Consider the following 144,179-nt stretch of genomic DNA (forward strand, 5'->3'; position numbering starts at 1 on the left):
CTGTCAAAGGACACCAGAAACAAAATTGTAGACCTGCACCAGGCTGGGAAGACTGAATCTGCAATAGGTAAGCAGTTTGGTTTGAAGAAATCAACTGTGGGAGCAATTATTAGGAAATGGAAGACATACAAGACCACTGACAATCTCCCTCGATCTGGGGCTCCACGCAAGATCTCACCCCGTGGGGTCAAAATGATCACAAGAACGGTGAGCAAAAATCCCAGAACCACACGGGGGGACCTAGTGAATGACCTGCAGAGAGCTGGGACCAAAGTAACAAAGCCTACCATCAGTAACACACTACGCCTCCAGGGACTCAAATCCTGCAGTGCCAGACGTGTCCCCCTGCTTAAGCCAGTACATGTCCAGGCCCGTCTGAAGTTTGCTAGAGTGCATTTGGATGATCCAGAAGAGGATTGGGAGAATGTCATATGGTCAGATGGAACCAAAATATAACTTTTTGGTAAAAACTCAACTCGTCGTGTTTGGAGAACAAAGAATGCTGAGTTGCATCCAAAGAACACCATACCTACTGTGAAGCATGGGGGTGGAAACATCATGCTTTGGGGCTGTTTTTCTGCAAAGGGACCAGGACGACTGATCCGTGTAAAGGAAAGAATGAATGGGGCCATGTATCGTGAGATTTTGAGTGAAAACCTCCTTCCATCAGCAAGGGCATTGAAGATGAAACGTGGCTGGGTCTTTCAGCATGACAATGATCCCAAACACACCGCCTGGGCAACGAAGGAGTGGCTTCGTAAGAAGCATTTCAAGGTCCTGGAGTGGCCTAGCCAGTCTCCAGATCTCAACCCCATAGAAAATCTTTGGAGGGAGTTGAAAGTCCGTGTTGCCCAGCGACAGCCCCAAAACATCACTGCTCTAGAGGAGATATGCATGGAGGAATGGGCCAAAATACCAGCAACAGTGTGTGAAAACCTTGTGAAGACTTACAGAAAACGTTTGACCTGTGTCATTGCCAACAAAGGGTATATAACAAAGTATTGAGAAACTTTTGTTATTGACCAAATACTTATTTTCCACCATATTTTGCAAATAAATTCATTTAAAATCCTACAATGTGATTTTCTGGATTTTTTTTCCTCATTTTGTCTGTCATAGTTGACGTGTACCCATGATGAAAATTACAGGCCTCTCTCATCTTTTTAAGTGGGAGAACTTGCACAATTGGTGGCTGACTAAATACTTTTTTCCCCCACTGTACATGTAGACGATGTCAAATACAAACCATTTTGCAAAGTGGTGTAGGTCAACTCCAGCCCCCTTTGCTCCAACGCTCAAGACCCATGGACACACTCCCTGCTGTCATTCACACTGTTGGTTCAAACCCGAATGTGTTTTCCACTTGCGCTGTATACCTGGGTAACTCCTGCATTCCTCTCGTGCTCCTCAACATGGCCACCAACGAGCAGTTCTTGTCCCACCTGTTCCCCCAGCCGCCCAGCCTTAGCCTGTACGGATATAGGCACAGTGATTGATGTCATCGGCTTTATACCCTCACCTGTGCAGTATGGCAACAAGGTCCTCACTCAGTTCCCCTTCCACATCAGGGCAGGACACTAATATCTTAGGTCTAGACCTGTTAACCAGCCTGGGGTTCTCTCTGTTGGACAACCGTGGCTGAACAACCGTGCATGTGGCCTCCCCATGGCAAGAGTAATGGCTCACCTTCTTCAACGGCGTAGGTGCCCTGACAACATTCACACCTAAGCCCCTCCTCGACCCTACGGTGACTCCAGTCATTCATCCTCTACGCCGTATTCCGCTGGCTTTAAGCGAGGAGGTCACTAAGGATCTACACAAGCAGCTGGAGGATGGATTCATTGAGAATGTGGATGCCTTCCCATGGGTGTCCAACTTGATCATCGCTAAAAAGATGTCTGGAGAGCTGCGGGTCTGCTTGGATCTGAGAACGGCCAACAAGGCCGTCATACCTGATCGGTACCCACTGCAGACCATGGAGGAACTGACCACTCACGTCTACAGGTCGACGGTCTTCACAAAGCTGGATCTTCGCAAGGGCTACCTCAAAGTTCCGCTACACCCAGAGAGTAGGAAGCTGACAGCCTTCGTCACTCATATCGGAGTATTCCGCTACACAAGGATGCCTTTTGGTCTCAGTTCGGCCCCCAGCTGTTTCCGGAAGATAATGTCCACCATCCTTGTCGGGGTCACTGGAGTGGCTGTCTACTTGGATGACATCGTCTTCCATGGCCCCAACACTGCTATCCATGACGAACATCTGCAAGCAGCCTTCACAGCGCTGAGTCAACACAACCTCACACTCAACACTGAGAAGTGCCTGTTCTCAGTGCCAGAGATCGACTTTGTCGGGTTCCACGTGTCAGCCCGAGGGCTCACACCGCTGCAGTCAAACATGAAAGCCATCCATCGTGTGCTGGAACCGATATCTGCTATACAACTCGCCTCATTTCTTGGAATGATGGGTTACTAAATGCGCTTCTTGCCCCAGTACTCAGCCATCACTTCCCCTCTGTGTCAGCTGTTGAAATAGGAGGTGTACTGGGCCTCTCAAAGAAATGCTGTCCACTTCAACCGTCCTGATCCACTTTAACCTCACCAACCCAACTCTGGTCACCTGTGACGCATCAGCTACAGCAGTGGGAGCAGTCCTCTCTCAGCTTCAGGACGGTGTTGAGAAGCCGGTGGCTTTCGAGTCTCGCACATTGAGCCCCACCGAACAGAAGTACTCTGTTGGAGAGAGGGAGGCCTGTCTGGGTCTGCGAGCGGTGGCACATTTACCTCAACGGACATTCTTTCACCTTGTGCACCGACCACCAGGCCCTCACAGCCTTGATGTCTACCTTCGGGTCGGGTCACAAGCCCCTCCACATGTACCGCTGGTCAGACCGCCTCCAGCAGTATAACTTTAAGCTGCAGTTTAGGCCGGGCAAGGACAATGTGGTGGCCTACCTCCTTTCGTGCTCAGTGTCCCCAGACTCCACCTGTGCCCAGGTTGACTCAGAGGAGGACCTCATCCAGCTCCTACACTCACCTCTCCAAGACACAGTGTCGCTCAAGGAGCTCACCCAAGAATCAGCCAACGACCCCATCTTCACGACCTTGCTGGAATACGTAGCCAATGGCTGGCCGGCACAGCCCCCGTCAGAACCATTTGCCAGATTCGAACATGAGCTGTCATGCTGGAATGACACGTCTGGCTTGCGGAAACTGCACAGTCATACCAAGCAGCCTCAGAGGACGAGTGTTGGCCATGGCTTATGAAGGCCACCTTGGCATTGTGAAGCTGAAGCAGTGCTGCCGGGACCTGGTGTGGTGGCCTGGAATCAATGATGATATCGAAGGGCTAGTACGTGACTGTGCTCCATGTCTTGTCAGTGGAAAGACAGGCCCACCTCCACCACCACTGCAGCCACTGGCATGGCCCTCCCGTCCATGGGAACATATCCAACTGGACATCTGCGGTGAACTCTACAATGTGCCACATCACCAACGCTTCCTTGTGGTTGCGTATGACCTACATTCAAAATGGCCAGAGGTCACACCCATAGGTTCTGTCACTTCAGGGGCCATCATAAACGTATGCTCTTTTCTTGCTGGGGACTGCCTGCAACTCGACCACGGACAACGGCCCTCAGCTGGGGGAGGGGAGGGGGGGTGAGGTTCAATCAAACCCTGTAAAACTGACAGAGCTCAACTAGCTCAGTGTTGCTCCTTCACTGAGTCCGTGTTGCAAACTCTGCTGCAATACAGAGCTGCTCACCACTCCACCACCCGAGTTTCTCCTGCCAAGCTGATGCTAGGACGTGAACTAGAGCTGCCCCTATACAGGCTCCGACGCTCTGTTGGCAACCCGACAGCCTCAACAATCAAATCAGCAAAGCAAGGCCAACAGTTTAAAAGTCAGGAGCGCTACAACAAAAGAAAGAGAGCACAGCTTCCTGGAATCCAAGTGAGGGATGGGGTCAGGGTGCAACAACCACACCGCGCAGACAAGCTCCGCACCTTCTGGTCAACACCGTGTCAAGTTCAACTTCAGCTGGGCCGAGCAACGTTTCAACTGACTGAGGGCTCTTGCTGGCATGCCAGCCGACTGAGGAAGATGCCACCTCCTGCATGTCCCCACTCTGCCATTGATGCCACCCTGAGTGGTTCACTACCAGTAGCACACACTCCCTTGGCCCCGCCTGAAGTACAAGTGCCAGCCCCACAGGCACCTATTGCTGCGCTGCAGCAACCATCCTGGGCCTGTAAGGGTGCGCTACCACCCTGCTTACCTTCAAGACTTTATCACCTCCTTTCATGCCTAGTTTAAAATAGGGGGGGAATGTTGTGTTTTGTTCAGCACTGATTGTTTAGCATACCATCCATGATTCGTATCATCGATTGGACAGTCTTTTTTGTTTTTATCGGAAATCACTAGGTGATTTGGTGGTTCAGTGTTAATTCAATTCACTTTTGTCTCAAGTCTGGGAATGCTCTCCTACTCTGGGTTTTTCTGAGCCTTGGAGAATGAGCGAGGCTTGCCTATTGTCAGAGAGACAAAGAGAGAGGATTTAGGTTTTATTTTAAGCTGAAAGGACATGTCTCCTTTGCTTCTCTGTCGTTCTGTAGCCGTCATCTCAAAATGAATATGTCCTGGTTGATTTAATTATGTAGGCTTAGAGTAATTATTCCAGTCTGACTGACGCATGTCTCAATGTGATAATCAGTGAAGAACAGTTTCTCACACACAAACACACAGGAAGTGGATACAAATGAGTGTGTCATATCCATGGTTACCATGTCCATATTCATTATGGTCAAATAAAAGATTTCAGAGACTATCCGAGAAAGAATAACACGCTTTGTTTGATACTTTTTCTTGATCACTAAAACATGATGTGAATTCAATGTAAATCCTTAATTAACAATAGATAATGGTGATTAGTTAGTTGTTATACTGCATTCTTACAAACACTGCTTCACTATATGAGTTCATTAGTCTTTCCTTTCCTTTATTTTCCTGTCATACTACTTCTACTCCATGGTTTGAATTCACCCTGGAATCCCAAGCACATTTGCACTTAAGACCGAATACATCAACGCAAACTGTGTTAGAAGCTCTCCTTCCTCCCTCTCAGTTTTTCTGTACGCCCTGCAAAACACTTGTCATTGCCAAGGGAAGCCTCTCTGTTCACAGTTCTTACACCAGTTTGCCAAAGCCTTATACTTATGCTATATCCTTGGTTCAGAGAAGTCTTCTCCAGCTCAGGAGTAGAGACTGCATTCACTGCCTGGTATGGCAAATGCACCGCCCTTGACCACAATGCGCTACAGAGGGTGGTGCGGACGGCCCAGTACATCACTGGGGCTGAGCTCCCTGCCATCAGTCTATGTCATGGAAAGAGCAGGTGTTCCTAATGTTTCCACAAATGTTCAATGGGATTCAAGTCTGGGCTTTGGCTAGGCCACAAAGACTTTCACATTCTTGTTCTGAAGCCATTTCAGCGTTGCTTTGGCTGTATGTTTGGGGTCATTGTCCTGTTGGAACATAAATCTTCACCCTAGTCTAAGGTCATTTGCTCTTTGAAGCAGGTTCTCTTCAAGGATTTGCCTGTATTTGGCTCTGTCTTTCACGTGCCTTTTTGCAAACTCCAGGCGTGCTGTCATGTGCCTTTTTCTCATCAGTGGCTTCTGGCTGGCCACTCTCCAATAAAAGCCAGATTGGTGAAGTGCTGTAGAGTAGGGTGACCACATTTAAAATACCCAAATGTGGGACAACAGGATGATTTTGCGGGACAGTGTAGCCTACATGAATAAAAACATTTGGCAGCATTTGCATATGCATTTAGATCTTCTTGAAATACTGTTTCGTGAGCAAATTAGAGCAGATGGCGTTAACAAACTACATAACCTTCCTGTATTTTGTTTAAATCAAAGCACATTCTGCCTAGTGGCGCGCGCTGTTGAGTTATTCTTTACTATTCAGCTAACAATCCTAAAATCGCATAAGAAATTAGGTGGTGTTTTTGGTGTAACAGTTACGTTATACTATGCTATAATATTTTATTCTGTTTTGTAGATTTGATTCTGTTATTTAGAATACTAATTCATCATTATGTGATCTTCCAAGACATCCAAGATTCAGATTTTATATAATAACTTTACTAAAGGAGCGGCGGGAGTGACACTCCTGTGTGCTCAAACAGCACTACGCCCCTGCAGTCCGTTGCATCGAACGAGCAATTGAAGTGTAGCCAACTCTTTTGCCTTGTGCAGAATTTGATGCAGAAACAAGAGACCACGTGTGGCTGTTTTATGGAGATCTGGGAATATTTGGCCATGGAAACCTTTCTGGTTGGGCTCAGGGAATGTAAAACAGTTCGGATGAGAGACTTTTAAAACAGGATTGAGTGAAGTAGCAGCAAATTTGAATGAGCAACTAATGAGCATGGAGAGCATGGAGAGATATACATTTTTTCATAAGCTTAACGTGACTGCAAGAGACAGGTTGGAATGTCTGATTGAAATAAGGGACAAATCAACTTTTTTTTTAAATTGGTGTTGTTTGAATTTGTTGATAAAATGCGGGACATGATTGTTTGGTTGCGGGACAAATGGCCAAAATGCGGGACTGTCCCGCACAATCCGGGACATGTGGTCACCATACTGTAGAGACTGTTGTCCTTCTGGAAGGTTCTCCCATCTCAGTCAAGGAACTCTGTAGTTCTGTCAGAGTGGTCATTGGGTTCTTTGGTCACCTCCTTGACCAAGCTCCTTCTTGCCAGGTTTGTTCGGATGGCCAAAGCTAGGCAGAGTCTGGGTAGTGTGTTATGTGTTAATAACATTAAGACTACGTTACCCAGCAAGCTATGCGAGGGTGGGAGAGTTGAAGTATGCTTTGCATAGCTATACAAGGATATTGCTAGCTGAAGTATCTGTTTATTAAAAGTAGTTAAACCTATGCCTCGGTTTGTCATTATACAAGGAACAAACACAACGGGTAGTTCCATATTTTTTCAATTTCACCAATGCTGTGCTCTTGGAAAATCTAGAAATTGATGCCTAATCACAATTCTATCTTGTAGATCTACTGATTCTTGGACTTCATGGTATAGTTTCTGCTCTGACATGCATTGTCAACAGTGGGACCTTATATAGACAGGTTTGTTTCTTTCTAAATCATGTCCAAACAATTGCATTGGCCACAGGTGGACTCCAATCAAGTTGTAGTGACATTTCAAGGATGATCAAAGGAGATTGGATGCACCTGAGCTCAATTTGGAGTGTCATAGCAAAAGGGTGTGAATACATACTGTATGTAAATGAGATATTTCAGTATTTCATTTTCAATATACATAATTCCACTTTGATGTTATGGGGTATTGTGTATAGGCAAGTGGCACAATTTAATCTATTTTGAATTCAGGCTGTAACACAACAAAATGTGGAATAAGTCAAGTGGAATGAATACTTTCTGAAGGCACTGTACACACACACACACACACACTTTCACACTCATCATATGGTGCTGCTACTCTGTTCTTTATTCTTACTCTTAATATGATCTATTCTGATGCCTTGTCGCTTTACCCTGCCTTTATGTACATATCTACCTCAAATACCTTGTACCCCTGCACATTGATCTGGTACTCCCTGTATATACAGTAGCTTCATTCTTGTGTATTTTATGCGTATTTTACTCTGCATCGTTTCGCGGTCAAATCTAGACCAGTTGTATTCGGCGCATGTGACAAATAAAATGAGATGAGATTTTGCTGTCCAGTATCAGTTAGGTAACTCCGGTCCTCTGGAGGATCCATGTTACACTTTAGCCGCAGCTCTAGCTAACAAACCTGACTTCAATAATCAATTCATCATGTTCTTCAGTTTAGACAGAGAGGAAGAGGCGGCGCGAGAGGTTTCACTCTCGCCAAAATCTGTCCAAAATAAGTCCAAATCGTTTCTATGGGCTTGTTTTGGACCTAAGCTTGTTGCCTGCCTTCCCGCATTTGGGACAATGACTCCCATTGTTAGGGTGTAGACATGAGCATCTCGTCATTATATACAGATCTCTGGTTTAGAATGCAACTACTTTAATCAGGTGTGTTGGCTAGGGATGTGGGAAAAAGTGAGACACCAATTTGGCCCATTGAGGACCTGTCACGATCGCTGAAGGATATAGAGGACCAAGGCGCAGCGTGGAAGGTGAACAGACTTATTTTTTAAATGATACACGAACAAAACAACAAATCGATACGTGACGTCCACAGGTGCAAAACACAAACCAACACGGAACAAGATCCCACAAACACTGTGGGAAAACCACCTGACTAAATATGGTTCCCAATCAGAGACAACCAGCAACAGCTGATACTCGTTGCCTCTGATTGAGAACCACTCTGGCCAACATAGATATACAAAAACTAGACACAACGAGCACAAAACATAAACTCTACACACCCTGGCTCAACTTAAAAGAGTCCCTAGAGCCAGGGCGTGACAGTACCCCCCCTTAAAGGCGCGGACTGCGACCGCGCCTAAACATCACCGAACAGGGGAGGGCTGGGTGGGCATTCCTCCTCGGAGGCGGTTCCGGCTCCGGGCTTGACCACCACCCTCTACTAACCCCCCCGTAGTGCCCCTGGTCTGGTCTAGCCCCACTGGCTGGAGCTGGACTGGACTTCGGTGGAGCGGATTGCTCAGGCTCCGGTGTGGAGCAGCTGACCGGTACCTGACCAGGCATCGGTGAAACGGGCACGGGCTGGCGATGCGCACCACAGGTTTGGTGCGGGGAGCAGGAACAGGCCGGACCAGGCTGGCGACGCGCACCATTGGCTTGGTGCGGGGAGCAGGAACAGGCCGGGCCGGGCTGGCGACGCGCACCACTAGCTTGGTGCGGGGAGCAGGAACAGGCCGGGCCGGGCTGGCGATGCGCACCACAGGTTTGGTGCGGGGAGCAGGAACGGGCCGGGCCGGGCTGGCGACGCGCACCATTGGCTTGGTGCGGGGAGCAGGAACAGGCCGGGCCGGGCTGGCGACGCGCACCATAGGCTTGGTGCGAGGGGCAGGATCAGGCCGGGCCGGGCTGGTGACGTGCACCATAGGCTTGGCGCGATGGACAGGAACAGGCCGGACCGTACTGGGAACACACACCACTGGCCTTACACGGGGATCAGGAACGGGCCGGACCGGACTGGCAACACACTTCAGTACCTCTCGCCGTGCCTCTACATTTTCCTTCCCTCTATACACCAATGGCTCCCGTAACCCGGTGGCCTTCTCTCCTCGTCCACCAACTCGCCCCTTATCTGCCTCCAGTGGCCCCGTCGTCCCTGCCATTTGCCCTCCCCTAAAAATTTCTTGGGGGTGCCCCTCGCCTGTCCGACGACTGCCCGGTTGGCGCCGCTTCTCCTCTCCTGCCTGGGCACGCTGCTTGGTCCTGTATTGGTGGGATCTTCTGTCACGATCGCTGAAGGATATAGAGGACCAAGGCGCAGCGTGGAAGGTGAACATACTTATTTATTAAATGATACACGAACAAAACAACAAATCGATACGTGACGTCCACAGGTGCAAAACACAAACCAACACGGAACAAGATCCTACAAACACTGTGGGAAAACCACCTGACTAAATATGGTTCCCAATCAGAGACAACCAGCAACAGCTGATACTCGTTGCCTCTGATTGAGAACCACTCTGGCCAACATAGATATACAAAAACTAGACACAACGAGCACAAAACATAAACTCTACACACCCTGGCTCAACTTAAAAGAGTCCCTAGAGCCAGGGCGTGACAGGACCAGAGTCCATCAATCTGTATTATGTCCTAACTGGTTGACACACACTGAGAGTGAGAAGATCCCATTGCATTATAGGATACGAATGGGAGTTATGCTTAGAGCAGCCCCATTTAATCATGTCATGTTTACTCTATGGCATGCAAGTGATAATACAAACATCTACTATTTATGCTACTGGACAGGTGCTCCACCCCACACTGTGGGTTGACCAAGGATAAGTACTGTAGCCTGTTGTGGTCTGGTCAAACTCTCTTAATTCACAAATCATGAATTATCAATGGTACGTTAACTAGGCTACCTGTTCATGTACTGTGTGGCCTTAAAGAGGTTATCTCCTTACATGGCTGCCATTTTAGTATAGCGGTGATGAACTTCAATGAAAGTGCAGAAGATAGAGGAAGCGTTTTTGGCAAAAAGCTAAATCTTGCTGGAATGAGAGGCTCTGAGGGAAATCTATTTATATCGCCTTCCCCATTTAGTCCCATTCTCAGCCTGAGCATTTAAAATGAATTCCTTTATTACACAAAGCATGAAATAGCCTGCTCGCTGAAGCAAAGGGATGGGGAAAATTTTAAATATGAGAGAGCGAGAGGGAGGGAGGGAGGGAGGGATTTGGGCAGATTTGTTTCACCACAGCCCTGATTCACAAATCTTTCATCTGGTAAAAGTATGTAGCTAGTTTGTTTAGTGTGTGTGGGCTGAGGGAAAAGGTGACACAGGTTTAGGAACAGAGGATCATTGTGTGTATATGTGTGTCTGTTGTGGATTGTGTGGATGGATTTGGAGGTTGGTAAAACATCAGACAGCAGAAAAGGACTGAAAAAGAGGCCACATTATGTTGTAATGTTTCTGCAGCGCAGAAAATGTGTATAGTATGTCATTTTTCATTTGCCAACTCCCAGCATGAAAGACACACGCACACATAGATGCGCACACACACACGGTATGCACTGATTGCCTGAGGGTTACAGTGTTCCTTTTCTTTCAGAAACACAGGCAGGTCTAGTGAAGAAATGAACTCATACAGTCACGAGTCATGCTGAGTCACACTAAACTCTAATGGCCACTGAAGGGCCGTAGAGATGGGAGAGAAGGGATGATATTTCCACCGGTTAATTCCTCTGTATTTCTACCTTTACATCAGCGAGACTATGAGCACCATGTAACATTATCATCAACATGATTGTTATCCAATATTGTGTCGCTGTCTGTTATGAGCAATATATAAGTGAATTAATATGTTCATTCTCATTCATTGGTTTACAAGCTATTAATGAAATCTCTGATGGCCACATTTGTTGACGCAATAAGATTAATTAAGGAGTAATGTGAAACAATTGTATGTGGTAAAACTCCTTCATAGAGCCTTAGAACCAGCAGTATGTCCAGGGCTGAGAGAGAGGTGGTTGGGTGGAGAGAGCGAGAAGACAGAAAGAGAAAGAGAGAGAGACAAAAAGAGTGAGTGAGTGAGTGAGTGAAAGAGGCATAGAGAGAGAGAGAGTGAGAGCAGCAGGCTTCTTTAATAAAGTCATTACCCGGGGGGGGAGGGATCGAGGAAGAAGGCCGACAAGGAGCTGATAGAAAACAGAGGCTGGTCAGGGGAGGGGACCCTGGCCTGGATCCTTAGGGATGGAGATGGAGAGTGGCTGGGAGTGCATGGAATGAAAAAGATGAGGTCAGGTTCATAAGTGAATGGCCAAGTGTGTGTGTTTGTGTGGAGGGGGTGGACGGGGGATTTGTGTTGAAATTGGTAAGATGAAAGAATGTTCCAGAACCACTATTCAACCCCTCCCTCCCTCCCGCCCCCATTTATTTATTTTAATTTGTCTTTCCATGGAGGTCGCCAAACATTCAGATGGTACCTGAATAAACACTCAACTGCTCCGCTTGACAGCTTGCTTGCGGGGAGATCGCCCGACACTCTGATTGCGGCAATGACCTACACCGTCATCGAGGGGAATCGTCATGGCAACTCGGACACCCCTCATCTCTCCTGAAATGTTGCGTGTAAAATTGTCCTTTGTGACACCCTTGATGGCCACACACCCACTCTGCCAATGAGTATGGGTGTATATGCTTATCACCTAATCACAACATTAATATTTTCCCTTGAAAATGTGAATATTGCAATAGCTCAATAGTTTGGAGCATGGTGCCGGAAACAGCAGGGTGGTAGGTTTGCACATCGACTCTGTACTTGTACTTCCTGTACACTGAGTGTACAAAACATTAAGGACACCTGATCTTTCCATGACATAGACTGACCGGGTGACTCCAGGTGAAAGCTATGATCCCTTATTGATGTCACTAGTTAAATCCACGTCAAATCAGTGTAGATGAAGGGGAGGAGACAGGTTAAAGAAGGATTTTTAAGCTTTAAGACAATTGAGACAAGGATTGTGTATGTGTGCCATTGAGGGTGAATGGGCAATACAAAATATTTAAGTGCCTTTGAATGGGGTATGGTAGTATGTGTCAGGCAATGTTCTCTCTAAGCTGTGCGCGTGCGCGAAGTAGCCCCGAGACTGCATAGCAGCTCCCCCAGGACTGCCTCGCAGAATAAATATCAGCCCATAGAGAGAAGCACGAGATTGAACTTCACTCAACTTTCTAGAGCAGTGGTCACCAACGATCTCCAAGGCATTCCTAGTCGATCTCCAAAAATTTCTGTAAAAAATCCAACGATAAAGCCGTGTTCCTTTTTTTTTTTATTCGTCTCGGGCTGTTGGTGGTAGGTGCACCCGATTCAGCTGCCCTGCGCGCCGGGTAGGCAAACTATTGCCATTTTGAACCATTTCATGTGTCTGAAGGTACAAACTCTGCCTTCCCAGCAGGCCCGGAGAGCAAATCAAGTGCACTATAGGCCTACCGCTGGCCAATCGGATGGCTCAGATTACCGTGTCTGCAGTAATGTAGCAGGCATAAAAGAAAGCTACAGCAAAGTTGATGCTGTGAGATTTCGAAACGTTTAAAACCACGACTAGAGAGAGACTGTCAATGAATACAGCAAAGAGCTGCTGTTTTTATGAGTTCATGTCTAAGTTCTTACTCAGCACTGTCAACACTTTATATTAAACACTTTCATAAGCCATAAAATGTGTGTTCTTCCTATTTGCACTCAGTGCTACAACAAGCACTGCAGCAGTAATAAATGAGCATCTATAGGCTTGCGTTGTTGTTATTATTAGCGTCTTGGGTCTTTTATCTAGGAATATTTCACTTTCTCTGTTCATAGAAGTAACAACATGAATTTGTGCATGAGGCAGAAATAATGCGGTGCGACTCGAGTTTCGCCATCAGCTAGAAGACAGTGTCCCTTTTTGGTCAGTGTCAGTGGAGGAAAGGGAGAGCAGAGGGATGTTGAGACTGACCATCAGAAGCAGGCACCATCAGCCCAGTAAAATACAAATAAAAAGCTAATTATTTAAATGTACGCTCACTCAGCTGTGCCTCACAAGTAATACAAAAATGGATCTATTACCGGTGTGATCATATAGCCTACTTCAAATTTTGAAATAATATAATTTTAAAAAATGTCCCGAACAACAATACATTGGCAGTGCAATTCAAGCAAAGCCAATATGCGGTGCTAATGTATTGGGCCTATAGCTTACTGCACAAATGTCATTGCTACAGTACTGTTTTTAATTGGTTAATGTTGCATAGGTTTACGTTTTTTAAGTAATGTTTTTAGTAGATCTCGGCTTGCATTTTGACTCAGAAAGTGATCTTGACTCAGAAAAGGTTGGTGACCACTGTTCTAGAGTTTTCACTGTTAACACTATCAACGTTTCCCTTTACTGTGGCAATAGTGATTGAATCAATGCAATATTAGCCACTTTCAATGCAACATACCGAAACAAAACAACTATACAAGAGATTTTGTTGTAGGCAGAACGCATCGGAGTAGGATTCTATTGCATTGACATGCATGACTCAGCCCGTACTCTACACAGACCGGTATGACACAACCAATCAGAGTTGCAGTAGGCCTATATGTAAATAGACCATTTTCATTTATGGATCTGTGCCATTTACTTTGAACTGGACTGTGTTTACAGCATAAGCAGTCGTGAGTAGATGCGCTTGTTTTGAGATCAAAGCGTAACCACGTGTTCACATTTTGTTAATATCCTTGGCCCCCCGTGTAGCGCAGTTGGTAGAGCATGGCGCTTGCAACGCCAGGGTTGTGGGTTAGATTCCCACGGGGGGCCAGTATGAAAAAAATTTATGCACTCACTAACTGTAAGTCGCTTTGGATAAAAGCGTCTGCTAAATGACTAAAATGTAAAATGTAAATGCTAGTTAGTGCGTTATTAGCCCAGTTATAGATAATTTGTAGTCAGCAATAGGGGAGTGAGTGCTTCCTACAAGAGTACATTTTTAGACATCTTTGAAAAGCAAGTCAGGTAAAGAGCTTTTTTTTGTCTTTAAAGGGGCAGTGTTGTATTTTGGGCTTGAATAAGCTAAGTAGCCAATAGGCAGAGGGCAGCATAATTGGTCTGATTCTCTGTAATAATGGTATGGGAATAATAATGCATTTTATTTTGTAAAGTGGTTTCTTACATCAAACAATACAACATTTTCAGTCACATCCTTGTCTGAAGGACAAGTGGATAAACAGGTTAATGTCAAGCTCTATGTCAATATAGGCCTACATTGAACACCACACATTGGCTGCTACTGTAGGCTGAATGATAGAACAGCTATTTCCATGTTAAAATGTTATGGGATGCATTTTCTCCATTGTTTTGGATGGTAGGCCACTCTGGTAGGCCTACATTATGATCAAATAGCCACAGTAGCCTTCTTGGCCACTGTTAAAACTGTAACTTAAAGCGAGTACAGCCTCAGTGTTCACAGTAACGAGACCGGAAGTTTGAAGTTGCACAGAATTTTCACAATGTTCAAGTTTGCAGATCTGAAATTTGCTTAGTGGCAAAGAAAAAACATATGGAAATGTCTGCTCTACCCAAAATTACAACCAAATAATTGCAGCATTACCGCAAAAATGGAAGAGGAAAGTGGAAGGGGGAAAAAGTAAGGAACTTGTCTGTCGGCCCTGCATTAAACAACAACATTGGTTAAAGAAAATTGTGATAAATAAAAAAGTATACCTGTTTCATTTAAGGACCAAAGGATTGACAGCCGTCCCATATAGATTGCAAAATAGTTGGGAAGAGATTTTTGACGTACCGATTTCATGGCATAGTGTTTATTAACTGATACGCAAAACGACACCGAATTCAAAACTTAGAATTTTTCAATTTAAATTATTATACAAAATTATTGCTACCAATATAATGTTATTTATATGGGCGATACAATCTTCCCAGCTCTGCAGATTTTGCTGCGAACAGAGACAGAATCATTAGATCATTTGTTTTGGTACTGTCCATTTGTGGCTTGTTTTTGGTCACAGGTTCAGGAATGGCTGAAGGATGGCAATATTTACCTGGAGCTAAGCCTGCAGATAACACTACTGTGTGATCTGAAAAGTAATAGTCAATCGATCAATAATATAATAATACTTAGCAAAAATGTTTATTTTCAATTTACAATCTGTAGAAACAATGAGAATAGAAGGGTTTAGAACTTTTGTGAAACATCACAGTACAGTTGAAAAATATATGGCAAATATAAATTATGGATGGATGGTGTTAAGAGATAGATGGGAGGTGTTGAATGGAGCTGAAGGATGGGACTAATAACAACTAACAACAACTAATAACAGCAAGATAACTAATATAGGGCATGCTGTGTCCGTAATAAGTACATAGGTTATAGGTTGAGAGCTTTTGTGAAGGAGCACAGTTGGAGAGATATACAGTGGGGAAAAAAAGTATTTAGTCAGCCACCAATTGTGCAAGTTCTCCCACTTAAAAAGATGAGAGAGGCCTGTAATTTTCATCATAGGTACACGTCAACTATGACAGACAAAATGAGAAAAAAAATTCCAGAAAATCACATTGTAGGATTTTTAATGAATTTATTGGCAAATGATGGTGGAAAATAAGTATTTGGTCAATAACAAAAGTTTCTCAATACTTTGTTATATACCCTTTGTTGGCAATGACACAGGTCAAACGTTTTCTGTAAGTCTTCACAAGGTTTTCACACACTGTTGCTTGTATTTTGGCCCATTCCTCCATGCAGATCTCCTCTAGAGCAGTGATGTTTTGGGGCTGTCGCTGGGCAACACAGACTTTCAACTCCCTCCAAAGATTTTCTATGGGGTTGAGATCTGGAGACTGGCTAGGCCACTCCAGGACCTTGAAATGCTTCTTACGAAGCCACTCCTTCGTTGCCCGGGCGGTGTGTTTGGGATCATTGTCATGCTGAAAGACCCAGCCACGTTTCATCTTCAATGCCCTTGCTGATGGAAGGAGGTTTTCACTCAAAATCTCACGATACATGGCCCCATTCATTCTTTCCTTTACACGGATCAGTCGTCCTGGTCCCTTTGCAGAAAAACAGCCCAAAAGCATGATGTTTCCACCCCCATGCTTCACAGTAGATATGGTGTTCTTTGGATGCAACTCAGCATTCTTTGTCCTCCAAACATGACGAGTTGAGTTTTTACCAAAAAGTTATATTTTGGTTTCATCTGACCATATGACATTCTCCCAATCCTCTTCTGGATCATCCAAATGCACTTCAGACGGGCCTGGACATGTACTGGCTTAAGCAGGGGGACACGTCTCGCACTGCAGGATTTGAGTCCCTGGCGGCGTAGTGTGTTACTGATGGTAGGCTTTGTTACTTTGGTCCCAGCTCTCTGCAGGTCATTCACTAGGTCCCCCCGTGTGGTTCTGGGATTTTTGCTCACCGTTCTTGTGATCATTTTGACCCCACGGGGTGAGATCTTGCGTGGAGCCCCAGATTGAGGGAGATTATCAGTGGTCTTGTATGTCTTCCATTTCCTAATATTTGCTCCCACAGTTGATTTCTTCAAACCAAGCTGCTTACCTATTGCAGATTCAGTCTTCCCAGCCTGGTGCAAGTCTACAATTTTGTTTCTGGTGTCCTTTGACAGCTCTTTGGTCTTGGCCATTGTGGAGTTTGGAGTGTGACTGTTTGAGGTTGTGGACAGGTGTCTTTTATACTGATAACAAGTTCAAACAGGTGCCATTAATACAGGTAACGAGTGGAGGACAGAGGAGCCTCTTAAAGAAGAAGTTACAGGTCTGTGAGAGCCAGAAATCTTGCTTGTTTGTAGGTGACCAAATACTTATTTTCCACCATAATTTGCAAATAAATTCATTAAAAATCCTACAATGGGATTTTCTGGATTTTTTTTCTCAATTTGTCTGTCATAGTTGACGTGTACCTATGATGAAAATTACAGGCCTCTCTCATCTTTTTAAGTGGGAGAACTTGCACAATTGGTGGCTGACTAAATACTTTTTTCCCCCACTGTATATATATATATATTTTTTTTTATTTATTTCACCTTTATTTAACCAGGTAAACCAGTTGAGAACAAGTTCTCATTTACAACTGCGACCTGGCCAAGATAAAGCAAAGCAGTGCGATAAAAACAACAACACAGAGTTACATATGGGGTAAAACAAAACAAAGTCAAAAATACAACAGAAATACATATATATACAGTGTGTGCAAATGTAGCAAGTTATGGAGGTAAGGCAATAAATAGGCTATAGTGCAAAATAATTACAATTAGTATTAACACTGGAATGATAGATGTGCAAGAGATGATGTGCAAATAGAGATACTGGGGTACAAATGAGCAAAATAAATAACAATATAGGGATTAGGTAGTTGGGCGGGCTAATTTCAGATGGGCTGTGTACAGGTGCAGTGATCGGTAAGGTGCTCTGACAACTGATGCTTAAAGTTAGTGAGGGAGATAAGTGTCTCCAGCTTCAGAGATTTTTGCAATTTGTTCCAATCATTGGCAGCAGAGAACTGGAAGGAATTGCGGCCAAAGGAGGTGTTGGCTTTGGGGATGACCAGTGAGATATACCTGCTGGAGCGCAGACTACGGGTGGGTGTTGCTATGGTGACCAATGAGCTAAGATAAGGCGGGGATTTGCCTAGCAGTGATTTATAGATGGCCTGGAGCCAGTGGGTTTGGCGACGAATATGTAGTGAGGACCAGCCAACAAGAGCGTACAGGTCACAGTGGTGGGTATTATATGGGGCTTTGGAGACAAAACGGATGGCACTGTGATAGACTACATCCAATTTGCTGAGTAGAGTGTTGGAGGCTATTTTGTAAATGACATCGCCGAAGTCAAGGATCGGTAGGATAGTCAGTTTTACGAGGGCATGTTTGGCAGCATGAGTGAAGGAGGCTTTGTTGCGAAATAGGAAACCGATTCTAGATTTAACTTTGGATTGGATATTCTTAATGTGAGTCTGGAAGGAGAGTTTACAGTCTAACCAGACACCTAGATATTTGTAGTTGTCCACATACTCTAGGTCAGACCCGTCGAGAGTAGTGATTCTAGTCGGGTGGGCGGGTGCAAGCAGCGTTCGGTTGAAGAGCATGCATTTAGTTTTACTAGTGTTTAAGAGCATATGGCATATAGAAGCAAACCGGATGGACATCATGAAAATGATCGGAAAGTTTGAGGGTAGAGGAAGTTCAGGAGTAAAAACAAACAAAATATGATTATTGTAGAATTTGACTGTGTCCATAAAATGTATATAGTATGTATAAGCTGGAAGTAGAGGCCTAAGCGTTGTTGTTCACTAGTTTACTCCAATTAGGGAAGGGGTGGTGGGGTTGGAAAGTAATAAAGGGAAATATATATTTTTTAAAGTTCATATGTATGTATGTGTATATATGTGTGTGTGTGTGTATGTATGTATGTATGTATGTATGTATGTATGTATGTATGTATGTATGTATGTATGTATGTATGTATGTATGTATGTATGTATGTATGTATGTATGTATATATATATATATATATATATATATATATATATATATATATATATATATATGTGTGTGTGTGTATGTACACTACCGTTCAAAAGTTTGAGGTCACTATTTTTGTGTCCATTAAAATAACATCAAATTGATCTGAAATACAGTGTAGACATTGTTAATGTTGTAAATGGCTATTGTAGCTGGAAACGGCTGATTTTTAATGGAATATCTACATAGGCGTACAGAGGCCCATTATCAGCAACCATCAGTCCTGTGTTCCAATGGCAGTTGTGTTTGCTAATCCAAGTTTATAATTTTAAAAGGCTAATTGATCATTAGAAAACCCTTTTGCAATTATGTTAGGACAGATGAAAACGGTTGTGCTGATTAAAGAAACAAAACTAGCCTTCTTGAGACTAGTTGAGTATCTGGAGCATCAGCATGGCCTCTAAACCTTCAAGCTGCATACTGGATCCTATTCCTACTAAACTGCTGAAGGAGCTGCTTCCTGTGCTTGGCCCTCCTATGTTGAACATAATAAACAGCTCTCTATCCACCGGATGTGTACCAAACTCACTAAAAGTGGCAGTGATAAAGCCTCTCTTGAAAAAGCCAAACCTTGACCCGGAAAATATAAAAAACTATCGGCCTATATCGAATCTTCCATTCCTCTCAAAAATTTTAGAAAAAGCTGTTGCGCAGCAACTCACTGCCTTTCTGAAGACAAACAATGTATACGAAATGCTTCAGTCTGGTTTTAGACCCCATCATAGCACTGAGACTGCACTTGTGAAGGTGGTAAATGACCTTTTAATGGCGTCAGACCGAGGCTCTGCATCTGTCCTCGTGCTACTAGACCTTAGTGCTGCCTTTGACACCATCGATCACCACATTCTTTTGGAGAGACTGGAAACCCAAATTGGTCTACACGGACAAGTTCTGGCCTGGTTTAGATCCTACCTGTCGGAAAGATATCAGTTTGTCTCTGTGAATGGTCTGTCCTCCGACAAATCAACTGTACATTTCGGTGTTCCTCAAGGTTCCGTTTTAGGACCACTATTGTTTTCACTATATATTTTACCTCTTAGGGATGTTATTCGAAAACATAATGTTAACTTTCACTGCTATGCGGATGACACACAGCTGTACATTTCAATGAAACATGGTGAAGCCCCAAAATTGCCCTCGCTAGAAGCCTGTGTTTCAGACATAAGGAAGTGGATGGCTGAAAACTTTTTACTTTTAAACTCGGACAAAACAGAGATGCTTGTTCTAGGTCCCAAGAAACAAAGAAATCTTCTGTTAAATCTGACAATTCATCTTGATGGTTGTAAAGTCGTCTCAAATAAAACTGTGAAGGACCTCGGCGTTACTCTTGACCCTGATCTCTCTTTTGACGAACATATCAAGACTGTTTCAAGGACAGCTTTTTTCCATCTACGTAACATTGCAAAAATCAGAAATTTTCTGTCCAAAAATGATGCAGAAAAATTAATCCATGCATTTGTTACTTCTAGGTTAGACTACTGCAATGCTCTATTTTCCGGCTACCCGGATAAAGCACTAAATAAACTTCAGTTAGTGCTAAATACGGCTGCTAGAATCCTGACTAGAACCAAGAAATTTGATCATATTACTCCAGTGCTAGCTTCCCTACACTGGCTTCCTGTTAAGGCAAGGGCTGATTTCAAGGTTTTACTGTTAACCTATAAAGCGTTACATGGGCTTGCTCCTACCTATCTTTCCGAGTTGGTCCTGCCGTACATACCAATACGTACGCTACGGTCACAAGACGCAGGCCTCCTAATTGTCCCTAGAATTTCTAAGCAAACAGCGGGAGGCAGGGCTTTCTCCTATAGATCTCCATTTTTATGGAACAGTCTGCCTACCCATGTGAGAGACGCAGACTCGGTCTCAACCTTTAAGTCTTTACTGAAGACTTATCTCTTCAGTAGGTCATATGATTGAGTGTAGTCTGGCCCAGGAGTGTGAAGGTGAACGGAAAGGCTGGAGCAACGAACAGCCCTTGCTGTCTCTGCCAGGCCGGTTCCCCTCTCCACTGGGGTTCTCTGCCTCTAACCCTGTTGCAGGGGCTGAGTCACTGGCTTGCTGGTGCTCTTTCATGCCGTCCCTGGGAGGGGTGTGTCACTTGAGTGGGTTGAGTTACTGACGTGATCTTCCTGTCTGGGTTGGCGCCCCCCCCTTGGTTTGTGCTGTGGTGGAGACCTCTGTGGGCTATACTCGGCCTTGTCTCAGGATTGTAAGTTGGTGGTTGGGGATATCCCTCTAGTGGTGCGGGGGCTGTGCTTTGGCGGAGTGGGTGGGGTTATATCCTTCCTGTTTGGCCCTGTCCGGGGGTTTCTTCGGATGGGGTCACAGTGTCTCCGGACCGCTCCTGTCTCAGCCTCCAGTATTTATGCTGCAGTAGTTTATGTGTCGGGGGGCTGGGGTTAGTTGGTTATACCTGGAGTACTTCTCCTGTCTTATCCAGTGTCCTGTGTGAATTTAAGTATGCTCTCTCTAATTCTCTCGTTCTCTCTTTCTCTCTGAGAACCTGAGCCCTAGGACCATACGTCAGGACTACCGGGCATGATGACACCTTGCTGTCCCCAGTCCGCCTGGCCTTGCTGCTATTCCAGTTTCAACTGTTCTGCCTGCGGCTACGAAACCCCTACCTGTCCCAGACCTGCTGTTTTCAACTCTTAATGATCGGCTATGAAAAGCCAACTGAGAGACCTGAGCCCTAGGACCATACGTCGGGACTACCGGCCGTGGTGACTCCTTGCTGTCCCCAGTCCGCCTGGCCTTGCTGCTATTCCAGTTTCAACTGTTCTGCCTGCGGTTATGGAACCCCTACCTGTCCCAGACCTGCTGTTTTCAACTCTTAATGATCGGCTATGAAAAGCCAACTGAGATTTATTCCTGATTATTATTTGACCATGCTTGTCACTTATGAACATTTTTGAACATCTTGGCATGGTTCTGTTATAATCTCCACCCGGCACAGCCAGAAGAGGACTGGCCACCCCTCATAGCCTGGTTCCTCTCTAGGTTTCTTCCTAGGTTTTCGCCTTTCTAGGGAGTTTTTCCTAGCCACCGTGCTTCTACACCTGCATTACTAGCTGTTTGGGGTTTTAGGCTGGGTTTCTGTACAGCACTTCGAGATATTAGCTGATGTAAGAAGGGCTATATAAAATAAAATTGATTGATTGATTGTTGGTTCGATTACAGGCTCAAAATGGCCAAAAACAAAGAACTTTCTTCTGAAAGTCGTCAGTCTATTCTTGTTCTGAGAAATGAAGGCTGTCAAACTGGCTGTCAAACTGTCTCTAACCAGAATAGAAAGAGGAGTGGGAGGCCCCGGTGCACAACTGAGCAAGAGGACAAATATATTTTTGAGAAACAGACGCCTCACAGGTCCTCAACTGGCAGCTTCATTAAATAGTACCCGCAAAACACCAGTCTCAACGTCAACAGTGAAGAGGCGACTCTGGGATGCCGTAGAGGGGGAAGAAAATAACTAAAGTCCTGTTGTAAATCAAGGGAGAAGATCCAGGCTCTCCCTCTCAAGATTCACGAAAGGAATGATCTTTGTTTCAACAGACTTTTTCCCGCTGAAACTCTTAACACGTTCAAAAGCGATTACTGGAACAATATTTCTAATGTAGAACGTGAGGAATGGGCAGAGGCAATCTATAGGACACTAAGGTCATTTTGTTTGTTATTTTGTGATGTCATAAACATTTTTATAAAGGAAATACTGTAACTTGGAAAGTATACCCACTAGATGTATGAAGAATGATGAAAGTATTTCTGTTAAGAGAGGGATGTGATTTGAGAAGCGATAAGAGATAATTGTTTTCCATGAACTTTGCACAGTGAATAGACACCGCCCCAAAGTGAGGTCAGAAAGCATGCCAGCCTGCCGGAACCACCCCTTTTGAACAGAATGTATAAATGATGGGTTACGAATTAACACATTAGACCAGAAAAGCGTGACGCGGCAGCTACATGTTTAAAATGGTTGGAACTTTGAATCTCAACACGAGGTGAAGAAAATAAACTCACCTCCCGGACAATCACTGGAACGGCTGATTAGCTGTACTAAGTAAGGTATCTTCGAAAGTGAATTTAAGTAGGACCATCTGCTGCTCTGCTCAAACCATCGTATTACGCTACTCTCATCACCCCACGGGGAACCATCGATACGACTGGCTAGCCTATCTTCAAAGAAGCAACTTCAAGAGCAAATGGAAGGAAAATCAATTATGTAGTTCTGTTCAGGACTACATGACAACTTATCGGATAAAGGACAACAGTAGAAGACTGTTGGAACTATTTCGGACAATCTGAGCCTTACCAGCGTGCCGCAAAAAGGCCCAACCCCCTTTCCAAGGCTGCCCTATTCAACGAGAGATCCCAGGCTAACTCAGGCATTTCACGTAAATACATTCATGATTTGTTACTCAAAGCAGGCGGTGGTTCGTGTGCCAAGTATATGGTTACTGTAGGTGAGAGTAGTTTCTGAATGTACCAATGTTAAGTGTTTCTGTCCCTCCCTCTCCATCTCTTCTTTAACTAGCAGCCATGTTGTTGTCATTCTGCTAGGGACCTGTTTTCTCCAGTCAATAACCGGTGCAGAGTGTGTATGTTTATCCTGTGTTCCCATTTAATTAGCTAGTAAATAAATAATTAAACCAATTGGTGTAGTACTGAATCATAAGTAAAGCTCTGGTTTTTGCAGATGCAAGGAGGTTACGACTGTTCAGAATGATGATATGATACGAGGTTATGATTAATAAGTTGACTGTTTATAGATGTGATAGGTAAATACCTTTTAGAGTTTAATTCTGGAGATGGTAACTCTTTAAAGAACCGCTCTCGTGGTGCCCCAGATCCCAATGAGTTAATTGTTACATGATTAATTTAATCGGGTAACAATTAAACCTAGTTAGTTAATTCGATGAAACAGTCTTCAGATGAATGTTAAAGTCAAGTCATGACAATGTAGATACACAAAAGTATGTGGACACCCCTTCAAATGAGTGCATTCGGCTATTTCAGCCACACCCGTTGCTGGTGTATAAAATTCGAGCACACAGCCATGCAATCTCCATTGACAAACATTGGCAGTAGAATGGCTTTACAGAAGAGCTCAGTGACTTTCAACGTGGCACTGTCATAGGATGCCACCTTTCCAACACGTCAGAGCTGCCCCGGTCAACTGTAAGTGCTGTTATTGTGAAGTGGAAACGTCTAGGAGCAACAACGGCTCAGCCGCAAAGTGGTAGGCCACATAAGCTCAGAGAACGGAACCGCTGAAGTGAGTAGCGCGTAAAAGTCGTCTGTCCTCAGTTGCAACACTCACTACCGAGTTCCAAACTACCTCTGGAAGCAACATCAACACAATAACTGTTCGTCGGGCGATTCATGAAATGGATTTCTATGGCAGAGAAGCTGCACACAAGCCACGCAGAAATGCGTGGCTAGCACATAATCCACTGGAGTTTGGGCTTGGCCTACCACAAAGTTCCATCATGGTTCAGCAGGGGACGAGAGACCCAGCACGGAATGTTAAGTGAATCTGAACGCTGATATTCATTGAAAAACACACAGAGAGAAAAAATGATTACCTGGCATTTATTTATTTGATTTATTCTCCTCCTGTCTGTGTGCATACTCATTTATTCATCTCTTCAGGCCGATAAGAATTTCAATTTAAAAGGACAGAGGAATTGGAGGGGAAAATGGCGCCGACAGAGAGGGCTGCCTTGCTTCTAGCTCTTAGGAAACTTTGCAGTATTTTGTTTTTTTATGTATTATTTCTTACGTTATTAGCCCAGAAAATTGTTTGTGTTATTACATACAGCTGGGAAGAACTATTGGATATCAGAGCGGTGGTAACTCACCAGCACTACCAGCATTATGACCAGGAATATGACTTTCCCGAAGCGGATCCTTTGTTCGCACCACCCAGAGCAATTGAACTGATTCCAGAGGCCGACCCAAAACAACGCCGGCGGAGGAGAGGTACTCGGAGCGGTCTTCTAGTCCGACTTAGGAGGCGTGCACACCACACACCGCTTCCGAGTATATTACTCGCTAATGTTCAGTCTCTGGATAATAAAGTTGATGAGCTCAGGGCGAGGGTTTCTTTCCAGAGAGACATCAGGGATTGTAACATACTCTGTTTCACGGAAACATGGCTCTCTCAGGATATACTGTCCAAGTCGGTCCAGCCAGTTGGGTTCTCAGTTCATCGCACAGACAGGAATAAATATCTCTCTGGGAAGCAGAAGGGCGGAGGTGTATGTTTTATGATTAGCAACTCATGGTGTAATTGTGATAACTTACAGGAACTCAAGTCCTTTTGTTCACCTGACCTAGAATACCTCACAAATTAAATGCCGACAGTTATCTCCCAAGATAACTTTCTTCGGTTATAGTCACGGCCGTGTATATCCCCCCTAAAGCCGATACCATGACGGCCCTCAAAGAACTTCACTGGACTTTATGCAAACTGGAAACCACATATCCTGAGGCTGCATTTATTGTAGCTGGGGATTTTAACAAAGCAAATTTGAGGAAAATGCTGGCGAATTAACTGTTATTTTTTTATTTAATTTTTTTTTTTTGGGGGGGGGTATTTTACCCCTTTTTCGTGGTATCTAATCGGAATCCACGGTTCAAGATTGTTTTGATCACGCGGACTGGGATATGTTCCAGGTAGCTTCAGAGAATAATATCGACGTATATACTGATACGGTGACTGAGTCTATCAGGAATTGTATAGGAGATGTTGTACCCACTGTGACTATTAAAACCTACCCTAACCAGAAGCCATGGATAGATGGCAGCGTTTGCTCAAAACTGAAAGCGCGAACCACCGCATTTAACCATGCAAGGTGACTGGGAATAAGGCAGAATAAAACAGTGTAGTTATTCCCTCCACAGGGCAATCAAACAGGCAAAACGTCAGTATAGGGACAAAGTGGAGTCGCAATTAATCGGCTCAGACACGAGATCTATGTGGCAGGGTCTACAGACAATCACGGACTACAAAAGGAAAATCAGCCACGTAGCGGACACCGACGTCTTGCTTCCGGACAAGCTAAACACCTTCTTTGCCCGCTTTGAGGATAATACAGTGCCACCGATGCAGCCTGCTACAAGGACTGTGGGCTCTCCTTCTCCGTGGCCGACGTGAGTAAGACGTTTAAGCGTGTTAACCCTCGCAAGGCTGCCGGCCCAGACAGCATCCCTAGCCGCGTCCTCAGAGCATGCGCAGACAGGCTGGCTGGTGTGTTTACAGACATATTCAATCTCTCCCTATCCCAGTCTGCTGTCCCCACATGCTTCAAGATGGCCACTATTGTACCTTTACCCAAGAAAGCAAAGGTAACTGAACTAAATGACTATCGCCCTGTAGCACTCACTTCTGTCATCATGAAGTGCTTTGAGAGACTAGTCAAGGATCATATCACCTCTACCTTACCTGCCACCCTAGACCCACTTCAATTTGCTTACCGCCCCAATAGATCAACAGATGATGCAATTGCCATCACACTGCACACTGTCTTATCCCATCTGGACAAGAGGAATACCTATGTAAGAATACTGTTAATTGACTGTAGCTCAGCATTCAACACCATAGTACCCTCCAAGCACATCATTAAGCTTGAGGCCCTGGGTCTGAACCCCACCCTGTGCAACTGGGTCCTGGACTTCCTGACGGACCGCCCCCAGGTGATGAAGGTAGGAAACAACATCTCCACTTCGCTGATCCTCAACGTGCTCAGCCCCCTCCTTTACTCCCTGTTCACCCATGACTTGATTACCAACAATGATGAGTCAGCCTACAGGGAGGAGGTGAGGGCTCTGGGAGTGTGGTGCCAGGAAAATAACCTCTCACTCGAAGAAAACAAAACAAAGGAGATGATCGTGGACTTCAGGAAACAGCAGAGGGAGCACCCCCCTATCCACATCGACGGGACCGCAGTGGGGAAGGTGGAAAGCTTCAAGTTCCTCGGCGTACACATCACCGGGGGCAAACTACCAGCCCTCCAGGACACCTACAGCACCCGATGTCACAGGAAGGCCAAAAAGATCATCAAGGACATCAACCACCCGAGCCACTGACTGTTCACCCTGTCATCATCCAGAAGGCGAGGTCAGTACAGGTGCATCAAAGCTGGGACCGAGACACTGAAAAACAGCTTCTATCTCAAGGCCATCAGACTGTTAAATAGCCTTCACTAGCACATTAGATGCTGCTGCCTATATACAGTACATAGATTAGAAATCACTGGCCACTTAAATAAATTGAACACTAGTTACTTTAATAATGTTTACATATCTTGCATTACTCATCTCATATGTATATACTGTATTCTATACTATTCTACTGTATCTTAGTCTATGCCACTCTGACATTGCTCATCAATATATTTATTTATATATTCTTAATTCCATTGCTTTACTTAGATTTGTGTGTATTGGGTATATGTTGTGAAATTGTTAGATATTACTTGTTAGATATTACTGCACTGTCGGAGCTAGAAACACAAGCATTTCGCTACACCCGGCTTAACATCTGCTAAGCACGTGTATGTGACCAATAAAATGTGATTTGATTTGTACGTTTCAGCCTTGTAGATTCAATTTGAAGATGACCATGCACAGCTATTCTCAGTGAGAGCATGGCTAGCTATAGCACCTGCGGCCAACTCCACATGCATGGCACACACTATCTCTATCTATAGGGACTAGAATAGAATAGATATGCCTAATAGCCAGGACATTTAGTGGTGCACAGTGTCCTACATTACTGAAATGTATGCAATACATCTTGCCAAAAGTGCGTCGCCCTATTTGATTAGCTTAGTGTCATACTGTACACAGTACAATGTGATAAAAAGTTAATATATGTATACCATCTCTATTGGATGTGATTCTACAACAATACCAGTACTGAGGGTGATCAGGAGTGTACAGGGGCATACGAGGAGAGGGTGTGTGTGTGTGTGTGTGTGTGTGTGTGTGTGTGTGTGTGTAGGGCTGTTGCTGTGACCGTATTACTGCCACACCGGTAGTCATGACCGCAGTAAAATTCCACTTGACCGAGTCACTGTAATCTCATTTTATGCACTCAGGACATGCGTTGGTAGTATCCAACTTGCTAATGGCCTGGTATTCAGGGCTCTATTGTCCCTTTAACCACTCTGACATCAATGCAATCGAAATCACATCAAACACTTATCATCAAAACAGTATTGTACTTTTAAAACTCACCTCACTGTGATCGATGAATTTGAAGAAAGAAGTTAAACAACAGGTTGGAACTGAGTGGAAAACATGATCATTATGGATGTTGTTTCAAAGCGTGATTAAAATAATGATTTTGCCGTTCATTATACAATACATATCCTACTGCATATTATGCCCCGCAGAAAAACATAAAAAACACTGATTTAAGATGTATTTAATTTAGTGTAGCCTATATTCCAAAATTAAACAAATTCTAGTAGTCGCCTTTGAGTGTGGACTGTATTATTATGCATTCTGGATGGACTGGTTACCTTATGCTACACTACAAAGTTTCTATTCATGAGAATAAAATTCAGTTACAGTAACCGAAAAAGGTTGGTTACCACTGGCCTAGGCGATGCTGTTGCTTAGGCGATGCTGTTGCTTAGGCGATGCTGTTGCTTAGGCGATGCTGTTGCTTCATTGATTATGCAGGGCGTCTTACAGAGTTAGCTTACAATAGTGAATTTGTATTTGATTTTGAATAGCCTAGTAATAGGGATTTTTTTACAATTTCATAATTAATAGGGTGACACATTAGGTTACCTTTAGCTACATTACGTTCTCAAGCATGCAGAGAGAGGAGCTCTCAACAGTTTAATGAAATATGTTTCGTTGTGAAAACAACATGTTACTTTGGATGTTCCCGAACAGATTTCACGTGGTTTCCCAAATTAAGCACTGGGTAGCTTCAGAAACAGGGTTGGGGAGCCCATGGCATACAGAGTTTGGGTGGAATATCATCTATCGCGCAGCGAGAGCATGCTCCTCTGACAGTGGTTGATGCGTGGAGTGAAATAACTGGAGTAGCCTACCCGAACGAACAGGCGGGAAAGCAGCTTCCATTCGCTATTCGAGTGCATAATGGGCCATTCTTAATCGAAACTAGTTTAGCATATTAGTAAAGACAAATTAAATTGAGAATAGTCTGATGGGTGATAATATGATCACTTGAGAGAGAACAGTGTGTGCAGCCTGAGGCAAGGAACAGAGCGCAAACTTTTTTTGCACTTTCTCAAATCATCAATAGCCTATTGTCGCATCATTCAGCCCATGTATGTTTTTATTTCTAAGGCATTCTAAGGTTTGTCACATTACCAACTAAAGTTGCCAAATAACTCTAAATCTAGCATATAGGACCTGTTTCAAATGTTCACTTTTACGCTCAACATAGCCACTTCATATGTGCACTCACTCCAGTTCAATTATATTCTTCTTACTATAAAATCATATAACATAAAATAATGACACGGGACTTATAATCCTATCTTGTCTACTAAATGAACAAACCACAGTCTACTATGGCATACCACATAGCCAGATAACATACAGTAGTAATAGGCCAATTCATATTCTGTTCTTCTGAAATACATTTTCAAATAAAATCAAATCAAATTGTATTTGTCACATGCGCCGAATACAACAGGTGCAGACCTTACAGTGAAATGCTTACTTACAAGCCTTTAACCAACAATGCCGTTTTAAGAAAAATAAGTGTTAAGTAAACAACAGTTAAGTAAAAAATAAAAGCAGTGTATTAACAGTAGTGAGGCTATATACGGGGTATAGGTACACAGTCAATGTGAGGGGGCACCGGTTAGTCGAGGAAAGAGGTAACATGTACATATAGTTATAGTTAAAGTGACTATGCATAGATAATAAACAGAGAGTAGCAGCAGCGTATAATATAATGTTTCATGTTACAGGAGAGGGTCGCAGTTCTGGAGCGACCCACTAGGTGTCATCCTCCGACAATCTTAGGCACCTCCTCATTCACAGTCTGGACTAATCAGTATCCTATTGGTGTGACCTGTGTCTACCTGTTCACCTGTGTATTTATGCCCTCACTTCCCTGTGTTCCCTTGCTCAGTTTTCTCTGCTAGTTTCTCTATGTCCAGCAGTACTACTCAGTGTCTGATCGGAGACCTATGTACAGGTACCTGAGAAGTGTTCTCCCTGTTTCGTTATTTGTTTCAGTCGTAGTTAGTATTTCGTATTTTGGCTGTCAGACGGTTTTTGGAGACTTATTTGCTCCGCCTTTTATCGTGATAAGTCCGTTATTTGGTATTCTGGCTTCGGGACCACCAGTAAAGATCCTTGTTTCACCATCTCTGCCTACTGTATATCCTGCACCGCACCTGGGTCACACCTCACACCAACCCGTACAGTTTCATATAAAAATGTTTCTTTAGACATGACTAAAATAAATAATAGTCTTATTATTATGGTGTATATTAAATTGATGTATTAGACTTGTTAAAATGTAAATGTACCAAAGGCATGCATCAGCAGCTTGCTAAACCTGTTTATGTTAATTAATGGTACATTACCATTAGACCGGCAGTCTTGTGCATGACAATAACCTGTTGACAAAATGTCATGACCGCTACAGCTCTACACACGTGTGTGTGTGCCTGTCTCCCTGGCCGGCAGCCCCTCTCTCTTGGTAGTGTGGTGAGGAGGATGACAATGCAAAGGATAGTTTCCCGGCTCTCTGCGGTGTGGAGCGGAATGCTAAACAGGAGGATTATTCACAGAGAGCATCCTCTCTGAGCTCTTCTCTTTGATCAATTTCACACAAACACCCATTTATCAGAGCAGGGGGCTTTCACCACCACGTACAGATCGAAGCCACCGCGCAGCCTACCCCACAGCCACAGAAATAAAATCTGCATTCAGAAATTCTATTTAGATGTGATTCGTTTGGTTTGGTGGATTTCACAAGGCAGGCTAAATGAGGCATTCTACCTTTCAATCAGCTGTGTGTGAGGGAGTTGATGTGTATCTGTGTATAAACGTGTGCAAGCATGTGTGAGTGCAGCCTATGTGCTGAGTGTGTGTGTGTGTGTGTGTGTGTGTGTGTGTGTGTGTGTGTGTGTGTGTGTGTGTGTGTGTGTGTGTGTGTGTGTGTGTGTGTGTGTGTGTGTGCGCGCGTGCCTGCATGTGTCGTTGTGATTCATAGTGCATGGTCTGTTTCACACAGGACCACTAATGGTGTATCTAACTGCAGGAAGCAGAGAGCTTGTTCTCCCACAGAAATGTGTGCATGTAACAGCTGCGGGAAATCAATTTGTTTGTGTGTGCGTGCATGGGTGTGTGTGTGTGTGTGTGTGTGTGTGAGAGAGAAGGCGTGTATATATTTATTTGTGTGTCAGTGTGAACATGCATGTAGGTGCTAAATCTGACTGGGCCATATGCATCCGTCCATGTGGGAGTGCTATAAAATACCAATACCAATACGGTTAGGCTACAGAGAATCTACGAGACCTGTGTGTTAAAGGATGCTAGGAGGTAGAGGGAGTTCAATAAAATTATAAAAGGTGGCTACCTTGCTGTTGGAGCATATTGTAACTGAGTGCAGGCCACATGCCACTTGAGTCATCATAATTGATTATGGTGAGCATTTATATTCTAGTGCTCTGGTTTGGCTCCCATACAGTAGAGCAGTGGTATTCAAACTTTTTCAGTGGGGACCCCATTTTTTCCGCTATAATTTCTCGCAACCCACCCCAAATCTAATGAGACAAATTGTCACGAATTCACACCTCGTCACACAAATGTTAAAATCTATAACCTTCAATTCATTACATTTTCATCTCTTATCGAAATGAAAAGAAACCAATAAATATATTTACTCAAGAAAATTGTATTTTTCAAATGATCTTTCTCAAAAACGCTTGCATATTGTCCCATACAATAATCTGCACTCTTAACCCCACTAGGGGTCTTTGAATGGACTTTGAATACCACTGCAGTAGAGAAATATTATCCACATCAAAGCCAGTGTGTTGCCATCTTTATCTGTGTGTGTATGTGTGTGTAATCACTCCCTTGTGTACCCTATCTTTCTCTGTGTGTGTGCGTCCTGTACAGTGTATGTACTATGTCTAATAGAACTATGACTGTGATTGCCAGTGTCAGCGGTGTAGAGTTGTAGCTGTCCTGAGACCAGCGTTATAAGGTTGCTGTGTGCCCCTGCCTGCCTGCCACGGGATGCTTGACTGATCGAGTGACGCCTTAATGTATGGTCGATGTCGCCAGCTCCGCTGGTGCCAGTGTCACGAGAATGCGTCCCAAATGGCAACCTATTGAACAACCCGACTACACAGCAACACTTGACAGGTGTGCTTTGAATGGGTAATGTTGTACAAGGGAGCTTGATGACGCTGAACTGTAAGGAGTAGTTAGAGTTAAAGTTCGGGGTTGCAATCCAACCCTGGTTTTCCCTTTTTTTTTTTTTAATATACTGTTACAGTATGTACTGTAGTTGATGAAAATAGGTGTCATGACTAAACGTGCATTTGTTGAATAGCCTATTGAAACTACTTTGGGGCCTTGTGTATGGCTCTATTTGGGCCTCTGTGTGCTACAGACTGAGGAAAAGATGGCAGTGAAAGTCCTAGCAATGGCAGTATAATATCCAGCAATGATAAGGATTAAAACAAAAGACACGCACAGCCATGAGACACGAGAGAGAGAGAGAGAGAGAGAGCACACACCATTAGCCTAGTGCAGGAACCTACCCAGCTGTGAACAATAGAGAAAGAGCAGTTAGAAGAACAGGGGACCCAGCTATACAGTATGACAGCACAATGTACGGCTAGCTACCACTAGCACTTTCCTTTCACACATCAGCTTTAATTGGTGACCCCTGAATCTAACCTCCTGTATTAGCCAGCTGAAGAGAAGGGGGATGTTAGCACGGTCGGAGTCATTAACTTCCTGCGCAACACTGATAAATGACCACCAGGAAACGAACGCCGGAGCGGCTCTGTAAACACTGAAAAAAAGCTGTTCCGTTGGTGGAAAATGTGTTTTTCACGTCGTCTTTGCTGAGTAATTATGAGATGCCTGCGTTATTATAGCAAGGCGTGGCGCGGTGTTAGCATCAGTCCGGACGTCTATGAGTCTACGTGGTTGTATTCTGCTCCTCGACAGCTCACAAAGAGCTGCTCTGCCCGCTCTGCCCACTCACGGACCCACCCGGTTAATGGGTAAATGTACAAAGCATAACAGGCTAACAGGCCCAAAGCATCGTGAGCCTCTCTCTGCTTCTCTGGTTCTCCTGCTGTCCACAGATGAGAGAGCGGGAGGGAGCTCAGAAACGGTTGTGAGTCCTTCTTACAGCCCCGGAGCTCTTTCATTCTCATTTCCTCAAGCACTTTGGGTGAGTCAGGGTAAAAGCTTTTAGGTTTAGAATGAGTCACCATCCTCCCCCTCTCCTTCCCCCTCCCCCCTCCCACTTACTTATTTACCTGAGCAGTGTGACCGCTTGGTAGCAGTTTGGGTGGCAGCCACCTTTGTGAGCTGCTTTAGCTTAATGCGCTCCTCTGTATGTGTAATAACACACCCACTACTGGTAATAAATGGAATAAACCCAGGTGTTCTTTTGATGAGATCCCCCGTGTACCACATTTATGTCCCTCTTCTTCTACAGCATCTGGAGACAGAGAGAATGCCAGACAATCCCTGATCTTTTTAACAGAAAGCTAAACCTTTCAAAACTGCTAGGGCTTGAGTGAGTGTGTGCGTGTGTGTGTGTGTTTGCATGTGTGTGTGTTTGCACGTGTACTGTGTGCGTACATGAGTGTGAGTTCTGTGTTCAATACTGTCAGGAACTGCATTGGAAAGTATAACACTAAGGAAAATAAGGAAGAGACAGCAGTCAACTGTTACAAGGCGAAAACAGTTTTAAGGCTTCCCTTATTTACCCTGCTACTTCTCCGACAGGCTTTGTTGTAGATAGATTGTCAAAGCAGTCTCAACAAATACCACCCAACTCAGAGCAGTGAATAGCCTCGCACTGTACATTACTCTTTTATTATTTGTTTTCCTGCAAACATTTCTATAGGAAGACATGTTTGGAGGGCCACAAAACAATCACCAGCTTGACAACAGTCTTTCCACATTGGATGAAAATGACACGGTTTTCGGTTTTAGTTTGGCTCGGGGACTTGCAGGAATGTGCAGCTGTTCCTTTGCACAAGCTGAGCATGACGTTGTAGATTACTGAATTTAAAGATTATTATAATATTTTTTAACATGAAGAAAGTACAGTAAGCACAGTGCTTGAGTTAATAATGGATCCTTTGTTAAAAATGGATGCATGCAGACACATGGCAAACATATTGTTTACATTAGGTGTGACTGATTTCATTGTTTACTTTAGGTGGGACTGTAAGTGGATAGGACAAAGTGAGGCACATGTCTGTGTAAGTGGACAGCGCCATGGTGCTGAAATGGCTCATGGGGCTGAAAGGGACAGCTCTATGGTGCTGAAATGGCTCAAGCACGGTAGAAGCTTCCGGACAGCCTGCAAAAAAACGTATGCACTTTAGCCTGCTTTCTATGTGTTGAACCCCTCATTATAGCACTTTGCTCCAGCCGCCTGGTTGGTTTGAGGCTCCTGTGGGCTTTGTAGCCTTTTACCTGCTGGGGTAGCGCTTACAGTGAAGAGGGCAAACTGTTATGAGAGCTGCCAGGAGACATTTAACATCATTAGACCAGATGAGACTGCATTAAGTGCACACGCACGCACAGCTTCCCTAAGTCTGCTCCATGTGAAGATCACTAGGTGAAGTCTGGCTCGCAGGGCCCTGAGTAGATGTGAATTTGGAGACAGTAACTTCAGATCTAAGGTGTGGGGGTGGATGAGAGAGATTTCGTGACATTCACATGTAGCTGAAAGCAAATGTCTCATACTGACTTGGGCTGTCGCAAAATAGGTCTATCCCTACAACGAATACTTGTGTCAAACTCCCATGAAACAACTGAAGCAAATTAAGCAAATTATTGGCCGGAACTACTGTGGTTCTCTTTGATCCACATTTATGCTTTTCCCAGATCACATCAGTTATGAATGAAAAGATTCAGTGATACTGACCAAACACCCAAATATCTTGTTCACAGTCTGTAGAAGAGTTGTAAACCTGGTTTGCGAGGCTCCATGGTTTGACCAGATAGTTGCAAATGTCCGCTGCTAATGTCAACTTGTTTAATGTCCCATGTTCTCTCTACACAGCCATAACAAGGATGGTAGTAGGATTCCTGCTGAACGGGAACACTTTCAGAGGCTATGTAAGGCTCCTGTAGATTTAGGTGTATAGACTATGGATGTCTCGTGAATAGATAGAACTCCATTGTCATGTATAGATCTAGTCCTATAGTTACCCATAACACCTATAGAACTTCTTTGTCATGTAGGCATCTTTAGATATGTAAAAAACTCTAGGTCCCATCTAAACAGAAGGGATGTTATATTTGAAATTAATTTGATTCCTGTTGTTTTTCTTCAGGGTTCCTATTGGGAGTCCTAAACCTGGGATGCAGGCTGGCTATGGAGGGATGGCTGGAGGAATGGGTGGAGGAGGAGGTCAGAGACTGGCCAACCAAGAAAGCCACAGGCCGATGCAGCAGTCTAGCCCAGGCCCTGTCCATGGCTCAGGCCCAGGCCACGGGGGTCATGGGCCAGGGATGGGTGCTGGGATGGGTGGTGGTCCCGGTCAGCGTGGCCAGAGCCCCGGTCAGCCCGGTCAGCACGCCTCCAGACGGAACCTCCAGGTGGACTTCAGCGGTTCGGGGGGCCGGTCGGGTCGCTCCTCCTCGATGTCTCCGGACCGGGGGATCACCCCCACCTCACCCTACTCGGTTCCCCAGATCGCCCCCATGCCCGTCAGCAAGCTGTGCCCACTATGCTCCACCACGGAGCTAACCAATCCACCGGCCCTGCCAAACTACGACACCTGCACACAGTGCCGCTCCACCGTCTGCAACCAGTGTGGCTTCAACCCCAACCCCCACCTCACAGAGGTAAGCAACAAGCACTGCCTGTTAACATGCTGACTCTAATACAGCTAGAGGTGCCATTGGCTCCAGTCCAGAGCACTGGTCTAGGATCAGTGTTCTCCATACTTAGGGAATGAAACCAGTCTACTAAACAAAACTGACTCCAGATCAGCTCTTAAGGGGCACCTTACCCCTTCATTTAGACACAAAAATAGGCACATCCTTTTATATCTAGAGACCTTGAAGAGGCCTGGTGTGAGAAGTAAGTACGTTTCTATAGACTCTAGTCTCTCTCATGCAGATATGCACAGTCATTTTGACTTCTCCAATCTCTGAGTCCCAAACATAGAAAAGGCCCTTCCTTAATGAGTGTGAAGCGCTCCCATCTCCGGTGTCTCCCATTTCTCTGACCTCTCTTTCTCTGAGGGAGCCCGCCAGAGCCTGCTGTCATTAGGGTGTCCCTCCAGGCCATCTTAGCGTCTCCGTTGGTCTCGCTCCCTGACTTGTCAGCTTCTGTTTTGACAGCAGCCATTGTCAGGAGAGTGACGGGGGGGACGTCTCTCTGTCCTTCCCCTGAACTAGCGGGCAGGCAGGCTGGCAGCACCAGGCAGGCGGGTTTTAGAGAATGAAGTGAGGGAGGAGATGATGTTGCGTATTTTGTGCCCCGAGGATGCGGACAAAGCAGTGTTCTCTCTGGAGCGGAGATAGCCACCGAGGCACAGAGCTAACTCCACCGCAGTGTTGAGATGAGTTCTGGTCGGCCTGCCATCATGTCTTATTGTGAGGGTCATTTGGGTGCATTATATTCTGGGAGTGGGACCAGGGAGAGAGAGAATGTAGGGAAATGATGAAGAGAGGGTGGGAAGTGGAGTGTTTAAGAAACATGGCCGAGAGAGAGAGAGAGGAGGGAGAAAGAGGGAGTGAAAATATAGTATACAATTTGAAGAGCATGTCCGTTCATGTATAAAATATGTATGTGCATGTTTACGCTATGTTAGTGATGTGTACTGTACAGTATGTAGGCCATATTTGTGATACAGTGTGCGTCTTTGTGTGTGTGTGTCTCTTGGTAAGTGACAGTAATTCCTCTCGAGACGATGACAGAATCTCCATTAGTCTACTGAGGCAGGGTGGAGTGTATAGGGTGTAGGGTAAATACCCAGAGGTGCACTTAGATGTAAGGGATGGATAGAAATGTACAGAATGGGTACCTGTAGGAAAATGGGGGAGGGTCATGTTTTTTCAATTTCAGTCAAGGGGAGGGTTTAGTATTAAAAAAAGAAATCTAGTCCAGGGGAGGGTCATGCTTGGAGAAGCACGGAACAACGTTATATTTCTGTGACGAGTACTGAGGATACGAAGAGACAGGACGCAGACACAGAAATTAACAAGGTCAAGGTTTACTCAAACAATGACAAAGAGAATAAACAAAGAGTACATGACATGAAGCAAAACAATCACACACGACATCCTACAGAACAGTCCAGTGCTAAATAGGGGTAGTGATGAGGTGCAGGTGCACTGGAGGTGATTAGGGTGTGTTGGGTTTCCATTCCGGTGTTGCCGAGGTGGTGCACTCAGACCGGTGGCTCAGTAGACCGGCGAAGCAGCGCGCCGGAGGGGAGCAACGGGAGGAGATGTGACAGTACCCCCCCCCCCCCCCCCCGAACACGCGGCTCCAGCCGTTGGACGTCGCCGGCCAGGAGGACGACCCCGACGACTAGGAGCAGGCCGATCAGCAACGGTGGAAGTCCCAAATTAGGTTGGGGTCCAGAACGTCCCCAGCCGGAACCCAGCTCCTCTCCTCAGGACCATACCCCTCCCAGTCCACCAGGTAATGGAGCCGTCCGCCACGGAACCTGGATTCCAGCAGAACCCTCACCACATACACCGGACTCCCGTCAATGTCCAGGGGTGGAGGAGGCGTACCCGGGAGACGGCATCCGCCAGAAGACCAGGAACCACCGGCCTAAGGAGAGACACATGAAAGTGGGTGAAACACAGTAGTGAGGGGGAAGGAGCAGCCGGTACGATACCTCATTTATCTGCCAGAGGACCTTAAACGGCCCCACAAACCAGGGGCTCAGTTTCTTGCAGGGCAGGTGGAGAGGGAGGTTTTTTGTGGACAGCCAGACACGATCCCCAGGCTGGAATACAGGGGCCTCACTGCGGTGGCGGTCGGCTTAGTCCTTCTGCCGACGAATGGCTCTCTGGAGATGGGCATGGGTTGTGTCCCAGACCTGTCCAGCCCTGTGGAACCACTCGTCGACAGCGGGCGCATCGGTCTGGCTGGGTGTCCAAGGGGCCAGGGCCGGCTTGTACCCCAGGACACACTGGAAGGGAGTGAGCCCCGTGGAGGATTGAACGAGGGAGTTCTGGGCATATTCTGCCCAGGGAAGAAACCTTGCCCACTCACCCTGCCGGTCCTGACAGTGGCAGCGAAGAAACCTCCCCAGCTCCTGGTTCATACGCTCCACCTGCCCATTCGACTGAGGCCTATACCCAGAAGTGAAGCTGGCCGTGGCCCAGATCTTCTCCAGGAAAGCCTTCCACACTCGGGAGGTGAATTGGGGGCCACGGTCTGAGACGATGTCCTCCGGAAGTCCATAATGCCGGAAGACCTGTTGGAACAGGACCTCAGCGACCTGGAGAGCAGAAGGAAAACCAGTTAGTGGCAAAAAACAGCATGATTTGGAGAACCGATCTACGACCACCATGACTGTGGTGAAGCCGTCAGAACGTGGAAGGTCGGTGACAAAGTCTATGGATAGGTGTGACCAAGGTCGCTGAGGCACTGGGAGGGGAACTAGTTTGCCTGCCGGGGCGTTCCGAGTTGTCTTCGTTTGGGCACATACGGAACAGGAGTTGACATAGCGGGACACATCAGAAGCCAAGGTGGGCCACCAGTACTTTTGTACTAGAGAATGCAGGGTGGGCGTAATACCGGAGTGCCCTGCCGTAAGGGTGGTGTGCGCCCAGAACAGCAGGCGGTCCCAGACACTGGTGGGTACATACATGCACCCCGGAGGGGCGTTGGCAGGCGCCGGGTCCTCCTGAGCCGCCAGGCGGAGGTCTTTATCTACATCCCAAATGACAGGTGCAACGATGAGAGACGAGGGCAGGATAGGGCCTCCCAGATCCTTCCTTTCTCCGGTATGGTGCATCCTGGAGAGTGCGTCAGCTTTCACATTCTGGGATCCTGGGCAGTAGGACAGAATTAATTGAAATCGAGTAAGATATTGGGCCCACCTGGCTTGATGAGAGATCTTCCGTTTCGCTGCCCGTATGTGCTCCAAATTCCGGTGGTCAGTAAGAATCCGGAATGGATGGACTGCGCCCTCCAGCCAGTGTCTCTATTCCTCCAGAGCGAGGACCACCGCCAACAGCTCCCTGTCTCCAACTCCATAGTTCCTCTCTGCGGGGGTAAGCTTTTTTGAGAAAAAGGCACAGGGATACATTTTCTCTGGCTTACCGTGCCGCTGGGAGAGGACCGCACCCACGCCCTCCTCCGATGCGTCCACCTCCAGGATGAAAGGACGAGAGGGATCTGGGTGTTTTAGGATGGGCGCTGTGGTGAACCTCTCCTTCAGCCTCTTGAAGGCATCGTCAGCCTTAGGGTTCCAGGTCAGCTTCTGAGGTCCACCCTTAAGGAGAGTGGTGAGCGGGCGGCTATGGAGCTGAAGGACCTGATGAAACGGCAGTAGAAATTGGAGAAGCCCAGGAAGCTCTGTAGTCCCTTGATGGTGGTGGGAATTGGCCATGACCTGACGGCGTCAGTCTTCACTCTTTCCATGAACACCCCCTGAGGACTGATCATGTATCCTAGGAAGGAGATGGCCTGTTGGTGGAATTCACATTTCTCCCCTTTCACCAACAGGCTGTGTTCCCGGAGGTGGAGTAGGACAGCTCGGACGTCCCTGACGTGCTCCTCGAACGTAGCCGAGTAGATCAGGATATCGTCGATGTACACCACCACCTGTCTACTCAGCATGACCCTGAACACGTCATTGACGAAGGACTGGAACACAGATGGTGCGTTGGCGAGGCCGTAGGGCATGACGCAGTATTCATATTGGCCTAAGGTAGTGCTGAATGCCGTCTTCCACTCGTCTCCTTCCCGGATTCGGATCAGGTTGTAGGCACTCCTCAGGTCCAACTTGGTAAAGTACCGGGCCCCTCGTAGCTGCTCGATGGCCGACGGAACCAGAGGGAGGGGGTACCGGTACTTGGTGGTGACTGCGTTCAGCTCCCTGTAGTCAATGCATGGTCTCAGTCCTCCGTCTCCTGCCTCCGCCATGAAGAAGAAGCTGGCGGAGGCAGGAGAGGTAGAGCATCTGATGAACCCCTGTGTCAAGGTCTCTGCCACATACTTCTCCATGGCCTCAGTCTCCGCCATGGAAAGGGGGTAAATGCGACTCTTCGGGGGGTGTTGTCCCTCCAGCAGGTCATTGGCGCAGTCCCAGGGCCTGTGAGGAGGGAGACACGTAGCCTTAGATGAAGAGAAGACATCGGAGATATTTGCGTACTCACATGGAATGTTGGGCTGGAGGGTGGACTCTGGACTCTCCACTGACGTGGGACAACAAACCACCGGCAGGCAGGTCTTCCTGCATGAGGTAGACCAGGCTGTGATCCTCTTGGTGATCCAATTGATGGTGGGGTTGTGTAGTCTGAGCCAGGGCAATCCCAAGACGATCCAGTGAAGGGGTGACGTGGTGATGTGGAATGACAGCTCCTTGTGGTGCTCCGGTAGTGTGGGAATGGTGATTGTGATGGGGAGAGTGACGTGCATAATGGTGCCTGACCCAAGGGGTTGATTGTCCAATGAGGTGACGTGTAGCGGAGATGGCAGTGGCACGGTGGGCAACCCCCATTCAGAAACCAGCTCCCTATCTATAAGGTTCCCCGCTGATCTGGAATCTATCATTGCAGTAGAAATGGAAGAGAAGGAATAACCAGTCACCGTTATGGGAACTAAAAACAATGGTTTTGTGATAGGAGATGTCGTCACACTCACGGAGCAGCGACGGGAGTCATACCGCCTAGATAGGGAGCCGCCAGGAGATCTGTGTGCCGTGGTGGTGTAGGGGGTGCTGCCCACCTCCATGGGTGAGGACTCGGAATCAGGGTGGCTTCCATAGCTTAGATGGGGTGTGCGTCGAAGCTCCGGGAGGTGTTGGGAACGCTGTCTCTCTCGCAACATTTCGTCAAGACGGATGGACGTGGTGATAAGGGTAAGGTCCATCTCTTCGTCCCGACATGCAAGTTCCGTCTTAATGTCCTCCCGTAAGCCTCTCCTGAATGCTGTACGCAGAGCACGCTCATTCCAGCCGGAAGACGCCGCCACCGTGCGAAAGCTCAGAGCGTACTCGGACGCGGGCCCCTCTCTCTGTTGTAGATGGTGGAGACGCTCACCCCCGTCCTTTCCCTCCGTGGGATGATCAAACACCGCCCTGAACTGAGCGAGGAAGGTGGGGTAGGGTAGTGCCACTGCCTCCTCTCCTTCCCAGACTGCCGTGGCCCAATCCAGCGCCTTCCCCTTTAGAAGCCAAATCACCAGCGCTATTCTGGCTTGGTCAGATGGATATGCCCCAGGCTGACGCGCCAGATAAAGTGAAACCTGTAGCAGGAAGCCTCTATTTTTTGTAATTTTACCGTCAAAGTGCTCCAGTAGGGCGAGGGTTCCCGCAGAAGTGGGTGATAGCCTGGGGACAGGTGGATTGGAGGCACTCGCCGCTCCCTGAGGTAGAACCGGCGCGCTGGGCAGATTATGCAGAGTTTGGAGCACTTCCTGCATGGCGGCGTTCAACTGGGCAAGCTGCTGCTGGTGCTGGTCGAGGCACTGGGAAACTCCTGCTGCATCCATTTTTGTTTGGTGTGTGATTCTGTGACGAGTACTGAGGATATGAAGAGGCAGGACACAGACGCAGGAATTAACAAGGTCAAGGTTTACTCAAACAATGACAAAGAATATAAACAAAGATAGAGTACATGACACGAAGCAAAACAATCACACACAACATCCTACAGAACAGTCCAGGGCTAAATAGGGGTAGTGATGAGATGATGAGGTGCAGGTGCGCTGGATTTGATTAGGGTGTGTTGGGTTTCCATTCCGGTGTTGCCGAGGTGGTGCGCTCAGACCGGTGGCCCAGTAGACCGGCGAATCAGCGCGCCGGAGGGATGAATACACCCCTGATAACCGCAAACACAGTTCACTTTCATAGCAGTCACATACAAACCGCATGATCATTTGTTCGTTGTATAATTTCTTCTTGCATCTACGCGCTCTCCTCCTTACACCTTTTCCCTTCGCTTGTGGACTTCAGTGCACAATACAACAGCTGAAAAAACTATATCTTGCACCTGGACTAGCCTATAGCCTATGTTCTGTTCAGTTTGAGAAGGAAAGCGCTAAGATGAGGAGGACCGGAGGTCAACTTTAATAGCTTACTACTACTATTATTGATTTCAATAAAAACAATGTGTTTCTTGCCCATTATGTATTTATCAGAGTTATTGACCTCACAATAAGCCAGGTAACTTACATTGTGGTGCTGAAACTTGAAGCAGCAGTTGCGGCACAATCAATCGGAAATGGACAGCTCATGGTGCTGAAAGTAGGCAAATTCCATTTGGCATAATTTATTTAAACCGTCTTAATTTTAATTGGACTAACAACAAGAGGGCTTTGTGTTGGAGCCTGTTTCTTCCTAAGAAATAAGAGGTAGGTCTTTGACAGAAGAAATGTGGCTATAGGCTGCTATATATATATATATATATATATATATATATATATATATATATATATATATATATATATATATATTTGTCTGCCAATTCCTCCACCCACCATGCACTCTTTAAATATCCTAACTCCATTTCAGTGAAGGGCTGTTAAGTTAAAACCAAGACTCGAATTGAGGGGGTATGAGAGGGTATGCCATAAGCCTACCTTTTATTAAAGAAAATGGCAAAAAGCACAGGTCTACCCATTGTTAGTTTAAGATTTGGAAGAAAATAAAACAGATCAGATTATATAAAGTGATCTATAAGTGCGTTTTGGTCTGCAATACTTTATGCTAAAAACAAGCTGTAAAATACTCGGGAAAGACTTGACTCTGATGCATATTGGAATATCATTGTTTAGTTTCTTTGACATTCAGAGGCTGAGCTACAACCTTCTATAGCCGAGGAGACATAACATGGACTTTGCTTGGGAAGTAACCTAATTCTGTCACTATCAATTGATTAAGCTATTCACTTTCTGTACAGTAGAAGATGTTTAAACCCAGTCAGCTTTTAGGGAAACACTTGTGACCTCTCGTTGGGTTAAGTCACGGAAGAAGAGTAGCCAGCAGTTAAAGCTTATATTTTTCTGCGTTGGTAGGCCTACTGTCTGGGGTGGAAAGGTAGGCCTAGCTTTTGAAAGTAGCCTACTATGCTCAGATTCCTAATGACGTCTCAGATTTAATTATTTGCAAACAGGGACAGTTACGTTGCAAACAAGACTCAATGAGTACGTTTACATGCACACTAATAAGTCGATATTAAATGGATTATGGCAGTAGGCATAGACTATGCAATTGTCATGTAAACACCTTATTCTGTTTATCTTCATCGCCGTGAGGTCAAAATCAAAGTAAGTGTAAGCTGATTAAAACACCTGGTTTTCTGAGTAATCTTTCGAATTATTAGGACATGTAAACACCTTAATCAGCATAACAGCAGTGTATTTGATTTGCACATGTGCTAGCACCAGCCGAGCAAGCCTCCTTCTTTAGCACGAGTGAAGTGAGTTCAGAACAATGGAATGTATGTATCTTAGAAGTAGTTTTCACATACAAACTTTATATGTCGGAACTCCGAATCAAAATTTGCTTCCCAAAAATAACATGTTCGGTAGAACGTTTATTTTGATTGCCGATTTTCTGCATTTATCCGAGTGCCATCAGGTAGCCTTTTCAGATGTGTCCATTTGGGGAATCGTTCTACTCGCTAATTAATTAATTAATGAAACTATTATATTAATCTGACTATCCACAATAATCGCATGGATGTGTGCATGTAACCGTACTCACTGATTTGGCATTGGAGAAATATGATAAGATGAACACATAGCCCTGTCTCTCTGTCCTTTCTCAGCCTGTCATTTTGGTAATTTGTTGTGGTATTAAAAAAGGTTCTGCTAATATGTAAAATAACGTAGAATTGCATGAAATGTTTATAAAAGGCCATTTTCTCTCGGACCTGCAAATACGATGATAGATTCATGCAATACCTTTACTATAAAGGAGATCGTTCCACCCTTACTCTTGTCCACAGTGGTCTGGCCAGCATCCATGTGTGCTATCAACATTCCTGTAAAATATATTTTGCTTAAGTGAGGGCCATCCATTTTCATTTCAGAGAGGTCCGATTTTCTCCCTGTAACCCTTATTATAAATAACGTTCTCTCCCTAATGTGAAGAAAGGGGCAGCAGAACTGAGAGGTGGCGGAGAACACACCCCTCACTGCTGAGGAGGAGGGAGGGGGAGGGGTAGAAAGGGTAAAGGAAAAAGAGAGATAGAGAAGAGGAGGATGGAAAAGAGGACAAAGAAGAGGAGGAGGGAAAGGAGAGGAAAAGAGGAGGAGTTAGAGGAAGGAGTGAGGAGGGGAAAAGAGGAGGAGTTAGAGGAAGGAGTGAGGAGGGGAAAATAGGAGGAGTTAGAGGAAGGATTGAGAAGAAGAAAAGAGGAGGAGTTAGAGGAAGGAGTGAGGAGGGGAAAAGAGGAGGAGTTAGAGGAAGGAGTGAGGAGGGGAGAAGAGGTAGGGCAGGATTTCAAATTGAGGGATTAGGAAGAGGGAAGGGGAGAGGAGAGGGAGTTGTAAGGGGAAGCGGGGGAGAATGAAAAGACAAGGTGTAGAGTCTTACTCTGAGCAAATAGGAGTCAATCCCTGTTACCTTTAAGCAACCCTTCTCCCAGTGTTCACCCTGTATGGATATAGGAGACATATCTAACATTCATTCATCCTCTTACCACATTGATTATTACCGTTAAGTAAATCAGTGGGGGTAGAGAATATTCATTTGGAGTGGTGACCTGAAGTAAAGATAGAGGGGAGGAATATGAGGGTGGGTGTGTCCCAAATTACACCCTATTCTCTATAGTGCACTACTTTTCACCAGAACCCATACACCCTATTCCCTATATAGTGCACTTTATAGGGAATAGAGTACCATTTGGGACGCAATCAGAGTCTTCTTGAACCAGTCAATTGCAGGAAATGAAAGAAGTTGGACTCGGAGCAGAGCTTCCCCCTCACCAATCATACGTGTATAAACGCTGCCACCCTGTATGTTGTGTGTGTGTGAAAATAACTATTCACCACCATATTGTGGATGCCATTTACCACCCTCTGACTGTATGGACTTGGCGTGACTGGCAGTGAACTGTTCTAATCCTACTCTCTGTCTCTCACCTCTCAAATGTTCACCCATGACCTTTTGTTCTCTCTGGGTCAGCTCACTTCAAGACATTGAAAGCAACATCAGGCAAATCGTAGATGAACATACGTATCTCCATTTGAAATGAAAAAGATACCCACATTACTGATACTTTCAATAATAACGCTGCATAATAATTTGATTATATTATTATAGCTATTCTAATGGTGCATAAAGCTCTGTACACCCATGTAGGAATCCATCTCCTGTCAGTGTGTGTGTGTGTTTGTGGGTTTGTGTGTGTATGTGTGCCTGTGTGTTTGTGTGCGTGCCTGTGTGTGTGTGTGTGTGTGTGTGTGTGTGTGTGTGTGTGTGTGTGTGTGTGTGTGTGTGTGTGTGTGTGTGTGTGTGTGTGTGTGTGCGTGCGTGTGTGCGTGCGTGCGTGCGTGCGTGCGTGCGTGCGTGCGTGCGTGCGTGCGTGCTGTGCCTGTGCGTGCGCGTGTGCGCGTGTGCCTGTGTGTGTGTGTGTGTGTGTGTGTGTGTGTGTGTGTGTGTGTGTGTGTGTGTGCGTGCCAGCCTACAGGCTCTATCACCGTGCTCCAGTATGTTGGTGGCTGATAGGCTGGCTAGCTCTAACTATACAGGTTAATGATGTAGCTGAATGAAATGAAGTGATGTGTTCATTAAAAGCCCCATGCCATGGGAGGGGGATGTCCGTCTACCTACACTCTTAGAAGTTATGTGTTAAAAAACAACAAACATTGTTTCTTCTTAGATCTGTAACACGTGTGGATTCCAACACAAAATGTGTACAATAATTCTTTACAGTTTGACATAGTACATGTGTTTGACAATTTTACACAGTTCATGTGTTTGACAGTTTCACAAAGTTCATGTGTTCTTTTCAGAGGTAAAGAATCCAACAATATTACACTAGGCTAAATCAAATAGGCCTAATATAAATACTTTCTGGAGATGCCCTTTGGTAATAGTGGGGCCCTAACCAGACGCTTCTGTTCGTTTGTTTTAAGATTAAAATATAACATTTTATAATGTAGCCAGATGTTTGCAAAGTATAATTAAGATTGGAAAAGAGCAACAATAGCTTCCCTGTAGAGCAGTGGGATTCAAACGTTTTCAGCTGGGAACCCATTTGAATCTCCAAAATGTCCAGTGACTCCACTAACCAGCAGCCACTACTCCATCCCTCCACACAGAGGAGAGAGGAACAGACTTGATCAATCTGCCACTGATGAGCCGTTTAACAATAGATTTGATTGAAACTGACAGTATACTGTATTTACAGCATACTTAGAATCCTGATTTAAAACTGATTGTAAATTGTGATTTCCAATTTTTCTTTAGCAGTCCTTGAATTGGGAGACTCATTGTCACGTTCGTTGAAGGACGGGTCAGACCAAGGCGCAGCGTGAAATGCGTACATGTTTATTTAAATAATAATGAAGTCCTAAGGCTGAACACTAAACAAGCCTCCACACGGAACAAGATCCCACAACTAACTAGTGCCAATAGGCTGCCTAAGTATGATCCCCAATCAGAGACAACGAGCGACAGCTGTCTCTGATTGGGAATCACACCCGGCCAAACATAGATATACAACACCTAGACATCAACATAGAAAACACAACATAGAATATTCCCACCCTGACTCAACATATGAGAGTCCCCTGAGTCAGGGCGTGACACTCATGGACCCCTGAAACAAGTCATTCATATCTGTGCTCCCCTTGGCTGGCCTTGTGTAATTCATGGCATCTTTTGTAATGAAATTTGGCTTTGAATTAATTGAAGGAATCACTAGGTCTTTTCTGCGACTAGGCAACAGCTGTTAATGTGTTCCTGTCTTCCTTCCTCTCTTCCACCAGATCTCTCCATCACCCCTCTGGCTTGTTCACAGATCAAATCAATGGTACTTCTCACCATGATCTCATATGCGCTCAACCTGAATGGGTTCTTATTTCTTTTGCATCCACTATTAGCTATTTGTGCGACTTAAAATGCCATTGACAGAGATTATAAGGCCAAAGATGCTTATGAGGCAGACTTTATGTTAGATCCACTACACAGTGTTTGACATTTAGTGTAATGTATAGTAACACATGTTCATGTCCACTCTTGGCTTGTGCAGTGTTTTGTATCTTTTTGATACAGTCATTTAGTGTAATTTAGAATGTTTAACAATGGCTCTTTGTTGCAGTGTTTGCAATCATAAATGAGTGATTGAGGACACTTTGTTACACTGAGTAAATCCAGAAATCTACAGTGCATTTGGAAAGTTTTCAGACCCCTTGACTTTTTTGACATTTTTTTACGTTACAGCCTTATTCTAAAATGGATTAAATTTGTCCCTCATCAATCTACACACAATACCTCATAATGACAAAGCAAAAACAGGTTTTTAGAAATCTTTGCAAATGTATAAAAAATAATAAACTGAAATATCACATTTACATAAGTATTCAAACCCTTTACTCAGTACTTTGTTGAAGCACCTTTTGCAGCGATTGCAGCTTCAGGTCTTCTTGGGTATGACACTACAAGCTTAGCACACCTGTATTTGGGGAGTTTCTCCCATTCTTCTCTGCAGATCTTCTCAAGCTCTGTCAGATTGGATGGGGAGCGTCGCTGCACAGCTATTTTCAGGTCTCTCCAGAGATGTTCGATCAGGTTCAAGTCCGGGCTCTGGCTGTCTCGAAGCCACTCCTGCGCTGTCTTGGCTGTGTGCTTAGGATCGTTGTCCTGTTGGAAGGTGAACCTTCGCCCCAGTCTGAGGTCCTGAGCGCTCTGGAGCAGGCTTTCATCAAGGATCTCTCTGTACTTTGCTCCGTTCATCTTTCCCTCGATCCTGACTAGTCTCCCAGTCCCTGCCGCTGAAAAACATCCCCCACAGCATGATGCTGCCACTACCATTCTTCACCGTAGGGATGGTGCCAGGTTTCCTCCAGACGTGACACTTGGCATTCAGGCCAAAGAGTTCAATCTTGGTTTCATCAGACCAGATAATCTTTTTTCTCATAGTCTGAGAGTCTTTGGGGCCTTTTGGAAAACTCCAAACGGGATGTCATGTGCCTTTTACTGAGGAGTGGCTTCCGTCTGGCCACTCTACCATAAAGGCCTGATTGGTGGAGTGCTGCAGAGATGGTTGTCCTTCTGGAAGGTTCTCCCATCTCCACAGAGGAACTCTGGAGCTCTGTCAGAGTGACCATCGGGTTTTTGGTCACCTCCCTAACTAAGGCCCTTCTCCCCCGTTTGCTCAGTTTAGCCGGGCAACCAGCTCCAGGAAGAGTCGTGGTGGTTCCAAACTTCTTCCCTTTAAAATGATGGAGGCCACTGTGTTCTTGGGGTCATTTCAATGCTGCAGAAATTTCTTGGTACCCTTCCCCAGATTTCTGCCTCAACACAATCCTGTCTTGGAGGTCCACGGCGGTTCCTTAAACCTCATGGCTTTGTTTTTGCTCTAACATGCACTGTCAACTGTGGGACCTTATATAGACAGGTGTGTGCCTTTCCAAATCATGTCCAATCAATTGAATTTACCACAGGTGGACTCCAATCAAGTTTTAGAAACATCTCAAGGATGATCAATGGAAACAGGATGCACCTGAGCTCAATTTAGAGTCTCATTGCAAAGCGTCTGAATACTTATGTAAATAAGGTATTTCTGTTTTTAATTTGTAATACATTTGCAAAGAATTCTGAAAATGTGTTTTCACTTTGTCGTTATGGGTTATTGTGTGTAGATTGATGAGAAAATACATGTATTTAATCCATTTTGGAATAAGGCTGTAACGTAACAAAATGTGGAAAAAGTCAAGGGGTCTGAATACGTTCCAAATGCACTGTAAGTATGTTCTCGCCATATCTCGTATAAGACGTATACAGCCCCACCCTTCTCCACCTCAAAGAACCTGTGTTTGTAAGACCTCCCCTCATTCAAATTAGCTCTTTCTGCTCTCTTGCCATTCTATGTTTGGCGTGACAATGACTGTCAAGGAGTTGGCAAGAGAGGACAAACGGATTTGGGACTAGGTTACATCTAAATCACCTTGAACCACAAAATCTCAGGACCAGTGATATCAATGTAATGAAGCACCTGCCGTACAGCTCCTCCCTCCTGCCTAATGTTTGTTGTTATTTGTGGCTGGGTGCTAATTTTAGACGCAGCATGCACACAATGTAGTTAATAGAGGTGTGTGTTCAGAGTCATTAGCTTCCAGTAGAAGTCAGCAGCTAGTCTCTCTCTCTCTCTCTCTCTCTCTCTCTCTCTCTCTCTCTCTCTCTCTCTCTCTCTCTCTCTCTCTCTCTCTCTCTCTCTCTCTCTCTCTCTCTCTCTCTCTCTCTCTCTCTCTCTCTCTCTCTCATTCAAAGGGCTTTATTGGCATGGGAAACATTCAGTTGAAGTTGGAAGTTTACATACACCTTAGCCAAATACATTTAAACTCATTTTTTCACAATTCCTGACATTTAATCCTGCTAAAAATTCCCTGTCTTAGGTCAGTTAGGATCACCACTTTATTTTAAGAATGTGAAATGTCAGAATAATAGTAGAGAAAATGATTTATTTGGACACACATTCCCAGTGGGTCAGATGTTTACATACACTCAATTAGTATTTGGTAGCATTGCCTTTAAATTGTTTAACTTGGGTCAAATGTTTCGGGTAGCCTTCCACAAGCTTCCCACAAAAAGTTGGGTGAATTTTGGCCCATTCCTCCTGACAGAGCTGGTATAACTGAGTCAGGTTTGTAGGCCTCATTGCTCACACACGCTTTTTCAGTCCTGCCCACAAAATTTCTATAGGATTGAGGTCAGGGCTTTATGATAGCCACTACAGCACCTTGACTTTGTTGTCCTTAAGCCATTTTGCCACAACTTTGGAAGTATGCTTGGGGTCATTGTCCATTTGGAAGACCCATTTGCGACCAGGCTTTAACTTCCTGACTGACGTCTTGAGATGTTGCTTCAATATATCCACATAATTTTCCTTCCTCATGATGCCATCTATTTTGTGAAGTGCACCATACCCTCCAGCAGCAAAACACCCCCACAGCATGATGCTGCCACCCCCGTGCTTCACGGTTGGGATGGTGTTCTTCGGCTTGCAAGCAGCCCCCTTTTTCCTCCAAACATTACGATGGTCATTATGTCCAAACAGTTCTATTTTTGTTTGATCAGACCAGAGTACATTTCTCCAAAAAGTACGATCTTTGTCCCCATGTGCAGTTGCAAACTGTAGTCTGGCTTTTTTATGGCGGTTTTGGAGCAGTGGCTTCTTCCTTGCTGAGCGGCCTTTCAGGTTATGTTGATATAGGACTCATTTTACTGTGGATATAGATACTTTTGTACTTGTTTCCTCCAGCATCTTCACAAGGTCCTTTGCTGTTGTTCTGGGATTGATTTGCACTTTTCGCACCAAAGTACGTTAATCTCTAGGAGACAAAACGCGTCTCCTTCCTGAGCGGTATGATGGCTGTGTGGTCCCATGGTGTTTATACTTGCGTACTATTGTTTGTACAGATGAACGTGGTACCTTCAGGCATTTGGACATTTCTACCAAGGATGAACTTGACTTGTGGAGGTCTACAATTTTTTTTTTGAGGTCTTGGCTGATTTCTTTTGATTTTCCCCTGATGTCAAGCAAAGAGTCACTGAGTTTGAAGGTAGGCCTTGAAATACATCCACAGGTACACCTCCAATTGACTCAAATTATGTCAATTAGCCTATCAGAAGCTTCTAAAGCAATGACATCATTTTCTGTAATTTTCCAAGCTGTTTAAAGGCACAGTCAACTTAGTGTATGTAGACTTCTGACCCACTGGAATTGTGATAAAGTGAATTATAAGTGAAATAATCTGTCTGTAAACAATTGTTGGAAAAATTACTTGTGTCATGCACAAAGTAGATGTCCTAACCGACTTGCCAAAACTATAGTTTGTTAACAAGACATTTGTGGAGTGGTTGAAAACGAGTTTTAATGACTCCAACCTAAGTGTGTGTAAACTTCTGACTTCAACTATATGTTTAAATTGCCAAATCAATTGAAATAGATAATAAACAAAAGTGAAATAAACCATCAAAAAGGAAGAGTAAACCTTACGCTCACAAAGGTTTCAAAATAATAGAGACATTTCAAATGTTATATTATGCTTATGTACAGTGTTATAACAATGTGCAAATAGTTGAAATACTCTCTCCCTCCCTCTCGCTCTCCATCTCTCTCTCCCTCTCCATATCTCTCTCCCTATCTCTCTCTCTCTCTCCTTCCTCTCTCTCTCTGTGTCCCTTCATCCCTCTCCCTCCCGGTCCCTCCCTCTCTCCTGCCTGTCATGTCTGAGCCTGACCGCAGTACAGCATAGAGCTGCAGAGGTATTGCCTTTCATCAGCAGGTCAGCGCTGCACGGCAGCTCTCAGTCACTACCCCCCTGACAAGGTCACTGTCGAGAGAGAGAGAGAGAGAGAGAGAGAGAGAGGGAGAGAGAGAGAGAGAGTTTTAAAAAATCTTTATTGGGTCTGGGAGCCCACCACACAATAAAAATAAATACTCATACAAAACCGTAGTTACACATCAATTAAAAACACAACTTCAATTCCTCCTCCACAGTAACTAAACACAACAGCCTCTGAATACCCCATATACTCATAAACAGATCAATATTGTTGACAAGTTTATAATAGGCAAACTCAACCCTTAGTCTCGCTGCCAGCATTCCCATCACATCCACAGACCCCTGTCCCTGAATACTGTTCTTTCGGGTCTTCCATATCGCTAATTTTGCTGCCCCTAACACAAAATTAAGCAACACAACTACACCTTTTTGACTAAACCTGTACTTTGGCCCAAATACACTGCTCAAAAAAATAAAGGGAACACTAAAATAACACATCCTAGATCTGAATGAATGAAATAATCTTATTAAATACTTGTTTCTTTACATAGTTGAATGTGCTGACAACAAAATCATACAAAAATTATCAATGGAAATCAAATTTATCAACCCATGGTCTGGATTTGGAGTCACCCTCAAAATTTAAGTGGAAAACCACACTACAGGCTGATCCAACTTTGATGTAATGTCCTTAAAACAAGTCAAAATGAGGCTCAGTAGTGTGTGTGGCCTCCACGTGCCTGTATGACCTCCCTACAACGCCTGGGCATGCTCCTGATGAAGTGGCGGATGGTCTCCTGAGGGATCCCCTCCCAGACCTGGACTAAAGCATCCGCCAACTCCTGGACAGTCTGTGGTGCAACGTGGCGTTGGTGGATGGAGCGAGACATGATGTCCCAGATGTGCTCAATTGGATTCAGGTCTGGGGAACGGGCGGGCCAGTCCATAGCATCAATGCCTTCCTCTTGCAGGAACTGCTGACACACTCCAGCCACATGAGGTCTAGCATTGTCTTGCATTAGGAGGAACCCAGGGCCAACCGCACCAGCATATGGTCTCACAAGGGGTCTGAGGATCTCATCTCGGTACCTAATGGCAGTCAGGCTAACTCTGGCGAGCACGTGCGGCCCCCCAAATAAATGCCACCCCACACCATGACTGACCCACCGCCAAACCGGTCATGCTGGAGGATGTTGCAGGCAGCAGAACGTTCTCCACGGCGTCTCCAGACTCTGTCACATCTGTCATGTGCTCAGTGTGAACCTGCTTTCATCTGTGAAGAGCACAGGGCGCCAGTGGCGAATTTGCCAATCTTGGTGTTCTCTGGCAAATGCCAAACGTCCTTCACGGTGTTGGGCTGTAAGCACAACCCCCACCTGTGGACGTCGGGCCCTCATACCACCCTCATGGAGTCTGTTTCTGACCGTTTGAGCAGACACATGCACATTTGTGGCCTGCTGGAGGTCATTTTGCAGGGCTCTGGCAGTGCTCCTCCTGCTCCTCCTTGCACAAAGGCGGAGGTAGCAGTCCTGCTGCTGGGTTGTTGCCCTCCTACGGCCTCCTCCACGTCTCCTGATGTACTGGCCTGTCTCCTGGTAGCGCCTCCATGCTCTGGACACTACGCTGACAGACACAGCAAACCTTCTTGCCACAGCTCGCATTGATGTGCCATCCTGGATGAGCTGCACTACCTGAGCCACTTGTGTGGGTTGTATACTCCGTCTCATGCTACCACTAGAGTGAAAGCACCGCCAGCATTCAAAGGTGACCAAAATATCAGCCAGGAAGCATAGGAACTGAGAAGTGGTCTGTGGTCACCACCTGCAAAACCAGTCCTTTATTGGGGGTGTCTTGCTAATTGCCTATAATTTCCACCTGTTGTCTATTCCATTTGCACAACAGAATGTGCAATTTATTGTCAATCAGTGTTGCTTCCTAAGTGGACAATTTGATTGACTTGGAGTTACATTGTGTGATTTAAGTGTTCCCTTTATTTTTTTGAGCAGTGTATATACAGTTGGGAAGAGAAAACCTCTCCCAACGTTGAGAACCAATTAGTGATCAGGTGAATCATCCCGACCAACCAGGGACACTGTAAAAACAGATGTGCCAGAGTATCAGACTCAGCACAGAATGGACACCCCTCCCCAACAGTAAGATCCAGGTGTACCAGATACATGTTGGTGGCTATGGCTCCATGTATTATCCTCCATTGGAGGTCAGCTGTCCTCTTATCAATAGGCAGTTTGTATAATGATCGCCAACAGCCTTTTGGGGAGGCACCTGGACCAAGCACACCCGCCCACCTCGTCGATTTTACCCCTTCCAGGGAAGAGGCATGGGACACCTTTACACATATTCTGTACATGGCCTTCTTTCCCACCTCCTTGAACTCCCCCAGCTCCGCGGTATCGAAGGAAAGCAGCATCCCCACGTCCTCCTCGAATGCCCCTGCCGCAGCACTAACAATCAGTGCAGGGAACACATAATCCAGACCCTCCTTCCACCGATCAGAATTGGAAGTGTCAGTCACATACTGCAGATGAAGTACTGGCAAGGAGTCACAGACCTCAGCGACGACCTTCCTCAGTAAGCGAGACGATCGGATCCCCGCTCTTTCTCCCAGCTCCTCCAACGACCTATTCCTGTTCCGCATCAGATGACCCAGCTTAGTACACCCCACGCCTAACAGGCATGAACGTAGGCTATCTGAACCCAGAACACGGGACTGGATGGCAGTGTTGTGAAAAAGAGGCTCTTCAAAAAGCCACATCCCTGGTGTCGTGCAGGCCTTAAGGGACTTGATCAGAAATATCCAAGCCTGCATAACAGACTCATAAAAAGGAGTCAGGCCAGACAACTCACCCCCTCCAGCTTTAAGAGGAAAATGTGCTTGTCTAAGCCCAAACAGCACGCTCTCCTCATCAATGTGTAGGCTGTGTCAACCCAGCTAGAACCGTCACTGTACAACAGTCTCTGGGCTGCTTGAAGCCGGAAAGCCATGATCCTAGAGAAAATGTCCACCAGGCCTTGCCCACCCTCGTGCAGTGGCAGGTACAGGGCTGCAGCTTTAATCCAGTGTTGTCCAGACCAGAAGAAATTGACAAGGGTCCTCTGAAGCTCTTGTATCAGACCCTTTGGTGGCTGCAAAATCATTAGTCTGTGCCACAGGGTAGAGGCAGCAAGATTATTAGCTACCAGTACCCTTCCCTTATAAGACAGCTGGGGCAGCACCCATTTCCATCTTGACAGTCTGGCACACACTTTCTCCACTACACCCTCCCAATTCTTTTTCTGAAAGACATCAAAGCCTAGAAAAATCCCCAAAGTCTTCATCCCATCTCTGCCCCACTGAAGCCCCCCTGGTATCCGTGGAGCAGACCCCATCTGAAGCTGACCTGCCCACAGCGCTTCACTCTTTCCCCAATTGACGCTAGCTGAGGAGGCCCCCTCATACACCTTTAAAGCGTTTGAGAGAACCTTAACATCCTCACCCCCTGTAATAAAAACTGTCACGTCGTCTGCATACGCAGACAGTGCTATCGTGGGACCCTTCATTACACCTGGCACAGAGAAACCAGTAAGCTTCGCTCTTAAAAAACAAAGCATTGGTTCAATCGCCAGACTATATAACTGCCCTGAAATTGGGCATCTCTGTCAGTAGGTGCTGTAGGTGGGTGTGGTGCAGGAATCAGGCGCAGGACGCAGAAAATAAGTCTAAAAGACTTTAGTGAAAGCACACTCAAATACACGAGCCAAGAGCCCGGAGGCGAGAAAATCCGCACACAGGCGTAAACAAAAGAGCGCACTAAACATGTGCGATATTCCCCTCCTTAACAGAGGAGGAAAGCTACAAAGAGCAAACGGTCAACAGTAGCGCACAAACACGACAGCGAAACAATCACACACAACACCTGACAAACACAACAAGAACTTATAGGACACTAATTAGCTCTAAACGAAAACAGGTGTACATAATCAAGACAAAACCAAACGAACATAGAAACATTCAACGGTGGCAGCTAGTACTCCGGAGACGACGACCGCTGAAGCCTGCCCGAGCAAGGAAGAGAGGCAGCCTCGGCCGAAACCGTGACAGTACCCCCCCCCCTTGACGCGCGGCTCCAGACGTGCGCCGACTCCGGCCTCGGGGACGACGCGGCGCAGGGCGTGTCGGGTGACTACGGTGGAATTCTGTCAGGAGAGACGGGTCCAAAATGTCTCTCCTCGGCACCCAGCACCGTTCCTCCGGGCCGTACCCCTCCCACTCCACCAGATATTGGAGACCCCCCATCCGACGTCTCGAATCCAAGATGGACCGCACGGAGTACGCCGGTGCCCCCTCGATGTCCAATGGGGGCGGAGGAGTCTCCCTGATCTCATTTTCCTGGAGTGGGCCAGCTACCACCGGCCTGAGAAGAGACACATGGAACGAGGGGTTAATATTTTTATACTCAATAGGCAGTTGTAATCTGTAACACACCTCGTTCAATCTTCTCAGGACTTTAAACGGCCCCACAAACCGCCGACCCAGTTTCCGACAGGGCAGGCGGAGGGGCAGGTTTCTGGTAGAGAGCCAGACTCGATCACCAGGTGCGTACACCGGCCCCTCACTACGGTGGAGATCGGCGCTCGCCTTTTGACGACGGAGGGCCCGCTGCAGGTGGACGTGTGCAGCGTTCCACGTCTCCTCCGAGCGCCGCACCCACTCATCCACCGCAGGAGCCTCGATCTGGCTCTGCTGCCAAGGTGCCAGAACCGGCTGGTAACCCAACACACATTGGAATGGGGTTAGGTTAGTTGAGGAATGGCGTAGGGAATTCTGGGCCATTTCTGCCCAGGGAACGTACCGTGCCCACTCCTCCGGCCGGTCCTGTCAGTATGATCTAAGAAACCTACCCACATCCTGGTTCACACGTTCCACCTGCCCATTACTCTCAGGATGGTAACCCGAGGTGAGGCTCACCGAGACCCCCAAACGCTCCATAAAGGCTCTCCAGACTCTGGAGGTGAATTGGGGACCTCGATCAGACACAATATCCTCGGGTACCCCGTAGTGCCGGAAAACATGGGTGAATAGAGCTTCGGCGGTCTGTAGGGCAGTAGGAAGGCCCGGCATAGGGAGCAAACGACAGGCCTTAGAGAACCGGTCCACAACGACCAGTATAGTAGTATTCCCCTGTGAGGAGGGAAGGTCAGTGATGAAGTCCACCGAGAGGTGAGACCATGGTCGTTGTGGAACGGGCAGGGGTTGTAACTTACCCCTAGGCAGATGTCTAGGCGCCTTACACTGGGTGCACACCGAGCAGGAGGAGACATAAACCCTCACATCCCTCGCCAACGTGGGCCACCAGTACTTAGCACTAAGGCAGTGCACTGTCCGGCCTATACCAGGATGTCCAGAGGTGGGTGACGTGTGAGCCCAATAGATCAATCGATCCCGAACCTCGAGCGGAACGTACGTCCGACCCTCCGGGCATTGAGGAGGACTAGGGTCGGTGCGCAACGCCCGCTCGATTTCAGCATCGACCTCCCACACTACCGGTGCCACCAGACAAGACTCCGGCAGTATGGGAGTGGGCTCCACGGACCTCTCCTCCGTGTCATACCGCCGAGAGTGCGTCTGCCTTACCGTTCTGTGACCCAGGGATGTACGTGATCTTAAATACGAACCGGGTCAAAAACAAGTTCCACCGCGCCTGGCGAGGGTTCAGTCTCCTAGCTTCCCGGATGTACTCCAGGTTACGGTGGTCAGTCAAAATGAGGAAAGGGTGTTGAGCCCCCTCAAGCCAGTGCCTCCACACCTTTAGGGCCTGTACCACGGCTAACAGCTCCCTGTCCCCTACGTCATAATTTCGCTCCGCCGGACTGAGCTTTTTGGAATAAAAGGCACAGGGGCGGAGTTTAGGTGGCGTGCCGGACCGTTGCGAAAGCACGGCTCCTATACCGGCCTCTGATGCGTCCACCTCTACCTGAAATGGTAAAGAGGGATCCGGATGCGCCAGCACCGGAGCCGAAGTAAACAGGTCCTTCAGCCTCCCAAAAGCCCTGTCCGCCTCGGCTGACCACTGCAAACGCACTGGACCCCCCTTCAAAAGAGACGTTATGGGAGCTGCCACCTGTCCAAAACCCCGGATAAACCTCCGGTAGTAATTCGCAAACCCCAAAAACTGCTGCACCTCTTTAACAGTGGTTGGCGTTTGCCAATTACGCACGGCTGACACCCGGTCAACCTCCATCTTCACCCCTGACGCAGACAACTGATAACCCAAAAAGGAGATCGACTCCTGGAAAAACAGACACTTCTCTGCCTTGACATACAGGTCGTGCTCCAACAGCCTCCTCAACACTCGGCGCACCAGAGCCACATGCTCGACTCGGGTAGACGAGTACACGAGAATGTCATCTATGTACACGACCACCCCCTGCCCCTGCATGTCCCTGAATATCTCATCCACGAATGATTGGAAAACTGAAGGAGCGTTCATCAACCCGTATGGCATGACAAGATACTCGTAATGCCCCGAGGTGGTACTAAATGCTGTCTTCCATTCATCGCCCTCCCTAATGCGCACCAAGTTGTACGCGCTCCTGAGATCTAATTTAGTGAAAAAACGCGCCCCGTGCAATGACTCCGTCATGGTCGCAATCAGAGGAAGTGGATAACTGTACTTCACCGTGATCTGATTGAGACTACGGTAATCAATGCACGGGCGTAACCCTCCATCCTTTTTCTTCACAAAAAAGAAACTTGAGGACGCAGGGGAAGTGGATGGCCGTATGTATCCTTGTCTCAGAGATTCGTCTATGTAAGTCTCCATAGCTCTCTTCTCCTCCTGAGACAGAGGATACACATGGCTCCGTGGGAGCGCAGCTCCTGCCTGGAGGTCTATCGCACAATCTCCCTGCCTATGGGGAGGCAACTGCGTCGCCCTCGACTTACTGAACACAATAGCCAAATCCTCATACTCCGGGGGAATGTGCAATGCGGGCACCTGGTTTGGACTCTCCACCGAGGTAGCCCCCACGGAAACGCCTAAACATCGACCCACACACTGGGCAGACCACTCCATCAGAGCCCTCTCCTGCCACGAAATAGACGGGTTATGGATACTCAACCAGGGCATGCCCAGCACCACCGGATACGCAGGCGAGTCGATCAGAAATAGCTGGATAATCTCCTCATGACCCCCCTGCGCACACATCCTAAGTGGCGCCGTGACCTCCCTGATCAAGCCCGATCCCAACGGACGGCTATCTAGGGCATGAACGGGGAATGGGACGTCAACAGGAAGAAGGGGAATCCCTAATTCTAAACAAAATGTTCTATCAACAAAATTCCCAGCCGCGCCTGAATCTACCAGCGCCTTATGCTGGGAATGAGGTGCTACCTGTGGAAAACGCACAGGTATACAGAAGTGCGCAACAGAGAGCTCTGGGTAAGTGGGGCGCCTACTCACCTGGAAAGACTCCCCAGTGCGGAGCCTGTCGTCTTCTCCCCTAGGAGACCATCCCCAGCACCTAGCCGCGGTGTGTCCTCCACGGCCACAGTTGGTGCAGGAGACGGGCCCCCTCGTACTCCGACCCCTCCTCTCTCTAGCGCCAGCGCCCCCAAGCTCCATAGGGCTCGGCTCGGAGGCGCTGGAGGATGAAATGGACGGACCCCCCTCGGAACGTCCGCGGGTAGCCAGCAGGGTGTCCAGCCTGATGGACATGTCCACTAACTGATCGAAAGAGAGGCTGGTATCCCTGCAGGCCAGCTCCCGACGGACGTCCTCTCGTAGACTACAGCGGTAGTGATCGATGAGGGCCCGCTCATTCCACCCTGCATCCGCCGCTAGAGTACGGAATTCTAAAGCGAACTCCTGGGCGCTCCTCCTCCCCTGCCGGAGGTAGAACAGACGCTCCCCCGCCGCTTTCCCCTCAGGTGGATGGTCAAACACCGCCCTGAAGCGGCGGGAGAACTCAGAGTATGTGATGGTGGTGGCGTCTATTCTCCTCCACTCAGCGTTGGCCCATTCCAACGCCCTGCCGGTAAGACAGGAGATGAGGGCGGACACGCTCTCGTGTCCAGAGGGCGCCGGGTGCACAGTGGCCAGGTATAGCTCCACCTGTAGAAGGAAGCCCTGACACCCGGCAGCGGTCCCATCATAGGCCCTTGGGAGCGAGAGTTGAATTCCCCTGGGTTCCGGAGCTTGAATGGGCTGACTGGCCGATGGTGATGGCAGGGGAGATGGAGTTGGAGGTGTCCCTCTGGTCTCCCAGCGTTGAAGGGTGTTAATAACGTCCTGCAGGGCGGTCCCGATACGAAGGATCTGGTCATTCTGCTCACGGACCCGATCCTCCAGAGACTCATGTGCTGCTGCGGCTCTTGCTGATTCCATCCTTCAGGTGTGTGATTCTGTCAGTAGGTGCTGTAGGTGGGTGTGGTGCAGGAATCAGGCGCAGGACGCAGAAAATAAGTCCAAAAGACTTTAGTGAAAGCACACTCAAATACACGAGCCAAGAGCCCGGAGGCGAGAAAATCCGCACACAGGCGTAAACAAAAGAGCGCACTAAACATGTGCAATATTCCCCTCCTTAACAGAGGAGGAAAGCTACAAAGAGCAAACGGTCAACAGTAGCGCACAAACACGACAGCGAAACAATCACACACAACACCTGACAAACACAACGAGAACTTATAGGACACTAATTAGCTCTAAACGAAAACAGGTGTACATAATCAAGACAAAACCAAACGAACATAGAAACATTCAACGGTGGCAGCTAGTACTCCGGAGACGACGACCGTCGAAGCCTGCCCGAGCAAGGAAGAGAGGCAGCCTCGGCCGAAACCGTGACAATCTCTGCCTGATGCCCCTTTGGACAGGGATGGGGCAACTCAAACCACCCCCCACCTTCACCATACACGAGGCCCCAGCATACAGTAAATTCATCCAAGACAAAAAAACATCCCCAAACCCAAAGGCTTTCATTGTTTTAAACAAGTAATGGTGGTCTACACGATCAAAAGCCTTCTCCTGATCCAAAGAAAGTAAACCCACATTTACATCAGACAGTTTACAAATGTCTAAAACATATCTTATTAGAAACAAGTTGTCAACAATAGAGCGATCAGGTACACAGTAGGACTGGTCCTTGTGGACCAACAATCCCAGATACTCTTTCAACCTGTTTGAGAGACATTTAGAAACAATTTTAATATTCTGCACACAGCAAAGCAACAGGTCTCCAATTTTTTATGAGAGCCAAATCCCCCTTTTTTGGCAACAGTGAAAGTACCGCACGTTGACAAGATACAGTTAGAGAGCCCTCATGAAAAGATTCACACACCACTTCATAAAAATCCTCCCCAATAGACCCCCAAAAGTGCTTATAAAACTCAGATGGTAAACCATCAATGCCAGCGGCTCGGCCTGTTGAGAGCTGCATAACTGCTGTGGACAGCTCTTGCAGTGTAATGTCAGAGTCCAATACGACTCTTTGCTCAGGTCCCAATTGAGGAAGACCGTGTAACAACTGTTCAGTACACAGAGAGTCACAATCCTCCGCCTTATAGAGGGCAGAGTAGAAATCCACGGCATGTTGACGCATTTCACTGTCATCCGTGGTCACCTTCCCATCAGGGAGACGAAGGCAGACCATCTGTTTACGTTGCAATGTCGACTGTCCTAGGTTAAAAAAAAAAACGCTAGGAGCATCCATATCCTTGAGGGAAGCGAAACGAGACCTAATCAAGGCACCCTTCACTCTTTCATGCAGAAACGACCTCAGTTCATGTTTCTTGTCCTGTTGTCATGACTAGTCTGGGGTCATTCTGAGTGAGCAACTTCAATTCAATAGATTTGATGTCCTGTTCAAGGGCCCTGATAGTCTCTTTAACTTAAATTCAAAACAGAGCAGTATACTGTTGACAAAATAATCGTATTTGGGCCTTCCCAACCTCCCACCATTGTCTCAAGGACTCAAAATTCCCTTTTGTAACCCTCCATTTTTCCCAAAACAACAAAAACCTTTCCCAAAACATGACATTATGTAACAATTTGACATTAAAATACCAATAAGATGATGACCTTCGTGGACAGGACAAGTGAATATCAACAGTGACAATGGTGATCAGAGAAACCCACAGGAGTAATGTCACACCTTCCAACCCTACTACAGTATTGCTCAGATACATACAACCTGTCTAACCTTGCTGCACTGACATGACCTTCATTAACTTTTAGCCATGTGTACTGCCTAACTTTTGCATTCCTTACTCTCCACACATCAGAAAGCTCAAACTCAGTTAACAGACCAGACAGGCAAGTGGCTGACCGCAGGTGAGGTTCTTCAGCGGTGCGATCAACAGTATAATCCACTGTACAGTTCCAGTCCCCTCCTAAAACCATACACCCCTCTTGGTCACACTATCTTAAGGTTTCCTTTATTTTATCAAAACCAACAATACGCTCTGTACCCTCATTAGGAGCATAAACATTATTATTATTTTTTTTTTTTCAAACATAACATCCACCTTGACCAATAAAACCCGACCCTTGACAATCTCTGTTGTAGATACCACAGTCACCCCTAAGCCTGAAGAAAACAAGATTGCCACCCCAGCACTGAAATTAGTACCATGACTGAGTATATGCTGCCCCTCCCACCACATACCCCAGTCAACCTCATTTTCCTCATCACTATGTGTCTCCTGTAGGAAAACTACATTAAGCCTTTTCTGTTTAATTACTTCTAATACCCAAGCCTTCTTATTCCTGTCCCTTCCTCCATTAATATTGAGAGAACCTACCCTTAGTATCTCCATATAAAAAATAAAAAGGAAAATCAGAAGATACCACAGAGAAACCAGATAAAGAGAATAAAACACTCTATGAGGCATAATCATCATTATTAAAAAAAATTCTTAACCTGACCACGTTTCCCACCACCTTTTGCTGCTGCAACAGCAGTAACACATTTCCTCAAGCGAAACCGCTTCTTCTCACTCAACAGGTCTAACCCCACCGTCTTCTGTAACATCACAGCTGACCTCACAAACTTATCAACATCAAAATTTGACAGATTTCCCAAAAGTCTGATCCAGAAACCCATTTACCTCCTCTAGATCATATATTGAGTCCTCACCAGCTGATATCGTATCAAGAGAGATATCCATATCCTTCTCCTGATCCTCCTCAACTGAGGCCACAGACCACTGACTGCCCTCTACCACATCCCTTTCAACACTCCCCACTTGCACCCCATCACTCGTACCAGGCATCTCCTCCACTACCTGGGAGACTAGCCCCACATGAACCCCATTACTCGTAGTGGGCATCTCCTCCACTACCTGGGAGCCTAGCTCCACATGAACCCCCTCCTGTACCCTATTACTCGTAGTGGGCATCTCCTCCACTGCCTGGGAGCTCCACATGAACCCCCTCCTGTACCCCAGCACTCATAGTGGGCATCTCCTCCACTACCTAGGAGATTAGCTCCACATGAACCCCCTCCTGTACCCCAGCACTCATAGTGGGCATCTCCTCCACTACCTAGGAGATTAGCTCCACATGAACCCCCTCCTGTAACCCATTACTTGTAGTGGGCATCTCCTCCACTACCTGGGAGATTAGCTCCACATGAACCCCCTCCTGTAACCCATTACTTGTAGTGGGCATCTCCTCCACTACCTGAGAGATTAGCTCCACATGAACCCCCTCCTGCACCCCAGCACTCGTACTGGGCACCTCCTCACCAGTCTGAGGAAATGGCTCTTCAGATCCATCCTTACCTTCTACAACAATATTTTTCTGCTGCATAACATTTCCCTCTGGTACAAGTTGCAACTCTGTGCCCTCAACACGGACAACTTGTTCCTCAGCAACAGATGCTTGTGGCTGCACTACCGCTGTCAGCCCACCTCTCCCTACATCAGTGGGCCCAGGCGTTACGAGGACCACCTGCGCCCCTCCCTCTGCCTTCTCCCTTTTCGGGCAAGCATATCGCTTATGACCAACATCCCCACACTCAAAACACTGTTGACTACCCGTACTAGCATAAGCCATATACAGTCTATTATCATACTTGACTTTAAACGATAACTACAAAGTCTGCTCCGGTGAGTCCAAAAACATAAACACCTGTCGCCGAAACGACATAACCTGTTTCAACGCTGGGTGTTTGCAACGCAACGCGACAACCTTAATTGAACTTGAACACTTCCCAAAGTGCAATAACTCGCGCTCCAATAGCTCATTTGGAATAAACGGCGGTACATTTGAAATTTTTACCCTTGTTGACGGAGAAAAAAGCGGCGTAACTTGAATAAACATTCCTTTAAGAAGTACGCCATGCTCAACCATACGATCAACAAGGCGTTCTTCTTTAAGAAATACCACCACCGCTTTATTCATCCATGATGCATAAGCAACATTCTCATATCCTACCTTCTCTCCTACGGCGACCAGAAACTCCTCCACCGTGACAGTAGCTTCAGTAACACACCTAAAGCCGTGCCGAAGTGACAGGGACGGCGTCCCCATTCGGGCCGCCATCCCCACCAAAATCAGGGTAATTTCGACACGAAAAACAATATACTTAATTATACCACAACAAGAAAATAGAAATAATAACCTTAATCATGCATAGAAGAAAAAAGGATATCACCAAGAAAAGGAAAACCGAAAGAAAACCCAGGATATCTAACTCTACACAACACTTGCACTTAGCACTCACTCAAACAATTCCCAGCATGAACCAAACGAGAGAGAGAGAGAGAGAGAGAGAGAGAGAGAGAGAGAGAGAGAGAGAGAGAGAGAGAGAGAGAGAGAGAGAGAGAGAGAGAGAGAGAGAGAGAGAGAGAGAGAGAGAGACTTCTCCCTCTGGCTGCTTTCAAGACTAGAGGACTAGAACGATAGATTTTTATTGGCTAAATACAATTAGTATCATCACACACAGCAGTTGGAGAGATTGTCACTGGAGGCTCTAGTCTCTTCATCCTTTTCCCTGTGGTGGAACTGATTTTTCGCAAGCATATTTCTCCCCCTTTGAAACAGAGTCCTTTGCCAGGGCTGTTGTTGTTATCAAACATGATGCTATCAAAATGAATCACAACAGAGGGGCTATTAGTTCTAACACATGCCCCACACATCCAGCATCACATATGTTCAGCATCGATGCTACATGGAGAACACACACACACACACAAACACATAGCCCTGTATATACTGTGACCTTCAGCACCAGCACCACGTTAGTCTCCATGGCAACAGCCTTGCACTAATGTCAATGTGTGTGAACTCAGGGGTCATGTGTGAAGAGCGCAGAACACCAACCACACATACACCCACCCACATAAACATACACACACATCAACACTGAACGAAACACACTTTACGAGGACAGAGAGAAGAAGGCTGGAAGATCAAAGAGGTGTATGAGAGACACGTGGAGGGAAGAGAAGAAGATGAAGATGAAGAAGAAGAAAGAGACTCAAAGCAGATAGAGGGAGAAAGAGAGAGAGACCTCAGTCAGTACAGCAGTAGAGATATTTCAGAGTGAAATATGGGTTTATGTTTGCGGCTAGCATGGGATGTCACTGTGACTGGAGGGTCTAAATGGGATTTCTTCCTGTTTCACAGTGGTTTGTGCCGACATCGGGGCTTTTGATTCGTCCTCCTCTCACTGGCATGACAGTCTTGATCTAACGCTGGCTCTGGGGCTGCAAACCGGAGATACTGTCTAATCTACAGCCTGGGAGGAGGACACGTGAGACAGAAGACTACCTACCGACCAACCGTGCTAATGTTAGCACTCAAAATTACCATGATTATAATTGTTAGTCATCATCATTAGGGTGATAAATATACACATTGTCATTATCCTGTCACCATCATGAGCATCATGGCCATCCCCATTGTCATCATCATAATTATTCTCTTTTATAAACTATATTGTTGCATATTGCTCCTAGAGAACCTTTGTGAATCATCCAGATTCTGAGCTAAATATATAAAACATACATATACACCGTGCCTTCAGAAAGTATTCACACCCCTTTACTTTTTCCACATTTTGTTGTATTACAGCCCAAATGTATTATCTATTCAATTTAGATTTTGTGTCACACAATACCCCATAATGTCAAAGTGAAATTGTGTTTTTAGTAAATATTTAAAATTAATGAAAGATTCAAAGCTAAAATGTCTTGAGTCAATAAGTATTCAACCCCTTTGTTATGGCAAGCCTAAATAAGTTCAGGAGTAAAAATGTGCTTAACAAGTCACATAATAAGCCGCATAATAAGCTGCATGGACGCATAATAACCTGACAGACCTTGGGAGGATCTGCAGAGAAGAATGGGAGAAACTCCCCAAATACAGTTGTGCCAAGCTTGTAGTGTCATACCCAAGAAGACTCAGGGCTGTAATCGCTGCCAAAGGTGCTTCAACAAAGTACTGAGTAAAGGGTTTGAATACTTATGAAAATTAGATTTTTTATTTTCATTTATTTTTTGTCTAAAAACCTATTTTGATAAACCTGCTAACAACAGATCCCTATATGCAGCCATACAGGTGTTGACTGAGTGTCACCTCTGAAAAGAAAAGAAAAATGATGCATGATGAGAAGAAAAAAAGAAATCCAAAGTTAAATGGACTGGAATATTCCCCTAGCAGCATGGAGGGTTATGACAAAGTTTGCATCCATTTCCATGCTTAATGAAGGCATTGTTATGCACACCCACTAAACCATGTGGACCAGGCATTGATCACCATCGTACTTTTCTCTTTCAATCGCTCCGACACACAGTCACCTTTTCAGTGACATGGATGAGAAAGTGATGGGAGGAAGAAAGGAAAGTAACAGTGATATTATTATAGTGTAAAAAATGACTTGTATCACTTCAAAAACTCTGGATGTTAATTCTAAACAGGTTTGGAATGCATTAGTTGCGCGACTGAATTGTGCATGTTGCATTCTCCACCATTACACTCTCTACCCTTATCAGTTATTGTTTCCTGACATGGAAGTTGCCGGTTGTTAAATAAAATCCCAAGTATAAAGAGAGTGACAGTCTTGTTTGACACTACATCAAAGTATCTCTCTCTCTCTCTCTCTAATGGGTGGCAGGCAGGATTTGTGATGCTGATCCCTAGCAACTCTAAGAAGCGGGCCGGGAAACATCAAAATATTTCGCTTAAATGGGACTTCACACACACCCATATTCTGTTTCCTTCCCACTCCTTTCTTCTCCCTCTGTCTCTTCCTTCCTCTGCTTCCTCTCTCCAGTCCATCTATCTCTCTAGCTATCTGTCTCACCTCACTCTACCCCACTCCCCCCTTCTCTCTCTCTAAACCACTCTCTCTCTCTCTCTCTCTCTCTCTCTCTCTCTCTCTCTCTCTCTCTCTCTCTCTCTCTCTCTCTCTCTCTCTCTCTCTCTCTCTCTCTCTCTCTAGTGGTGTAGAACTGTGGGAATCACTGCTTCTTCTACAGGAAGCTGTTGAGAAGCATATGTTGAGCTACAGCTGCTGCTGGCAGTGTTTAGCCCACTGCAGGGGCTGACTGTTCTCCAGATAGAGCACAGGAGAGCCAGTCCAACTGGAGCAGGCATCTGACTGGGCAGCCGCCAAGTCGACTCCAAGGACCCCTCAACAGTCAGTCTCACAAAAGATGATCTATTATATTGACAAGATGTTCGAGTGACCGCTCTAACAATGGAAATGCATGTCTTCAACAATGTAAGGCAGCCGTGATCAGGCGAGAACATTCTAGCCAATGAGAGGGCAGATACGCACGTGAACAACAGGCACAGCTAAGTGTTTTTATCTAAGTTGCCGGAATGCCACGGGCATCCACTTATATCAGTACATTTGTAACAGCCTAAACATGACTAAACTATAGATTATAGTTTTTACTCAAGAGGGCAGTGAAGTTAGGCAGCTACTGTAGCTAATTTCACTAACAGTCCCTTTTCTGGGGACAGCTTGATGATCAGTCAGGCGTTGCTCATTAGATTACGTTGCAGGTGTGGTTTTGTTCCCTGGTATTTGAGCAGGGAGGATTATGGCTTAATTTAGCCCAGCGGAACTATCACAGAGAGGTTGCCCGCTCTCCCTGGCACTGCCCCAGCCTCAGTCCTCCAGCCTGGACTTTCTGGTGTGTGTGTGTGTGTGTGTGTGTGTGTGTGTGTGTGTGTGTGTGTGTGTGTGTGTGTGTGTGTGTGTGTGTGTGTGTGTGTGTGAGAGAGAGAGAGAGAGAGATTCATTAGATTAATTCGATTTCCATGATTTTGTGTACACTAAAAGTATGTGGACACCTCTTCAACTTAGTGGATTTGGCTATTTCAGCCACACCCGTTGCTGACAGGTGTATAAAATCGAGCACACAGCCATGCAATCAACATAGACAAACATTGGCAGTAGAATGGTCCGTACTGAAGAACTCAGTTACAGCTGTCCCGGTCAACTGTAAGTGCTGTTATTGTGAAGTGGAAACGTCTAGGAGCAACAACGGCTCAGCCGCGAAGTGATAGGAAACACAAGCTCACAGAACGAGACACCGAGTGCTGAAGCGTGTAGCATGTAAAAATCGTCTGTCCTCAGTTGCAACACACTACCGAGTTCCAAACTGCCTCTGGAAGCAACGTCAGCACAATAACTGTTCGTCGGGAGCTTCATGAAATGGGTTTCCATGGCCGAGCAGCCGCACACAAGCCTAAGATCACCATGAGCAATGCCAATCGTCGGCTGGAGTGGTGTAAAACACGCCGCCCTTGGACTCTGGAGCAGTGGAAACACGTTCTCTGGAGTGATGTACAATGACATTCTAGACGATTCTGTGCTACGAACTTTGTGGCAACAGTTTGGGGAAGGCCCTTTCCTGTTTCAGCATGACAATGCCCCTGTGCACAAAGCGAGGTCCATACAGAAATGGTTTGTCTAGATCGGTGTGGAAGAACTTGACTGGCCTGCACAGAGCCCTGACCTCAACCCCATTGAACACCTTTGGGATGAATTGGAACGCTGACTGCAAGCCAGGCCTAATCGCCCAACATCAGTGCCCGACCTCACTAATGCTCTTGTGGCTGAATGGAAGCAAGTCCCCGCAGCAATGTTCCAACATCTAGTGGAAAGCGTCCCCAGAAGAGTGGAGGCTGTTATTGCAGCAAAGGGGGGACCAACTCTATATTAATGCCCATGATTTTGGAATGAGATGTTCGACGAGCAGGTGTCCACATACTTTTGTCCACATACTTTTAGTGTATTTGGGTGTGTACTTCATTTGTGTTATACCATACAGGTGAGTGTGTACAGTACTATAAAATATGTACTGTACAGTATGTTTTTAATGTATGTTTGTGCATTAGTGTTGAAAGAATGGCGAGGATGACAATCGAAACTTGATGTACACAGGAGAATACACACAGGGATGATACTGACAGAGTATTATAAACCCATAGATTTACGAGGAGGTCCTAGGGAGCCATATGCAAAATATGACGTTTGTACACAGACAGGAGAAGACAGTCTTGTCTGTAAAATACAGGCAAAGCAATCTTGCAGCTGTTCTGATAGTATGCAGGCTAACCATGGGATTTCTCATACAGGCGAGAGTGTGTATAGTACTATATGATATGTACTGCACAACATGTTTTTAATGTATGTTTTTGCATTCGTGAGCAGTATGTGATATACAATATATCATCCCAATATGTCATCCAAGCTCTCCCCAGGGGTTGTTCTCCTTGTCCATGTCTCCAGAGGGTCATCATGTCATTCTTTATGTCTCTGACTGTCACTCAAGCACTCCTAATGTTCCTAATGGCTGTGGGCTGTGTGCTGGAGAGTACAGTCAATAAAACCAATGGTGTTTGCCTTTGTCTCTCAGCAGCTTGTGTGTGGGTGGAATCTGGCAGGGCACATGCTAGTGATGGGGGCTATTGGGCTGGATCAGTCTACTGTGTAAGGAAGGGTTATAGTATTTTTTCATACAGATGTAGGATCTTAATTTGAGCCAGTTTACTACAGCAGGAAAATAATCCTGCAGCAACAGAAAATGTGAATTATTATGTGGATTATAATTAATGGACATTTTTGTAGGGTTAATACCTTTTTTGTTAGGGCAAATCAAGTCTGAAATGTCTTCAGAATACTTTTTAAAACCCAAATACACTACGAGTTTGCATTTCCTGTTGAACAGGAAAATTCTCAGCAACAAACGAGTGATCAAATTAAGATCCTACACCTGTATGAGCTTTGAAAGTGGGACCAGTTTGTCTGAAAGTCCTTACTTGGAGAATAATGGCGCTTCAAGGCTCCTCTACACACACACCCACACCCACGCACACACGACCCACCACAAGTTAGCAGTGTTGTTCTGTACAGTACAGTATGTCAGCAGCAGCACTTAGACTGGATTCCTCTGGGCTCTACTGCTATTCTGGGGTCCAGGTGTCATCCATTATACATGAGCAGGGCCCATCAGCATTGTGCACAAGGCTCCACATGGGCCAGAGAGGAGCCAGAGGCAGTCAGACACACACACACACACGAACGCGCGTACATACATGCGCGTACACACACACACAAACACAGTCTCCATCAGACTACACTCGTATAAAAAAAAGGTGCTATCTAGAACCTAAAAGGGTTCTTCGGCAGTCCCCATAGGAGAACTCTTTGAAGAACCCTTTTTGGTTCCAGGTAGAACCCTTTTTGTTCCAGGTAGAACTCTTTCAGGTTCCATATAGACCCTTTCTACAGAGGGTACTTACCTGTAACCAAAAAGGGTTCCACCTGGAAACAAAAAGGGTTCTCCTATGGGGACAGCCGAAGAACCCTTTTAGAAGAATTTTTTCAAAGAGTGTATGCATAGCCCTTAATAGTGCAGTTGACTACAGTTTGTGTAACTTGCGGTACATGTGCAAAGGGCTGGACTTGTACAGTTCATGCACAACAACATCTTAAGTATGAACAGAGTACATGCAGTTTCATTGTCACTGATTATCATCTTTATTGTCTTTGAACAGGGTTCGGATTACAAACAGTTAATATGTTTTGTATTTTCTCTTTTTACTTGACATGCAAGTCAAATAGCCAGGGGTAAAAGTAAGGCGGTACGGTCCGGTACGGTGTCCCGGCAAAATAAAAAGTTTGGTACGCCGTACTGTTAAAACATGAGCCTATCACAATAATTAAAACAAAATCTCAAAAATGCTGTAGGCTTTTACACCATTATTTGTTATTACTACATGTCAGAGGAATGACACATTCGCCAAATGTCAATGGCCTAGACTTTTTGGTGTTTTGTGTTAATACTCTTTCCATTCAACACCGTTTGGAGGTTGGAAATATGTTGCGAGTGGATGAACGTGCACGGGTAGCCTAGTAAAGGAGACCTTTGAAGTGATTGTTTGACAATCAGATGAAAACATCATGATTTGTTGTGTTTATGCCACAATAAAAAGTAATACATTTTAAAAGTTAAATGACAAAAAAATAAAATTTAAGACTAGGCCCACAGAGATCCTATTGAATTAATAATATAATTATATGTTTTTTTTTTTTTTTAGGATGTCCCGTACCGGGAAGAAATTAAATCTACTTTCACCCCTGCAAATAGCTCAAATAGCTGCGGCAAGTTTGAAAGAAAGGCATTTCTAATGAGCGCTTTCATGTTTTTTGCCTGATGTCTTCATCGCTATTCGCAGCGAGTCTGACAGCAGTCGTTTTTTGATGGTCAGCAAAGCTGGTCACGGACAATTAGACGTGTTATTTCAGGATGACACCTCCTCCTCTGGCATCGTATGCATGCCTGCCTGTCTGCCTGTCTCACCATTGTTTTGATCTCCAATTCCAAGGCTGCCATTGATCGAGGAAAATAGCTTTTTGGATAAGTTTAAAGGCTGACCTGAAGCTGGTTCTTAGTGAAAACTAAGGTGTTATGGTGTGTTTTCCCTGTACCTCCCCTGTTCCAGCCTGAAGGCTGTTTTCTATCTGTCAATCCGTGTCTGTACCTCAGAACTCCCTTTTACATTGATTGGTCACTGAAAACACTTTAAAGGTAAGGAGCACGCTTCTGGAACCACATCACATTTAAAACATGAATACAAAATCCCCCAGTCCCCTCGCCTAACCCTCTTTGGCTGGGTTCTGTTGAGGTTATTGTTTTTCAGTTTTACTGAAATTCACTATTGATCTGCCATTACCTCGCTCATAGTGAGGTTTTTAACGATCAGCCAGTCGGCGCAAGAGAAAGTTCTGAGGCAGATTTTAATGAAGTAACATGCAGATAATAATAATAATAATAATAATAATAATAATAATAATAATAATAATAATAATAATAGATTTATTTTATATAGCGCTTTTGTTTACAAACAAGAATCTCAAAGTCGCTTTGAATACAAAAACAAAAACAAATGTAAGGATCTGGAAGTTTATGGTTGATGCTCTTCCACAGCTTCAGATGTCTTTAATACTGGCTGATACCTTTGACCAATCAAGAGGGGACTTCACACTGTAAGGAATGGGTGTGGTGGGGACTGGTGTGTGTCCTGTGGGAAAGGGGGGTTAGTCAAATCAAATCAAATCAAATATTATTTGTCACATGCGCCGAATACAACAGGTGTAGATATTACAGTGAAATGCTTACTTACAAGCCCTTAACCAACAATGCACTTTTAAGAAAGAATACCAAAAACAAAACAAAAAAAACATTTAAAAAATAATTAATAAGAAATAAAAATAACAAATAATGAAAGAGCAGCAGTAAAATAACAATAGCGAGGCTATATACAGGGGGTACCGGTACCGAGTCAATGTGCGGAGGCACCGGTTAGTCGAGGTAATTGAGGTAATATGTACATGTGGGTAGAGTTATTAAAGTGACTATGCATAGACAATAAACAGAGAGTAGCAGCAGCGTAAAAGGGTCTGGGTAGCCATTTGATTGGATGTTCAGGAGTCTTATGGCTTGGGGGTAGAAGCTGTTTAGAAGCCTCTAGAAGAAGTGGGGTTTGATAGAAGAGTGAGAGTGACATTGATGGTGGTGGTGGTGAATGTGAGAGAGAAAGTGTGTGTGTGTGTGTGTGTGTTTATGACTTCCTCAGTGAGAAGTTGGTGTGATCCAGTAGTAATTCATCCTTATCATCCCTATTTCAGAGATCTAGAATATTCCTTGCAATTATTCTGATCTTACTGTCACACATAAATTCATCAGAATTTCAGTATGAGGAAAGTATTAGGAAAATCTAATTTCAGTTGTAGAAATAGTGGAGGGTTTAGAATGTAGAAATCTTCAGATGACGCAGATTCATTGTTATATCCATCAATTAATGTTCATCTAAATCAAAGAGCTACAGTAAAGTACAATACAGTGCAACACAGCCATGTGGAAACGTTAGCGGTAGCACTAGCTTGAGAAAATTGCCGCCACTGGGCTCATATTGTCAGGTTTTAAATACTTAAGGAGCGTTATGATACACTTCCTAGCACTCTGCTGTAATGGAGAGCACTAGTGGAGTTTTATATTATTTGTATATTATCACTACAGGGGCTGTTCTCTAACCAAATGGAACATAATTCACCTGTGAAAAGGTATCAAATTGGGAAAAATTGGAAAAATTAATTGATATTCAGTCCTTATATACTGCAGTTGAAGTGCTCTTGTACTGTGGACAATTTAGCCCTGGTAACATTTCATAAACTACTATAAGATACTATAGAATACTTAAAATGTTATCCAATTCATCACACATTGCATTGTTTTTGGCCAACTTCTCCGGTTATAGTTGTCATGTCATTCTTGTATGGAGTTGGCTTGCCAGGCTAGCCCATGTATACCACCTGAATATTTGATTGGTGGTTGAAAAATCACTCTGTGGAAGGTGATAAAACGGATTGAAACAGGGACTACCTAAACTTGTTCAATAAGAAACACTTATTTTTTTCCATAATTGACACAGCCCTGGGTCCATATTGACTGGTTCTCCCTGTCCCAGGGCAGATGATCAATCTCACTGGCTGGTCTATAGCCATAATGAGGCAGATGATTATTCATTATGACAGTAATCATCTATTGTCCACTCTGTATACATAATTAGGGTGTGAATAGGGTGCTTCATCACCATCACCATGGTTTTGTCCCAAATGGTACCCTATTCCTTAAATAGTGCACTACTTTTGACTAGGACCCCACTGGGTTTTGGTCAAAAGTAGTGCACTATGTAGGGAATAGGGTGCCATTGGGGACACAACCATCATTACCGGTACATCTACTGTTCTGTTCTGTATTTTTCTGGAAATATGATCAATACAATGTCTCACATACTCTACAGTCCTCTCCCTTATTCTTCACACCTTTGATAAATGTGTACACAAAGGCCACCATACATTGCATTCAGAAAGTATTCAGACCCCTTGACTTTTTCCACATTTTGTTACGTAACAGCCTTATTCTAAAATTGATTAATTTGTTTTTTTCCCCCTCCTCAATCTACACACAATACCCAATTTTGACAAAGCAAAAACAGTTTTTTGGAAGAAGAAAAAAACTGAAATATCACATTTACATGTTTCTATGGTGGGATTTTGGCTGTAGGCTACTTTGAATCTTGGTAAGACATGCCTCATAATATGAAGTAAATTGTCCAGGTTTCAAATAATGAAGGAACAGGACAAATATAGTGATGCTAATGATAGACCTAACCCAGTGGAGGCTGCTGAGGGGAGGACGGCTCATAATAATGGCTGGACGGAGTGAAGGAATGACATCAAACATATGGAAACCATGTGTTTGATGTATTTGATACCACTTAATCCGCTCCAGTCATTACCACGAGCCCATCCTCCCCAATTAAGGTGCCACCAACCTCCTGTGGCCTAATCTTCTTCTGGTAGATGGAAAGGCTTTACCAAAAACCTTCTCAATTAAATGTTAACTAGCTACAAAGTAGCCTATGCCTACCTGGCAGAATGATATCATGGTTATTTGCATCAATCCAGTGGCCATTTGTTTTGCAAACTCCATCTCATGTGCGCTACAGAATATACATTTCGTAGATTTTTCGGAGACCTCAAAAGTGGTCTCCTGAAGTGGTTTAAGCATTGTTGTGGACTAATGACATCCAACGTTGTTGTTTTTCTCTGAATTTCTGACTCAGTTGACTCCCTCATTTCTCTATTTCAATAGTAGACCTACTATTATCCTACTGCACAGTACAGCTTGGGTTGGCCTGACTGTGAAAGACCAATATGGGATTGATCATTTTAGGTCATTCATAGTGTATGTCACTGTTTGTCATAGAATTTGGCCAAATTCGAGTATACCCACTTCTCCAGGCACCTCTACCCCACTGAAAGAACAGTACAAATAATCATTAATTCTTGTGCCCAACAACATGCATTGACAAAATGCTACCTCAAATCAAATCAAATCAAATCAAATCAAATTTTATTGGCCACATGCGCCGAATACAACAGGTGCAGACATTACAGTGAAATGCTTACTTACAGCCCTTAACCAACAGTGCATTTATTTTTAACAAAAAAAGTAAAAATAAAACAACAAAAAAAGTGTTGAGAAAAAAAGAGCAGAAGTAAAATAAAATAACAGTAGGGAGACTATATATACAGGGGGGTACCGGTGCAGAGTCAATGTGCGGGGGCACCGGCTAGTTGAGGTAGTTGAAGTAATATGTACATGTGGGTAGAGTTAAAGTGACTATGCATAAATAATTAACAGAGTAGCAGCAGCATAAAAGGATGGGGTGGGGGGGCAGTGCAAATAAGCTGTTGAGAAGTCTTTTGGACCTAGACTTGGCACTCCGGTACCGCTTGCCGTGCGGTAGCAGAGAGAACAGTCTATGACTAGGGTGGCTGGAGTCTTTGACAATTTTGAGGGCCTTCCTCTGACACCGCCTGGTATAGAGGTCCTGGATGGCAGGAAGCTTGGCCCCAGTGATGTACTGGGCCGTACGCACTACCCTCTGTAGTGCCTTGCGGTCGGAGGCCAAGCAGTTGCCATACCAGGCGGTGATGCAACCAGTCAGGATGCTCTCGCTGGTGCAGCTGTATAATTTTTTGAGGATCTGGGGACCCATGCCAAATCTTTTCAGTCTCCTGAGGGGGAATAGGCTTTGTCGTGCCCTCTTCACGACTGTCTTGGTGTGTTTGGACCATGATAGTTTGTTGGTGATGTGGACACCAAGGAACTTGAAGCTCTCAACCTGTTCCACTACAGCCCCGTCGATGAGTGATTGGCGAGGTTTGTACTTCTTAAGTATAAATAAAATGAAGCAAGGGAATATACAGAAATGGAGTGCACTCTAAATAATTGAGCCATATGATTGAGAAAGACTACATTGAAGTTCTGTATGGAGAGAAAGACACTTTTGGAGAGTAAAAAAGAGTCAAGTGTTCTGACTGACTCATTGTAAACAGCAGTAAAGATGGACAGGCCAGAACTCATCTCAGCTGCCCTTGAATCAGGCAGATTTTTAAAAAACTCTGCCTGATTCTCTCTCTCTCTCTCTCTCTCTCTCTCTCTCTCTCTCTCTCTCTCTCTCTCTCTCTCTCTCTCTCTCTCTCTCTCTCTCTCTCTCTCTCTCTCTCTCTCTCTCTCTCTCTCTCTCTCTCTCTCTCTCTCTCTCTCTCTCTCTCTCTCTCTCTCTCTCTCTCTCTCTATGATTCACACACCTGAGTTGCAAGGGGGATGGCTGGTTGATGGGCAGGTCTAAAAGGCTGGTGGTGCTATGACTGGGCTCTGATGTTGAGTAGCCTTTACCTCTGACAGAGTGGATAATGAGCTTTTCCGGAGCGGCCTGTTGTTTCTCAATGAGAGTTTCATCATGATACGCCTCAGTTAGCACCACCACCACCACCACTCCATACAGTACATACACCCATGATGCTTTCATTATATGTTCATAACCATCTATAATAAGAAGGGACTCCAGCTATGGCGTTTTCAACTCCAGAATACAGTATCTTTTCATGTGCTTATACTGTAGAAAGACTATCTCTGTGTATGCCACATGTATGTCTAAATCACATTGTGTTTGCCTTAATCGTTCTTCAAGAAGCTACAAATACAAACGATTCAGGCCATCATCAGTGTCTCTCCACAGTGTTTCCTTCCTCATTGGTTAGCTATCGGCTTATATTAAAGTGAATCCATTTAGTTATATTGTAATTAAGGCCATGCACCACAGGCTGAAATGACATTTTTGACTCTACCTATCAATTTTGAGGTTTGTTGGCATTTTGGTCTATTAATATTAGCATTTTCAAAAAGTAAACAAACATTTCAAATACTTGATGAAATGTTCTATTTTCTTTAGTTTATCATACTATCGTCATCAACATTTTAATGAATTTTAACCACTTTAAAATGGACATGCATAAATTATTTCAACACTCACTACATTAAATTACACACAATTTAAAAGGCGATTTCATAGAGAGTGTTACAAACTGGACTATATTTAGTAACTTACTTTGAAGAGATGTGGGTCTATAGGCATTTGGCGTTTGGTAGTCTAAATTCAGTGTAAGTGTACTTGTCTTTAACTGCCATTTCCCAAAAGTCAGACTCTTCCCACACGCCAACACATTTTTCTCAGCTTCAGAAGCATCTGCTTTCACCAAATGTTTTGTGGTTATACTTAGATGTATTCTCCAGACGACTTGCCCAGAGGAAATTGTTGATATGTTGTCAATGTTTTATTCTAGATAACATGTCTTTAGTATTTTACAGATAGAAAGATGAAACAAGTATTTATCCAAGATCTGCTCTGGGCAAGTCTGGTCCTGTAGTGTCTTAACAAAATGAAAACAAAATATTTATGCTGACTTCATCCAGTGTCCAGGAAAATGTATTTACGCTACATTTGCATATTTTAATAACATATGGTTATTAATACAAAAAAGTATTATATTTGTCTAAATTCAACTGGTAAAAGTTTATTGTGATATGATTAAGGAACAAAAAAATCCCTATTACATTTACATCATTTAGCAGACGCTCTTATCCAGAGCGACTTACAAATTGGTGCAACCACTTTTTTTATTCTTTTTTTTATGGGGGGGTGGGGGGGGGGGGGGGGGGTAGAAGGATTACTTTATACTATTCCAGGTATTCCTTAAAGAGGTAGGGTTTCAAGTGTCTCCGGAAGGTGGTCAGTGACTCCGCTGTCCTGGCACCTATGAGGGTGTGGTGCATGGCCTTAAGCTTATATCCATTGGATGTTGATCAGTGTTAGTGAGTGAATGAAAATTGTGGTGTGCGCCGGGCAGGCTGGCAATGCCAACAACTGGGATATAGCTGACATTTGACACACACACACACACACTCACACACACACACACACACTGGGACGTCTGGAGAACAGTAATCATCACTGATTGGCTAATTAAGACTCTGTGGGAGTAAAACTTCCTCACTAAGGAACTACTCAATGGGAGCTGGACTCCACTGTGCCTGTGTGCACTCTCAATAAGCCACAGTCTGTACACTGTGTGCAACAAACACAGGTCTTAGTAACACTACTTGCATCGGTAGTTATACTACTGTTATGTCTACTAATAAAAAGGATATTAAACATTTGTTTTAGTGTGTTTCTGGGCTTACCATTTTGTTTGTTTAGCAGTAGCTGTGTTTCCAAACCTGTCTAATGAATTGTTCATGGGGGGCAGCTGGTGCCTGTGTGTCTGTGGCAGAGGCGTGAAGCCTGTTTGTTCCTGCGCGTCACACTGGTGTGCGAGTCGACAGGCCACAGAAATTGCCACGCTTGTTGGGGCGACGTACGCCGTCAGACTTTATTTTCTGCTAATTATGGCGTTCCGACCCCTTCTTAGTCTGTTGATGCTGATCTATCAGTGTGTGTGTGTGTGTGTCCATGTGCCCACGTGCGAGACATGCGTGTGTGCATGTGGACATGTATATGTGTTTACATGTATCCGACTAATAGCTTTAGACACACTACCATCGAAAAAGAGACTTGCAATTCTCAAACAAGAACATCTCTGGTATAACAACTCAAACTATAGCAGTTGTCTGCCTGCGTCTCCTCTTAGTAGTATGACACCAGTAGAGTTCCTAGTTCCTGGACTGTCTCTCCTGTCATACACACACGCACACGTACGAGCTAGTTCCCCTGCCCCTCACTCTACCAGTAATTAATTACAGATTAAATTAGAGCTCCTGAGTGCTCCCTCATACTGCTCCGCTGCTCTGGAGGAGTGATGGGAGGGCACAGGGACACGGGTCTGAGATGCTCTGATAAGGCCTTGGATGATTACAACAGAACACCTCCGCTTCCATCCTTCCATTCACAGAGTTCCGCTGTGGAGAGACAGAGACAGAACACAGGGAGAGGAGGATGACCTCTGGATTAGTTTAATTAGTTCGAAATAATGACTGACAGGAAGTGTGTGTGTGTGTGTGTGTGGGGGGGGGGGGGGGGGGTTCTGTCTGTCTGTCTGTGTGCGTGCGTGTGTCTGTGTGTGTGCGCGCATCTGTGTGTTTTCGTGGATGAAGGATGAGTAGTCCCAGATTTGCATGTGATTTAGCTATCTACAATAGTCAAACATGTTGGCTATGGTAAACGCGTATACAGATCTGGGACCAGGAAAAAGGATGAGTGGCTCACAAATTGAAGAGGATAAGGAAATAGGTGGCATTTGGCTATGTAACTGAAGGTGTGAGTAAGAAATCACAATAGGCAACAGTAGGTGATGTTGCAAAGGGTGCTTGATAGGCACGCCAGAGCACACGTACATACATTCCCATGGATCTTGTACTGTATGATTAGCTAGTGATACTGCTGAAACCTGATGCTACCGGTTTCATGTAGTTCCCTGACTGCCTGCCTAGCTGCTTTTACTGGCTTATGTGAGAGCAGAGAACGAGGTGAGTTGGCATGATCAGTGTTGAAGAGATGCCTCCTAAATGTTGACTGTTCGCTCCGTGTGGACCTGGCTTTTTGACTGCCATGCACAGAGCCACGGGACTCATACACTAACTAACGTCAATGCTATCTGACCTGATTCGCAGGATGATAGCGACAGAGGAGGTTCTTTGGTGTCGGGTACATTTTCTGTAATTAGAGGGAAGGGAAGAGGAGTGCAAAGATAATACGTGAGAAATATATACACAACCGTGTATATTCCCCCTCAATCCGACGGCTCTTGGACTTTGTGCAAACTCGAAACTGCATATCCTGAGGCCGCATTTTTTGTACATGGGGATTTTAACCCTTTGACACGTACGATCACATATTTGTGATCATTGTCGAGTGGTCCTTGCAGCGTACCATAGCAAATATGTGATTGGAACAGTAGCAACAGAATGTATGATGCAACAAACGACTCTAAACAGCGTTGTTGTCTAAAAAGCATCTAAACAATGCTTTGTACTGATGGGAAATAAAGGTCTACACAACTTTATTCCTAAATTTGACCTTTTATTGTAAAAGATAAATGCAAACTTCATCATCCAAGCATCACACGGAACACATCCACAGCCAAACTCATTCCATAAACCAGTCTAAATGACAGGTTGCACTGAGAAAAAACAAAACATAAGTTAGCGACCTAACAGCTAGACTTGTTTACAATGTACCACATCTCTGGTAAGCACAAAGGAGAAATGTACTATTGTTTAGAAAATAAAGGCGTGTAAACTAAGCTAACAGCAGCTAAATTCTTTATGATGGCAGCCATGTTTGACAAGCGAAAACTCCCTAATCCCAGAATGCCATTCACTATAAGATGCAAATAAACAAAGTCAAAGTCAAAGATGGCTGCGCGCATTGCCCCCAAAATATGAACTTAGTTCGGCCACTTTTCAGCATATTACAAAACTTCGATGTAGTTGTTACAGTGTATACAAGAACCGGAGCACATGACAAATAATGTCATTTACCGTTTTTGACAAATCACAAAGCAAATAAAATGTTATCACCTCACAGATCATCACCCCAAATACAAGCCTACTGCCTAGCCTAACCGTAGCACGGAAGCTAAACAGGGTTGCTAGATTTAGGGTAAACCATTTTAGGGGGGTTTGTGGGGGGTTAACGTCATCTGTGGGGGATTTCAAGTCCATGGGGCGGTAAAAATGGGGGAAGGTTATGCAGGAAATATTTATATGATGGGGGATTTATCAATAAATGGGGGGCAAACACAGGAGAAGTTTATAAGCTAAATAAAACCCTTTTAAGGGGGGTCTAAGCTAGCAACCCTGCGTAACGATAGTTACAATCTAAGTCAGTCGAGTGAACCATCCCTTCAGCTTGTTTTGTTATAACATCTTTGGTCTGACAGACGTTTACGTGACAACCAGAATGCATTGTATGATGTCAACAAACATGGCGCCACACATAGCTGGCATTTAGCTTAGCATTAGCTCATCATTGTCACGATCGTTATAAACAGCAGACCAAGGCGCAGCGTGATATGCGTACATCTTTTATTTCGTACACAACACTAACAAAACAACAAACCAAACGATACGTGAAGTCCTAGGTTAACACACCAAAACAAACCTTACGGAACAAGATCCCACAAATAACTAGTGCCAACAGGCTGCCTAAGTATGGTTCCCAATCAGAGACAATGAGAATCAGCTGCCTCTGATTGGGAACCACCCTGGCCAACATAGATCTACACGAACTAGATCATGACATAGAAAATGACACATAGAAAAAAGGGCGTGACAGTACCCCCCCCCCCCCCCCCCCCCCCCAAAGGCGCGGACTGCGACCGCGCCAACCAAACACAAGAGGGTAGGTGCCGGGTGGGCATTCCGCCTCGGAGGCGGATCTGGCTCCGGGCGTGACCACCACTCTCTCTCTACCCCCCCGTAGCGCCCCTGGTCTGGTCTGGCCCCGCTGGCCGGAGCTGGACTGGACATCGGTGGAGCGGATTGCTTTGGCTCTGGTGTGGAGCAGCTGACCGGTGCCGGACCAGGCACCGGTGGAACAGGCACGGACCGTGCCGGACTGACGACGCGCACCACTGGCTTGGTGCGGGGAGCAGGAACGGGCTGACGACGCGCACCACTGGCTTGGTGCGGGGAGCAGGAACGGGCCGGACCGGGCTGACGACGCGCACCACTGGCTTGGTGCGGGGAGCAGAAACGGGCCGGACGGGCTGGCGACGCGCACCACTGGCTTGGTGCGGGGAGCAGGAACGGGCCGGACCGGGCTGGCGACGCGCACCACTGCCTTGGTGCGGGGAGCAGGAACGGGCCGGACCGGGCTGACGACGCGCACCACTGGCTTGGTGCGGGGAGCAGGAACGGGCCGGACCGGGCTGACGACGCGTACCACTGGCTTGGTGCGGGGAGCAGGAACGGGCCGGACCGGGCTGACGACGCGCACCACTGGCTTGGTGTGGGGAGCAGGAACAGGCCGGACCGGGCTGGTGACGTGCACCACTGGCTTGGTGCGGGGAGCAGGAACAGGCCGGACCGGGCTGGCGACGCGCACCACAGGCTTAGTGCGGGGAGCAGGGACGGGCCTGACCGTACTGGGAACACACCCCACTGGCCTTGTGCGGGAATCAGGAACGGGCCGGACCGGACTGGTGACACACACCACTTGCTTGGTGCGAGGAGCGGGACTGGGTTTCCTCATAAACCTCCGCTCCCTCTGCTGCCTACTCAGTTCCTCTCGACGTGCCTCCACACTCTCCTTCTCCCTCATGACCAGTGACCCCCGTAACCTAGCGGCCTCCTCTGCTAACCGACTGAACCGCTCTATCGCGGCCTCCTGCTGCCTCGTCATCCATGGCGTGAGCCCCCCCCTAAAAATGTGTTGGGCTTGTCTCTCCCCCGTGCTCATGGCCTCCATCCCTCTTGCCAGACTCTCACTCATCTCCTCCCAGGTCCATCCTCTCTCCTCGTCACGCTGCTTGATCCAGTCGAGGTGGGATCTTCTGTCACGATCGTTATAAACAGCGGACCAAGGCGCAGCGTGATATGCGTACATCTTTTATTTCGTACACAACACTAACAAAACAACAAACCAAACGATACGTGAAGTCCTAGGTTAACACACCAAAACAAACCTTACGGAACAAGATCCCACAAATAACTAGTGCCAACAGGCTGCATAAGTATGGGTCCCAATCAGAGACAACGAGAATCAGCTGCCTCTGATTGGGAACCACCCTGGCCAACATAGATCTACACGAACTAGATCATGACATAGAAAATGACACATAGAAAATTCACACCCTGGCTCAACATATAAGAGTCCCCAGAGCCAGGGCGTGACAATCATAATCAGTACAACCTTCCAAAAAGTATTTTACACACATTATACCTGTCCATTACAATTTATTCAAGAAGCGGAATGCATGATTTTTCACCAGTACTTGAAAACATGTGAATAAAACATTAAATATATTATGCTCCATACATACATACATACATACATACATACATACATACATACATACATACATACATACATACATACATACATACATACATACATACGGTGTGCTACATTAGAAATGACAACACAATATACAGAAACTATAATGATAACATGATAAAATAAATAATAAGGCACTTACTTTGATAGCAACGCACACATGTCCAAAGTTATTATTTGTAAGGAAAACAACAATGAAGGCAATGCAGGCACCAGCCAGAAGATGTGCCAGGGGGAAAAGTTTGTGCAAGGCCTGTTCTGACTAGAGATGCCCAATGTCTTCATACTTGATCTGGGGAAACACTGGGGAAGTGCTTGGGCTATCGTCAAAGAGAAAAGTTTGTCTGGCTCAGAAAAACATCAAACATAAACTGTCCGCAACAGTGAAATGGCTACTTCTATGTGAATTAATGAGGAGGCAGAACACACTACAATTCAAACTGTTGTTAGAAAATAAAACTTGTAAAAAATATTTTTAACCTTTTAGACCCCAATAGAATTCTAGAATGCTGCTGTAGATTACTGACATAACTCAAAAACCAAGAACAAATGACAATTACAAGTTAACGTAGTTTTAAAGAGCACAATCCCTTCTTTAATATGACACTACATTCATGTCAATAGGAATAACACTAATTTAGTCTTCCATTGTGTAAAGACACTCACTATCAAAAAACGATTAACACTCAACACAACAAAAAAGTTGTAGTATTTAAATTGTAGTACATTTGACTAAATTACTCACTTAAAATGTACCAAGTATACTATATTATACACATAAATATTATTTACATATAAATAAATAGAATATCCTAAATATGATCAGAGGACAATATTCAGAAAGTATTTCAAAACACAAACAAAGTAGGCTATTGGATTGACAACGATTCTTACATCTGTAACAATGTAAAAATGCAAACAACTATTCAGAGACTATTTCAAAATATAGGTAGCCTCTCTCAATAGGATTTAGTACAGACCAGGCCTGACAAATAACGTAGAAATATTAGCCTACTTTGACAACAATTCAGTGAATGCAACAAGTATTAGATCGAAACAGATGAAGATACAAAACTGTTCAGAGACAATCAAAAATGTGTTGGACAAATTCATATTTCACACTGTCACTTTAGTGTTTGCATTTAGCCTACAACATGTCATGGAACTTCTGGAAGCACGGCCCTATCCTGCAAAGTGGCACAGACCATGTAGAGCACCCAAAGGTGGTTTCTACACATCTCCCACTCTTTGCCCTGCGTCCACACCACACACCCTCTTGTGCCCTTCAAACTTCACCTGCTTTCAAATGAGTTACAACTCGGTCCACACGTCCTGGTGCCACAGTCTTGGTTCCCCTCTTCTTGCCACTGTAGCCATATCACAAAGTGAATGCACAAGTTGCATTTTGAATGCCTTCAGGGACCAGTGCCTGCAGTTTATGGGAATGGGCCTTTGCTGGGTCCCCCACACAATGTACTCATTTATGATGGCAATGTTGAGCATCCCCCAAAACACATACTTACACCATTTTCTGCCTGTGCGTCCAACATTGTAATAGCTCCTCAGTTCGTCAAGATGGTCAACCCTGCCCATTTTCTTGTTGTAATCCATTACAAGGTCTGGAACAGATACAAGTTCCTACCACTGTCGACTCCGGGATGCTGACCTTCTAGGCAGATTTGCAAAGAAAAAGTCCAGTGTCTGTGTTCTTTTGCCCATCTTAATCTTTTATTTTTATTGGCCAGTCTGAGATATGGCTTTTTCTTTGCAACTCTGCCTAGGTCAGCATCCCGGAGTCGCCTCCTCACTGGTGACGTTGAGACTGGTGTTTTGCGGGTACTATTTAAGAAAGCTGCCAGTTGAGGACCTGTGAGGCGTCTGTTTCTCAAACTAGACACTCTAATGTATTTGTCCTCTTGCTCAGTTGTGCACCGGGGCCTCCCACTCCTCTTTCTATTCTGGTTTGCACTGTTCTGTGAAGGGAGTAGTACACAGCATTGTACGAGATCTTCAGTTTCTTGGCAATTTCTCGCATGGAATAGCCTTCATTTCTCACAACAAGAATAGACTGACGAGTTTCAGAGGAAAGTTCTTTGTTTCTGGCCATTTTGAGCCTGTAATCGAACCCACAATTGCTGATGCTCCAGATACTCAACTAGTCTCAAGAAGGCCAGTTTTATTGTTTCATTAATCAGCACAACAGTTTTCAACTGTGCTAACATAATTGCAAAAGGGTTTTCTAATGATCAATTAGCCTTTTAAAATGATAAACTTGGATTAGCAAACACAACGTGCCATTGGAATACAGGACTGATGGTTGCTGATAATGGGCCTCTGAATGCCTATGTAGATATTCCATTAAGAATCAGCCGTTTCCAGCTACAATAGCCATTTACAACATTAACAATGTCTACACCGTATTTCTGATCAATTGGATGTTATTTTAATGGACACAAAAATTGCTTTTCTTTCGAAAACAAGGACATTTCTAAGTGACCCCAAACTTTTGAATGGTAGTGTGTGTATATATATATATATATATATATATATATATATATATATATATATACATACATACAGTTGAAGTCGGAAGTTTACATACACCTTAGCCAAATACATTTAAACTCAGTTTTTCACAATTATTGACATTTAATCCTATTAAAATTCCCTGTCTTAGGTCAGTTAGGATCACCACTTTATTTTAAGAATGTGAAATGTCAGAATAATAGTAGAGAGAATTATTTATTTCAGCTTTTATTTCTTTCATCACATTCCGAGTGGGTCAGAAGTTTACATACACTCAATTAGTATTTGGTAGCATTGCCTTTAAATTGTTTAACTTGGGTCAAACGTGAAGGAAAAGCAGCCAACGAGTGTGCAAAGCTGTCATCAAGGCAAAGGGTGGCTACTTTGAAGAAATATAAGCTTGTTTTTCTCCACTGTTTGTAAACATTGTAAATGTAAACAAACACTCTATAGCCTCATAACATGGTTAAAACAATAATGTTGATATCATGGATGGTCAGTCCTTGTATCCATAGCTCTGTCTATTAATCTGAGAGTAGTTACATTTCTCCAGTCCCATCCCTCAGCTTTTTACCAAAACAGAGGCGGGCGATCGTTTTGTTATTGTTTCATCTCTGGATTTGCCATTTAAACAGCTGCATCAAGATATCAAAGTGTCACCAACAATAAGGTACAGTGGCTTGCGAAAGTATTCACCCCCCTTGGCATTTTTTCTATTTTGTTGCCTTACAACCTGGAATTGAAATGTGTTTGTATCATTTGATTTACACAACATGCCTACCACTTTGAAGATGCAAAATATGTTTTATCGTGAAACAAACAAGAAATAAGACAAAAAAACAGAAAACTTGAGCGTGCATAACTATTCACCCCCCCCCAAAGTCAATACTTTGTAGAGCCACCTTTTGCAGCAATTACAGCTGCAAGTCTCTTGGGGTATGTCTCTATAAACTTGGCACATCTAGCCACTGGGATTTTAGCCCATTCTTCAAGGCAAAACTGCTCCAGCTCCTTCAAGTTGGATGGGTTCCGCTGGTGTACAGCAATCTTTAAGTCATACCACAGATTCTCAATTGGATTGAGGTCTGGGCTTTGACTAGGCCATTCAAGACATTTAAATGTTTCTCCTTAAACCACTTGAGTGTTGCTTTAGCAGTATGCTTAGGGTCATTGTCCTGCTGGAAGGTGAACCTCCGTCCCAGTCTCAAATCTCTGGAAGACTGAAACAGGTTTCCCTCAAGAATTTCCCTGTATTTAGCGCCATCCATCATTCCTTAAATTCTGTCCAGTTTCCCAGTCCCTGCCGATGGAAAAACATTCCTACAGCATGATGCGGCAACCACCATGCTTCACTGTGGGGATGGTGTTCTTGGGGTGATGAGAGGTGTTGGGTTTGTGCCAAACATAGCGTTTTCCTTGATGGCCAAAAAGCTCAATTTTAGTCTAATCTGACCAGAGTACCTTCTTTCATATGTTTGGGGAGTCTCCCACATGCCTTTTGGTGAAAACCAAACGTGTTTGCTTATTTTTTTCTTTAAGCAATGGCTTTTTTCTGGCCACTCTTTCGTAAAGCCCAGCTCTGTGGAGTATACGGCTTAAAGTGGTCCTATGGACAGATACTCCAATCTCCGCTGTGGAGCTTTGCAGCTCCTTCAGGGTTATCTTTGGTCTCTTTGTTGCCTCTCTGATTAATGCCCTCCTTGCCTGGTTCGTGAGTTTTGGTGTGCGGCCCTCTCTTGGCAGGTTTGTTGTGGTGCCATATTCTTAAAATGTTTTAATAATGGAGCTCTGTGGGATGTTCAAAGTTTCAGATATTTTTTTATAACCCAACCCTGATCTGTACTTACATTTACATTTTAGTCATTTAGCAGACGCTCTTATACAGAGCGACTTACAGTTAGTGAGTGCACACATAATTTTTTCATACTGGTCCCCCGTGGGAATCGAACCCACAACCCTGGCGTTGCAAACACCATGCTCTACCAACACAGATGAACGTGGTACCTTCAGGCGTTTGGAAATTGCTCCCAAGGATGAACCAAACTTGTGGAGGTCTACAATTTTTTTTCTGAGGTCTTGGCTGATTTCTTTTGATTTTTCCCATGATGTCAAGCAAAGAGGCACTGAGTTTGAAGGTAGGCCTTGAAATACATCCACAGGTACACCTCCAATTGACTCAAATTATGTCAATTAGCCTATCAGAAGCTTCTAAAGCCATGACATCATTTTCTGGAATTTTCCAAGCTGTTTAAAGGCACAGTGAACTTAGTGTATGTAAACTTCTGACCCACTGGAATTGTGATACAGTGAATTATAAGTGAAATAATCTGTCTGTAAACAATTGTTGGAAAAATTACTTGTGTCATGCACAAAGTAGATGTCCTAACCGACTTGCCAAAACTATAGTTTGTTAACAAGAAATGTGTGGAGTGGTTGAAAAACAAGTTTTAATGACTCCAACCTAAGTGTATGTAAACTTCCGACTTCAACTGTATACTGAGATCATGTGACAGATCTTGTGACACTTAGATTGCACACAGGTGGACTTTATTTAACTAATTATGTGATTATTTAACTAATTAAGGTAATTGGTTGCACCAGATCTTATTTAGGGGCTTCATAGCAAAGGGGGTGAACACATATGCACACACCACTTTTCTGTTATTTATTTTTTAGATTTTTATTTATTTTTTATTTCACTTCACCAATTTGGACTGTTTTGTGTATGTCCATTACACGAAATCCAAATAAAAATCTATTTAAATTACAGGTTGTAATGCAACAAAATAGGAAAAATGCCAAGGGGGATAACTACTTTTGCAAGGCACTGTAAACAGTTGGCCTATAGCAAATGCTATAGATCAAGGGGTATATCATTTATTGCGATGACTGGAATTCTGATAGACTTTGGTTTTTTATGTAAAGATATCATTTAATTGTATTATTATATGTTGTAGAAAGAGATGGGTTAGAAGAAGCCTACATAACCACCCCATAAAGTCAAATGTAACATCAATATATGGCCAGCTATGTAACCTTTAACATAGATTTATCCTGCAATAGATGTTGTTCAATTGTGTCATACATTTTTGTCTTCTTCTAATGCCTCTTAAGGGGAAAGTAATCTAAAAGTAACTGAATGTATTCAGATTACGTTACTGAGTTTGGGTAATCCAAAAGTTACGCTACTGATTACAATTTTGGACAGGTAACTAGTAACTGTAACGGATTACATTTATTAAGTAACCTACCCAACCCTGTTAGCTGACTATATACAGCTAAACACTGCAACTATTTCCATGAGACAGCGCGCAATCATTCGAGCTCCACCGCTGATGTGCTCGCCTGTACCAACCAAGTTATCATGACATGACAGGATTTGCTAATCTGTTAGCTATTCTCCAAGTTTCACAGCATCAAACATTGACAACACCAAACATATATCTGCTGTTTACTTATTTCACTCACCTCGATATCATCGTGCAAGGACGTGTGCAAATCCGTATCTCATCCGTATCACCAACCAACATAGATAAAGCTTCTTTCACAGTGAAAAGTCATGTCTGCTTCGGCGCTGTCATTTTGAGTAATGAAGTTTAAAAAACGTTCAAAGTTAAATGACAGCATACCCTGTTTCTGGTTGATGACAACAGCCATGTGAATACGACAACAGGTTGTTAGCAAGTTAATTTTGCGATATTGACACAGATCATTGTTAGAAAAACAAGGCAGTTTGTGGCTGCTATAGTAATTTAAAGAAAAGCCATTGACGGCCGCTATGGGTTTTAAAGGGTTTTAAATGTACTAGTGAAACATAGCCTATAAATAATTAGCAGGCAACGTGCCTTGGTTTGAGGGCAGCGCTGGTTAACTGTCCTGTTGCGTAACAATCCCATTTTGGAACAGTGAGTGCATCCTGACATCATGTTAGAGATATTTGGAACTCACACATGAAAAGGTTAATAAAGAAAATCTGATGAAAAAGCTACTGAAGTTCTTTCAACACATCGCCTGCACTACTCGCTCATCAACAATTCTTGACCATTGATACTCCACCTTCTGGGATGGCTACAAGGCCCTCCCCCACCCTCCCTTTGGCAAATCAGATCACGCCTCTATTCTGCTCTTCCCTTCCTATAGGCAGAAACAAACAGGAAGTACTCGTGGTAAGGACTGTTCAACGTTGGTCTGACCAATCGGAATCTATGCTTCAAGATTGTTTTGATCATGTGGACTGGGATATGTTCCGGGTTGCCTCTGAGAATAACATTGATGTAAATCAAATCAAATCAAATTGTGTTTGTCAGATGTGCCGAATACAACAGGTGTAGACCTTACAGTGAAATGCTTACTTACAAGCCCTTAGTCAGTATACACTGACTCGGTGACTGAGTTAATCAGGAAGTGCATAGAGGATGTTGTTCCCACTGTGACGATTAGAACTTATCCAAACCAAAAACCGTGGAAAGATGGCAGCATTCGCGCAAAACTGAAAGCGCAAACCACTGCATTTAAGCACGGCAAGGTGACTGGGAACATGGACGAGTACAAACAGTCCAGCAATGCCCTCCGTAAGGCAATCAAACAGGCAAAACATCAGTACAGAGTCGCAATTCAATGGCTCAGACACAAGACATATGTGGCAGGGACTCCAGACAATCACGGATTATAAAGGGAAAACCAGCCACGTCGAGGACACCAACACCTTGCTCCTGGACAAGCTAAATACCTTCTTAGCCCACTTAGAGGAAAACATAGTGCCGCCAACGCAGGCCACTGCCACTCACAAGCACTGTGAGCTCTCGTTCTCTGTGGCCACCGCGAGTAAGACATTTAAGCGTGTTAACCCTTGCAAGGCTGCCTAGCTGCATCCTCAGAGCATTGCAGACCAGCTGGCTGGAGTGTTTACGAACATATTCAATCTCTCCCTATCCCAGTCTGTTGTCCCCACTTGCTTCAAGATGTCCACCATTGTTCCTGTACCCAAGAAAGTGAAGATAACAAAACTAAATTACTATTACCCCATAGAACTCACGTCTGTCATCATGAAGTGCTTAGAGAGGATCATATCACCTCCACCTTACCCAACACCCTAGATCCACTACAATTTGCATGCCGCCCCGGCAATTTGTATACCGCCCCAGCAAATCCACGGATGACGCCATCACACTGCACACTTCCCTATCCCATCTGGACAAGAGGAATACTTATATAAGAATGCTGTTCATCGACTACAGCTCAGCCTTCAACACCATAGTGCCCTCCAAGCTCATCACTAAGCTCGGGGGACTGGGTCTAAACCCTGCCCTGTGCAACTGTGTCCTGGACTTCCTGATGGGCCGACCACAGGTGATGAAGGTAGGCAACAACACCTCCGCTACACTGATCCTCAACACGGGGGCTCCATAAAGGTGCATGCTCAGCCACCTCCTGTTCACCGATGACTGCGTGGCCACGCACGTCTCCAACTCAATCATGAAGTTTGCAGATGACACAACAACGATAAGACAGCCTACAGGGAGGAGGTGAGGGCCCTGGTGGAGTGGTGGCAGGAAAATAACCTCAACGTCAACAAAATGAAGGAGCTGATTGTGGACTTCAGGACACAGCAGAGGGAGCACGCCCCCATCCACATCGATGGGGCCACAGTGGAGAGGATGAAAAGCTTCAAGTTCCTCTGCGTGCACATCACTGACAATCTGAAATGGCCCATCCACACAGACAGTGTGGTGAAGAAGGTGCAACAGTGCCTCTTCAACATCAGGAGGCTGAAGAAATTCGGCTTGGCCCCTAACACCCTCACAAACTTCTACAATTGCACCATTGAGAGCATCCTGTCGGGCTGTATCACCGCCTGGTACGGCAACTGCACCGTCTGCAACTGCAAGGCCCCCCAGAGGGTGGTGCAGTCAGCCCAACGCATCACAGGGGGTACACTGCCCACCATGACATCTACAGCACCTGGTGTCACAGTAAGGCCACGAAGATCATCAAGGACCTCAGCCAACCGAGCCATGACCTGTTCACCCCGCTACCACCTAGAAGGTGGAGACAGTACAGGTGCATCAAAGCTGGGACCGAAAGAATGAAAAACAGCTTCTATCTCCAGGCCATCAGACTGTTAAACAGTCACCACTAGCAGGCCTCCTCCCAGTACCTTTCCCTGGTCTTTAGTCACTGTTACTAGCCGGCTACCACCCAGTAGTCAACCCTGTACCTTAGAGCCTTAGTCATTGAACACGGGTCACTTTAATAATGTTTACATACTGTTTTACCCACTTCATATGTATATACTGTATTCTAGTCAAGGCTCATCCTATATAACTACTGCTGAATACACCTTTTCTATTCATATACTGTCCATAATGTCTATACACACCATCATTTACATATATTTATATTCTGGACACTTCTAATATACTTTCTTTTAATTTTTGGGATTTGCGTGTAACAACATTGTTGTCATCTATCACCCACCAGGTGCCCTTGGAGAGTTCCTCAATGAGCTTGACACCTTGATAAGCTCATTTCCTGACCATGGCTCACCGCTCTTTGTACTTGGCAACTTCAACCTCCCGACATCTGCCTACGATTCATTTCTTTCCAACTCTCTCTTTCCCCTCCTTGCCTCTTTTGACCTCACCTTTTCCCAATCCCCTCCAAATCAAAAGGCAGGGCATACATTTGACCTCATCTTTACTAGAGGCTGTTCACCTACTAATCTCACTGCAACCCCCCTCCAGGTCTCTGATCACTACTTTGTTTCCTTTTCTGTCTCCCTTTCCTCCAACGCTACCAACTGAGCCCCTACCCAGATGGTCATGCGCTGTCGCAATCTTCGTTCTCTCTCTCCCACTACTCTCTCTTCTTCTATCCTATTATCTCTCCCTAATGCTAAATCCTTCTCCCTCCTGTCTCCTGATTCTGCCTCTTCGACCCTACTCTCCTCCATTTCTGCATCATATTATTCACACTGTTCCCTTTCCTCCCGGCTGGCTCGGCCCTCCACTCCTGCTCCGTGGCTGACTGACTCATTGCGAGCTTACAGAACAGGGCTGCGGGCAGCTGAGCAAAAATGGAGTAAAGCTAAACTTCCGGAGGACCTATTATCCTTTCCCTCCCTCCTCTCTACCTTCTCTTCCTCTGTATCCAGTGCTAATGCAACTTTCTATCACTCTACATTTCAAGTGTCTGCTTCTAATCCTAGGACACTATTTTCCACCTTCTCCTCCCTCTTTAATTATCCACCCCTCCCCCACCCTCCTCCCTCTCTGTGGACAACTTTGTCAACCACTTTGAAAAGAAGGTTGACGACATCCACCCCTCAGCCTATTGAGTCCACTGGTCCTACTCACACAGAACTACCCTACGCCTTGACTTCTTTCTCCCCTCTCTCTCCAGACAAAATCCTGCGATTAGTGAGGACTGGCCGCCTGACAAGCTGCCTGCTCAACCTCATCCCCTCCTCCCTCATCCCCTCCTCCCTTCTCCAGACCATCTCTGGAGATCTTCTCCCATTCCTCACTTCCCTCACCAACTCATCCCTGACTACTGACATCAAAATGGCCCGAGTCGCTCCCCTCCTCAAGAAACCAACACCTGACTCATCTGACGTAAAGAAATATAGACCTTTATCCCTTCTTTCTTTTCTTTCCAAAACACTTGAGCGCGCTATCTCTGATCAACTCTCTTGTTATCTCTCTCAGAATGCTCTTCTTGACCCTAACCAATTCAGGCTTCAAGACGGGTCATTCAACTTAGACTGCTCGTCTCTGTGTCATGCAGGCTCCACGCACTGCCAAAGCTGACTCTCTCTCCTCTGTTCTCATCCTCCTAGATCTATCCACTGCCTTCAACACCGTGAACCATCAGATCCTCCTCTCCACCCTCTCTAGGCTGGGCGTCTCAGGCTCTGCACACTCTTGGATCTGTGTCTGCACCACATACTCTCACTACTGATGTCCCGCAGGGCTCGGTTCAAGGCCCTCTCCTCTTCTCTCTATACACCAAGTCACTCGGCTCCGTCATATCCTCACATGGTCTCTCCTATCATTGCTATGCGGATGACACTCAACTACTTTTACCCCTTCTGACACCCAGGTGGGGACACGCATCTCTGCGTGCCTGGCAGATATCTCAGCTTGGATGTCAGTCCACCACCTCAAGCTCAACCTCGACAAGACAGAGCTGCTCTTCCTCCCGGGGAAGGCCAAACCGCTCAAAGACCTCTCTATCACAGTTGACAACTCCAAACTGTCGCCCTTCCAGAGTGCAAAGAACCTTGGCGTGACTAGGGCTGTTGCGGTGACTGTATTACCGCCACACTGGCAGTCATGAGTTATGATCGCAGTAAAATTCCATGTGACCGTTGAGTCACGGTAATCTCCTGTTAGGCACTCTGGACATGCTTTGGTTGTACCCAACTTGCTATAGACCATCAGGTCCTAATGGCCTGGTACTCAGAGCTCTATTGTCCCTCTAACCACTCTGACATCAATTCAAATGCAATCAAAAATCACATCAAACACTTATCATTAAAACAGTATCATGCATTAAAAGTTCAATAGCAGGTTGTAACTGAGTGTAGAACATGGTCATTGTGGATGTAGTTTCAAAGCCTAACACAATGAAATGGGCAGCTTTCTAAGGTGATGATTAATTCAATATATGCATATTAGAGCTTATGCATACACATAGGCTTCTGAGCCCAAAAAATGTATTGTGCCGTTATACAATACATAGCCTATTGCATATTACGCATGGCAGAAAAACATAAAACAAAACTGATTTAAGATGTCTTTGGTACATCATTGGTCTAGACTATACTCCCAAATTGTTTTTGGAGGGGACTAATCGCCTTTGAGTGTGGACTGTATTATTATGCATACTGAATGGTTACCTTATGCTATGCTCCAAAATGTATATCCATGAGTCTGGGAGAGAACGTATAGCCAATTGGTTAATTGATTGTGCAGGGCGATTTTGAATAGACTAGTAATAGGGAATTTTATTTCCTGAACCACCATTTGCACTTGACTCCCCTCTTTCTAGCTCTGACTTTGCTGATAGCTACTTCATTGAGGAAAAGGGTACTTACTATGCCTGTGATATGTGGTTGTCCCATTTTCATAATTAAACAGTATATCTCAACACCATCTCCTCCTCTCTCTCCTTTATTCCTTTCTCAAGTGCACAGAGGGGCTGTCAACAGTTTAGTGAAATATGTTTTGTTGCGAAAACATGTTACTATCGATGTTGCCAAACAGATTTTACTTGGTTTCCCAAATTAAGCACTTTTGTAGCTGCAGGAACATGGTTGGGGAGCCCATGGCATACAGAGTTTGGGTGGAAAATCACCTGTCGCGCTGCGAGAGCATGCTCCTCTAACAGTGGTTGATGCATGGAGTGAAATAAGTGTTCTTATATTTATTTCTCAGATGCTCATATTAAGCACATGCTCAGCTATAAAACCGAAATAGCCTACCAGGCATCATTGAAAAACGGATTAGCGGGAAAGCTCAAGGCCCCATTCGCTATTGGAGTGCATGCAGATAACATGCCTTTTCCCTGCCCCTGTTCCTGCCCATTTGATAATGGACCATTCTAAATTCTAATTTTACATATTAGTAAAGACAAGATTAAATTGAGAATAGTCTGATGGGTGAAAATATGATCACTTGATGAGAGAACACATGTGCAGCCTGAGGCAAGGAACAAAGCACAAGCTTTTTTTGTTACTTTCTCAAACCATCAATAGCCTATAGTCGCATCATGCAGCCCATATATGTTTTGATTTCTAAGACATTGTAAGGTTTGTATTATTCACAACTAAAGTTGCCAAATAACTCTAAATCTAGCATATATGACCTGTTTCAAGTGATCACTTTTACGCTCAACATAGCTACTTCATATGTGCACTCACTCCAGAATGGGAAAATATCCTTTCTATTTTATATTCTTCTTACTTTAAAATCATATCATATTAAATAATGGCATAGGACTTATAAGCATATTTTGTCAGCTAAATGAACAGGCCTACAGCCTATGGCATGGAGCATAGCCAGATAACTCATATTCTGTTCTTCTGAAATACATTTTCTTTCAATCATAATTTTTCTTTAAAACTGACTAAAATAAATAATGGATTTATTGTGATGGTGTATATTCAATTGATTTATTATACTATTTTATATGTAGATGTTGCAAAGGTGCGAATCAGCGGCTTGTATGCAGCTTGTACATGTGGAGGCCTGGAGATACTAAACGTATTTAGGTTAATTAACGGTCAATTACCGTGAGACTGGCAGGCTTTTGCATGACAATAACCGGCTGACAAAATGTAATGACCGCGACAGCCTTAGGCGTGACCCTGGATAACACCCTGTCGTTCTCTGCAAACATCAAAGCAGTGACTCGCTCCTGCAGGTTCATGTGCTACAACATCGGTAGAGTATGACCCTACCTCACACAGGAAGCGGCGCAGCTCCTAATCCAGGCACTTGTCATCTCCCATCTGGACTACTGCAACTCGCTGTTGGCTGGTCTCCCCGCTTGTGCCATCAAACCCCTGCAACTTATCCAGATGCAACCTTCCCAAGTTCTCCCATCTCATCTCGCTCCTCCGCACACCCCACTGGCTTCTAGTCGAAGTTTGCATCCACTACAAGACCCTGGTGCTTGCCTACGGAGCAGCAAGGGGAACTGCCCCTCCTTACCTTCAGGTTATGCTCAAACCCTACACCCCAACCCGAGCACTCCGTTCTGCCACCTCTGCTCTCTTGGCCCTCCCACCCCTATGGGAGGGCAGCTGCCTCTCAGCCCAGTCCTAGCTCTTCTCTCTCACCTGGCACCTTAATGGTGGAACCATCTTCCCCCTGAAGCTAGGACAGCAGCCCTGCCCAGCAGAGTCCCCGCACCTGAAACTCTACCTCTTCAAAGATTATCTTAAATAACCCCCTCCTCACCTCTACCCCCACCAAAAAAACTTTCCTGAACCAACATTTGCACTTGACTCCCCCCTTTCTAGCTCTGACTTTTCTGATAGCTACTTCATTGAGGAAAAGGGTACTTACTATGCCTGTGATATGTGGTTGTCCCACCTAACTATCTTAAGGTGAATGAACTAACTGTAAGTCGCTCTGGATAAGAGTGTCTGCTAAATGACTAAAATGTAAAAAAAGGTAAACATAATGATGGGGCAGTGGAGGCTGGTTTAGCCAACTTGGAGAGCCGCTTCTCTCCAGCTGGAGATGGAGTGGGAAAGCATACTTGGACACAGGGGAGGATATCCCTGGATCTGGAAGAGGAGGAGGAGGAGGAGCTGTGAGCTCATTATCTCTAGATCCTGCGGTGAATCTACTGGCAGGCTGCGGTTATTTACTCTGCAATCAGTCTGTACTGCAGTTAATTTTTTGGTTGAATTACTACTAGATATTACTCAATTGTATAGGTACTTTCTTCAATCCCATAAGTCAAAACTACAGTAGAGATTGACCAAATGCTTCAAACACTTGATATGTTTAAAAAGATCAAAGAGGAGTACATGAATGAATGTACTTGTTGTGCTGTTAACATGTTTTTTCTCTTCTTTGTGTTTCCCAGGTTCAGGAGTGGCTCTGTCTCAACTGCCAGATGCAGAGGGCGTTGGGCATTGACATGACCACCCCACGATCCAAGAGCCAGCAGCAGATCCACTCTCCATCCCATCAAGCCAAACCCTTAGTCCAGCCATCACCTGTTCATCAGGCAGCCCAGCTAAAATCCCTTCCCCAGGCCCAGGTGCGGCCCCCACTTCAGTCTTTACCTCACTCCCAACCCCAGGCCCAACCCTATGGTCAAACTCAGCCCCAGGCCCAGCCCTACGGTCAATCCCAGCCCCAGTCCTTTGGCCAAACTCAGCCCCAGCCCTATGGTCAATCCCTGCCTCAGCAACAGCCCTACAGCCAAACTCAGCCCCAACCCTATGGTCAATCCCAGCCCTATGGCCAGTCCCAGCAACAGCTCTATGGTCAATCCCAGCCCCAACAACAGCCCTACGGCCAAAGCCAGCCCCAGCGACAGCCCTTTGGTCAAACCCAGCCTCAAGCCAACCCCCAGGCTCAGCATCAGCCACAGCCCTCCCCTGGCCTACAGAGACACCCTGTCGCCGGCTCAGCCTCACTGCCCGGGTCTTCGACAAGCTCTCCCCAGCACATCCCATATGGCCAGAGAGGGTCTGGAGGTCCCGGCCAGCCCCGGATACCCCACCCTGGGGCAGTCCCCCTGGTGGGCATGGCCAAGGCTCCCTCCCAGCCAGACCTGGGCCGAGGTTCCCCGATGCACCAGGGTGGCCGCCAGGCTGCCAGCGCTGGCTCCTCCCCCGCCCATCGGCCCTCCGCCCCCCAGGGACAGCCTCCCCAGGACGGCCTGACCAAACTGTTTGGCTTTGGGGCGTCGCTCCTCAACCAGGCGGCCAGCACCCTGGCATCTGTTGACCCCCTCTCAGGGCCACCGTCCTCCCAGCCCTCCCCTGCCAGGGGTGGACCTGCCAATAAACAACAAGGACCTCCTGGTGCCAAACCTTTCCAGACAGTTGGCCCGCATGCACCCCAAATGGGTGGACCCCATGCACCCCAAATGAGTGGACCCCATGCGCCCCAAATGGGTGGCCCCCATACACCAACTCAGAAAGGGCCCCAACAGCAGCAGTCGCCTGCGCATCATCACAAGGGTCCACAGCAGCAGCAAGGGTCTCCCCTCAAACAGCAGCAGCAGCCGATGGCCAGACAGGAGCCTGTTCCCAAGCCTGTGGAGCCTGAGAAGCCCAAAGTCAACTGCCCCCTGTGTAAGACGGAGCTCAACATCGGCAGCACAGCCGAGCCACCCAACTACAGGTCCTGCACCCAGTGCCACACCCAAGTGTGCAACCTGTGCGGATTCAACCCCGCGCCTCACCTGGAGGTAAGCAAGACGTTCCCTTTCCACATACTCTACCTCCTCTCTCACCCTTTTTTCTCTTTGTCTCTCTTTCTATCTGTTTCTATTCCCCCCTCTCTCTCTCTCCCTCATTCTGTTGAGCTCTCCCTACCTGTCAGTCACGTTTCTCTCTTCCAAGTCTATCAAATTTGTATTGTGTCCCTTTCAGGAAATGTGTCTTGCATCTCATCTCAAACTCAACAGCACAGCATCACCACATATAGTGGTGTGATCTCAGGATAATATCCTCCTCCCTTTCTCTCTCTCTTTCTCTCGCAGTTTCTCTCTCTCTCTCTCTCTCTCTCTCTCTCTCTCTCTCTCTCTCTCTCTCTCTCTCTCTCTCTCTCTCCCCCCCCCCCCCCCATTACATTGTGAGTAATGTGGCTCACCAACACATTTCCTCATTTTCCTAAATACATTAGTGAATCGTCCATAAACGGATGTTAGATGAGATGTTGACCAAATTGATGAGGATAAGAAACTGGATTAGTTGATATTCTCTCCCTCTGCAGAAAGCCAGGTCAGAAGTCCTCCTAAATGGGGGTTGAGGAGTCTGGGAAAAGGGTTGAGTAAATCACCATTGTGCATATTTGCAGGTTGCCAATTACAGACTGGGAGATGGGAGATGTATTTCTCTCCAGCCTCTATGATTCAGGGAGGCTCAGGCTTTCATCTGTGTGTGTGACCAGAATGTAGAGTGCTGCCGTTGCAGTGTACCAATCACTGGGTGTTTTTAATCCTCCCCACTGACTCAAAGCCTAGCAGAAGGGACGTAGGAGAAACCATAAAGCAGCATTTAGATCCCTGGGTTTGAATTCAGACAAACTACTGGGTGTGTCTTGGGTGATGGATAGCTTTGTGAAGTATGGGGGTTGGGGAAGACTTGTGAGATGTTATTAGCTGTCTCTATTCTCAGGTTGTCTATCTGAAACCTGATCATATGTGACCGACCGCCTTAATTCGGTCTTAAGTAGAAACATTTGAAATTGTGTTTTTTACATTGGATAAAAGCAGAGATACTGAGCTACAAAATGGTATATCACACACTGCATTTAAGGAAACAATGGGAAAGTTATTCTGCTTTGAAAGTTGATAAACTTGTAATCTCACTTTTGAGAAAATGGCCTTTGAATGTTTTGGTACCTAGTGAAGAGCTCTTTGTCTACACCCATTCAGCATTGTTCACACCCTCTTAAGCTTTAGCCCCAACCATCTCATTTTGTTCTCGGAGCGTTCAGAGCACACACTTGACGCTCTGGCTGATGAGTAGGGTTGATCCGAGCGTTCTGACCTCACAACGGCAGTCAAGCACTCAAGCTAACTGGCTAGCATTGGCTAGCTTGCTATTTACTTTCAGACACAAAATTGGAATTATGGTTAATTGTTTACCTCTGGTAACATGAAAACAGCCTAACCAGCTCTGCTGGCAACAATTTAATTACGCTTTTTTGCCGACATTTACTGACACCGGCCATATTCAACGGGTGTTGTGCGTTCGTAAATTCATCAGTTATTCTGCGCTCTGGCATACTCAGACTGAATATACGAACGCAACCGAAATGGTTACGGTACTTGCATGTAGCTAGCTAGCTATACAGCTATATCACATTGTTTATCACAATTTCATCCTAAGTGTTACCTTGAAATAACTTCATAGTTTGAGTACACAATAGGATTTGTACTCTGAATATATACTGAACAAAAATATAAACGCAACATGTAAAGTGTTTGTCCCATGTTTCATGAGCTGAAATAAAAGATTCCAGAAATTTTCCATAAGCACATAAAGCATATTTCTCTCAAATTTTGTGCACCAATTTGTTTACATATCTGTTAGTGAGCATTTCTCCTTTGCCGAGATAATCCATCCACCTAACAGGTGTGGCATATTAAGAAGCTGATTAAACAGCATGATCATTACACAGGTGCACCTTGTGCTGGGGACAATAAAAGGCCACTCTAAAATGTGCAGTTTTGTCACACAACACAATCCCACAGATGTATCAAGTTTCAAGTGAGCATGTAATTGGTATGCTGACTGCAGGAATGTCTACCAGAGCTGTTGCCAGAGAATTGAATGTTAATTTCTCTACCAATAAGCCTCCAATGTCGTTTTAGAGAATTTGGCAGTACGTCCAATCGGCCTCTCAACCGCAGACCACGTGTAACCATGCCAGCCCCTGACCTCCACATCCGGCATCTTCACCTGCGGGATCGTCTGAGACCAGCCACCCGGACAGCTGATGAAACTGTGGGTTGGCACAACCAAAGAATCTCTGCACAATCTGTCCAACCGTCTCAGGGAAGCTCATCTGTGTGCTCGTCGTCCTCACCAGGATCTTGACCTGACTACAGTTCGGCGTTGTAACTGACTTCAGTGGGCAAATGCTCACCTTCAATGGCCACTGGCATGCTGGAGAAGTGTGCTGTTCATGGATTAATCCTGCTTTCAACTGTACTGGGCAAATGGCAGACGTGTGTGCGAGCGGTTTACTGATGTCAACATTGTGAACAGAGTGCCCCATGGTGGCAGTGGGGTTATGGTATGGGCAGGCATAAGCTACGGACAATGAACACAATTGCAATTTGAATGCACAGAGATACCGTGATGAGATCCTGATGCCCATTGTCATATCATTCATCCGCCACCATCACCTCATGTTTCAGCATGATAATGCATGGCCCCATGTCACAAGGATCTGTCCACAATTCCTGGAAGCTGAAAATGTCCCAGTTTTTCCATGGCTTGCATACTCACCAGAAATGTCACCCATTGAGCATTTTTGGGATGCTCTGGATCAGTTCCCGCCAATGTCCAGCAACTTCGCACAGCCATTGAAGAGGAGTGGGACAACATTCCACAGGACACAATCAACAGCCTGACCAACTCTATGCAAAGGAAATGGTGGTCACACCAGATATTGACGGGTTTTCTGATCCACACCCCTACTTTTTTTTAAAGGTATCTGTGACCAACAGATGCATATCTGTATTACCAGTCATGTGAAATCCATAGATTAGTGCCTAATGAATTTATATCAATTGACTGATTTCCTTATATGAACTGTAACGCAGTAACATCTTAGAAATTGTTGCATGTTGCGTTTGATATTGTTGTTCAGTGTAGATCATGAAATCATTGCTCCTTTCATTTTTTTACATTTACATTCTAGTCATTTAGCAGACGCTCTTATCCAGAGCGACTCACAGTTGTGAGCGCATCCATTTTTCATACTTTTTCGTACTGGATCCCTGTGGGAATCGAACCCACCAACTGAGCCACACGGGACCCACCCAACAGTAAGTTTTGCAGATCATAGAGTAAGCGTTGTGCTTCCCAAAGGTCTATGGGAATTATTGTACAGTACAATGGGTCGATGCCAGAGCCAGTATTGTACTGTATGTTCATCCCTCCAGCCTAAAGACAATGGCAGGGCTATAAATAGACCCCAGAGTACAGCCTGAGTGATTGAGTGGGGGATTCATTGGATCAAGTGATTTACACCGAGAGGAATCCCAGCCCATTCAAACTGTTAGAGCCACACAGAAGGAAAGGGGCTGCGGCGGTTTGATGAATATCGGCTCAATTTAGCCTTCAAATAAAGGAGGCCAGGAAGCTTTTAAGAGGAGTGGGCCACTGCAGGAGCTTCGGTAGGCTGGCTTTCAGAAGAAGAGTGGCCTGCGGCTCCTCAGTACGCCTGAAACGGATGGAGAGACAGGCTGAGGAGGAGACTCTGAAAGGAGCACGCTATAGCTGAGTCACGTGGCATGGCGAGTCCAAAGGGAGAGCTGCTTTAGAGGGATACAGATAAAGAGGGAGAGAGAGAGGGGGAGAAAGAAGGGGAGGGAGAGAGGGTAGTGGAATGGATGAAAAGTGAAAATATGGAATGGGAGAGAGAGGGAAGACACAGATGTACAGTAGGATCTTAATTTGAGCCAGTTTGCTACAGCAGGAAAATAATCATGCAGCAACAGGAAATGTGAAGTATTATGTGGATTATAATTAATGGAAATTTTTGTAGGGGTTGATACATTTTTCGTAAGGGAAAACAAACTTCAGAAGCCTTTTTAAACCTCAAATACACTACAAGTTTTACATTTCCTGTTCTCCTGCAACAGGGTGATCAAATGAAGATTCTCCATCTGCATGACGTCTAAAGCAGTGTCTCAGCAGAAACTAAAAAGGGAAAGGGTGGAGGGAACAAAACTTGGTTACTTTTCCTAGCTGGGTTGGATTATTTAAATTATTTTCCAATACTTTTAGTGTTTGCTCTTGTCTGCCTCGATGCCTGATGGGCAGTTTGCAACATTGTGACTACTCTATTGGTTCTATTGTGCCTGGAAAGCTCAATCAAGCCCAGATGAAGTATTTGAAAGGATTTCAAATAGTATTTGAACCCAGGTCTGGAGGGTAGTCAGGGTACAGTACACTGTGCTCCCCTACATATTTAATCTTTCACTATTTATAAAGCACATACCCCGTTGAATTATTAATCAAGCACTCTTCTTCTCTCTCTGCCCCTCTGTTCGTTGTTCACACAAATGGTTGTCACTAAACAAAATGTGTTCTCTACCGACATGCACTTTATCAACCAACGGACCAAGTCTTGGCATCCTCCTCCATTTCATTCAGAATCCTCCCCTTCCAGGCTTGTGAAAATCATTTGCTTTTTCACTTGGGAAATGTCTCTTATGTTGTGTTGTCATGAGCCGGACAGTAGTAGATCACACTGTAACAAATGTTGCTTGAACGTTCACCATGAGAGAATTCTCTCGTTGTGGAGCTTTTCATCGTTTTCTCTTTCCTCACTAACACCTTCTCTTTTCTCCATTATCCTTTTCTCTCTTATGAGAGTGAAAAAAACTCTCCTCTCTCCTCCTCTGTCTGCGCCCATGACTTGAGAGCAAGCTTCATTGTACATTCATTCAGATGGTATTGTGGAAGGGAACCTTTCTCTAGCACAGAGTGACCTTTAGAGGCAGCAGCTCAGTGTAGCTGTGGCTGATCCAGCAGCCAGCCTTCTCCCATGCAGCCTGTAATGAAACATGAAAGGACATGAAAGAGAATAAGGGGAGGATGGGACAGTGACGGCAACACAGCCAGCACTGGGCATCCAGAGGACTGGGATGATGATACACTGTGAATCACACAAACACACACACACTTGCATACACACACATGCGCATACACATGCAGGCATGCATGAAAGCAGGTATGCATACAAGTGCAGATTTATACACACACACAAACACACACACCGACTGGCTCATCAGGCGTTGTAGCATACTTCCCTTTCATTATCAAATATGTCTGTCACTACCAAAGCCACCTTCACTTTATGTTGAGCTGAGAATACTTCACACCTAAATTGTCTTTTTCATCAACTCTCAAGCTACGATAAACCTTTTGGTGCAGCACAGAGATGTGGAATGCATAACAATGTTGTGTATTTTTTTAATGGGAGGTGATGTATTTGTACAATCTGATTTTAGATCAGTGATCATTCTTTGTCAGATAATGGTAATTTCTTAGATATGTTAGTGCGAGGAATAGACTGTGTTGGTGGTACTGGTAACAAAATACATATCAACTACTGTGAGAGTGGCCAGAGAATGGTCAGAGTATACTAGTATAGATACAAAAATAAATACTAAAATGGCGGTCATTGGTGGACTCCAGTCTCTAGCTTTGGAACCAGAACAGTAGGTGAGTCAGGGCAATGGCACCCTATTCCATACATAGTGTACTACTTTTCACCAGGGCACATAATGGTCAAAATAAGTGTTTTATACTTTATAGGGAATAGGGTGCCATTTTGGACGCAACCTATATGTGGCTGATTGACAGAGAAAATGTTTAATCGCTCTGCAGTCATTAAGTTGCTCAGGGGGAGGGCGCTGCAGGTGGGGGGAATTATGGGACGCAAAGAAAAACTGAATGAGTTCATCATCCAGGAAGTGTCTTGTCTGTCACAAAGGACTTCACAGCTGCCATCACAGGTGTCCTAACAATTACTCTGTCTCTCACTCACCTGTGTGTGTGTGTGTGTGTGTGTGTGCGTGTGCGTGCGCGCGTGGGTGGGTGCGTATGCGTGCATGCATGTCTTCAGTGATGTAGCCATCCTGACCTCCTTGGTGGTTGTCTGGACACTGGACACTGTGCTGTGGTAGTCCTAGAATACTTAGAAACCCTGCTCGCTTTCTTTTTGTAATAGTATTGGTGTGTAATTTTTTTACAATAGTATTGGTGCTAATATTGTAAGCAACATGTTGTTGCTGTCTGGGCCTCTGCATAACATTAACTACAGCAGTGAGAAACCTTTACTGTGTGTGTGCGCACGTATACATCTATGTGTGTGGGTGTGTGTGTGTGGGTGTGTGTGTGTGGGTGTGTGTGTTTGTGCCTGCGGGGATGACGGCAGTGGGGACAGAGAGGTCAGGGAATACCACAGAGATGATGAGGATTGGTAAAGGTAATTGGTTAGCTTATTTTCTGTATGTGGGTTAGGGCTAATACTAGTGCATGTGTCCACCCTATTCCCTATGTAGTGCACGACTAGACACATTAGGGCAGGGATACTCAAATAGAGATGTCACGATCGTCGTATACAGAGGAGGACCAAGGCGCAGCGTTGCAGGCAAACATACTCTTTATTAGAGACACGATCAAAAACAACAAAACGATAACGTGACAGTTCACGGTCTAACACAAACAGACTAGAAACAAGATCCCACAACATTTGTGGGCAAATAGCCTCTATAAATATGGTTCCCAATCAGAGACAACCAGCCACAGCTGACACTCGTTGCCTCTGATTGGGAACCACTCTGGCCAACACAGAAATACAACCTATAGAATATCCACACCCTGGCTCAACATATAGAGTCCCAGAGCCAGGGTGTGACAGTACCCCCCCCTAAAGGCGCGGACTGCGACCGCGCCTAACGTACACACACCAGGGGAGGGCTGGGTGGGCATTCCTCCTCGGAGGCGGTTCCGGCTCCGGGCTTGACCACCACCCTTCCACCATCCCCCCGTGGCGCCCCTGGTCCGGTCTGGCCCCGCTGGCTGGAGCTGGACCGGACATCGTAGAAGCGGACCGCTTTGGCTCCGGTGTGGAGCAGCTGACCGGTACCTTACCAGGCACCGGTGACCCAGGCACGGGTTGTGCTGGACTGACGACGCGCACCCCTGGCTTGGTGCGTGGAGCCGGAACGGGCCGGACCGGGCTGACGACTCGCACCCCTGGCTTGGTGCGTGGAGTAGGAACGGGCCGGACCGGGCTGACGATGCGCACCCCTGGCTTGGTGCGTGGAGTAGGAACGGGCCGGACCGGGCTGACGATGCGCACCCCTGGCTTGGTGCGTGGAGTAGGAACGGGCCGGACCGGGCTGACGATGCGCACCCCTGGCTTGGTGCGTGGAGTAGGAACGGGCCGGACCGGGCTGACGATGCGCACCCCTGGCTTGGTGCGTGGAGTAGGAACGGGCCGGACCGGGCTGGCGACGCACACCGTAGGCTTGGTGCGTGGAGCAGGGACAGGCCGGACCGGGCTGGCGACGCACACCGTAGGCTTGGTGCGTGGAGCAGGGACAGGCCGGACCGGGCTGGCGACGCACACCGTAGGCTTGGTGCGTGGAGCAGGGACAGGCCGGACCGGGCTGTGGAGACGGATAGGAGACCTGGAGTGAAAGCTGCCACAACCCGTCCTGGCTGAATGCCTACCTTCACACACTCTGTGTGAGGCATCAGCACAGGACGTACAGGGCTGTGTACCCGTACTGGCATAACAGCACGTGACACTGGCGCAGGATATCCGGGACCGAGGAGAGGCACTGGAGGCCACGAGGGCTGAGCCGGCACACTCCGTCCTGGCTGCATGCCCACCTTCGCACAACACGTGCGGGGTGCTCGCACAGGACGTACCGGACTATGCCGGACGACTCGTGGCACAGTGCGCAGCTCCGCATACCGCGGAACCTGCCCAGTCTCATGCTGCCATGCCTGAGTACGGGGAGTTGGCTCTGCTCTCCATCCAGGCTCCGCCAACCTGCCTTCTGGCCCCCAAAACCCGGTGGCCTCCTCTCCTAATCTCCCAATTCGCCCTGTGGCAGCCTCCTGCTGCCCAGTCGCCCATGCCGTGTGCCCCCGCCTAAAAAATTATTGGGGGTGCCTCTCGCCTGTCCGACCACGGCCCGGTTGACGCCACTTCTCCACTCCTGCCTGGGTCTCCCCCTTCATCGCCTTCCGGTACCGGACGGCCTCCTCCTTCGTAATCTGCCCCCAGCCGAGGAGGACATCCACCAGCGTTACCTCCTGCGTGTGTTCCTGGACACGCTGCTTGGTCCTGGTTTGGTGGGATCTTCTGTCACGATCGTCGTATACAGAGGAGGACCAAGGCGCAGCGTTGCAGGCAAACATACTCTTTATTAGAGACACGATCAAAAACAACAAAACGATAACGTGACAGTTCACGGTCTAACACAAACAGACTAGAAACAAGATCCCACAACATTTGTGGGCAAATAGCCTCTATAAATATGGCTCCCAATCAGAGACAACCAGCCACAGCTGACACTCGTTGCCTCTGATTGGGAACCACTCTGGCCAACACAGAAATACAACCTATAGAATATCCACACCCTGGCTCAACATATAGAGTCCCAGAGCCAGGGTGTGACAAGAGATACATACATATTCCTACTATTAGGATTGCTACTACAACGATTGGCCAGCGATTGCACTCACTTGGTTAAACCCAAATCTGAATCAGTCCCTGATTGCAGGGTAAAGAATGAAAACCAGCTGTGCTTCAGACCTTAGAGGAAAGAGGGGGGATCTCTCTCTCTCTCTGGTTCTCTCTTACAGATTAGAGTTGTCCTTCTCATAGCTTTTGCTGGTGAGAACTCAGTGATTCACCATGTCCAGATGCTCCTCACTGCTCTGTCTTCAATCTGTCCCTCCAATCTGTGTGTGTGTGTTCTCTGCTTGCTGGGCTGCAGGTGGGAGATGTATGACTCACATGGCCAGTGACTAACTCACACAGTGCACACACACACACGCGCACGCACACACACATGGATGACATGGATTATGGATTTGTAATGTGTGAGTGTGAGTGTGCATGTGCGTGTGTGTGTTCTGCTAGTTTTAGTCTGTGCCCCCTGTGTGTTAGTTCAGCTGTCTTTGTCACCTCTCCTAATTGGAGGAATTAGTGTCCTGTTGTATCGACTGATCAACAGCTACAGTGCTTCGGAAGGTATTCAAAATGGATTTAATTGTCATTTTTTGTCAACGATCTACAAAAAATACTCTATGTCAAAGTGGAAGGAAAATTCTAAAATGTTACAAGTATTAATGAAAAATATAAAACTAATATATCTTGATTAAATAAGTATTCAATGTACACTACCGGTCAAAGGTTTTTGGACAATTTTTACATTGTAGAAGACATCAAAACTATGAAATAACACATATGGAATCATGTAGTAAACAAAAAAGTTTTAAACAAATCAAAATATATTTTACATTTGAGATTCTTCAAATAGCCACCCTTTGCCTTGATGACAGCTTTGCACACTCTTGGTTACTACATGATTCCATATGTGTTATTTCATAGTTTTGATGTATTCACGATTATTCTACAATGTAGAAAATAGTAAAAAATTAAGAAAAACCCTTGAATGAGTAGGTGTTCAAAAACTTTTGACCAGTGCTGTACATGTATGTTAGATACACACTTGGCAGCAATTACAGCTGTGAGTCTTTTTGGGTAAGTCTCTAAGAATTTTGCAGATCTGGATTGTACAATATTTACACATCATTATTTTAAAAATTCTTCAAGCTGTCAAGTTGGTTGTTGATCATTGCTAGACAGACAATTTCATATCTTACCATAGATTTTCATGCCAATTTAAATCAAAACTGTAACTAGGCCACTCAGGAACATTCAATGTCATCTTGGTAAGCAACTCTAGTGTAGATTTGGCCTTGTATTTTAGGTTATTGTCCTGCTGAAAGGTGAATTTGTCTTCCAATGTCTGGTGGAAAGCAGATTGAACAAGGTTTTCCTCTAGGATTTTGCCTGTGCTTAGCCTAGCTTCATTCCATTTCCTTTTATCCTAAAACACTCCCTAGTCCTTGCCGATGGCAAACATACCCATAGCATGATGCAGCCACCACCATGCTTGAAATAGGAAGAGTGGTACTAAGTGATGTTGTGTTGGATTTGCCCCAAACATAATCCTTTGTATTCAGGACAAAAAGTAAATATCTTTGCCCCATTTTTGCAGTGTTACTTTAGTGCCTTGTTGCAAACAGGATGTTTAGGAATATTTATATTCTGTACGGGCTTCCTTCTTTTCACTCTGTCATTTAGGTTAGTATTGTGGAGTAACTACAATGTTGTTGATCCATCCTCAGTTTTCTTCTATCACAGACATTAAACTATGTAACTGTTGAAAAATGTATATTGGCCTCATGGTGAAATCCCTGAGCAGTTTCCTTCCTCTCCGGCAACTGATTTAGGAAGGAAGCCTTTATCTTTGTAGTGACTGTGTGTATTGATACAACATCCAAAGCCTAATGAATAACTTCACCATGCTCAAAAGGATATTCAGTGTCTGCTTTTTTATTTCTTTACCCACCTACCAATTGGAGCCCTTCTTTGCGAGGCGTTGGAAAACCTCCCTGATCTTTGTGTTTGAAAATGTGCTCGACTGAGGCACCTTACAGATAATTGTATGTGTGTGGTGCAAAGATGGGTTAGTCATACAAAAATCATGTTAAACACTATTATTGCACACAGAGTGAGTCCATGCAACTTCTTATGTGATTTGTTAAGGACATTTTTACTCCTGAACTTATTTAGGCTTGCCACTCCTCCCGAGTGGCGCAGTGGTCTAAGGCACTGCATCGCAGTGTTAGCTGTGCTACTAGAGATCCTGGTTCGAATCCAGGCTCTGTCATAGCCGGCCGCGACCGGGAGACCCATGGGGCGGCGCACAATTGGCCCAGCGTCGTCCAGGGTAGGGGAGGGAATGGCAAGCAGGGATGTAGCTCAGTTGGTAGAGCATGGTGTTTGCAATGCCAGGGTTGTGGGTTCGATTCCCACGGGGGGTATGAAAAAATATATTTAAAAAATGTATCTGGATAAGAGCGTCTGCTAAATGACTAAAATGTAAACATTTTATAACAAAGGGGTTAAAAACGTATTGACTCAAGACATTATAGCTTTTCATTAAAAAATAATAATAAAAAACACAAAATTCCACTTTGACTTTATGGGATATTGTGTGTAGATTAGTCACACATAATCTCCATTTAATCAATTTTAAATTCAGGCTGTAATACAACAAAATATGGAAAAAGTGAAGGGAGTTGAATACTTTCTGAAGGTGCTGTAATAATGTGTTAGCACCCTACACACACAAATACACACACACACACACATCCCAACACTGGAGAGAAGGAAGGAGAGATGGACTTTAGGTCGGTAGGTTTGTAGGTTAGAAATTAGAATTTGCCCTTAACCAATGGGGCAAGTTCAGATATTTCTTATTCCCCTGATGGTTAAGGTTGGGCTTGGAGGTAGGGTAATCTGATCCTAGATCTGTGGTTGAGGGCAACATCTGTCTCAAGTGTTTAAGAAACACTGGCAGTCTCTTTAATTTATTCATTCATTCATGTGGAGGGAGCAGTGCGTAGCGTTAGCGTGGCTTTCCATAATAGACTAATTTACAGCCACACCTTCTACGTACACACTGCAAACCTCATCAATCACAATGTTCTCCTAGCCAGAGCCATGCATACCTTACACTGCCACAGATCAAGATAAATCAGAGAGAGAACTAATGATCCTGTGTGTGTGTCTGTGTGTGTGTGTGTGTGTGTGTGTGTGTGTGTGTGTGTGTGTGTGTGTGTGTGTGTGTGTGTGTGTGTGTGTGTGTGTGTGTGTGTGTGTGTGTGTGTGTGTGTGTGTGTGTGTGTGTGTGTGTGTGTGTGTGTGCGTGTGTGTGTATGTTTGTTTGCTTATGTTTGTGTGTGAGTGGTGATATTCATTTGGGTGAGGGAAAGTTTCCCATCTGTCATGCTGGTGAATAGCAGTCTGGTTTAGACCAATCAGACAAATCAATTCATGCAGTCCACCAGACCAGGTGCATGCACGTCTAGCTCTCCAAATGAGTTCCTCAGAAATAGGCTGAAAATGGTTGTGTGAACCTTGAAAATGGCGTGTGTGTGCAGTAAAATGAATTGTGTCTATGTATGTAATAATTACCACTATGGATGACTAATCCATCTCACGTGTTAGTGTGTGTGCATGTTTGTGTGCTAATGTATGTGTGTGTGTACTATGTGTGTAATCCTGCTCTCTGGCATGTGTGTGTGTGTGGTGAAAGCACTAACAGAACCCCTGTCCCATGTATACATCCCTGTCACAGAGAGGCTGGAAATAGACTAGCAGGAAGGGTTGAACAGCTGTCTTAGTCATGGCTGGGCTTTTACATGGAAAGAAGGCTGACTGAGAGAAGAGCTTCAGTCCACAGAGAAAGAAATTGAGTGAAAGAGTGAGAGGGGGAGAGAGAGGGAGTGAGAGGGAGAGTGAGAAAGAGAGAGAGCGGGAAAGGGATTGAGGTAAGCAAAGCGAGAAAGACCTAGGGAAACAACAGGCTATGAGAGAGAGAGAGAGAGAGAGAGAGAGAGAGAGAGAGAGAGAGAGAGAGAGAGAGAGAGAGAGAGAGAGAGAGAGAGAGAGAGAGAGAGAGAGAGAGAGAGAGAGAGAGAGAGAGAGAGAGAGAGAGAGAGAGAGAAATAGAGGTAAAGAGAGAGAGAAAGAGAGGTAAAGAGAGAGAGAGAAATAGAGGTAAAGAGAGAGAGAGAGAAATAGAGATAAAGAGAGAGAGAGAAAGAGAGGTAAAGACAGAGCGAGAGAAAGAGAGGTAAAGAGAGGTAAAGAAAGAGAGAGAAATAGAGGTAACGAGAGCGAGAGAGAAAGAGAGGTAAAGACAGAGAGAGAGAGAGAGAGAGAGAGTTAAAGAGAGGTAAAGAGAGGTAAGGGCGTTAGGCAGAGAGACAGGCCTCAGCGGGCAGTAGATAATCAGGTCCATATTGGCAAACTAAGCAGAGCACTCCACTGTGTGTGTGTGTGTGTGTGTGTGTGTGTGTGTGTGTGTGTGTGTGTGTGTGTGTGTGTGTGTGTGTGTGTGTGTGTGTGTGTGTGTGTGGAGCTCACTGAACTGCCTCTGCTTACCGTAAGTACTAGCTTATTATTAGGCCTATTTCTCTCACTGTCCCAACAAAGAGAGTGGAAATTTCTCTCTCTCTCTCTGTCTCTCACATGACTGCGCAGACGGAGATAATTGTGTGCCATTTATGCTGCGTTCCGTTTGCCGAATGATTGACTTGGGGAAAGCTTATGAGTGCTTTGATATGCAAGATAAACGTTTGGGAGAGTACGAGAACAAAAATAAAGTGGCAGTGTTAGCCTCATGAATATCGATGATCTGCTTATCTTTTCTCGACACTTCTGATTGATGATTGATGTGGATGCATTGTAGAATGCCTAAAATGGGTTGTGGATTTTGGAACAGTAACTGCAGAATTCATATGGATTCATGTTGAATTCCAAGGGGTCTGGGGCCTTTAAACATTCTATATCCTAGTAACCATCTATATCCTAGTAACCATCCTATATCCTAACAGCCTTCTTATATATATTAAACATCCTATATCCTAATAAACATCCTATATCCTAATAAACATCCTATATCCTAATAAACATACTATATCCTAATAAACATACTATATCCTAATAAACCTCTATATCCTAATAAACATCCTATATCCTAATAAACATATATATCCTAATAACCATCCTATATCCTAATAAACATACTGTATCCTTATACCCATCCTATGTCTTTATATACAGTATATACTAAAACCATACTATATCCTTTTTATACTCATTCTAAACCCATCCTGTGCTTTAACCAATCCTGAACTCAGGATTCAGTGGTCCATAGGACTGAGCATGGATCGGTCAAACTGCGAGTGGTGGAGGGAGGGCCTGCATACTGCTGTTCTCAGGCAGTGACTCAGACTCACCCTCTTGGAGATGAGAGACCTACAGAAATAGACGCTGAGAGAGAGGTGCAGCAGCTTTCTCCTCTTAGATGTTAAGTCCCCTATATGGGTTCTGGACCGGTTCTCACTAACATTTTGGTTTACAAAGCGCTCGTAGGGTCCCGTGCCAGAAAGCCCCATCTGACTGCTCTCTGCTTCCACTCTCTCAGCGGAGCTGACTTGCAGTGTCAGGTTTCAGACCCCACATTTGAATAGGGAGTGACGTGTCATATTTTCTGACCTATCAAGACAAATAATCGATTTGCTCTTCCTCTGAACGAGGGAGCCCAAACAAATAATTTATTATCTCTTCCTCTGAGCGAGTGAGCCCAACTTGGGAGAAGGCAAACGAACGGTGACAGTCTAGCGAGTCCAACTGTTGTGGTTTCATCTCGCTGTGATATTCTCTGCTTGATTTAGAGCATAATAATATACTATATCATTTCATAGAATTGAAAGAAGACCACTCGCTATTGGTCACAGACGGACTAAATCATTTTTTGCTTAAAGCTGAAGTTGCAACGAGTCTGCACACATTTGATGGTGTCTCTGCGCCACTCAGTGGATGTTTAGGAGAAAATTCACTGTTGTCAGGTATATGAAATATTGCCAATAAATATGATCATATTTATTTTACAGTTATCAGAAAAAAAGAAATTGAATAGTAAGTCATTTATAATTGGATTGTTACTATATTTAGAAAGCATTTCAGTCATTTCAAGCCCTATTGCCCCACTTTTGTTGAATAGGGAAAAAATCATATATTTTCATATTTTCATAATGTTTGTAATATCTACTTGAGCTTGTGTCCTCAGCCATTTATAACTATTTTATTTACCTGAAAGCTGAGTTCCAGACCTTTCTAAAACAATGCAACATCACCAGTTATTGCTTTTGGCCATCTCATGAAATATTATTATGTTTGGGTGTGTCTATTTAGGCGGAAATCTACATTTTGCCCTATCATTCAACATTTTAATGGAGGGCCCATCATGCACTGGAGCACATCTCAGTTCCATCAATAACACAACATGCTGCCCTCCTCCTCCTCCTCCTCCTCATGCTCCTCCTCCTCCTCCTCCTCCTCCTCCTCCTCTCTTCTTTCTCCTCCTCCACCTCCTCCTCTTCTTTCTCCTCCTCCTCCTCCTCCTCCTACTCTTTCCCCCAATCTCCTCCTCCTCCTCCTCCTCCTCCTCCTCCTCCTCCTCCTCCTCCTCCTCCTCCTCCTCCTACTCTTTCCCCCATTCTCCTCCTCCTCCTCCTCCTCCTCTTCCCCCCATCCTCCTCCTCCTCATTCTCCTCATCCTCTCCCCTCTTACATCACCCATACAGAACCAACTGCCCACGCACTCAATAACCAAGCGCCTTGCCTTGCACGGCACAGCCCAGCTCCTAACTTATTCAACCAAAGTAACTCCAGCTATGTCATTTGTAGATGCCATGTAATATTTACAATGTTAGGAGGAAATTGCAAGACAGACAAGTTTGCTGTGTTGCACCGGCTGTGTATCAAATTAGTCATCATTCATTACGCAGTTCAAAACACATTGCAACTTCTCAACTCTCCGCTCTTAACTTTGTGTATTGCAATATTGATGGTGGTTTCCGTGCGTCACAGCTAACATCTCTCTCCAAGCATTATGTGGCTACGTAGAGAGTACTGTAGCGCATTGCTGCATAAAACCAGGGAGACATGAGAAAATCCATGTCACCTCACATTGCCTCGCTCCATCCGCACCCTCCTCCCTCCTCCCTCCTCCCAGTGGCCTCCATCATTCTTAAATGGAAGTTTGGAACCACCAAGACTCTTCCTAGAGCTGGCTGCCCGGCCAAACTGAGCAATCGGGGGAGAAGGGCCTTTGGTCAGGGAGGTGACCAAGAACCTGATGGTCACTCTGATAGAGCTCTAGAGTTCCTCTGTGGAGATAATAATAATAAATAATAATATAATAATATAATATATAATAAAATAATAATATAATAATAATATAATAATAGTGTATAATATAATAATTATAATATAATATAATATAATATAATATAATAATTCTCCCATCTCTGTGGAGATGGGAGAACCTTCCAGAAGGACAACCATCTCTGCAGCACTCCACCAATCAGGCCTTTATGGTAGAGTGGCCAGACGGAAGCCACTCCTCAGTAAAAGGCACATGACAGCCCGTTTGCCAAAAGGCACCTAAAGACTCTCAGACCATGAGAAACAAGATTATCTGGTCTGATGAAACCAAGATTGAACTCTTTGGCCTGAATGCCAAGCGTCACATCTGGAGGAAACCTGGCACCATCCCTACGGTGAAGCATTGTGGTGGCAGAATCATGCTGTGGGGATGTTTTTCAGCGGCAGGGACTGGGAGACTATTCAGGATCGAGGCAAAGATGAACGGAGCAAAGTACAGAGCGATCCTTGATGAAAACCTGCTCCAGAGTGCTCAGGACCGCAGACTGGGGGTGAAGGTTCACCTTCTAACAGGACAACAACCCTAAGCACACAGCCAAGACAGCGCAGGAGTGGCTTCAGGACAAGTCTCTGAACACTCTTTAGTGGCCCAGCCAGAGCCCGGACTTGAACCCGATCAAACATCTCTGGAGAGACCTGAAAATAGCTGTGCAGCGACGATCCCCATCCAACCTGACAGATCTTGAGAGGATCTGCAGAGAAGAATGGGAGAAACTCCCCAAATACAGGTGTGCCAAGCTTGTAGCGTCATACCCAAGAATACTCGAGGCTGTAATCGCTGCCAAAGGTGCTTCAAAAAAGTACTGAGTAATGGGTCTGAATATTTATGTAAATATAATATTTCCATTTTCATTTAAAACAAAATAGCAAAAATGTAAAGTAACCTGTTTTTGCTTTGTCATTATGGGCTATTGTTTGTAGATTGCCGGTAGATTGCTGGTGGTCCTCTGTAGCTCAGCTGGTAGAGCACGGCGCTTGTAACGCCAGGGTAGTGGGTTCGATCCCCGGGACCACCCATACACAAAAAAATGTATGCACGCATGACTGTAAATCGCTTTGGATAAAAGCGTCTGCTAAATGGCATATTATAGATTGATAAGGGAAAAAACTATTTAATCAATTTTAGAATAAGGCTGTAACCTAACAAAATGTGGAAAAAGTCAAGGGGTCTGAATGCTTTCCGAAGGCACTGTAGCTCTTACCTTATTGGATTCCATATGTGTAAGGCGCTATCTATGCAGGGGCCAGTTGGTGCTCCACAGAAGGATAAGGGAGTAGGGATAGAATTTGATGCATTAGATAAGAACTCTAAAGAGAGTGGCTGTTGCAGAATGGGTCGTTTTGTCGCTACTCCAGTGTGTGTGGAATTTCGGTCTGAAGGAACTAATGTCTTCTATCCAGCACAAAATTGTGCTCCTGGTGCTAAGTGCCCATCCGTAGTGTGTGTGTGCATGCCTGCGTATGTGTGTGTGTGCGTTCGTGCTTTCGTATGTGTGTGTGTGTGTGCACGCGTGCGTGCGTGCATGCTGACCCCATGTAGACAGTGGTTGTTGTTGTGCCATACAACCAGGCAGTAATGGAAGGTTTAGAGAGAGTGGACCCCTGGGACCCATAGAGCTAAGGAGAGAGAGCCTCCCTACTTCAGAGATTGGCGGGGACATGAAAGACATTTCACAGTCATACTGTATATTCTAAGACGACAAGCATGTGTAGGCCATAAAGACCTTGTAAATTAAAGATTCTATATGTAATTATATGGTATAAGCTTCCAGACTGGGTTGGGAATTGAACTACATTATTAGTACAGTACAGCCTGTAGTAGGTTATCTATCTTTGGCAGGACAGGAATAACACATTACGTGTCCCACAGAGAGTTGTTAGCGAATCAAGATGGAGCGATGCAGCGCGACCCACGCGATTGGTTGAGATTGGTATTTTCCTGGCACATTCCACCTCTGCCCGCGAAACCCTGGATCTAAATAGGTCAGTCAGCAAGGCAGGTGTCCCCAGGGCCTCGCTGTGATGGAGAGCACAGGAGCCGCTGAGCAACTGATGCGATCAGAGCCGGAATGGTGGAGCTGGGTAATGCTGTGCTACAATAAGACTGAGCCGTAATAGAGTTGCAGTTGCCTACTCCACTCTCTCAGTCTCTCTCTCTGTGGGATTGTGTTTGTGTTCATATCATAGCCAAACACATTGATCTGCCCCCACACTGTTAGCCCCCCTATGCTCACTGAGTGAGTCATGAGCTGTTCAATGTCGGAATAGAAGGGCCACAGTCTTGTATTTTCATCAGGCACACGTGAAGAGGACCCCTCCAATTCATTCTGACTCATCACCATACTGTCAAAACGTTCAATGACTCAGAACAGCCATGTCTTCTGTTACTCCCTCTATCACACCACTCTTTCTACACTCTTTCTTTCGACGCCTCCCTCCCTCCGTCACTGCCTCTCTTATCCTCCTTGCTCCCTTGCTTTTGTCTGTCTCTCAACAAGAGAGAGAGGTGTGTGATGTTGGGTTTTGTCACGGAAAGACAGAGCATTGATTCACACCTTCTACTCATCGTTGTATTCCTCTGGAGGGGAACCAAGTTCTCTTCTTCCCTCTTCTGTGCTCTCAGTCATTATATGATCTAATGTGTCAGACACCAGTCACCTTGGACTTTGAGGGAGAAACACCTCCAGTGAAAAGTGTGTTTTAACTCTATTTTACTTGTGCTTGTAGATTTATTCATAGTCATTCACACAGGCAGATTAGATCAATAATTTCATGCAAATGTTTGTTTTTCACTCATTCAATACAGTAGCTGCACAGATTGTTTAATCTTGGTCACTTAAGGTTATTTGGGATGCCAGGTGATTTGTAGATCAGTGATGCTGCACAGCGCCCTCTCGGACGAGCTGTTAACCTCTCTCTGTTAGTCTTCTGTGATTGGCTGAGAGAGTAGGGGAACTGTGGGATATGTATGTATATGTGTCAGTGAGTAGGCTGTCTCTCTGCAGGAGATATTCCACTACAACCCCACCTCCATACAGCTTAATGTACAGCCCTGGGCGGGTGGGGGGTGACAGTTTATTTTAGCTCCAGTTGACAGCACTCAACCCCCCCTGTAGGAAGCAGCCGCACAATCGCAGGGAGAGATTCGCTAGAGAGCCATCCCGCTCTCTAGCATGCTTCTGTTTAATTTGCCTCTGTCTTTAGAAAGATTACAAACACAGGTGTGTGTGTGTCCCTTTGTAACAACATCTGTCAAGAATATATCTGCATAGGCTGCTCTATGTGTTTCTGCAGAGGGGTGGAAATCCAACAACACTCAGGCTTTTCATACAGGACAGTTCTATGATGGAATGGCCGGTAGCCACCTATCTGCCAATCATCTGTCAGGTCCTATATCCCAAGATGTCTATCTCACTCACTGTCAGCCTCAGCACCTCCTCCCTTCTCCCTGTCACTACACTGTACATGCAACATCATCCTACGGTTTACTCCATTGTTTCCCATACATTATGAAAGAATACCTGCGTCTGAAATGGCAACCTATTTTCTATAAAGTGCACTACTTTTAAGCAGCTCCCTATTGGCCCTGGTCAAAAGTAGTGCACTGTGTAGGCCAGGGAGCAGGGTGCCATTTCAGACTATTTCTCCCCACTGACTCACTCCACATAAAACACTGCATGAGTGTGTGTCATTCGTGCATTTTGCTGTCAGCAGGAGGAAAAGAAATGGCCCGTGTCATTGTCACTTTGTTTGGCTAGAACACCAAGAGGTTGTGAGCTGGAAACGAGCATCAGTGATTAAATGAGCTTATTGGTTTTGTTGTGGCAGAGACATGCGGAAATGCGATGCGGCGGAACACTCTTCTAACCTGGTGCTCCATGACAACATAGACAGGAGGTCAGATCATGTACAGGGCTTAATCAGTGGAGTGCTCATATTTCCTCCACTACCCTAGTGTGTGTGTGTGTGTGTGTGTGTGTGTGTGTGTGTGTGTGTGTGTGTGTGTGTGTGTGTGTGTGTGTGTGTGTGTGTGTGTGTGTGTGTGTGTGTGTGTGTGTGTGTGTGTGTGTGTGTGTTTGTGCCTGCCCATGAGCATACATGCTTCATTATCCTGCTCTACAGAGGGACTTAGCTACTTAGTGATCACTGATGGTAATACTATTATTTAGATGTCCCCACATAATGTTTGTCCACAGCAGGCATACTGACCTTTTTAGCAGAATGTTGGACAGAGAGAGAGAGAGAGAGAGAGAGAGAGAGAGAGAAGAGAGAGAGAGAGAGAGAGAGAGAGAGAGAGAGAGAGAGAGAGAGAGAGAGAGAGAGAGAGAGCGAGCGAGAGAGAGAGAGAGAGAGAGAGAGAGAGAGAATTTCGCATGAAGATCTCCTCTACAAACTTATTGAAACTGGTGTTTGGGGAAAGATGTGATACTATGTGAGGGAGCAGAGAGACAGACTCAAGGGGTGGAGAGGGAGAGAGAGCATTCAGATTGCCCTATACTTATCTCCCCTCTCTTTCTTTCTAATAGATGAGTCCCATGTGGGCTGCGCCACTGTGTTTCTTTTTGCAGGAGTGTGTTGTGTTGTGTGGATGCTGTTGGGTCTGCCCCTGAGACCAGGGCCTGCCTTTCTGCTCCATTACATCCCAACCCCTCTGGGTGTTCCAGCTCTTTATCGCTTCCCTCTCTCTGTCTTCATCATTTTATTAGCCGCTTTCTTTCTGCCGGACAACGGTACGGAACTGCTCTCCCTTTCCCACAGACTATCCACACTGACTCGATGCCCATCCATGCTGCTGTTAAAATGATTATTGATTCAATTCCTTCCACTGCTGTTTATTGATTAACATTATTATGTATCTATTTATCCTGCTACTGGTTAATATTAACATTAGTATATTACTGTAAGTATTTAGATATTCCTGCTACCAGTCACTTTTTAGCCCTGTTTACATGTATATCCTACTACTAGTCACTTTTTATGTTTAAACCCACCTCCACCCAGCCAGGTCACCCATGATACAAGTCAGTATTCGACATCCATCCATGTCTGAGGACGTCGGGAGATTACATAACAAACGGCCACTAGGGGCAACAGTGAGTGCTGTTACCTTTAAGTAGGTTTCGGTTTTGCTAGGGCGTTGTGGGTGTAAGCATCTGCCTCTGATTCCAAAGGTTGCAAGTTCAAATCCAGCAATAGAAAGTTGTTTTTTTTATTTTGTTTTAAGCCTATCACAAACCTTAACCCTTACCTTAACCATTTGAAGTTAATACCTAACCTTAAGATTTTGGAGTTAATGCCTGAACTTAACCCTAACCTTAAAACAAAACCTTAAACTTAACTTTAAACACTTTGAAGTTTGACGTTTGGAACAACTTCAAAATGTGTTGTTTGAGAAACATGGATGAACGTCTAATTCTGAAGTGAGGCTGTGAGAGCTGGTCATCTCTGCACATTGAATTAGGTACTTGCACTGACCTGTATATACTTTCATTCTCATGTTTCTTGAACTCTCATCATAGTTATTGTGTGGTTTTAATTCTTACTTTAATTTTGTATTCTATTATCTATATGATTATTGTTATCACTGCATTGTTGGGAAAGCGCTCTCAAGGTAAGTTTTAGACCTGTTGTATCGAGAGAGAGAGAGAGAGAGAGAGAGAGAAAGAGAGAGAGAGAGAGAGAGAGAGAGAGAGGGGCTCTGTTCACAAACACAAACAGACCCCACAGAGCCCCAGGACAACAACAACAACAACAACACAATTAGACCCAACCAAATCATGAGAAAACAAAAAGAGAATTACTTGACACATTGGAAAGAACAAACAAAAAAACAGAGCAAACTAGAATGCTATTTGGCCCTAAACAGAGAGTACACAGTGGCAGAATACCTGACCACTGTGACTGACCCAAACTTAAGGAAAGCTTTGACTATGTACAGACTCAGTGAGCATAGCCTTGCTATTGAGAAAGGCTGCTGTAGGCAGACCTGGCTCTCAAGAGAAACTGAGCTGCACTTCCTAACCTCCTGCCAAATGTATGACCATATTAGAGACATATATTTCCCTCAGATTACAGTGATCCACAAAGAATTTGAAAACAAACCCAATTTTGATAAACTCCCTTATCTACTGGGTGAAAAACCACAGTGTCCCATCACAGCTGCAATATTTGTGACCTGTTGCCACAAGAAAAGGGCAACCAGTGAAGAACAAACACCATTGTAAATACAACCCATATTTATGTTTATTTATTTTCCCATTTGTACTTGTTTCCTATTTGCACATTGTTACAACACTGTATATATACATACTATGACATTTGAAATGTCTTTATTCTTTTGAAACTTCTGAGTGTAATGTTTACTGTTAATATTTATTGTTTATTTCACTTTTGTTTACTATCTACTTCACTTGCTTTGGCAATGTTAACATATGTTTCACATGCCAATAAAGCCCTTAAATTGAATTGAGAGAGAGAGAGAGAGAGAGAGAGAGAGAGAGAGAGAGAGAGAGAGAGAGAGAGAGAGAGAGAGAGAGAATGGTAAAGTATTGTGTCATGTAGAGATGAGAGACTTGCTGATGTCAGGATGTTTTTGCTTTGGCTGTTGTCTCTTTCTCTTCTAGAGAGAAAACAGGGACAGAAGGATTGCTAATTGAAAATGGATGCTTGGTCTGTTTTGCTCTGTGTGTTGTTGTTCATTTCGCTGTGTTTCTCTAAGGAGCCGTTCAGTGTTTGTGTTAGTGATTGTGGTTTAGAAAAATCATTTGTCTTTAAAGACCTGTGTGGCCTGGGGGCGATCTGCCTCACCACCTATCTCACTGTGGAGAGAGGAACAGATTTAAACAATAAACCCATAAACATAGAAGAGCCACAGCGCGGATGGGGAGAACTAGAAAAATCCAGCTGCGGCCAGCACAGTACTTTATATTCCAGTGCTGCCTTACTGTAGACGGCACGGTAGAAACCACAGTCAGCCATTCATCCAGTCAGTCAGTCAGCTGTTTTTTCTATCAATCACATAATCTTTTATAATCTTGTATATTGGTCAGTCAGTCAGGCCCTTGACAGGTTCAGGGGTTATTCAAGCTGCTGTGGATGAGAGAGGGAAGGGACAAAGAATGTAAATGTTGGAGTAGGCATCAGAGAGAGAAAGAGTGGGTTCTATCTAGATCGCAGTGGGAGTTCACACAACATTAAAAAAACATCAGTAATCTCCATTGTACTGTAATGATAATGTACACTGACACTTTCCTTCAACCACTGTCATTTCCACCCAGAAAAAATTATTGGGTTGGAAGCTAGAATTAACTCTTTCAGAGGGGGATGGATACTGCATTTTCTCTAACTTTATTATGTTAATTTGGTTGGAGCCATGAGAAATGTACTTTGTTTGATATGGGGGTTGTTAAAAGAAAGACAGTTATGACTGATGGATGTTTTTTTCAGTTTCCATTCAAATGTTGACATTATACAAACATTAGCGGCATGTATAGTGCCAACACATCACTTATAGCGCCTTAAACTGTCTCTTATGTTGTCATAACATTCTATTAGCCTTATGGATGAATTTCAGGAAGGTTTTACATACACAGAGAGAGGGAGAAGGGGAGAGAAAAGAGACAGAACAAGAAAGGTGTCAGAGTGCTGTGTGTGGATGAGTGAAAGGAATCAAGCGCAGGAACAAGGATGACTTCAACAGACTTTAGTAAGGTCCAACACAGGAAAAATGAGTCGCCAACCCAACCGGGCAGCGCGAACAATTACGCACAAACACAGTGCGGAAAAAACAAGAAAAGCGCACGCAGTGCGAACTCTCGAAAAATACAACAACGAGAGATACAAACTCCTCGGAGGCAGGCTGACAATAAACAATCACGCATAACACCTGACCCAAACACACGAAACTAAATAGGGAACACAATCAAACACAAACAAGGGACAGGTGTTACAAAGAGACAAAACCAAACGAACATGAAACATAGAACGGTGGCAGCTAGTACTCCGGAGACGACGACCGCCGAAGCCTGCCCGAACAAGGAGAGGGAGCAGCCTCGGCCGAAACCGTGACAGTACCACCCCCTTGACGCGCGGCTCCAGCCATGCGCCGACCCGGGGCTCGGGGACGACCCGGACGACGCGGAGCAGGGCGCGCAGGATGACCCCGATGGAACTCGGTCAGCAGGGACTGGTCCAATATGTCCCTCCTTGGCACCCAGCACCGCTCCTCCGGACCGTACCCCTCCCACTCCACGAGATATTGAAGACCCCCCATCCGGCGTCTCGAATCAAGGATGGACCTCACGGTGTACGCCGGAGCCCCCTCGATGTCCAATGGGGGCGGAGGAGTCTCCTCTATCTCATACTCCTGGAGTGGACCAGCTACCACCGGCCTGAGGAGAGACACATGGAACGAGGGGTTAATATTCCTATAGTCAATAGGCAGTTCTAACCTGTAACACACCTCGTTCAACCTCCTCAGGACTTTGAATGGCCCCACAAACCGCCGACCCAGCTTCCGGCAGGGCAGGCGGAGGGGCAGGTTTCTGGTCGAGAGCCAGACTCGATCTCCAGGTACGTACACAGGCCCCTCACTGCGGTGGAGATCGGCGCTCGTTTTCTGCCGACGGATGGCCCGCTGCAGATGTACGTGGGCAGCGTTCCATGTTTCCTCCGAGCGCCTTACCCATTCATCCACCGCAGGGGCCTCGATCTGGCTCTCGTGCCAAGGTGCCAGAACCGGCTGGTACCCTAACACACACTGGAAAGGGGTTAGTTGGGTGGAGGAGTGGCGGAGAGAGTTCTGTGCCATTTCGGCCCACGGAACGTATCTCGCCCACTCCTCCGGCCGGCCCTGGCAATAAGACCTCAGAAACCTACCCACCTCCTGGTTAACACGTTCAACCTGCCCATTACTCTCCGGGTGGTAACCCGAGGTAAGGCTTACCGAAACCCCCAACCGTTCCATAAACGCTCTCCACACTCTGGAGGTGAACTGGGGGCCTCGGTCAGACACTATATCCTCGGGTACCCCGTAATGCCGGAAGACATGGGTAAACAGAGCCTCAGCGGTCTGTAGGGCAGTGGGTAGACCCGGCATGGGAAGGAGACGACAGGCCTTCGAGAACCGATCCACAACGACCAGGATGGTAGTATTCCCCTGTGAGGGGGGAAGGTCGGTAACAAAATCCACCGAGAGGTGGGACCAGGGTCGTTGTGGAATAGGCAGGGGTTGTAGCTTACCCCTGGGCAAATGTCTGGGCGCCTTACACTGGGCACACACCGAACAGGAGGAGACATAAATCCTCACATCCCTAGCTAACGTTGGCCACCAGTACTTCGTGCTAAGGCAGTGCACTGTCCGGCCGATACCCGGATGGCCAGAGGAGGGGGACGTATGAGCCCAACAAATGAGGCGATCGCGTACCTCGAGCGGAACGTACGTCCGACCCACTGGACACTGTGGAGGACTTGGGTCGGTGCGTAACGCCCGCTCGATCTCGGCATCAACCTCCCACACCACCGGTGCAACCAGACAAGACTCTGGTAGTATGGGCGTGGGCTCAACGGACCTCTCCTCCGCGTCATACCGCCGAGACAGAGCATCTGCCTTCCCGTTCTGGGACCCAGGGATGTACGTGATTTTAAACACAAACCGGGCTAGAAACATAGTCCAGCGGGCCTGGCGAGGATTCAGTCTCCTAGCTGCCCGGATGTACTCCAGGTTACGATGGTCAGTTAGAATGAGGAAAGGGTGTTGAGCCCCCTCGAGCCAATGCCGCCACACCTTTAGGGCCTGTACCACGGCTAACAGCTCCCTGTCTCCTACGTCATAATTCCGCTCCGCCGGACTGAGCTTTTTAGAATAAAACGCACAGGGACGGAGTTTAGGTGGTGTGCCAGACCGTTGGGAAAGAACGGCCCCTATACCGGCCTCTGACGCGTCCACCTCTACCTGGAAAGGTAAAGAGGGATCCGGATGCGCCAACACCGGCGCCGAGGTAAACAGGTCCTTCAGTCTCCCAAAAGCCCTGTCCGCCTCAGCTGACCACCGCAAGCGCACCGGACCCCCCTTTAACAGAGACGTTATGGGAGCTGCCACCTGTCCAAAACCCCGGATAAACCTCCGGTAATAATTTGCAAAACCCAAGAACTGTTGCACCTCCTTCACAGTGGTTGGGGTCTGCCAATTACGCACAGCTGACACCCGGTCTACCTCCATCTTCACCCCTGACGCAGACAACTGGTAACCCAGAAAGGAGACCGACTTCTGAAAAAACAGACATTTCTCTGCCTTGACATATAGGTCATGCTCCAACAGCCTCCTCAATACTCGGCGCACCAGGGCTACATGCTCTGCTCGGGTAGGACTGTACACCAGAATGTCGTCGATGTACACGACTACTCCCTGTCCCTGCATGTCCCGGAAAATCTCATCGACGAAGGATTGGAAGACTGAGGGAGCATTCATTAACCCATATGGCATGACTAGATACTCGTAGTGTCCGGAAGTCGTGCTAAACGCTGTCTTCCATTCATCGCCCTCTCTAATGCGCACCAAGTTATATGCGCTCCTGAGATCCAATTTTGTAAAGAACTGCGCACCGTGCAGTGACTCCGTCATAGTCGCAATCAGAGGAAGTGGATAGCTGTACTTCACCGTCATCTGATTGAGACCGCGGTAATCAATACACGGGCGCAGACCTCCATCCTTTTTCTTCACAAAAAAGAAACTCGAGGAAGCGGGTGAAGTGGAGGCCCGTATGTATCCCTGTCTCAGAGACTCAGCGATGTACGTCTCCATTGCCTTCCTCTCCTCTTGAGACAAGGGATACACATGGCTCCGCGGGAGAGCTGCTCCTGACTGGAGATCTATCGCACAATCCCCCCGTCCTAGTTTTACTAAACACCAGTTTCAAATCCTCATACTCGGGGGGAATATGCAGTGCTGTCATTAGATTCAGACTTTCCACCGAGGTCGCCCCTATGGAAACACCCAGACACCGCCCCTCACACTGGGCAGACCACCCTTTAAGAGCTTTCTCTCGCCACATAATAGTAGGGTCATGGGTCATCAACCAGGGAAGGCCCAGCACTACCGGATACGCAGGAGAGTCAATCAGATAGAGCTGAATCGTCTCCTCATGACCCTCCTGCGCCATCATTTGAAGGGGTGCTGTGACCTCCCTAATCAACCCAGACCCTAACGGACGGCTATCTAGGGCATGAACAGGGAAAGGCTTATCAACTGGAAGGAGGGGAATCCCTAACTCTATACAAAACTGGCGATCTACAAAATTCCCAGCTGCGCCTGAATCTACCAGCGCCTTATGCTGGGAACGAGGTGCAACCTGTGGAAAACAAACAGGCAAGGTTAGGTGAACGACAGAAAGCTCTGGGTGAGTAGGGCGCCTACTCACCTGGGGGGACCCCCCAATGCGTGACCTGCCTTCTCCTCCACCGGGGGACCCTCCCCAACACCTAGCCGCGGTGTGCCCTCCACGGCCACAGTTAGTGCAGGGAACGGCCCCCCTCGGGTTCCTACTCCTCCGTTCTCTAGCGCCAGCACCCCCGAGCTCCATAGGGCTCGGCTCGGAGGTGCTGGAGAGTGGAATGGGTGAACCCCACCTGGGACGTCCACGGGTGGCGAGCAGGGTATCCAGCCGAATGGCCATGTCGACAAGTTGGTCAAAGGTCAACGAGGTGTCCCTGCACGCCAACTCTCGCTGGACGTCCTCCCGGAGGCTGCAACGGAAGTGGTCTATAAGGGCCCGCTCATTCCACCCTGCATCGGCCGCTAGAGTCCGGAATTCCAAGGCAAAGTCCTGGGCGCTCCTCATCCCCTGTCGGAGGTAGAACAGACGCTCCCCCGCCGCCTTCCCCTCTGGTGGATGGTCAAACACAGCACGGAAGCGGCGGGAGAACTCCGCATAGGTAGTGGTAGCGGCGTCCATTCTCCTCCATTCGGCGTTGGCCCACTCCAACGCCTTGCCGGTGAGACAGGAGATGAGGGCTGAGACGCTCTCGTGTCCCGAGGGCGCCGGGTGTACGGTGGCGAGGTAGAGCTCCACTTGCAGCAGGAACCCTTGACACCCGGCAGCGGAGCCGTCGTACGCCCTCGGGAGCGAGAGCCGAATCCCACTGGGTTCCGGAGATGGGACAGGAGGACTGACCGATGGGGATGGTTCGGTAGGTGGGGTCGTGGGTACCCCGCTGGTTTCCCATCGGTGGAGAGTGTTCATCACCCCCTCCAGGGCATGACAGACCTGGTTAATCCGGTCCTCCTGCCCACGAAGACGTTCCTCCATACCTGCTGTTGGCGCGGTCGCTCCTGCTGATTCCATGGAATGATGCGTGATTCTGTCAGAGTGCTGTGTGTGGATGAGTGAAAGGAATCAAGCGCAGGAACAAGGATGACTTCAATAGACTTTAGTAAGGTCCAACACAGGAAAAATGAGTCGCCAACCCAACCGGGCGGCGCGAACAATTACGCACAAACACAGTGCGGAAAAAACAAGAAAAGCGCACGCAGTGCGAACTCTCGAAAAATACAACAACGAGAGATACAAACTCCTCGGAGGCAGGCTGACAATAAACAATCACGCATAACACCTGACCCAAACACACGAAACTAAATAGGGAACACAATCAAACACAAACAAGGGACAGGTGTTACAAAGAGACAAAACCAAACGAACATGAAACATAGAACGGTGGCAGCTAGTACTCCGGAGACAACGACCGCCGAAGCCTGCCCGAACAAGGAGAAGGAGCAGCCTCGGCCGAAACCGTGACAAAAGGTTAGGCGTGAAAGGATAAAATAGATGTTTAGCGTGTGTGTGTGTGGTTGTCCCTTGGGAGGACAGAAGTCACCAGTGCGAATGCAGAGGAGATTAGAGATCGTAAATCTGTGTGGGCATTCTGAGAGGACACCCCAGCTCTTCAGCTCTGTCTCTTTAAGATACATCTTCTACAGGGAGGGGGCTTGGCAGGCAGGACCCAACAGACACACGCACACACACATGCATGCACACACACACACGCAGGCACACACACACACACACACAAACACACACACACACACACATACACACACATACACACACAACAAACAACTAACCTAACACTCCAACTCAACCCTGGCCTCGGTTTGACACACACACACTCTTTGACATGCCAGCTACTGTACGCGCTCATTCAGAAACACAATCAACTCTCAACAATGACGATCACGTGAAATGATGATCACTGATGTTTCCGGGATCCCAGTCCTACGGTGTGACTTCGTGGGCTTGTATATAATCACTGTAGTGGGGATTACTGCATGATGAGGTGACAAGGAGTGATCAAGCATTTGTCATCAGGACTGCACTGCGCCTGACTGCCTGGCAGCGGTGACCTTAGCCCATCAGAACCACTGAAACTGATTTAGCTCAATGAGATGTCTATTCAACATCCAACCCCAACATTTGTTCACACTTTATTTGGATAGTCCGGATTTTCCATCTGTAGATGCTCTACAGATGGTCCTACTATAAACAAACTATCTTTCTCAGAAGACCAAGGCAGTGCTGTTTGGCAAACCGCAAAAGCTGAGACACACGTGCAAAAGTATCACAATAACAGGCAGACAAAACACATATGAACAAGTAAATGCCATAAAGTACCTGGGGATGAAGTTGGACCCATACCTACACCGGACTGAGCACGCCAGCCTGGTCACAGGGAAACTGCTGTCTGGGCTTGCACTCTTAAAAGGGCAAGGGGCTTCATCTCCAAAGACATCCTCCTGACAATCTACCACACCATGATAACAACTCACCTGGACTACTGCGCCACAGTATGGCTTCCCACCCTACATCAGTGCAATAAGACATGGCCTTCCAAGGCAGTCTGCAGTTCTGTGGAGCATTGCTCTGGAACAAGCTGGACTTATCCACATCACAGCTAGCTAGCATGTCCGCCTTCAAAAGAGCTGTACACATATCTACAGTTGAAGTTGGAAATTTACATACACCTTAGCCAAATACATTTAAACTTAGTTTTTCACAATTCCTGACATTTAATCCTAGTAAAAATTCCCTGTCTTAGGTCAGTTAGGATCACCACTTTATTTTAAGAATGTGAAATGTCAGAATAATAGTAGAGAAAATGATTTATTTCATCACATTCCCAGTGGGTCAGAAGTTTACATACACTCAATTAGTATTTGGTAACATTGCCTTTAAATTGTTTAACTTGGGTCAAAGGTTTCGGGTAGCCTTCCACAAGCATCCCACAATAAGTTGGTTGATTTTGGCCCATTCCTCCTGACAGAGCTGGTGTAACTGAGTCAGGTTTGTAGGCCTCCTTGCTCGCACACGCTTTTTCAGTTCTGCCCACAAATGTTCTATAGGATTGAGGTCAGGGCTTTGTGATGGCCACTCCAATACCTTGACTTTGTTGTCCTTCAGCCATTTTGCCACAACTTTGGAAGTATGCTTGGGGTCATTGTCCATTTGGAAGACCCATTTGCGACCAAGCTTTAACTTCCTGACTGATGTCTTGAGATGTTGCTTCAATATATCCACATACTTTTCCTTCCTCATGATGCCATCTATTTTGTGAAGTGCACCAGTCTCTCCTGCAGCAAAGCACCCTCATAGCATGATGCTGCCACCCCCGTGCTTCACGGTTGGGATGGTGTTCTTCGGCTTGCAAGAGTCCCCCTTTTTCCTCCAAACTTAACGATGGTCATTATGGCCAAACAGTTCTATTTTTGTTTCATCAGACCAGAGGACATTTCTCTAAAAAGTACGATATTTGTCCCCATGTGCAATTGCAAACCGTAGTCTGGCTTTTTTATGGCGGTTTTGGAGCAGTGGCTTCTTCCTTGCTGAGCGGCCTTTCAGGTTATGTTGATATAGGACTCGTTTTACTGTGGATATAGACACTTTTGTACCTGTTTCCTCCAGCATCTTCACAAGGTCCTTTGCTGTTGTTCTGGGATTGATTTGCACTTTTCGCACCAAAGTACATTCATCTCTAAGAGACAGAACGCCTCTCCTTCCTGAGCGGTATGACGGCTGCGTGGTCCCATGGTGTGTATACTTGCGTACTATTGTTTGTACAGATGAGCGTGGTACCTTCAGGCGTTTGGAAATTGCTCCCAAGGATGAACCAGACTTGTGGAGGTCTACAATTTCTTTTCTGAGGTCTTGGCTGATTTCTTTTGATTTTCCCATGATGTCAAGCAAAGAGGCAGTGAGTTTGAAGGTAAGCCTTGAAATACATCCACAGGTACACCTCCAATTGACTCAAGTTATGTCAATTAGCCTATCAGAAGCTTCTAAAGCCATGACATCATTTTCTGGAATTTTCCAAGCTGTTTAAAGGCTCAGTCAACTTAGTGTATGTAAACTTCTGACCCACTGGAATTGTGATACAGTGAATTATAAGTGAAATAATCTGTCTGTAAACAATTGTTGGAAAAATTACTTGTGTTATGCACAAAGTAGATGTCCTAACCGACTTGCCAAAACGATAGTTTGTTAACAAGAAATTTGTGGAGTGGTTGAAAAACGAGTTTTAATGACTCCAACCTAAGTGTATGTAAACTTCCAACTTCAACTGTAGATAGCTGTAATGTGAGCGTGGTTTTGTATGTATGCTAATGGCAATGAAGTATGTGCTTCTGTGATTGGTGTATCTGTTTTCATTGATTCTATGGCCTCACATTGATTATATGGCCTCACATTCTCACAGCCCAGTGCAGTACAAGACACTTTTAGAAAAAAGGGTTCCAAAGGGGTTCTTCGGCTGTCCCCGTAGGAGAACGCTTTTTGGTTCCAGGTAGAACCCTTTTTAGTTCCAGAATATTTGAGAATCTGCCTTGAGATTGAGATTAAAGCCCCCAGATAGAAGGCAGCTTAAAGTTGTAGCTCACGTCCCCTTGTAGTGCTCACAGAGGTGCTCCCTGAGGTGTGTGTGTGTGTGTGTGTGTGTGTGTGTGTGTGTGTGTGTGTGTGTGTGTGTGTGTGTGTGTGTGTGTGTTCTACGGGCTGTTTATGCCTGTGCAGTGGAACATGGAGAGGCTGTATATTTCCCTTAAGGCTGACTGCTTGGGTTTAACCTTGAGTGGTCCAAGGGGAGGAAGGCCAGGGGAGGAGCCATGGCCTGGCATTACTGTGTGGGCTTGTGTGGACTCTATAAGGTTGATTACTGTACTGCCCTACCAAGCAAAAAGGCAGTAAATGCTAATTTGGTCGAAAATTAGTTAATATCATTTTTGCTACATTAAATACATGCTTAATCATGTGGACAAGTATCCAGCCTCTATTGTATTGTGTTTTGGAGAAAATGGGGGTCATATTAGCAGTAACTGCAAAGAGTTACTGTGGAGCCAAGGTAAATGGTAGTAACTGAACTTACTGCCTTTTAGCTTGGTTTCAACCTGCCCTTGGCTGCAGTTACTGCCTTTACCTTGGTATCGTATAATTTTATTCTGATAGTGACACAATCGAACCTGTATGACACTGACACACACATACATTGCTAATCTAAGGACACAACATCATGGCACAGCATTCCCTAGGAAAATGATGGTTGAACTTGCTCTGAAACGCCAAAACTTAGACACTGGTAAGAACTAGCTAGCTAAGTAGATCTGAGAACATAATTAATTAGCTGGCTAGCAAGCAAGCTAAGCTAGCTAATTAGCTAGCGAGCACAGACTAACAATGCTACCTGCTCCCATAAAAGGAGATCAGCAATTGATACTAACTTCAATCTTTTAGCTCTATAATGATTTATATTGGGAAATTTCATCTGATGGTTTCTTTGAATCAGTACACCACACACGATTTCTAGCCAGTGACAGCCACCTACCAAAATGTCAAAACCAACTTAGCTAGCATGAAGCATAGATTTGTGCCACTTGCTCCCATAAGAGGCCATCAGCAATTCCTACTAGCGTCAATCTATTATCCCTATAATGAATATAACCCCTATAATTTTATTCTGACATTCCATGGGTTATTTGAATCAGTAATGTTACACCACACACGATCTCTAGCCAGCTGACAGTCTGTTGGACATGCACCCCATACTGAATTGTCAAAAGCCACGCACCCTCGTTTTCTGGTTAAGCACACACACAGCATTGCTACCTCATTTAATAATATATCTACTCACATGTCCAGGGTTTCTGGTATTCTTTTATATTCCAGTATTGAGTGACTGTCCCGTTCAGGAAAGTAAACATTCAAAATGTTATCCGTCACCTTTGTTGGTGGCGTAAGTAATTAGTACAACAAGCTTTGGCATGCCAAAAGTGTGCTCAACATGCATGCACGAAAAAACTGTTTTGCCATAATGACTTCCACCAAGTAGATGATTATAGGATCTGTGCGGATCAAAGTCGCCATGTGAGGGTGCATTAGGACTGTACAACCACGTCAATATTAGGTTTTTATTATGTAACTATTCAGCATTTTATCAATTGTAGCTACATTTCATTTCTGTCCTCTTATGAATATGAAAATGTAAATATGTTTAAAATTAATTCTTAAAGCTGTTTGTCTATGTAAGTGTCATTTAAAAAATATACATATATATTAATAATTTAATTTGCAATCTCATGGTAATTTTTGTATAATTAGTATTTCCCTACGTCATACTTCTATCATGTTCCAATACATCATTACAGTGGGGAAAAAAAGTATTTAGTCAGCCACCAATTGTGCAAGTTCTCCCACTTAAAAAGATGAGAGAGGCCTGTAATTTTCATCATAGGTACACGTCAACTATGACAGACAAAATGAGAAAACAAAATCCAGAAAATCACATTGTAGGATTTTTAATGAATTTATTTGCAAATAATGGTGGAAAATAAGTATTTGGTCAATAACAAAAGTTTCTCAATACTTTGTTATATACCCTTTGTTGGCAATGACACAGGTCAAACATTTTCTGTAAGTCTTCACAAGGTTTTCACACACTGTTGCTGGTATTTTGGCCCATTCCTCCATGCAGATCTCCTCTAGAGCAGTGATGTTTTGGGGCTGTCGCTGGGCAACACGGACTTTCAACTCCCTCCAAAGATTTTCTATGGGGTTGAGATCTGGAGACTGGCTAGGCCACTCCAGGACCTTGAAATGCTTCTTACGAAGCCACTCCTTCGTTGCCCGGGCGGTGTGTTTGGGATCATTGTCATGCTGAAAGACCCAGCCACGTTTCATCTTCAATGCCCTTGCTGATGGAAGGAGGTTTTCACTCAAAATCTCACGATACATGGCCCCATTCATTCTTTCCTTTACACGGATCAGTCATCCTGGTACCTTTGCAGAAAAACAGCCCCAAAGCATGATGTTTCCACCCCCATGCTTCACAGTAGGTATGGTGTTCTTTGGATGCTGTAGTGTCTGAAGGTCTATGAATTTGCTGACATTTGCAAATGGTGTAATAGATGAACTTTACTCTGCTTTGCTGAAACATCTGGAAAGCATTACTACATAGGCTTCTTGGAATAGAGGACATTTGGAGATATGTGGAGGCCAGGGATTGGTCTGTCAAAAAACCTCCCATCTTATGTTATATAGGATAAATACCATGTTTTGAACAAAGGACGGGGAGAAATAACATATTAGGGATTGGGTCCGGTTATTCTCCAGATGTCTGCAGATGTCTGTAAATTCACGCTGAACTCTTTTGACACAATAAACCTTTATAATCAAAGTACAGCGTCAGCGGAATTCTTATCATCACAGCATAATCAGCATCGTTGTCTCAGACACCACAATGCAACTCAGCATTCTTTGTCCTCCAAACACGACGAGTTGAGTTTTTACCAAAAAGTTCTATTTTGGTTTCATCTGACCATATGACATTCTCCCAATCCTCTTCTGGATCATCCAAATGCACTCTAGCAAACTTCAGACGGGCCTGGACATGTACTGGCTTAAGCAGGGGGACACGTCTGGCACTGCAGGATTTGAGTCCCTGGCGGCGTAGTGTGTTACTGATGGTAGGCTTTGTTACTTTGGTCCCAGCTCTCTGCAGGTCATTCACTAGGTCCCCCCGTGTGGTTCTGGGATTTTTGCTCACCGTTCTTGTGATCATTTTGACCCCACGGGGTGAGATCTTGCGTGGAGCCCCAGATCGAGGGAGATTATCAGTGGTCTTGTATGTCTTCCATTTCCTAATAATTGCTCCCACAGTTGATTTCTTCAAACCAAGCTGCTTACCTATTGCAGATTCAGTCTTCCCAGCCTGGTGCAGGTCTACAATTTTGTTTCTGCTCTTTGGTCTTGGCCATAGTGGAGTTTGGAGTGTGACTGTTTGAGGTTGTGGACAGGTGTCTTTTATACTGATAACAAGTTCAAACAGGTGCCATTAATACAGGTAACGAGTGGAGGACAGAGGAGCCTCTTAAAGAAGAAGTTACAGGTCTGTGAGAGCCAGAAATCTTGCTTGTTTGTAGGTGACCAAATACTTATTTTCCACCATAATTTGCAAATAAATTCATTAAAAGTCCTACAATGTGATTTTCTGGATTTTTTTCCCTCAATTTGTCTGTCATAGTTGACGTGTACATATGATGAAGATTACAGGCCTCGCTCATCTTTTTAAGTGGGAGAACTTGCACAATTGGTGGCTGACTAAATACTTTTTTTCCCCACTGTATATATTACAAGATAGGAAATCATTTAATGAAATTCAAACAATTGCATTGCTGCTTTTCACATTTATTCTTATAACAAGACATGGGCTACTTGTAAAACACAGTATGTGATGTGACTGACACAGAACCTACATTTCCATGTAAATGCAACTGGTATCTTAATGGAAGACACACAAAGGATGCAGTTTCAACTCTGTTACACTGTCAGTAATTACACTGCCCATTTATTAATAGCATAAATGAGAAACATAGTAAACTAACAAATGAAAATGGCAGATACTGCTCTTTGCTTTGGTATTACCCTGCAATTTGTAACATATCATGCCAAGAAAGAAGGCAGTAACTGCCATTTAAGGGTCAAAGGTCATGTCAGAAGTCAGGGTCAACATGAATAAAACATTTACTCATAGTAAGACAACAGATCACTACATCTCCAATGATCTCCCTAGAATTAATTTGGCTCGACAATTAAAAAACTTTGAAGCCATTTTTCTCAGTTCCACGCTATGAGCAGTTACTGCCTTTTTGCTTAGTAGGGCAGTATACAGTATAGTTGGACTTTAGTACTGGATATAGGCCTATACAGTATGTTAGTGTTATGTCAAATCAAATCAAATCAAATCAAATTTTATTGGTCACATGCGCCGAATACAACAGGTGCAGACATTACAGTGAAATGCTTACTTACAGCCCTTAACCAACATTTATTTTAAACAAAAAAAGTAAGAATAAAACAACAACAAAAAAAGTGTTGAGAAAAAAAGAGCAGAAGTAAAATAAAGTGACAGTAGGGAGGCTATATATACAGTAAAATAAAGTGACAGTAGGGAGGCTATATATACAGGGGGGTACCGTTGCAGAGTCAATGTGCGGGGGCACCGGCTAGTTGAAGTAGTTGAGGTAATATGTACATGTGGGAATCAATGGAATGTATGGAGTACTATGTAGGCTGATGTTCTTTTCTCTTTCCCTGTGTCCTCTTTGCATTTCATTAGTCTTCATCAGCATGTGTGTTACGATTTAGATCTGTCTGGAAGGGTTTTCCCACCTCCGGTAGTGTTTTGAGAACTTCACATCTCTTAGCATGGGAGCACGGCATAGTGACTACAGTACAGTATACTGTCCCACTGAGCTAAACAAATACACACATGAGGGATAGTCTCGAGGATTGATTGACAGCCTTGGTTGAAGGCGACATACAGTAAACGTAGTACTACTTTTTTTGTGCGTACGTGTGCGCATCAGTGGCGTGTATTCATGGTTGCCAAGGGAAGATTTACCAAGAAAAAAAGAAAGAAGAATAATTGATCTTTCGTCTCTCTGTGTTTCATAATTGTCCTTCAATTCGCAAGAGGCTGAATGTATCTCATCAGAGAAAGCATCCGAGTATCTATCTAAAATGACACTCCCACAATACATAGAAAAAATGTACATTTTACATTTACGTCATTTAGCAGACGCTCTTATCCAGAGCGACTTACAAATTGGTGCATTCAACTTATGGTAGCCAGTGGGACAACCACTATGGGGGCAGGGGGGTAGAAGGATTACTTTTATACTATTCCAGGTATTCCTTAAAGAGGTAGGGTTTCAAGTGTCTCCGGAAGGTGGTCAGTGACTCCGCTGTCCTGGCATCGTGGGGGAGCTTGTTCCACCATTGGGGTGCCAGAGCAGCGAATAGCTTTGACTGGGCTGAGCGGGAACTGTGCTTCTGTAGAGGTAGGGGGGCTAGCAGGCCAGAGGTGGATGAACGTAGTGCCCTCGTTTGGGTGTAGGGTCTGATCAGAGCCTGAAGGTAAGGAGGTGCCGTTCCCCTCACAGCTCCGTAGGCAAGCACCATGGTCTTGTAGGAGATGCGAGCCTCAACTGGAAGCCAGTGGAGTGTGCGGAGGAGCGGGGTGACATGAGAGAACTTGGGAAGGTTGAACACCAGACGGGCTGCAGCGTTCTGGATAAGTTGTAGGGGTTTAATGGCACAGGCAGGGAGCCCAGCCAACAGCGAGTTGCAGTAATCCAGACGGGAGATGACAAGTGCCTGGATTAGAACCTGTGCCGCTTTCTGTGTAAGGTAGGGTCGTACTCTGCGAATGTTGTAGATCATAAACCTGCAGGATCGGGTCACCGCTTTGATGTTAGCGGAGAACGACAGGGTGTTGTCCAGGGTCACGCCAAGGTTCTTTGTACTCTGGGAGGAAGACACAATGGAGTTGTCAACCGTGATGGCAAGATCATGGAGCGGGCAGTCCTTCCACGGGAGGAAGAGCAGCTCCGTCTTGCTGAGGTTCAGCTTGAGGTGGTGATCCGACATCCACACTGATATGTCTGCCAGACATGCAGAGATGCAATTCCCCACCTGGTTATCAGAAGGGGGAAGGAGAAAATTAATTGTGTGTCGTCTGTGTAGCAATGATAGGAGAGACCATGTGAGGATATGACAGAGCCAAGTGACTTGGTGTATAGAGAGAATAGGAGAGGGCCTAGAACTGAGCCCTGAGTGGTGAGAGCACGTGGTGTGGAGACAGATTCTCGCCATGCCACCTGATAGGAGCGACCTGTCAGGTAGGACACAATCCATGAGTGAGCAGCGCCGGAGATGCTCAACTCAGAGAGGGTGGAGAGGAGGATCTGATGGTTCACAGTATCAAAGGCAGCAGATAGGTCTAGAAGGATAAGAGCAGAGGAGAGAGAATTAGCTTTAGCAGTGCGGAGAGCCTCCGTGACACAGAGAAGAGCAGTCTCAGTTGAATGACCAGTCTTGAAACCTGACTGGTTTGGATCAAGAAGGTCATTCTGAGAGAGATAGCAGGAGAGTTGGCAAGAGACGGGACGCTCAAGAGTTTTGGAGAGAAAAGAAAGAAGGGATACTGGTCTGTAGTTGTTGACATCGCAGGGATTGAGTGTAGGTTTTTTGAGGAGGGGTGCAACTCTCGCTCTCTTGAAGACGGAAGGGACATTGCCAGCGGTCAAGGATGAGTTGATGAGCGAGGTGAGGTAAGGGAGAAGGTCACCGGAGATGGTCTGGAGAAGAGAGGAGGGGATAGGGTCAAGAGGGTAGGTTGTTCGGCGGCCGGCCGTCACAAGTCGCAAGATTTCATCTGGAGAGAGAGGGGAGAAAGAAGTCAAAGCATAGGGTAGGGCAGTGTGAGCAGGATCAGCGGTGTCATTTGACTTAATAAATGAGGATCGGATGTCGTCAACCTTCTTTTCAAAATGGTTGATGAAATAATCCACAGAGAGGGAGGGGGAGGAGGAGGAGGATTCAGCAGGGAGGAGAAGGTGGCAAAGAGCTTCCTAGGGTTAGAGGCAGAGGCTTGAAATTTAGAGTGGTAGAAAGTGGCTTTAGCAGCAGAAACAGAGGAAGAGAATGTAGAGAGGAGGGAGTGAAAAGATGACAGGTCCGCAGGGAGTCTAGTTTTCCTCCATTTCCGCTCGGCTGCCTGGAGCCCTGTTCTGTGAGCTCGCAATGAGTCGTCAAGACACGGAGCAGGAGGGGAGGACCGAGCAGGCCGGGAGGATAGGGGACATAGAGAGTCAAAAGATGCAGAAAGGGAGGAGAGGAGGGTTGAGGAGGCAGAATCAGGAGATCGGAGGGAGAAGGATTTAGCAGAGGGAAGAGATGATAGGATGGAAGAGGATAGAGTAGCGGGAGAGAGAGTGAGAAGGTTGCGACGGCACATTACCATCTGAGTAGGGGCAGAGTGAGTAGTGTTGGAGGAGAGCGGTGTTTTCTACCCAGAGGAGAAAACACAATTTGGACAGTGGCTTTTTTTCTAATGCAAGTTCTGTTTACCTTGTGGGGTTTAACAGCTAACAATTGATTACTTGTAACATCTCTTCGTCAGCCATGGCGTTGCGATTCCTGCTTATTGTCTATTGATTCCCTCAGATCAAAGTGTAATCAACAGGAAATACTATTTAAATCCCTCCCGATTGTGCTAATACCTCAGCAGCCATGATTACAGCTATAGTCACTCTGTGTCCCAAATGGCACACTTTTCCCTACATAGTGCACTACTTTTGACCAGAGCCCTATGGGGCACTATATAGGGAATGGGGTGCCATTTGGGACACAACCAGTGACTCATTCACTGTAAGACTGCAGCAGCAGAGAGTTGCAGACATAGAGGAGAATGTGTCATGCTGATGACTGGGGCCATGTATTGAAACGGACACTTAATCGATGTTCATTTGCGCCAAATAGGAGTGACAGATAGCATCAAGTAACTGCACATTGTAAATGACCATGTAGCTCTCATCTATATTGGCTGGAAGCATAATAAACAGCAATCTCTCTCTCACTCTCTCTCTCAGCAATTTCTCGCTCTCTCTCTCACAAAAAAATTAGCAAATAGACAATTCCAGAGGCCCAGTTTGAGCGCGAGCCGTGCTGATTGGCTGACAGGCTGAGAGCTCAGTGTGAGGGTAATTGGGGATGTGGGGCATCAGAGACAAACGCTGCAGAAGCATCACCCTGTAGTGTAGACACACACAAAAACACACGCACACACACAAAAACACACACGCACACACAAACGCACGCATGCATACACACACACACACACACACACACACACACACACACACACACAGGTTGTAGATCCATTTTGCTTGAAGGACACAAACCGCTTATTGTGTGAATGAAACTGCGTGGTTGTTGTGAACATATATAGGTTTAGTTGTAGTGGATAGAAAGCGTGGGAAGTGAATTCCACTCATTTGAATGGAACGTTCCCTCTCCTTTTACATAGTGTCTTTAGCGGGCAGGTTTGTTTATTAATGCAGGGCATATGGTGATTGATTGTTTGTCATGGCCTGTTTGTGGGGAAATGAATAATGGATTAAAGGCACAGACAATAAAAGGCCTCGTCTCTGTCTCCCTGATGACACTTCCTTACTTCCTCCCAGGGATCTCTCCTGGGCTAGAGCTGTGTGTGTGCGTGCGTGTATGTACGTGTGTGTGTTTCGGTTGTCACAGAGAGAGAGGGCGCTAAACTAGTTAATCACACTAATGATTTGTTGTGACGTACCTAGCAATGAATTCTAATGACAAATCATTCTATTCATAGTATTCTAATTCTGGGCCTTGACCGCAACCGCAAGTTGGACGCACTAGCTTGTATGTCCTGAACATTCTAAACGCGTTTGTCAAAACGGTTGTTGAACACTGTAGTTGGTGTGGACAGGTCCTCAGTTTGCCTGATTACGTCCACTGTGTTGTCTGTGTGAGGGGTTTTGTGTGGTCAGTGGATGGTGATGATTGTGCCATTTTGGTTTAGTCTATCACTCATACTGTAGAGTCCTGGATGTACTGTAAGGCTTGTTCAGCACTGTGTCCAAAACACTGTTCTCTAAACTAAAGTATGGTTCATCCCATGGCTCTGGGTGGTTTCAGTGTGTTCCAAGGACAGTGTGTTGGCAAGTGTGTGTGTGTGTGTGTGTGTGTGTACGTGTGTACGTGTGTGTGTGTCAGGCATTGCATGAGAGGCTGATTCAGCACACTGTAACCGAACCCTGTAACCTAGAATCTATTGTCAGCGCTCTCTTGTGTGTGTGTGTGTGGTTGCCTGTGTGCATGCTTGTATGTACTGTATGTGTGTTGGCAGGCTAGAGTTAGGGATGTACACCAGAGGAGCAATACAACAGAATATTACACCCATGAGCAGAATGCTGCCGATTTGATAAGGTGGAACTAATTCACTGTACATTTTTGGAAGGCACTCTATTTTCTCTTTTCCTCCAACTCTATCTCACACTAATATCTTCCTCCTCTCTCTCTCTCGCGTATTCTATTGCTCTCTCTCTCACGAACACGACCCTTCACTCTCTCTTTTTAGTTTTATTTCTCTACCCCTTCTCTCTCTCCCTGTCCGTTTAGCTCTCTCTCTATTTCTCTCTTTCTACCCACCCTCTCTATCTCCCTCTTTCTTTCACTCCCTCTCTCCACCTCATTGGTCTCGGTCAAGCTGTTTACAGACTAAGTTCTGAAGGAGGAAGTTTTGGGGTGTCTGATCATGCACTCAGCCTCTTCCCTCCGGCTGCCGTCCAAGTGTGCACTTCAAAACATCAAAGAGGACAACGCTCTCCTCCATATTAAAACAGGAGAGCCGAGAGCAATTAAAACAAATGAATACTAAACACCTCTTCACTGTGGAGAGAGACAGAGGGCTCGTTTAGCCTGGAGATCAAGATGCACCATGCACTTTACAGTTTGGTAGAAATGTAGCTGTATGTATTCATTGTCTCAGAGTAGGAGTGCTTCTAGAATCAGGTCCCTCCTGTCCATATAATCTTATGCATTATGATCTAAAATGCCAAACTGATTCTAGATCAGCACTCCTTCTCTGAGACACTTCATACATTCAGACCCTAGTGTTTCTTTTATTTTTGCCTTTGCTGTTCATATTTCATTAGTCAGATACTGATTATATGACTGCATTTCAAGATATTATAAAATTCAGCTAAGGGTAGGAGGTCTGATCCTGGATAGACCTAAGACCCCCCCCCCCCCCCCCCCCCCCACACACACACATCTCCGCTGACCCCCTTTGATCCCTGTGACAGCTGACCTGGCTTCATGTCATTACAGCACCACTGGGGCTTTGATCAGCCCCTCCTGCCCCCCCCCCCCCCCCCCCCCCCTTCCCTCCTGCTGTCACTTCCTGCTTTAGATGGCCATGCTCCCGGGCCAATGGGACTCTAATCCTATTAAAGGGAGTCCTAATGCCAGACATGTGTGTCGCTGAGATATGCACCACGGCCCAGGCTGGCCTCAGCCCCACCCATCCCGCAGCACACACCCGCTAACCGCTACTACTCCCAGGATGGAGGGATGGAAGGATGGATGGAGAGAGGGAGAGAGAGGGGGCTGTGCTTTTTCTTGATTCTATCCACACTGCCATCACCCCCTCCACCACCTTCCCTGGCTCAGCTCAACTCCTCCTGTCAGTTTCTCCTCATACTCTAAATATTAACTTCTTACTCACACACTCTCCTTCTCCTTTACTCCCCCCCCCCCGTCTCCCTCTGTTTCCTCTGAATCACCTCCTCTCACACGCTCACTGTTGTAGACAGCAGGCAACGAGTGTTTGAATTCAGTAGGTGATGTCCTTCTACATAGCTGTTGCCTGACACCCACACTCCACCTTCACCTCCACCTCTACACACATACACACACACACACACACACATGCACACACACACACAATACTCCCTAATACTAGGGTTCGCGAGGAGGAGTGTGTGTGTGTGTGTGTGTGTGTGTGTGTGTGTGTGTGTGTGCGCGCGCGCGTGCACGTGTGTAAAGAAATCGCATGGTTTACAAAGAGTCTAATCTTCTTGGCACACACACAGTGGTAATGTATCTCATTCAGTTCTGTGACAGACTACATACAGATCACTGTAGGCACACGCACGCACACACACACACACACACATACACAGACAGACACACACACACACTGTTCTGGCTGTTAGATAGTGAGTTATGTCATCAAAGTCTCTCTTTTGTTATGATAATGCAAGTCTTTTAAAACCCTGACATGGAAGCTAAACCTGCCGTTGCATAACCACAACACTCAGCGAGGATGGATGGGAGCCTTTTTCCAAACGTTGAGAGGTATAGCTAGCTAGCGACACTCTCTGAGAACACTCTCTCCAAGTTAAGTCTGTCTTTCAGGGGCCATATGTATCAAGTTTCTCAGAGTAGAAGTGCTGATGTAGGATCAGTTTTGCCTTTGAGATCACAATGAATAAGGTTATATGGACAGTCAGGACCTGATCCTAGATCAGCACTCCTACTCTGAGCGGCTTGATACATATAGCCCCAGACCAGTTCAAAGGAAGATCGCTTAATGTATTATAGAAATCAGGAAAACATTCTTGCAGCCTTGCTGATGACGAATGAAATCAAGCAGTCTTCAACATGCTACTGAGGAAATGGACAGTCAGTTTATCTACACTGTAATATTGGTATTGGTGTGTGTGTGTGTGTGTGTGTTGTGGTAAGGTTAATTGACGGAAGGAGTTGTTTTTCTGAGATTTTGGTTGAAGGAGGATTAGTTAACACTCTTTCTGTCTGGGGCTACATTTCTGTCTCAACTAGGGCTGTGGCAGTCACGAAATTTCATCAGCCGGTGATTGTCAAGCAAATAACTGTCGGTCTCACGGTAATTGACCGTTCATTAACATAAACATATTTAGCATCTCCTGGCTTCCACACATAACCTACAAGCCACTGATGCTGACCTACATTTTAAAAAGTTGAATAAATCCATGTAATATAGCCTACACCTTCACAATAAATCCATTATTTATTTTAGATAGGTCTAAAGAAGCATGATATGAAGAAAATGTAGCCTATTTCAGAAGAACAGAATAGTATACTCTGAGTTGTCCTTATGTTAGGCCCTGATCTGGCTATGCCAAATGGCTGTGGGCTACACTAGTTCATTTAGCAGACAAGATTTGCTTAAAATGCCGTGGCATTATTTTATAGTAAGAAGAATACAATTGAACAAAGCTGAATAAAATAGAAAGGATAATTTCTCCAAACGATTTGAGGGAGTGCGCACATGCGGCTATTCTGTGTTGAGCAGTTAACAAAGAAATAGGTACTCCTATATGCTTAATTTAGAGTTATTAATGTAACTTTAGTTGTTCTACAAACGTTTGGCTATATGTTTTTATTTTTAATACATTGTAAGGCTACATGATGCGACTCTAATGATGATTTGAAAAAAGTTGCTTGAAAGGCATGAGCTCTGCTTTGGTTTTTTTGCGCAGGCTGTACACACTACATCAGTCACTCCTTCACAATTTGACAACTCTTGATAATGCCTAGAATTTCACGGCGGCATCCTCTTTGTGTGGCCGTAATGCACCCTAAAATAATTCCATGCCTTTTGCGGCCAGTGGCCGTTGTGCCCTTCTCCCTGAGTGCTGCGCGCTCCATCACGTGATCGGGTCTTGCTCACAGGCTATAAGCGAAGACAGACACATCGGGGACGCAACTGCGTGCGTCCTTATCCAATTCCGAGGTGCATATTAAAGATATTGGAAGAACTGTCCACATTAACTTTTCGTCAGTCAACAAGATCAGTAGGCCTAACAAACAGCAAAAGCACTAGACTATGTCAATCTACTATCCCCCATAGTACAAAGATCGACCTATTCTATTCTGTGCAAGAAATAAATATTCCAAACATAGTCTGGGACAGTTGTGGGATGCGATAGATCCCAAATTAATATAACCACTAGCATCAAAAAACATTTTTTACGCAATGTGGCTGACGCAACAGATCAGAACGTTTAGCTTAAAACGTTGATAAACTATTAGGCTATTTCTTCACATTATAAGCGCAGCAATGCGCACATGGTAGTAGGCTATAAGTGCGAAAGACCATTAGCGTAAAACACCATTATCAAAAGTGACCGCAAATGCAATTATGCATGTAATGCCTTTATTATTATGGTGAAAATTATCTTCCCCAAACTTGAAACAATGCCAGTTAGGCTCTACACCCCTTGTAAAGCTGATTAATGTGCTTAATTTTAAGAAGTAATTTGGCCAATTTCTTGTGATACAAACCTTATTAAAACATATAGGCCTATGGGCTAGGCTACATGAGGTGTGTGACTATTATTCGAAAAGGTAGCGAAAAAAAAGGCATTGTTTCTTATGCTGGGCATCATTCACAAGTGATAATATATCATTCACATGTGATAGGCTGATATTGTCACCCATCAGACTATTCTTGATTTCATCTTGTCTTTACATATACTAAATAATATACACTACCAGTCAAAAGTTTGGACACCTACTCATTGAAGGGGTTTTCTTTATTTTTACTATTTTTTACATCGTAGAATAATAGTGAAGACATCATAACTTTGAA

The 144,179-nt window shown here is 45.5% G+C and overlaps 1 protein-coding gene across 1 annotated transcript; it reads left to right on the forward strand.

The window, feature by feature from the left end:
• Positions 1-35,355: 35,355 nt before the first annotated feature.
• Positions 35,356-98,761, forward strand: LOC311147615 (protein bassoon-like; the record flags this gene model as incomplete). The annotated part of the gene is made up of 3 exons (XM_084184352.1): positions 35,356-35,808; positions 97,177-98,514; positions 98,699-98,761. 3 exons carry the CDS (start codon positions 35,356-35,358, stop codon positions 98,759-98,761), a joined length of 1,854 nt encoding a protein of 617 aa, XP_084040478.1.
• Positions 98,762-144,179: the final 45,418 nt, after the last annotated feature.

This window comes from Coregonus lavaretus (assembly GCF_964263955.1).
Source record: "Coregonus lavaretus genome assembly, chromosome: 20".
NCBI classification, from domain to species: domain Eukaryota; kingdom Metazoa; phylum Chordata; class Actinopteri; order Salmoniformes; family Salmonidae; genus Coregonus; species Coregonus lavaretus.